General features: G+C 28.2%; 3 protein-coding genes across 14 annotated transcripts; 2 read left to right on the forward strand and 1 right to left on the reverse strand.

Moving 5' to 3' along the window:
• Positions 1-22,589: 22,589 nt before the first annotated feature.
• On the forward strand, positions 22,590-33,887 carry LOC107440696 (ubiquinone biosynthesis protein COQ2, mitochondrial). 3 transcript variants are annotated; one of them, XM_043051955.2, is made up of 9 exons: positions 22,590-22,888; positions 23,000-23,045; positions 25,103-25,493; positions 26,535-26,701; positions 27,237-27,358; positions 27,880-27,965; positions 28,943-29,076; positions 30,778-30,966; positions 32,844-33,887. In XM_043051955.2, exons 3-9 carry the CDS (start codon positions 25,196-25,198, stop codon positions 33,048-33,050), a joined length of 1,203 nt encoding a protein of 400 aa, XP_042907889.1. In that variant the 5' UTR covers positions 22,590-22,888; positions 23,000-23,045; positions 25,103-25,195; the 3' UTR covers positions 33,051-33,887. The 3 variants fall into 3 exon arrangements, with proteins under 3 accessions (XP_042907889.1, XP_042907888.1, XP_042907890.1); XM_043051954.2 differs by lacking the exon at positions 23,000-23,045 and having other exon boundaries at positions 22,590-22,941; XM_043051956.2 differs by lacking the exon at positions 23,000-23,045.
• A 1,765-nt stretch (positions 33,888-35,652) lies between these two features.
• Positions 35,653-66,860, reverse strand: LOC107440695 (FHF complex subunit HOOK-interacting protein 1B). 5 transcript variants are annotated; one of them, XM_071185960.1, is made up of 14 exons: positions 66,721-66,860; positions 62,711-62,927; positions 60,272-60,536; positions 58,692-58,903; positions 56,083-56,233; positions 55,839-55,997; positions 54,438-54,524; positions 52,784-52,834; positions 49,675-49,842; positions 49,514-49,593; positions 46,676-48,047; positions 43,084-43,267; positions 41,608-41,734; positions 35,653-38,816 (listed from the first exon to the last, which is right to left on the reverse strand). In XM_071185960.1, the coding sequence occupies exons 2-14, from the start codon at positions 62,857-62,859 to the stop codon at positions 38,630-38,632; spliced, it is 3,192 nt and encodes a 1,063-aa protein (XP_071042061.1). In that variant the 5' UTR covers positions 62,860-62,927; positions 66,721-66,860; the 3' UTR covers positions 35,653-38,629. The 5 variants fall into 5 exon arrangements, with proteins under 5 accessions (XP_071042061.1, XP_042907881.1, XP_042907882.1 ...); XM_043051947.2 differs by having other exon boundaries at positions 58,674-58,903; XM_043051948.1 differs by lacking the exon at positions 66,721-66,860 and adding an exon at positions 64,920-65,046 and having other exon boundaries at positions 58,674-58,903.
• Positions 66,861-67,133: 273 nt separating this feature from the next.
• Positions 67,134-98,292, forward strand: LOC107440697 (Plenty of SH3s). 6 transcript variants are annotated; one of them, XM_043051950.2, is made up of 15 exons: positions 67,134-67,271; positions 71,222-71,696; positions 72,315-72,373; positions 74,060-74,273; positions 75,382-75,477; positions 76,980-77,020; positions 78,277-78,347; positions 78,557-78,930; positions 80,167-80,336; positions 81,134-81,301; positions 84,378-84,732; positions 86,069-86,485; positions 88,544-88,701; positions 88,788-88,943; positions 92,909-98,292. In XM_043051950.2, the coding sequence occupies exons 2-15, from the start codon at positions 71,223-71,225 to the stop codon at positions 93,075-93,077; spliced, it is 2,922 nt and encodes a 973-aa protein (XP_042907884.1). In that variant the 5' UTR covers positions 67,134-67,271; position 71,222; the 3' UTR covers positions 93,078-98,292. The 6 variants fall into 6 exon arrangements, with proteins under 6 accessions (XP_042907884.1, XP_042907886.1, XP_042907887.1 ...); XM_043051952.2 differs by having other exon boundaries at positions 88,806-88,943; XM_043051953.2 differs by having other exon boundaries at positions 86,180-86,485.
• Positions 98,293-101,139: the final 2,847 nt, after the last annotated feature.

A 101,139-nucleotide genomic window follows, 5' to 3' on the forward strand; every position in this document is an offset into this window, starting at 1 on the left:
TGCACTAATTTAATTATTAAAAAAGTATTCGCCTTAAATAAGTTTTCTTACACAGTCTATATTGCCAAGAAATAATATTAAAAGACATTTTTATATACAGTCTAATGTAAAGGTGCCAAACCTTTACATTAGACTGTACTTTCACCTAATGTACTAGATACTTTCACCTAAAGGCACTTGGAACGTGTGCCTTTAGGTGGAATACAACAGGTCTGTCGGTGGCACGCAACAAGAATAAGCTAAATTACTTTTATTCTCTTACCTTTAATAATAACGACAATTTAAAACAAAATAAAAAATTCCGAGATTGGCAGATATCAACTGCTGATTCAAAAATGAGTACGAGCATGTAATACGTTAGGGTTCCATTATGGGAAAAGGAGCCATTTATGAATGAATAACAGACGGAATCCGTGTGTTATTATAACTAAAATTGCGAACTTTATATCTTCCTAAATCGCCGGTTGCCAAATTTTTCTGATTACGGAACCCTAAACAATCGACATTCTTTTTGCGGAACATTGATTTAATGAAATTAGTCGTAAACAAATGTAAACATATTAACGAAAAAAACACTACTAATCAAATTTTTTCATCGCTTTCTCAGTAGTAGTCTTAATATTAGGTTTTAAGTCAGACAATAGAATTCACAAGTCCAGTTCTGAATTTGTTTTTGTGCAGGCATAAGCGAAAAATTAATTAAATAAGCTGAATAATGATTTTCGTTGAAATGAAAACGAAAAAGAATTGCTATGAACATTAAAAATTATTATCAGAGAAAATCAGTCCTTAATCATTGAGTTCGGTTATTTTCTTTGAATTGGAAAGATTGATGGTAGATCTTAATGCAGTTATAATATATTTAAAATATTACTACATTTTTCACTGACATTTTGCTTGAATAATTTAATGAAATAACCGAAATTTTCTGTAATGATTGGTTATAAATATGATTACAGGTTTTAAAATCATTAAACAGTTTCAAGGGTCCTAACTCTCGAAACACCTACGAGCTTTAGGTACTAGGGTTCCACGGAACACTTTTCGGGAACAGCTGCTTTAAATAACAGCCAGTTCTTCAAGTTTTCACTGGAAATAGAACCTCAATGGTATAAACTTCATTTGTACGTACAATAACGTAGTGAATAATCTCTTAACAGATTTCTCGAATTCTTAGATAAATTCAAAATTTCAAAACAGAAAAATTACAAGAATTTCCTGAGCATATGGGTTCAATGTTAAATGGTGTAACTGAGGAATTACAGAGAAAGAGACAAATTGAAAAAAAAAAAAATAGCCCGGACAAAAAGCAACTGAAAAAAAAAAAAACATCCGGAAACAAAGCACCAAAATAGAATCCATGTAAATACCACAAAGAAAAGAAGAAGAAAAAACGAATTATTAAGTTTTAATGTTAAAATTAAAAAAAAAAAAACGTACTGTTAATGACTGTTTAATGACATACCTGTATTGTTGTTGACGAGTGCCTGTTTAGGCAGAGGGGGTGCGATCTATGGCCAAGAATTCGACTTCTGCCACACCATACCTCATATCTGTTTATAGGACGGACCCATTCATTCATCCACAGATCGTAATTTTGACCTGAATTAGAGAACGATCGATCTCCAATCCAGTACCCCCAGAGGTATTAATTTGTTATGGGGACATGGAGGACTTTTACGGCTCGACAGATTTAACGTGCATCAGTCACTTTACTACACGGGGAGTCTTCGGCCGGCGTGGTTCGAGCCCACGAACTCTCGGACATGGGCCCAACACCCTATCGACCAGGCTATCCCGGCCTTTAATGACATATATGAATTTAATGACTGTAACGATCGGTATATGTGTATTTTGAGATTTCTGATCTTAAGTTAGTAAAACGGTAAATGTGATTAAGTAATAACAACAAAATAGGTTTAAATAATTCTTGCTTTTAAAAAAAGCCAGTTATAATCAAAATGGAACTGATTTTTATGTAGATATACTGCCTCAATTAATTAATCTTGACATTTTTTATTTTAATTAATGTTAAAGTTGTGAAAGGTTTTTGGCGGTTCGTTTTGTTAGACTTAATGATTGACTTGAATCATATATTGAATAGGACTTGAATCATATATTTTTATTGCGTGCTCTTGGTTATCATATTAAGTAGTATATACATTTACATTATTGAAAAATAAGAAACAAAATTGAGATTTTGGCCCAATTGTTCCGGTTTCTGGAGAGTGTTCTTCTCTTTTTAAAATCTTTTCCTCCCCTACTTCAGGGGACATTTCAGGTCTTCCTCACTCATCTGATCCTCAGGCCAGGGGCCATCCTCTTGCGTAGGAGTCAGAGCTTTGACAAAGCTCTAATAAGTATTAATTTATAATTAGTGTAAAATAAGACTTAATTTCAAAAATTAAGTATTAATTTTTTTACTTACTTAGTAAAAAATTAATGAACTTAATTTATACTTAGTAAAAAAAAAAAAAAAAAACTCTTTTCTATAACAAGTGTGTTTTGAACATTTTTTAGAATTTGTATTTATTATTATTTAAGGGGAATTCGATTTTTATTTTATAGATTATACTTTGCAAATTAATAATAAATGTTAGCTGAAAAGCAAATATAGCTTTTCAGTAATACATTTGATGGCACGTCTATGACCTCATTAAACAATTTTTTTTGAAAAAATGGCACGTTGGTGAATAAAGGTTCGCCACCCCTGCTCTAACATAAAAAATACTTTTTTCTTTTGTTGACAACTCACCTCCACAAACTTTCCATTACATAGAGTTCCATTTCGTGTCCATTTACGCCTATTCAATAGCGAAGTAGTACCTCTTTTTGCTGAAAAAACGAAACGGCATCTTGATCACTGCTCGGTAAATTAAAAATCACCACAATTTTTTTTACGATGTCTTAAATGTAAAAAAATAAAATACTTTATCACGCGATTTCAGTGGCGTAGATTTAATGTATGCGGTAATTTTTATTTATATATATATATATATATATATGTTCGAATAATTAATAAATACGTTATGTTCGGGATCAAAGACCAGAATGGTATCGTACATTAAATTTAAAAAATAGTTATTAAAGGTGCTTTTTTATGTGCTTTTTTTCCTATGCTTTTATTGCAATCCTTTTTTTTTTTTTTTTTTTTTTTTAAACTTTTTCCACTTACNCAAATAATACTATAAGTATTAGAATTTAGATTTTTACTGAGCTAAGACGAAATTCGAGTACAAAAAATTTAAAGACTTTGAATGCAATTCTAGGTATTTGAAAAAGCCGAGACCCTATTATGGACTTCTGAGTCGTTTAAATATCATAATTTTGTAACTTTTTTTTTTAAATTATGCTCTGCAGTTTGGCTTTTGAAAAATAAATATGTAATTAGAGGTCATCGACTGGAGCACCCCAAATTATAAATTGATTCACTGATTGCTTGATTCGCTGATTCTACTCTGAAACATTGATTCACTAATTTTCCTTCTTAATATTAACTACAAAGGGTGAATATTAGAGGGGCATTTTTAAAATATTTAACTAATAAGCAAAATTTAATTTCTTAAAAAATGTTTAAAAAAAGGCTTGCAATCTAGTGAAAATGCTTGCAAACTGGTTACAGTTTTAATTACTTAGTTGTTGTTTGAATGACCCTTCCCCCTCCCTATGACTGAATGCCTGAGACCATTACTCCTCCTCCCCTCTCTCTACACGTTACTGTATTATATTAATTATCAGAATTTGAATTGAATGAATATTCTTGTTATAGTCACTAATGGGCGGGGGAAGAATGATGTTTATATCCCCCCTCCCTTTGTTATTTGGTAATCTCTTAAAGTACCCCTCAATATTTCAGACAAATAGAGAAAATTTTTATGAATTATTACAGATATAAAATCATAAAAGGTAAAATCTAGGAAGAGATTAATCTTTTTTCAGATGTTTGGTCAATTTAAAAATTATTTTTTGTTATGTGTGACATTTAGAGAACTAGTATGATTATGCTTTTTAACTCCGCCCTAATTAAAAATTAGACGCCTGCGACGAAAATGGCGCAGCACATAAACAATTCTCAAAACAAAAATAAAACTAAAAAAAAAANTAAAAAAAAAAAAAAAAAAAGTTCTTATTTTTATTGTAATTATAATTATTATTTTATTTATTTTTTGAATAAGAATAATAGTTGTATGAAGATTTTAGCGCTTTGATGTATTTCTGTTCTAAAGTGCAAGATTTATTTTTCACAATCTAATAATTCAAACATTTTGTATTTTTTAAACTACCACTATTTACTAAAAATTTTTTTGCAAAGTATATATATTTAATACAATGCATAATGAAATAACTATTTATTAAATAGTCTTGGTGGGAGGACGTTTGGAGAGATCCACGATCACTACAATCGTGGATCTCTCCAAATCAACCCCTAAATTGGACAAATGTCCAACCAAACACTGACACGTCTTAACAAAACTAATGACCTCTCAAGAGAGCATTTAATGAATTGTTTTGCCTTAGAACAAATTATTTTATCATCAAAATTTTCAACTTCTGTTTATTTTCCCCCCCCCCCCCTGGTAAGGAGCACCGCGAAATCAACACTTCGCGGTTTCCCCGCAGCAGGATCCAGCTCTAATTTCCAGTTCTAAACTCTAATTTCCAGGAATAAATATTTTAAGTTGAAACCGATGGGTTAGAAATAGTAATGTGACTCGCTGTTGGACCGGTGGAGAGGAAAAAGATTTAAATAAAAGAAAAAGAGCACCGAAACAAAAAGCCTGGGGAAAAAAGGCACTTAGATAGTAATTCTTTTTAAATTTAACAACCGATTCAGTTCGGCCCGTTCAGGCAGAATTTAATGTGATATTTAAATATTTATTCGAATGAAATTGGATATTTTAAAAAATTAATAAATATATAAGAGTTAATTTAAAGTTTATGGAATGGAACTTTCCTCACTTCATACTATTTTAGCAAACCGATAATTAGCAAATGATTACACTTATTGTTTGTGTTACACTAATATACAAATAATACTTTTTCAACTAATTTTTTTATAAAGTTGTATTAAGCTGTATATAATTATATACAAATAATACCTTTTTCTCTTAGTTATATTTTTAAATGTAGTATAAAATAGAAATACTAAACCATTTTCTTTAATATTTTTTATTTATCAAAAGATAAAACCCGGAGATACAACAAATTGATTAATTGTTTATAGCAATATAATTACATAATACAATATAATTTATATAATTATATTTGCAATAAAAAATATGTAAAGTTTTAAAAATCTCTTTCATTCGACTTCAAATTAAAGTATGTTTCTTAATTTTAAAAAAAAATCTAATTGCATTCGAATAATTCTTTCAATGCTTCTTTTCCGCGATACATCGGGCCGCTTATTATGGAGTCTAATTTTCTTATTAAAATTTCCCTTATTCAAAGTAGTGAGTGAATAAAATTTCAAACGTACCTCTTTAAATGATTTCAAAACCTGCAAGCAATTTTTCTTTAAGCCTGTTTAATATACATTTTAATTTCATAGCGCTCACTTAAATCAAGTCACCAGAAGAAAAAAAAAATAAATAAATAAAAATGGATTCCGGAAAAAAAGAGCACAGAAAAAAGTACTACCTACAAAAGCACAATTTAAGATTACTGTGTAAAACCGGCTGATAAAGTAGTGTTGTGATGTTCTCTCTAAAAATCATATGAAATTAACGATCAATTCGATTCTGCCCAACGAGCCTGAATTAAAAATAAAATATATTTATTCGAATTCGGTTAGATATTTTAAAGGAATTTATAAATATGGGAGGAATAATTTGAAGTTTATGGTAAAGAACTTTTAACGCCTCCTTATAACTGAAAGCCTCCACTCGGTTTTTTATAGGTAGTACGATCAGACCACTGTGAAGGATATCCACTTAGCGAACGAGTGATTTAATACAGAATATAATGAAAATAAGAAAGTGGTAGCAAATATATATATGACTAAAAATTTATTTTATTTATGAATATTATTGGTTTGCCTTATTCACTTGTCAACCACTACAGATTCAATTCTCAAATATATAAGATAAATTTCTCTCAATTACTTTCATAAAAGGTTTTGTGTTCATGCGCACAACTGGTTCACTTCTTAAACAGTGTGCGCGGACTACTTATAAAAGACCGTGTGGAGGCTGACCGCCAAATAAAAAAACTTTTGATCTAGTAAAATGATCAGGTTTTCACACACAAAAAGTCTATCTTAATGGCTCGAGGGCATAACTTCATATAAGCTAATAAATTAGTGCAAATTGTAATTTCGATATTATAAGTTACGAAATCAGACACAAAAACGTACTTTCTCTTTTCTCTGAATAAGCATACCTTTAATCCAACAGATATGGATTCTGTTAAAACATGCCCCAAACAAGGAAATATGGTCTCAATAGAAAGGTTGATAATTTGGACCTCTTAATTATGTTAATTCTTCCTTTTGCGTATTTCGTCATACCTCAAGAATTTTTTAAACGGTTCCAAAAATCTTTGCACATAAATTTAAAATCCGCTAAACTAAAGATAATTTCATACAAAAAATTATTTTTACTGATTTTTTTTCATTATTTTATTTATTTATGATAAAAATTTTGATTTGTAATCTCTACAACCATTTAAATCCTTTAAAAGAACCTAACTTGGCAAAATCTAACTTAAATGGCAAAATACAAAATTTGTGCGAAATCAGTTGAATAGTTTCTGAGTGATCAAACTTTAAAAAATTTGTATACTTCAAATTTAATTTTTCAATATCTATTCCACTGTCTTAGTTTCGTGATCATTAGGTCAAAAGTTATTTAAGATATTTAATTATTTGTTTATTTTTCTTTATTTGCTTATTTATTTATTTTATACTGCACATTTTTCAATATATATCTCCTATAATTGAGTATAATAATTTAACTCTGATCTGCCTGGGGGTAAATTTTAAAAATATGTACAGAAATGATGAAATGTTTCATTTATATACATGTTTTAAAATTACTCGTCACTAGTTTTAAGTTTCTTTCTTTCTATACGAGTTTTATTTTGTGGCATTAATTAATTAATAATTACTTACAGTCGAATTACATTAAATGCAAGCATTACAATTACATTAAATTAAAGCACTCAGTTTTGCATTGCCGTCTTAACCCTTTCGAAGGCTGTAGGAAGTATACTTGCCACCACTTTTTTATCACTTTTAATTTAGCAATTCAATTTAGCTTAATTATTTATTAATTACTTATTTTAATTTAGCTTAAAGCAATTGCAATTCCAAAAATACTCCAATTTACTTTTATTAGAAACAAATGGCCCACTAAAGGGACTCCTTTTTTGTGTGTCTTTTTCTCAGTTTAAAACAGAAAAATGACAAGAATTTCCTGAACGTATGGGTTCACTGTAAAATAATGTAGCTAAAAGAAATTGCAAAAAAAAGGACAAATTGAAAAAAAAATAAATATCGCGGACAAAAAACAACTGGAAAAAAAAAAAACTTCCGGAAGCGAAGCACCAAAATAGAATCCATGTAAATACAACAAAGAAAAGAAGAAAGAAAAAAAGAATTATTAAGTTTCAATGTGAAAATTTAAAAAAAAAAAAAAGTATTGTTAATGACTGTTTAATGCCATATGAATTTAATGACCGTTGCGATCGGTATAGGTGTATTTTAAGATTTCTGATCTTAAGTTCGTTAAACGGTAAGTGTGATTAAGTGATAACAACAAAACAAAATCGGTTTAAATAATTCTTGTTTTTAAAATGAGCAAGTATAATCAAAATGGAACTGATTTTTATGTAGATATACTGCCTCAATTAATTAATCTTGACATTTTTTATTTTAATTAATGTTAAGGTCGTGAAAGGTTTTTGACGGTTCGTTTTACTAGACTTAATGATTGACTTGAATCATAATTCGATTAGGACTTGAATCATATATTGAGTAGGACTTGAATCATATATTTTTATTGTGTTCTCTTCTTGGTTATCATATTAAGTAGTATATACTTATAGATTATTGAAAAATAAGAAACTTAAAGTTGAGATGTTGGTGCTCAATTGCTCCGGTTTCTGGAGAGAGGGTCCTTCCCTTTTTAAAATCTTTTCCTCTCCTACTTCGGAGGACATTTCCTGTCTTCCTCACCCACGTGACCCTCATGCCAGGGCTCATCCTCTTGCGTGGGAGTCAGAGTGTCAACAAAGGTCTAATAAGTATTAATTTATAATTAGCAAATAATCTTAATTCCTACTTAGTAAAAAAAGAACTCTTTACTATAACAAGTGTGTTTTGAATATTTTTTAGATTTTGTTTTTATTATTATTTAAGTCAAATTCAATTATAGATTATACTTTGCAAATTAATAATAAATGTCAGCTGAGAAGTAAATATAGCATTTCGGTAATATCCATTTAATAAATACAATAAACGGGTAATTATTTTATATTATTTTTATTAAAATGTGTTGAAACATTAGTTTCTTATAAATTTTTCATTGTTCAAGCATTTATTGAAATTATTTAAGAAAGTGCGGAAAAGGATTATAAGGAAATTCTAAGCTTAAACAAAATTATCTAATTAATCTAAATTAGCAATTATATATTTTAGGAAGTGATTTTATAATTGCCCTTTTTTCCGGGTGCTTTTTTTCCGGACTTTTATCCAGAGTTTTTTTCCGGGGCTCTTCCTTTCGCCTACCTTTGAGATCATATGACTAAAACTTGACATACTTTGAAAGATATTGAAAATGCTGCTATTATTAGGAATTATAAATATTTATTTCTTCTTAAAAGACATTTTGAACTGTCATCGATAAAATATTTTTCAAAGACAGACGAAATCAGCAGATTTTCTAAATTTCCGAACTTTGATTGAAAAAAATTGCATTTATTTTCTTCAATACCTCACATTGCTTAAATGGATGACCTTGAAGAGACATCTATTTTGAGAGGTTGGATATTGACATTTTGGAAATGGAATTCATAGAATTTCTGGAAATTCCAAAAAATTAATAATGAAAACTTGCACAGCCTAAATAGAACCAAAAGTGTGTATGGTTACTCTTAGCTTGGCTACTCCTGATTGTTTATTTTACATGATTTAGCGACGTAACGCAGTGGACGTAAAAATCTAGTAGTACCAACGAGTTGCTCTTTGAAGTGCTTTTTTTTTCAGGCATATTCTTCCGATGCTTTTTTCCAGGTGCTCTTCTTGTCCGCCTCTCTGTATTTAGATGCATAAAAGTGAATGAGAAGTGCTTTGAAATCAATATTATCTGAGAACAGTGATTTATTACTCTATTGGCCGAAGGTTAACAAAGAAGCTATTATTTTACGCTTTGTAAATGAATGACGAAAAGCCTGAATTGAAATAATGAACGAATTCTTAATTGTTATTTTACTCAGCAGAAAGTATAAATTAAAATGATATTAGTAGGTAATCGAACTAAAATTAAAAAGAAAAAGGCCAACAATGAACAAAAACTCTGAAGATTTATATTAGCATAACATATTTTTGCAATCTATCGTCATTAGATTTGAGAGAATATCACAACCTCTTCCACCTCTTGATCCGCCGTTGTGTAGCATATGAAAAAAAATTTAAATGATTTTTAATAGCTATCACTTTTATTTAAAAAAGTTATTTGTAAGTATTTTTAAATGTTAATTATCAGAGGGAGGAGCGAAACTTCAACGTAGTCAATGCGCTTCAAATCTCTGATATCTATACATTGTAGGTAGGCGGGGAAAGAAGTGAAACTCGTTCATCTTGTTAGTAATTAGAATATGAAGTTGTCGACTATTTTAATGCGGGTTGTTAAGCCAATTTTTATTGTAAGTAATTATTCGAAAGAAATTAGACTTTTTTTAAAAATTAATAATAATTTTGACGCAGATGAGACAAGGGTGTCCCTTTCATATTGTTTTTTTTTCTGACTCTCCAATTACAAGTAAAAATATATTTCGGTATTTTTTAATTATCTAAATCTGTTTGATTATCGAAATTATATTTGTACTAAAATATAAAATCCAAAAAAGTAGTTTGTGAAACCTTTTTTTCCTTCATATTAAAAAATTTATCTATAATTGATTTTGTAAATTAAAGAAATTTCAAGGATGAATAACTGTTTTTTTAGATCTAAATAAATGCTAATTTTAAAAATTATTGTTAGGAGTTGAGCCTGGCTGGAAAATTTTACCTTTGACGTAAAACAGGACGCTGGTATCGGACGCTGTAATCATGAATTATTAAAATGCTAAAGATTAGGCCAAAATAAATATTATCGAATAGATCAGGCCAAAATAAATATATCTATTTATTTTGGCCTGAATTAATATAAAATAACGAGAGAGAAAAAAAGAAAAATAGTAGTAAAAATTTTGTGTCAAAGGTCTTAAGCAGCTCTAAAATTGTTCCAAATTTCAATAAATAACACAATAATATTGTATTGTTTGTCATATTATAATAATACACTAGAATTAATACTTTTTCATCTCATTATTTTTTTTTTTAAATTTTCTATTAAAATGAAATGTGTTATCTTTTTTTTAATATCCTTAATTTATTTAAATAAATTAAGTCCCTGAGAGATTATTGTTAATTTGTTTAATAGATGCGTTATTTATATTTATAATATTATAGATTATATAAAAGCATTACATTAACAGTTCCTCTCATTCAACTTCAAATGAAACCTTGCATATTAATTATTTTTTAAAAATATCTAATTATGCTCGAATAATTAATAAATACGTTACATTCGGAATCAACGACCCGAATGGAATCGAACATTAAATTTAAACAATAGTTATTAAGGGTGATTTTTTTTCTGAACTTTTTCCCGTTCTCTTTTAATGCTTGTTTTGTCATTATAAATTGATTCGCTGATACTACTCTGATTCATTGATTCGCTTCCTTTCTCCTCTAACTCATTGATTTACTTTCTTTATCCTCTCGTTTACTCACTCCATAGGGTGGAGTCTACCCCTATAGGATGAAGTCCATAGGGTGGTCTATACCATAGAGTTGATATACTGGGTTGATATTTCAACTCTATGGTCTATACCCCTTTTCGTCAGATTGACAAGGCTTTATTAACATACGTAATAAAAGCATTATGCTTGTTAATTTCTCCAGAAAAGTAAAAATCTTCATAAAAATATGTGTTCTCAACTTTTTATTAAACAAACTTTAAAAAGTTTAGATTAGGGACGTGCTGAGGTATGTAGTTGCCTCTTAGGAGTGTAAATACAGTAATTCCTAAAAGACTTAAAAGAAATCTACTAAAACAAAAAAAATTGACGAACGATGTATGTTCATAACAATTTAAATGTATATTTTAAATATTTTTTATACAAGTGTACCGAACTTATTATTTTTTTAAACTTATTATTTCCTTAAAAATAAGTTAAATTTTTTTTAATGTAAAAATATTTAAATTTCAATCACTTGAATCATTTTTAAATTTGTTTGAAAATTGTATTTTCTTTTTCGTAAAAGATATTGCGTATGCCTAATATTTACGTAATAAACAAAATTTAATTACTTAAAAAATGTTTGCATCTAGTATCAAAATTAAAGTTTTAATTTACTTAGTTGTTGTTTGGATGCCCCCCCCCCTCCCTTTGACTGAATGCCTGAGGCCATTGCCCCTTCGCCCCTCTTTCTACATGTCATTGTATTATATTAGTTATCAGAATTTAAATGAATATTCTTGTCATAGTGACCAATGGGTGGGGGATGAATGATGTTTATATCCCCCCTAACTGCGTTATTTTGAAATCTCTTAAAGTACCCCTCAATATTTCAGACAAATAGAGAAAATTTTTATGAATTATAACCGATTTAAAATCATAAAAAGTAAAATCTAGAATTTAAAAATTATTTTTTGTTATGTGTGACAGTTAGAAAACTAGTATGATTATGCATTTTGATTCCGCCCTACTCAAAAATTAGACATCTGCGACGAAAATGGCGCAGCACATAAACATTTGTTAAAACAAAAATGAAACTTAAAAAAAAGTATCTATTTTTATAATTTTGTTAATAAGAATAATAGTTGTATTGAGTTTTTGAGTGTTTTTAGATGTATTTCTGTTCTTAAGGGCACGATATATTTTTCAAGATATCATAATTCAAACATTTTGTATTTTTTAAACTACCACTATTCAATAAAAATATTTTTGCAAAGTATATATATATAACTTGTTGCCTAAAGGAAATAACTATTTATTAAATGATCTACCTGAAGTGATTATTAATAGATCCTTAAAATGGACTACTGTCCACCAAACACTGACAAGTCTTAACATAATTAATAATTTATTTCAGAGATCATTTAACAAATAGTTTTGCCTTTGAACAAAAATATTTTTTCAACTTCTTTTTTTCCTTACAACTTTTACAATTATCAATTTTTTCAACTCTTGTTTATTTTACTAGCTCCCCTCCCAGTAAGGAACTGCTAGTTGGTCTACGTGAATTCAATGCTTTGCGGTTTCTCGCAGGCTCCTGCTGCCTTCGGCAGCTTTACTCTAATTTCCAGGAATAAATATTTTAATTGGAAATCGGTGGGTTATAATAAGAAATAATAATTTGATTCGCTGTTGGACCGGTGGATGGAAAAAAGTGTAAAAGAAAGGAAAGAAAAAAAAGCACTGAAACAAAAAGTCTGGGAGAAAATGCACTTTTCAGTAATTATATCAATTTAACAACTGATTCAGTTCTTGCAGCTCAGGCAGAATTTAGTGTAATATTTAAATATTTATTCGAATGAAATTGGATATTTATAAAAAATTAATGAATATATAACAGTTGATTTAAAGTTTAAGGAATGAACTTTCTCCACTTCATGCTATTTAGCAAACTGATAAGGATATATAATAGTTCAAAATTTAAATTATTACACTTATTGTATTGTGTTTTACACTGATATACAAATAATACCCATGAAACTAATTTTTTTTAATAAAGTTGTATTAAACTGTATACAATGATACGCAAATAATACCTTTTTCTCTTAATTATATTTTTAAATGTAGTATGAAACAGAAATACTAAACCATTTTCTTTAATATTTTTAATTTATCGAAAGATTAACCCCGAAAAGGCAACTAATTGATTAATTATTTATGACACTGTTATACATTATATAATTATATTTACAATTAAAAATATGCAAAGTTTTAAAAGTCTCTTTCATTCGACTTCAAATTAAAGTATGTTTTTTAATTTTAAAAAAAAAATCTATAATTACATTCGAATAATTATTTAAAAACAATAAATTACTGTTCAATGGCCTGAATAGCAAGCTAAATTTTCATATCACTAAATGAGGTGATTTTTTTAAAGCTTTTTTCCCAGTGCTTTTTTTTATTTTGCGTTTTTTTACACGCTGTTCTTTCAATGCTTCTTTTCCGAGATTCTTATTATGGAGACAAATTTTCTTATTAAAATTTCCCTTATTCAAAGTTGTGAATGAATAAAATTTCAAACGCAAACGATTTCAAAAGCTGCAAACAATTTTTCCTAAAGCCTGCTTAATGTACCTTTTAATTTCAAACGTTCACTCAATCGAATCACCGAAAGAGGAAAAAAATTATGGATAACAGAAAAAAGAGCACCGAAAAAAGTGCTAGAAAAGCACCCTTTCAGATTACTATGCAAAACTGTCTAATAAAGTGGTGCTGTGATGTTCGCTCTAAAATTCATATGAAATTAACGATCAATTCAATTCTGTCCAACGAGCCCGAATTAAAAAAAATTTTTTATTCGAATTCGGTTAAATTTTTCGAAGGAATTTATAAATATGCGAGGAAAAATTTGAAGTTTATGGTAAAGAACTTTTAATGTTTTATCTCTATGCAGTGCACCAAGAAAATAAAGAAAACTTTTGATCTAGTATAATGATCAGACTTTCACATACAAAGAGTCAATCTTAAAGGCTCGAGGGCCTAACTTCATATAAATTAATAAATTAGTGCAAACGATATTTTAAGTAGCGAAATTAGACACAAAAACGTACTTTCTCTGTATAAACATTCCTTTATTCCAACAATCTGTACCGTTAAAACATGCCCCAAGCAAGGAAATGTGGTCTCAACAGAAAAGTCGATAGTTTGGACCTCTTATTTATGTAAATTTTTCTTTTGCGTATTTCGTCATACCTCAAGAACTTCTTAAACGAATCCAAAAATCCTTCCACACAAATTTAAAATTCGTTTAAGCAAAGATAATTTCATACAAAAAATAATTTTTACTGATTTTTTTCATTATATTATTTATCTGTAATAAAAATTTTGATTTGTAATGTATACACAACCATTTAAATCCTTTTAAAGAATCTAACTTTAAATAGCAAAATATAAAATTTGTGCGAAATCAGTCGAATAGTTTCTGAGTGATCAAACTCTAAAAAAGTTGTTTTCTTAAAATTTAATTTTTCAATATCTATTCCACCGTCTTAATACGTGATAATACGATCATCAGGTCAAAATTTATTTAAGATGTTTTATTATTTGTTTATTTATTTTTAATTTGTTTATTTATTATTTAATACTGTACATTTTTTTCGGTATATGTCTCCTATAATAGTGTATTATAATTTAACTTTTATCTGCCTGGGGGTAAATTTTAAAAATATGTACAAAAATGATGAAATGTTTTATTTAGATACATGTTTTTAAATGAATCACTCGTTAAAATTTCTTTTTTTCTGTACGGGTTTTATTTTGCTACATTAATTAATTAATAAATTAATAATTAATTGCATTCGAATTACAATTACATTAAATTCAAGCATTATAATTACATTAAATTAAAGCACTCAGTTTTGCATTGCCTTCTTAACCCTTTCGAAGGCCGTGGGAAGTATACTTACCACCACTTTTTTACCACTTTTAATTTAGGTTTCCATTTGTTAATAATTTCAGCTTTCTTGAAGTGCGTTTGAATAAAATTGGTAACCATTTGTTAGTTTTAAAAAATCGTATAAAAGTTATAAAATACATAATTATCCTTTTGAAGATTGTAGCATTTATAAAATTTATTTTATAAATGAAGAAAAATCAAAGTCAATAAGTTCCTAATAGGTCGTGTTAAATATATTTGCCACCAAAAAAATGGCATTTCAATAAACTAAAAGAGTTTTTTTTTCTTATATCAATTACTATACTTAAAACATTTTCAATTCCAAAAATACTTTAATTTACCTTTACTAGAAATAAATGGCCCATTAAAGGGACTCCTTTTTTCTGTATGTCTTTTTCTCATTTGTGCTTATTCTTTTCTGTGCTTTTAACCAAAGCTATTTTCCCTATACTTTTCTTCGTTTATTAAATTATTACTCCTAAAACTTCATTTAGGCATAGCATGGCTCTTAAAAATTATAAAAGTAGATAGGATTCCCTAAATTCATCACTCGGGTACATATAAGGGAAAGAGAAGAATCAGTTATAAATTTAGTAGAGCAGAATGTGAGTAAACAAATGAATAAGAAGCTGTAAATCAATGTGAGTGTGAAATAAGAATACCAGAGTGGGACAAACGCACACCGCATGCAACTATCTTCAAAACAAGCCTATAAATAAGAATAACCACAGCTCTCTTCTTCCAAGAAACAGGCAAGGTCTAACTAAACAGAGGATGCACCATATATGAAATGGAGGAATGACTTGAAGTGAAATATTTAAAGAAAAATACCGACTGTAACTTAAAACTGAGCAGGAAATTCCAAGTATTTGGACAAGAAAATAAGCTATACAGTTCATTGCCCTTCATAGAAATTAATCTCGAAAATTATAGCATTTGGTGTCACTTAACAAACNAAAAAAAAAAAAAAAAAAAAAAAAAAAAAAAAAAAAAAAAAAAAAAAAAAAAAAAAAAAAAAAATAGTATTATGTAGTAGCGTGTAAAAAAAAGGGGGGAAGGGGTGAAGGTGAGCATCTAATCAACGACAAAGAACACAAACATTTTTAGTTTTAAAATTAAGATCTTTACTTTGAAATTAAATTTTTATTTGGCTCAAGGAAAATATTTTATGAAGAATATAATATGATTTTAAAAGAAATTTAACTATGAAATTATTGGATGGTTAAATAAAGAGAAATATCACCCATAAAAACTAAATATTCTTTTTGTTTAAGGAAGAAGAAGGGGGGGGGGGGAAAGGAATAAGGAGGGAAATAATTATTTTTTTCTCCATTTATTAATTTGTTTTTACGAGAAATATGGGTTTAGATTTTTATAAATTCCATTTTTACTTATTTTTATTTTCAATGAAATCGAATATTTTAGTTAATCTATTCCTCACTTCAAGAGCATTTAATCGAGGAGTTTATCCCGGGTGCAATATTCCAATCCAGCTGCGTTTACCGACCCGCTCAATTGTTTAACATTTTTTTTTTTAAATTAAGAAAAATGATTCTTGACATTGCGTCAATTCAGTAACAAATTTTAAAATAATTATTATTATTATTTTTTTTTGGTTAATGGCGGACACTTGGATCTATATCCCATTGACCTCAGAAATGCCAGAATTGCTACTCTCTTATCATTACCCAGTGAGCACCTATGGCTAAGCCACGGCGGTTGGAGTAGCGTCGCCCACGTCATACAACCACAAACCCGTTTATAGGGCTGGTTACATTCACACAGAAGAAAGGACATAGAACACAAGGAGAGAAAGAAACATCTATGCCCCGAGCGGGATTCGAACCCGCAACCATCGGCTCCGCAGTCAGGCGCGCTAACCGCTCGGCCACCTAGTCGGCATTTCGAAAGAAATGAAAGCTGGTATAAAAATTGGGCTAACTACAGCCAAGATCTCCAAAAAAGAGAGAGAGAGGTAAATTTGAACATCGACACACATCTGCACACCTCTGTTGATCTTGATCTGCTGTTACCTTAGCACCTTGTTACCTTGGCTACCTATATTTCCAGCATGCAATGTCTCTTTCTACATAATGATCTAGAATCTGAAAATTTCTGAATTGCAGTGCAAATCATCTCTTGTAGTATTTTCGTATTTCAGTATGGATTGCTTAAATCTTACTACCACAAATTGATTTTGTCTCGAGGCCTTTATCTAATAAGAGAAATAATTTTCAACATCAGCTTACACCATTCTCTCCACTGCATTCAATATAATACATTCATACTTTCCATTCCATACAATAATCAATTCAATAATAATTCATTTTTTATGTTTCAAATTATTCTGAATTTTGAAAAATTTTACAGAGATAGTTCAAAATGGTTAACGGAAAAAAAATGCATGGAAAAAAAGTTCTTAAACAGCAAGGAAAAAAAAACATAAAAAGAATGCTAAAAAAAGCATACAAAAAAGCACTTTTTTAGCAATTATATGAATAAGGCCGAGTTGATTCGAGGGGTTGTTAAGCCTGAATTTAATGTACTTAAATATTGGCTGAAGGTAATTAGAATTTTTTTAAATGCTAATTAATTTAATGTTAATCGAATGCTAATTAATTTAAAGTTTACGGAAGAAATTCTTTACTCTTCTAATTTATTAACTAAATGATTAGGACTCTAAACCAGCTCTAAAAATTATTTTAATTCCAATAATTCCACTTTTTGCATTATGATATAATATTTGTCGAGTTGATTCTAGGGGCTGTTAAGCATGAATTTAATGTACATAAATATTGGCTGAGGGTATTTAGAAATTTTTTTAATTGCTCATTAATTTAATGTTAATTAAATGCTAATTAATTTAAAGTTTACGGAAGAAACACTTTACGTTTCTAATTCATTAACTAAATGATTAGGACTCTAAACCAGCTCTAAAAACTATTTTAATTCCAATAATTCCACTTTTTGCATTATGATATACTAATAATTGAATACAAATAATAATACTAATAATTTTGTTTAAAAATTGTAATAAAAATACATACATTATCATTTTTGTTAATATTTTTAATTTATCGCAAGTTAATTTATACATATATGAAGTGATGTTATAATATTAGGTTAACAATTAAAAAGTATGCTTGTTTTTAATTCATAAGTATGCATGTTTTTGAGTGCGTGTAATTTAAGATTGTTGAAAAAACCCATTATCACGACTTTTGACGCAGAATAAGCTATAATGTGAATATCACTGCATAACATGAATCCACGCTTGCTTACGTTTGTGCAGCATTACTATTTTGTATTGAAAAAATTTTTCGTGTGCTTCGTTTTAACCGACGTTGTTCTTATCTTCATCTGATATTTCCTTTACTGAGTATGATTACTCATAAAATAATCGGGAAAAGTGAATTTTTTTATTTGAGTCTTAGAAGCAACTGTGTACTTTGTAAAATTCATAACCAAAAATCGATAACAAATGATGGCGTTATCCGTGTTTATAAGAAAGGTGAATTATGCGATTACATTATGCTCAAAAGTTTATGTCAGAAAAATATGTAATGTGTGTTATGTTTATAATGTGTTAAATTACGTTATGTCTTAATTCCCTTAAATCACATAAAAGAAAATACAAATTTTTGGGGTTTAAAAAAAAGTAAAAGGGTTAAAATATAGGGCATAATCTACAATTGCTTTGGCTTTTTGGAGGCTTTTGGAGGACAGAAAAAAAAAAGAACCGGGAAGAAAAGCACCGAATAAAAGAAAAGAAAAAAAAAAAAACCCAGAAAAAAGCACTTCATTAGTAATTAAATACCAGTCAATTTGTTTCGACTCATCAGAATATTTTTATTTGAATATTTTGAATGGTAATAATTTTTATGATTTAAAATTTTATTATTAATTCAATAAAGTTAAATCTGAATGATTTTGTCCACCACTGATAGAAACAACTTAAGTATATCTATAAAACCTATTAATTTTATTTTATTTTATAACCGTCGCTGATCCAGACGACCTAGTTTTGAGTTTACGGCTAAAAATGTCCAACGCCGTAGCCTTGTAATTTTGAACACTATCCAGAAGACAAAGGAACTCCAGGATCAAGTATTCGGCGACATTTTGCTTTCGCGGAGGACTTTTCGATTGAACTAACCCGCATTTTAGTTTAAAGGAGAAGAAAACTACGAAAATCGCTTATGGTTAGTCTGACGGGAAAGGGACTCCAACCCATGATCCGTCTACCACAGAGGATATTTTACGTCAACATTGTGGTTGGTGAGAGCCTTGTACGGAATTCGTATCAGCCAGCCATCGCTGGGATTTGATCCTGTTCACCTCATTGGGAGGCAAACGCTCTATCCCCTGAGCCACCACGGGAATTGAGAAGAGGGGGGGGGATTTTTTAAATGCGGCAAAGAGTAAGCAAAAATAAGTTTATCTTAAATTGTTATTTGACTATGTTGGCAGCTATAAATTTATATGTATATGAATTTGACAACTGATTCAGTTGGGCAGTTGAGTCAGACTTTAATATAATTAAATATTTACTGCAATTAGACATTTTTTATGCAATCAATTAAAATATAAATATTATTATAAAGTTTACGGAAATTAACTTTTCATATTTAATGCCATTTAACCAATTGATAAACCACTTCCGACTTAATATATATTTATTAAGCTCGGCCTAGAAACTGTTTTAATGTGGTAGCTAAATGTTGAAAATTATGCAAACTTTGAAGTATTCTATTTGCTAAAATTATTTTCACTTCACTTATCACGGTATCGAAACTTCAAAGCTGATTTTAAAAAACTAAATTGGAAGCTAACTTTTTATGAAATTTTTCTAACAGTCTCGAGAAAAGTTCGTCACCACTCTTTAATATTTTTAAGTTGTGGATAATCTGTATTTGATGAAGTGCATTAATGTGTACCTTGGGTTAACTCACTCTTTGATTGGGGTGTACACCATTTTCTACGGTGGTTAGAGCATCCGACTACCCCAAGATGTCCTTGGTTCGAATCCTGATGGTAGCTAACAAACACTGACTTTCCTCCACATCCATCATGATCACTTGCAAATGTTAAACTATGAATTGGTGATCGAAATGGGCTACAGGTGGCGTAGAGCATAGAGCTCTTTTCCTATGGCAACACTTCACATGCTCTCACCATTAGCGTGTGGAGAGTCATAGGAGAAGAAAGTACGTTAGTTTCTGTCTTGATTTTCAAATAGATTAAAATCTTTTAAGTTAGGAACCTATATCGAACAGAAAACTACACTAAAAATAGATCTAAAAGAAAGCATCATGTAAATTTAACAAATATTTTTAACAATTAAATACGAAAAATATTAAGAAAATGAAAAATATCGTAGTACATTCCTTAACAACTGAAAGGAGGAGGAGAGGGAAGGGTCAAAGGCATGGAATTGGTCTTTTCCCCAGATGGCGAATTCGAGCACTGCAATCGTGAATTTTAGTTTGCATCAGTTTTAATTTTGAAACAGATTTGTTACCTCTCTGCAACTGCTCTTTAGCACATTTTTCATCGTCTAACTAGGTTGTTGTAGTTTCAATTTATTTACGTTGCTGCACAATGGGCTATTGGTTTGGGAAACATCCTTGAGGATGATCCGAATACCTGCCATCACAATTTTGATCCTCTGCAGAGGGGATAGCACCCTCGCTTCGAAAGCCTGACAACCAGACTTGAACTTGAGCCCTTTACGATTGAACAATTTAACCAGGAAAGATACCACCCACCCACTATCCCATTGTAGGCTGATCAAAGTGGTTACCCAACAGCACACTGACCGCAGCCAGTAATCCTNATATCTATAAAACCTATTAATTGTAGTTTATTTTATAACCGTCGCTGAACCAACCGACCCAGTTTTGAGTTTACCGCTAAAAATGTTCAACGGCGAAGCCTTGTAATTTTGAACACAATCCAGAAGACAAAGGAATACCAGGATCAAGTATTGGGAGACATTTTGCCTTCGTGAAGGACTTTTTGATAAAACTAATCCTCATTTGCGTTTAAAGGGGAAGAAAACCACGAAAATCTCCCATGGTTAGTCTGGTGGCAAAGGGAATCTAACCCATGATCCGTCCACCACAGAGTATATTTTACGTCAACATTGTGGTCGGTGAAAGCCAGGTGCGGAATTCGTATCCACCAGCCATCGCTGGGATTTGAACCAGATCTACCTCATTGGGAGGCAAACGCTCTATCCCCTGAGCCACCACGAAAATTGAGAAGGGGGAATTTTTAAATGCGGGAAAAACTAAACAAAAATAAGTTTATCTTTAATTGTTATTTGACTATGTTGGCAACTATGTATTTATATGTATATGAATTTGACAACTGATTCAGTTGGGCCGTTGAGTCAGACTTTAATATAATTAAATATTTACTCTAATTAGATATTTTTTAAGAAATCAATTAAGATATAAATATTAATATAAAGTTTACGGAAATTAACTTTTCATATTTCCTGCCATTTAACCAATTGATAAACCACTTCCGACCTAATATATTTTTATTAAGCTCGGCCTAGAAACTGTTTTAATGTGGTAGCTAAATCTTGAAAAATATACAAATTGTGAAGTTATTTATTTGCTAAAATTATTTTCACTTCGTTTATCATGGTGTCGAAACTTCAAAACTGGTTTTAAAAAACTAAATTGGAAGTTAACTTTTTGTGAAATTTTTCTAACAGTCTTGAGAAAAGTTCGTCACTAATCTTTAGTTCTTCCAAGTTGTGGATAATCTGTATTTGATGAAGTGCATTAATGTGTACCTTGGGTTAACTCACTCTTTGATTGGAGTGAACACCATTTTCTACGGTGGTTAGAGCATCCGACTATCCTAAGAGATCCTTGGTTCGAATCCTGATGGTTACAGGTGGCGTAGAGCAGAGAATTCTCTACCTATGGCAACACTTCACATGCTTTCACCATTAGCGTGTGGAGGGTCATAGGAGAAGAAAGTACGTTAGTTTCTGTCTTGATTTTCAAATAGATTAAAATCATTTAAGTTAGGAAACTATATGGAACAGATAACTACATTAAAAATAGTTCTAAAAGTTCATCATGTAAATTTAAAAAAATATTTTTAACAATTAAATACGAAAAATATTAAGAAAAGGAAAAACATCGTAGTACATTCCTAAACAACTGAAAAGAGGAGGAGAGAGAAAAGTCAAAGGCATGGAACCGGTCTTTTCCCCAGATGGCGAATTCGAGTACTGCAATCGTGAATTTCAGTTTGTATCAATTTTGGAACAGATTTGTTACCTCTCTGCAACTGTTCTTTGACCCATTTTTCATTGTCAAACTAGGTTGCTGTAGTTTTAATTTATTTACGTTGCTGCCCAATGGGCTATTGGTTTGGGAAACATCCCTGAGGATGATCCGAAGACATGCCATCACAATTTTGATCCTCTGCATAGGGGATAGAGCACCCCCGCTTCGAGAAACCTACTACCAGCGCTTGAACTTGAGCCCTTTACGACAGAACAGTTTAACCAGGAAAGATACCGCTCACCCACGATGCCATTGTAGACTGATCAAAGTGGTCACCCAACCGCACACTGACCACACCTAGTGATGCTTGACGTCGGTGGGAACCATGTCTTAACGATCAGTCCACTGCGAGATCATCTAACTAGATGATAATAGCTGTTAATGCGAATCAACAAGTAAGGAAAGCAGTAATAAATGAGTGAAATCGATGAAAATACTATTCGATATCAAATCAAGAAACATCTTTGTTGTCTGCAAATGAGATATATTTGATTTTCTTGTACTTGTCGTGTTAGCAAGAATGTCTCATCGAAGGTTTTGTAAATTTGCAAACACTAGTGACTAAAGCAAGCTAAATAATTTTCGGTGGCTTAATTACGTAATGTTTGGATTCAATCCGTGTGGTGTGAAATTTCAAAATATCCTTGAACTTTTCCTAACATACAATGATGAAATTGTACTTATATTTTAATTTCTCTTGATATCTTGATGAATAACATAATTTTATTTGTAAGCTTTTTTAGAAAATATTATATGTTCATTTTTTCCTTTTTTTCCCTAATATTAGACATGAAAAATAACAATTTGTTTCCAATACCTTGATATAATCTGAGGTAATTCTTAAATTTCTTTGTAATAAAACAGTTATACTTTTTTATATATATTTTTTGATTTTGAAGCGTTTTTAATATTTTTTTTCTGTTATTTTTGTATTTCTACGATCCAGTTAAATTTTAATGGTTATATAATTCAACTAGTGCTTGATGTAAAATAGTAGGTATTATCCTACTACAATTTTTTTTTATGGTTTGTATCTTTTCTTCCATTTTTAATCATAACAAGTTCAAATGTTTAGTTTTTGTTTCCGTATTTGATGTCGTAGTCAAGGACAGATGGACTTTGAAAGTTTTCAAAATTGAATTTTTTGAATTGATATAGTTTATGATGGTGGTGTTTCACAAAACTTAAAATGTTCTCTGGTGTTAAAATATTTTGTAAAATAAGTAAACTAAATTATTTTTAATACGTATCTAGTGTATGTTTTGTAAAAAGTGTATTTTTCTGGTTGTTAACAAGACATATGTATTAGCAATGAACGTAAAAAATATTATTATTACATACCAGTTATGATTTTTTTTTGATTAGGTACTTATTCCATTGAATACTTAAATTTCTTTATAACTAAGGAATTATTTTGATTGATAGTAGTAATAGAAAATGTAACTTATGGTATACAAGGGTCTGTCTAGGTTTTTCTAGGTACTATTTTGTGAAAATTTTGACATCATTTGTGAAAAATTAAATATTATATTAAAAAATCAACACAAAAACATTGTAAAAATATAGATTTAGCGTTTCTTAAAGGAATACAAAAATAAAATTTTAAGAAAAAGTATTTTGTGTTCCTAAAGTTGAATTTGTTAAACTACCGTTTTACCTAAAATTGAATTTGTGAAATTACCGCTAAACGGTAGTAAATACGGCCTGGACAGACCCCTGACTGTGCTTATTTTTTGAGTAAATATTTTTCTATTTTTAACGTATATGTTCTTCACATTTTCATACTTTTTATTATTTAAGATATGCTAAAATTTGTCGCTATGTTAAATTTTTCTAACACTTGATTGATTTTTTGGTTGTGCATCTATGCTCTATCTTTGTTTAGGGGAAAAAATAGCAAATATAAAAGAAAAATATTTATTTGAATTGCTACATATTGAATAAAAATAATTAAAAAAAAAAAGATTTATTTGTTAACAGAGATCTCACAAGAAATAGGGAAAAAAAACATGGTTTTTGACTCCTGTAAAATTATTAAAATATGTTAGTATTGCTACTTATTATAATGAAAAAAATAATATAAATGCAACAGAAGTGAATAATTTTATGCAAATATCTTCTTAGGATTAAAAGGGCTTGCATTTAAATTATAGTAACATCAATTTTAAAGGGCACTTGCTCAGCTATAGAAATAATAAATCTTTAATAAAATTGGAAATTATTGTTATATTGTATTTAAGCAAAACGCAGATTTTGTTTTGTTAACAAATTTTTTTTTTTTTTTAATCGTGCGAAAATCATTTAAATAAATTAAAATTTATTTAATGATAACTTTTCATAAAATAAATATATTTAAAAATACATAATTATAAACCAATAAAAAGGTATTTTTATTGATCATTATGTGGCTATTACATAATGAAAAATGTTAAAAAGGAAGGCTTTGCCACTTTTACTTTAAATCATACGTGAAGATCAATTCTCAAACCACTTTTCTTTTATGAGGCCAATTCTGAAACCACTTTTTTTAATAGTTTCTTTTGTGATTTTAATTTATTTCTCTTCCTAAAGAATTATCAACTGTTTGATAGAGAATCTTTAATTATCTAAGTTAAATGAAAATAATATTTATGAAGAAACTATGTTTTTTCTTGAAATAAACAAGGAGTAGAAAGCCCCTACAGTATGTTGACAAAAGCGAACATTGTTTTTAATTTTTTAGAATTTTAATAATTATTTAGTTTAAATGAATTAATAATTTAGTTTAAGCGAATAGTGACATGATAAGGAACATTAATCAATTTTTAGAAAATGAAATTAGAGTGATCTGTTTATTACATTATTTTTTAACTATCTATTATGTGATAATTTGTTTATTTTTGTTTTACAGCTTTTTTTTAAACTTTAAATACGAATGGATAAGAAAAGAAGTGATGTAAACATGGGCATTTATGTGATGTAATTAAACTCCTAAGCAAATATAATGTGGAAAAGAATTTTAAAATCTCAAATAACTTTAACTAAGCAGCCTTGTTTTAAAGGACTTCCTACAAGTTATAGATCAACATTTACTAAATCAAAGCTACAAAGCTTCAATATGATGGCTTACACTCATCTAAATCCAGCATGTTGCCAATTATTTTTAAAATCAACAATCTCACAAGAAAAAAATCAATATTCACTGCATCATGATAAACCTACTATAATGGAAACCTTTGTTAATAAAACCCCAGCCGGCGTTCAACCTTATTTGAAATTGATGAGAATCGAAAAACCTACTGGTAACTATATTTTGTGTTTGTATTAAAAAAATATTTTTAAAATATTGTAAAATATATTTATGCTTTCTTTATTTCATTATTTTATCGCAAATAAATGCCAATATACATACTCATTGTTTTATTAGATATACTTTGTAAGCTTATGGCCAGCATCATTAATTTTAGCGTCATTAATTTTAGCATTATTAATTTTAGCATTATTAATTTAACATTAGCATCATTAATTTTAATTATTCTACTTTAAACACTTTTAAGGGTAATTTGATAATACAGAGTATTGAAAAAATTATATAATTAATACAGAGATATATGGTTAGTATTTAAGTAAGTGATTAACTGATTACTTAAATAAAAAAGTTCTGAATAATTATTGACATTTTACTTAATGCTTATAACTTTAGTTGGTACTTTGCATAAAATTATCATAAAAATATCATAGAATTATCAGCATTAAAATTATCATATTTTGTGAAAACTAAATAGAATTTTTTTTTTCATCATATGCAAGGAACTGAATTTACGAAAAATAAAATAAGTTTATAACTAGAGTTTAACAAAGCCTTGTATTTGTATAATTTAATTTATAAAATCGTATTGATTAATGCAACATATAAGTTGACGTAATACCTTAATTGATAAAAATTTAAAAAAAAGTGATCAACAATAAACACTGATAAAGACTAGAACTATGCAGGTTTATTTTGTTAATGTTGTTGGCCCTTTTACAAAAATCATTGTTTTAAAATCGGATATAAGTCAAAATTTGCACCTCTAAATTTCTATTTAATAATCACCTTCACATATGTTGCAATTTTCTAATTGTTTATTTTGCAAAACAGAGATTTGAAAACTAAGTAAAAACATGTGGTATAAAAATGCAATTGGCAAAATGATGATTATTTGCATTTGCACTGTAATAGATTCATTCGATATGAAACATTTAAATCTATAGTTACTTATATAGGTATCTTAAAAATTTATTTATTGGTGAAATGCTTTAATGTTTTCTATTCTCTTAAATAAAACAAATCTTGTTTATAGGCACATGGCTACTCTTATGGCCTTGTTATTGGAGTCTCTCTTTTGCAACTGCACCTGGTTGCTTACCTGATCCAACTTTATTAGCATTATTTGGTGCAGGTGCTGTTTTAATGAGGGGAGCTGGTTGCACCATAAATGATTTGTGGGATAAAGACATAGATTCAAAAGTTTGTATATGACACATTATTATGTAATACTAATTAATATCATTGACCACTTCTCCACTTTACAAATGTTTTATTTCACTACAACAGCGATTTGAGTGTTATTTAAATTTATGTCTTTTTACACTTAAAAATTTACTTAATGTCACTAGTCATTGTTTTAAATTGTTGCTTGTTTGAAATAAATTTTATTTTATAATTAAGCTTAAAAAAGATTAAGTAAAAGTTAATGTCACAAAATTTAAGGGGCAAGTAGAGGAAAAAGGTATAGTGCGATAAAAAAAAACTTTTAAGATTATAGATTTTCAAACACTGTTCATTAGACAAAAGAGATTTTTACATTTTAAGATATAGTACTTCCTATACATAACATTCTCTCTGCATGTTCAAAAAGATGTTATATTTCTCATAAATTAACAGATGTTACGCATCATCTACTTCAAATATTTTTTAAATTTAATGATTTCTTTGTGGATAAAAAAATTTCAATTTTATAATAGTTTTACAATTTATAAAAAAAAATTTAATTTTTCTCTAGGTGTCTCGAACAAAAGACAGACCCCTTGCTAGAGGTGATATAAGTACCTTAGATGCATGGATGTTTCTTGGTGGACAATTGTCTTTAGCCCTTTTAATTTTACTTCAGTTAAATTGGTACAGGTAAGAAATTTCCTTACTTTCCTGTATTTTTTTCTCTTTATTCTTGTTTGATAGAAGTGACAAAATTGTTGAACGTCTTCTTGTCTCTTTTAAATTATGTAATATTCTTGAACATATTCTGTAAATTTCATTATTTTTGTGAAAATGAAATATTTTTGAATTTAGGAAAATATTTAATCGAATATATTTTTTTGTATAAAATGTATATTAGGTTGTATTTATATTGATGTTTAGTTTAACTCATTTGTTATGTTTCAATTAGGATAATTAGAACTTTGCCTCAATATCATTGTGTGCATCCTTAAATTGACTTTTGTTAATTACATTTATTGAGTAAAGGGTTATAATTTTTTTTTCTCTTTGAATTTCATTAGCTGTTAAGTTAAATTATTGTTTCTGCAATCATTTATGATATAGTTTAACTTATGTTTAGAATTTCCTGAGAAATTTTACTTGCTATTGTATATAATGTTTACAATTTCTTTTAATTGAAATTTCTTTTTGTCTTGAATTTTTATTAGCATAGTTTTAGGAGCCAGTTCACTTCTACTAGTCAGTGTCTACCCTGTTGTTAAGAGATTTTCATATTTTCCACAGCTGATGCTTGGTAAGAATTTTTTAAAAAAATATTTTATGCATTATATAGATTAAACCTAATAATTTGATTTGAATTTATTAAGTGTCCTTTTTGTTGGTATGCTAAATTTATGCTCAACTTGTTTTCTCCATTCTTTTAGCTACTTGTGACATATGGCTCACAAGCAGCACAATGCCTACCTGCTTATGGTATATAGCCCTTTCTTATAAATGAAAGCATTTACAAGCACAAAAATAGAGATTTAAATAAAATATTTTTTTCATGATTAATGAAGCTTGTATAACTTAAATTTTAAAAGTTTTTTTTAAAGTTTTTATTTTTTTGTATTTTCTTTAAATATTGTCTGAGAAATTATTTTAAAGGCATGACTAAAGAACACATTTTTCTGGAATATATATATACAGTAAACTCACGATTATCTGCAGGTGGATCATCTGCACTTCATTCATTTATTTATTTATTTTTGCAATGATAAACAACATACCATCTAGAATTGAAAATAAATTTATAGAGATGGAACTATTTTAAGAGTTTTGAAAACAACATACTAGCAAATATTCATGCTCTTAGCTCAGATGTTCACAATTAATCAAATAATGGGCTAATATTTAAACATTGCAGCCTCAAGTGCAATACCTAAGTAAAAATGAGCATTGAAAGGGTTAAAATGGGGAAGCATTCATTTCAATAGGGAAGCTTTTTTTTCCGAAATGAGAAACTAAGTGGAGTCGTTCAAGCTGTAGAATATTTTAAAATGGAATTTGAACAGTTTCTGGCCTCAGAACTGTTCAGAACTCAAATTTATATAAATCAGAGGAAATTTGTGTATTATTTATTAAATAAAGACTGTATTAATCCTTAAATTTAAATTGTTTCATATCGGTAATTTAAAATGTAAAATAATTTAAATTGAAACAAATTGGTGTCTTACTCTAAGAAATATTAGTGTTCCCCCCCCCCAAATAATGCATATTATCTTGTTTTAGGACTTACTTTTAACTGGGGTGCCATGCTTGGTTGGTCAGCTTTACATGGTTCTTGCCAATGGTCATCAGTTCTTCCCTTGTATATGGCATGTGTTTCTTGGACAATGATTTATGACACAATCTATGCACATCAGGTTTGTGTATATGAATCAATTTCTTTTTAATATCTTAATTACATTAGATCCATGAAGTCTGTTTTTTATGTAGACATTGATAATTCTTTTTTAATCTAGTTCGTCCCGCAGTGGACTGATCGTTAAGACACAGTTCCCAGCAGATCACCGAAGTCAAGCATCACGTTAGTGTGCGGGTGGGTGACCACTTGGATCAGTCTGCATAGGGACCGAGAGTGTGCGGTATTGGCCCTTGTTAAACTGTGCTACCGTTAAGTGCTCAACTTCGCGAGCAGGTCGTCGGGCTACCGAAGCGGAGGTGCCATTCCCTCCGCAGAGGATCAAAATTGTGATGGCATGTCTTCAGATCATCATCTGGGATGTTTCCCAGACCGTCGCCAATAGCCCATTGTGCAGCTCTAGTGCGATGTAAATTAACAACAAGAATTGAATCTAGTTCAAATAATTACTATACAAGCCTCATAAACTATATATTTCTTGGAATTAAATAGAAAAACAATTTTATACTTTTCATAATATAAATTAGTTATGAAAATTAACTGTCTTAAGGCTAATTAGGCAGATGATTGAACCAGAAATCTTTGTTGACTTTGAAGTGTTAATTCTAGAATATTTGAAGTTTGAGTTAAATGTGAGTAAGGTTTGTGCTCGCACTATTAAAAATCTAGCAGTGTAAATATCATAAATTATTTTATAGTATTTCTCTTTTTTTTTCAAAGAGAACTTCAATTATTTGAAAGAAAAGATTAATTGACCATATTTTTTAATTATTATATTAGGTAGAATTTCTTTTTTTGTAACACCATTTTGCAGGTCGTTCTTTTAATTTTTTTTATATATATATGATATGCTTCCACTTTAATAATCATTGCATAAAATCAGGGATTCCAGAAACAACGAAGAGCAAAAAACAATTTTAAAGGGGTGCATTTGTTTTAAAATTCAATTTTTAATGTTGTTGGTTTTTACTAAATTTTTAAACTGAAGGAGAAAATAAAAGACTAGTTTTATCTCTTTAGATATGCAATATAGAAAAAAAACTGCTCCAATAACTGTCCCCATTAAATATTAAGAAAAAAATTGTCATACATTTATGTTGTGTTGTTCGGTGATATCTTGATATAAATTTTTTGCACATAAATATTTTCAGTGTTTTTCACTTTGTGTCACAATAACCCGGTCATGGGTTCACGCTGCCCATTTTTTCAAAATCAAATGTGAGTATGCTCTCTCTAAGAGAAGAAAATTAGGTGATTTTCGATCTCAAATTGACCCTATAGCCCCTGACTGCTGAAAGTGGAAACTAGCCATACACTTATATTCTTTGTAAAACAATTAAACAAACAAACAAAAGGAATAAAGATAGAAAAAAATCAATACTTAATGCAGTCAATCTACTTTATTTTTGCTGTAATGACTGAATTCTTAATTTTCAATATCTGCCTACACACAGGTTTTTGGCTTGAAACTAAGGCTTTTGTGTGCTGTTCAAGACCGCATGATACCAAAGTATTTTTTCAGGCATTTCTCCTAAGTAAGTGTATGAATCAGCAGACCTATGCACACTTTACATACAGCCCCAATTCTCTTTCTCCCAAATTAGTAGTTTTTTTTTAGCTATAGGAGTGTATTTAGTTTATCATTAATTCCTTTTTAGAACAGAAAATACTTGATGTATGATATGTTTACTTTTATTTTCAGGATAAAGTTGATGATGTGTTAGTCAAAGTTAAGTCTACTGCTCTTAAGTTTAAAGAGAATACAAAGTATTACTTGACAGGATTTTCAGTATCAATGATATCCTTTCTAGCTTTATCTGGCTACACTTGTCACCTGTCATGGCCTTTTTATACTTCAGTGGGAATCACTGCTGCTATGCTTGCTTCTCAAGTAAGTTCTGATTTTATTAAACAAATTTTATTAGCAATGTTTCAAATTTAAAAGGAAGGCTATAGCAGAGTTATTTTATACATTAAATATTGATATTTGAAGTTTCAGACAATATTCTTAACTGCACGCATTAGGAATTAATTGTGGTGCACTTTTAAAGGAATCAGAAAAAGTTTTACTGGTTTTATTTTAAGTTCAAGTCTGATATGATTTAATCGAAGCCCATCAAGCCTGATGGGCTATTCTCTAGAAAGTGTGACTTTTGTGTCATTTGCTTTTATTTTTCTTCATGAAGATTTTTGTTTTTAAAGAAACTGTTAAAGCCTTCTAGTTGCATTTTATGTTCATAAGTATTTATCAAGTAATATTCGCCAAAATGAGGTGGCGACAAAAGGGTTGAAACAAGTTAGAAGAGTTAATACATGTAGAAAGTTTCAGTTATCTGAATCTGATGCTTATTACATCTATTTTTTAGAAATTTTAAAATTATGTTTGTATGTTTTTAGTAGCTTAAACCTCCAATATTAATGTTTTTAATTTTTCAAATGAAAATATGCATTAGGAAAATATTAAATTTTATCATTATTCAATCTAATAAATCACAGATACATCTCTTGTTTCCTGTCCGTCTCCCAATAACAGACAAAAGTTTCACTATTTTCTTTGCTAGACAGCTTTTTTTTTTTTTTAATTTGAGTTTTTTAGTGTGTAATTTTTTGATAGAAAGTTTATTATAATATTTCCAGCTGTTAGATTTGAAATCTATAAAAATTGGAGACATTACTGAGGTACCAAGATTTATTTGGCTGAGGTTAAGTTTATGTGAATTTTCTTAAGACAGTTGTATCTGAAAACGTTGTTCGGTAATCTCACTCCTCTCATTCTTTATGTAAACTAAACTAAACTCAGTAGCGTGACAGCCCATAGAGGGCCAAGACCTACTGTGCCCACCTCAGTTTTTTGCGCTCTGGGGTGCAGAGGCAGATGTTCCATTTAGGTGGTCAGCCGAATGTGGAACCTCCGGTGTTTAGTTCCCAAGCATACTTGGTACTCATTTATTGACCCACTGAAGGGATGAAAGGGTGAGACAATCTTGCCCGGCCATAGGATCGAACCCAGGACCTGTGGCACGGGAGAATGAAGCGCTACCACTTAGCCACCGGGCGTCTCTTTATGTAAAACTTATATAAAAATTCCATTGCAATTTAGTGCAAAGAATTAAAATTCATTACAGTTGCAGTAGAACAATGATAAGACTCCTAAAATTAATGCATATTGTAGAAATTGGTATTGAGCTTGGATATTTTCTAAACTAATTTTAAAATATTACTATACAATGCATTTTGTAAATTTCTTCTTTTTTAAAAAAAAAATTCTTTAGATTGTTTTTAGCTTTCTAATCAAAAAAGTACTGATTCTTTAGCTACAGTTTGATAATCATTTATAGCTCAACTTCTATCAATGATTATTATTAAACGGAATACTATTAATTTTCGTACAATGATGGAAAAGAAAACTTTAATCTTTTTTTAGATGTCTTGCAGTGATTTCATCGAATAATGTACTTTTTTAATAAATACTTCAGATTTTAACTTTAAAAATTAATGATCCTAAAAGCTTAATTGATGATCCTTAGCTTAAACTTGAAATTCTTTTGCTTGTTTTTAGTTTTATAATAAAAAAAGTACTGATTCTTTAGCTATAGTGTGATAATCATTTAGAGCTCAATAAGGTCAGTGTATTGACAACAATTACCATTTTTAAACTGAATATTAATTTTAGTATGATATTGTAAAAGTGAATTTTTATAAATATTTTTTTCTAGATATTTTGCAGTAATTTCTTCTAATGATGTACTTTTTTAATAAATATTTTAGATTTCAACTTTAAAAATTGATGATCCTGAAAGCTGTTGGAAAGCCTTTAAATCGAATAGAAAAATTGGACTAGTCATATTTTTAGGTTTAGTTTGTGGTAACTTATTTAAAGAAGAATCAGATTCCAAAAAGAAGACTAATATAATATCACAAGATTCATTTTTATCGGAAACACATCTTCCTATAGCAAAGGCATTTCAATCTTAGTGTTAATATGTGACATTAAAGTACTTTAACTGTTTAAAATTTATTTAAACATTTTCACCAATATTTTAAATTATTAATAATTACATTTGACATTAATTTTATCACTTATGAGTTACTGATTTTTATATTGATTTAATTCTTATTAAGGTAACTAGAATATTCATAAAGTAAGTAATAAAATTGCAAATTTGATGCGTATGAATAATTAATTCCCTTTAAAAAGGTTATTTTTTTCATTATACCTTGTCTCACGTGAGCAAGTTAGCTAAGGTGATAAATAATCAACTAATTTATAAGTGTATAAGATAACAAGTAACTTTTTAATTTTGATGCCTATCAACATCTGATATGTTAATAAGTTCTGTTACTTACATATGAGTAACTTGGATACAAAACTTGTTAACATTATTTTGATAAAAAAAAATTTGTTAAATATTGTGCTAGATTTTTACATAAGTATACATTTTCCCTTCAATATCCAATGATTTGTTATTTTAATGCTAAAAGCAGAAGTTAGTCATATGCATTATTTGCAAATTAATTAAAATTTTATGTAGAAATCATTTTGCATGTAAAATACAACTGGAATGCTGCTAAGCATTTAAAACAAGTATGTTTAATTCAAAACAATATTCAGTATTTTATACCTGTTATTTTCTAGAAAGCATTTAAATTTTAAAAAATTCTAATTTATGATTTTGATTCTAAGATATCAATTTACTGTTATCAGTTATAATAAGTAGTTTAATTTTTAGACATTTATACTTGTGATACTTGCATAGTCCATTATTGTTTGTAAATATGTATTTATTTTGCATTAAAGTTAAAAAACTTGTTTTCCTTCCTCCTTTCTTTGCCTGACATTCAATGCTTTTTGATATTTGCTATCATTATCAATTAAGGCTTTATGTTAACAATGTTCTTTTTTTATACTATAAATTTGAACCCATTTTTTTTAAATCAGGAACTTATTTTGTTCTCAACAAAAAGTGTGGCAACTGATTATTTCTGTATGTTCATGAGCTTAATTGCATAGGAAAGAAGCAATATACTAATCTACCCAAAATTGTTACTAATTTGAATGTAATATATTTCTTACGTTGTAATATGAGGGAAAACCTGGAAACATCATGGAATTTTATTTCAACTCTTGCAAACAAATTATTGCATGAATGTGGATAGGATTATTTCCCTACTGTGCAATCCTGCACTAATTTGTTTGCATTTTGAAAACTTTTAGCATTTAAAATTTCATGGTTAACTCTTTAAGTTTACCTGAACTCGTTTTTTTCTATACTTTAAATTTCTTATGTAGGTAATATTAAAATTAATTTTAAACAATCTAAAATATAAATAATCAATGTCTATCTCTCAATATTTCTCAGCGACTGTGGTAAAATGATCAAAGGTTGACCAGACTGCAGCGCACTATAAAAAGATTGGGGAGCACTGAATTATATCCTCCTCCTCTGTGGAGAATAGTTAATCAAAGTGATGGTATTTACTAGCCATAATCAAGATTTTTTTGTGTAGCTATCTTAATTCTAATAAATTAAAAGTGTCCTTTCTAGACAGAAAAAGGATTTATATTCCTCTGTGTTAACTTATAACAACTGAGTCAACACAATTTACATTTTAGAATATCTTTGTTTTAGTTTATTCATTCAACATGGTAATTAAATTTACAAGGCTAGACTTTTAAAATACCTATTACCTTCAAATTTTGGTACATAAGTTCTACAAAACAAAAAATATTAATTACACAGGGGATTAATTAAAGGGGAAGCAAATTTTTTATTGCAATTATATTAGTACTTAATTCTGCCTAATTAGAGTGTAATTTCAAACCTCAAATTATTTTTGTTCCGAATACAACAGCCTTTTTTAGAAATGGCATTTTTACTCTATTTTTTGTCTGAATGTGCAAGTTTATAAAGAATGCATACATATACACTTGTACGTTCATCCGAAAATTACACTTTAGACAACAAAAAAAACGCGAGTCTTTAACATATCACAACATAAACTAATAGGTATTATCGTCTTTCTACCACTCCCTACATAGTAGAGAAGTTCGGATTCATTCGAGTGAATTTAAAAAAAATTCTGGTTAGAAATGTAATAGGCAACTGCGTAAAAACTAACTGAGAGAGAGAAACCGATTGCGTAATTGAAATCAGCGAGACGAAAATATCTAGGATTCGTTAAAAAATTTCATGCAACTGAAACAAAAAAATTGCTCCTCAGTATTGTAACTCTAGTGAATTTAAAAAAAAGTTATCACTGGTTTTGACAATGTTGTCAAACATTATAAAAACTAGTTTATAGAGTCCAGTTTCCCCAGTCTTATTATTTAATGAATAAAGGAAATATAGCAATACACTTAATTTAAACTGCTTTTTATGTTACTCCTAAAATTAAACCACTGAATTCATGGTACTGGAAGCGTTTTCATGAATAGAAGTTCAAGGGAAAACAAACTTAATTTTAAGAACAATTTAAAAAATAAAGCCCAAAAATCAATTTTTTTATAAGTTTGATAAATTTTATTTGGTGAGTTTGTTTGTATATTTTGAAACCATAAAAAGGATTACACAACCAATTAAGAATCACAATTTATTTTTCTCAAACAATATGGAGATCAGCTGCCTCTAATATTTACACATCTGCAAGGTGGGATGAAATGCATCCCAGTTGTATATATATATTTATTCAATGTACAATTAAATACAATTTACATTAAAAAAAAAGTAAAACTAGAATCACAGATGACTTGCATTTGAGCAGAGTCAATTAGAAAAAATCAAACAAACAAGAAAAATTAAACCTGAAAACTTGCAGCAACATAGCTGTCATAATTTATCACAATTAGAAAAAAAAGTAATAAAAATAAAAATTTAAAGTCACAACCAGAAATATAGCAACTTTGTGTTCAAGTGGATAAAATATTTTTTTAAAATTAAATATAATGAATTTTAACCCTTAAATCAAATTAATTTTAACTTTTTCAATTCATGAATAAAATTTATTTTTCAAGCATTTTCTTTTCAATCCAAAAACGAAAAAAAGAATGATATGGAAAACTTCATTAGCTCCACGAATACAATATTTAACAGTTATGAGATCCTATGAAGATCAGAATGAATTACCACTTTTCAAATTGTGTTTTCATACAATAAAGTCGATCATGGAGCAATGTACAATATTTTAATTATTCAATTTCTATAAATATTTTGCACAAAAACAAGTTTTCATGCAAGTTGAAAAAGGAAATTATGTAATTGTTTTATTAATTTGCAGATTTTAAAAAGTGTAATTTTTTTTATTAAATTATAATTGGGATATTCTTTGTGGTTTCAGATTAAAATTTTTTTTAGAACAGAACGTAAATGTTTTAATTTCTTTTTTTAAAAAAAATTATACCTAAATATTCTTTACATAAAAGGAACTTATATTATTTATCGGTGCAAGAGAAATGTTTGGAACACTACAATAATGAATATCTGCTGTTTTTTCTTTCCACAGCAAAGTTAAACATGAAGTTGAGTTTTGACAGTTGATAAAAATATTAACTAACCCAGGTCTAAATTAAAAATAAATACATGTTTGAAAAAAAGTACTAATACAACATTAAAAATAAAAACTTATTTCTAAATAATTCTCTAATTCATCTAATTTTCTAAAAAAAATAAGAACTTATTTCTAAAAATTATATTAAAATAAAAACTTATTTCTAGAACTGCATTAATTTCATTGGTTATAGGACATTTTATATAAGAAAACATAATCTGTGTCAAAAGTGAGAGACTTTCTTTAATATTTCAATTGCAATTTTCAGTAGTATAACAATTTTACTGCTGGAAACCAGTTTTCTTCAATACATTAACGGGATGAATAGGAAAATTAAAATTATAGCAAGAAAGATTGCTGTAAAAATACAATAAATATGATCAACAAATAGCGCAAGAATAGTGAAAAAGTCAATGGTAGTTAACCATTGAACAGGCGCAACTGGACAGTTCACCTAATAAACTTTCCGATTTTTTTAATTTAAGTGTTAGATAAAAATATATTTGGTGGTTTTGCAAGCATTTTTGTTTTTTGCAAGCATTTTGTTGTAAAACTTTTAGCAATAAATTCAGTATGATAAATTTTAAAACAAACCAGACAAACTAAGTGTCACGTAAATATGGGTCTTGTATACACAGGGCATCGTCAGAATGCCGGCTAAATATGGTACTCGTAACAAAAGAGGTTTAAGATTTACTGCAAACTAAAAATTTTAAACACAATATTTAATAACTGCTTATTTCACATTTACACTTAAAAGCTTTTAATAGTACAAATAATAAAAACAATTGAAAAATGAAAATTTTAGTTGGCTTATATAGTACAGCATGTCATATAGTAATTTCAGTCCATTCTTTATTTATTAATTCTGAGATCAAATTATTTTGTTTGCAATGAGAAATAAATCTTGTGAAAAAAATGTTAATTGAAATATATATATATATGCTATTTTATAATAGAAGTAATTAAATCATTAGAAAGTAAAAATGAAATTTGTTTTCTTTTAATTAAATAATATATTAAATATATAATTGGTTTTTATTACATAACCAAGTTGATACTTAGTTACTAATGAATAGTTACATTATTTTCAATAAAATAAAAAAATATAATATATAAGATATTCATTAAGCATTTTTTTCTTTGTGCAAAATGCGTTGCCTTTTGGTTAACATAAATCACAGTTTCTTAATAACAGATAAAACATTTTCTAAAATCAACACTTATTAATAAAATTATACACTCACATTTAAATTAGTTACATAGTTCAGCAATCACCTAAAATGGTGAAGGCGTTAAATACAACAGAATTGTTATTTGTTTTTTTTACAACAAAATCTACCTTGAAAATGTGATAAAAATATGTAAAACTCTAAGTTTATAGTTGTGGTAATAAAAGCATTAAACCTAATGCAAAAAAGAGATTTGTTTAATTACAATATACAAAAATTTTCTTTTTTAAAGATTTAAATGATATAAAAAATAATTAGAATTAAGAATATTTTTTTTTGGTATTAAAGAGTGCATAAACAGTTAATAGGTTATAAAAACTATTATATACATTAGAAAAGTTGCAATCAAATATGTTTTGCATTTGATATACACTACAATATACATTTTCAGAACACACAACAAACATAAAAATTAAATGAAAAATTTAATTTGAATTTTTTTAAAAATTAAAAGTATAAAATGAAAGGATTTGAAGAATCTAAGCTGATCTTTGCAGAAATATTTCCTTAACCATTTCATTTTTTTACACAATTCATTGATAAAAATTTCTTTAGTAAAGCTTAAAATTTTGGTTTTTGACTAGAACTGTAACATTGAAACAGTCACACAATATAATTTAGCCCCATTAAATCTACTTCCTAGGAGAACTCACAGTTACAACTTAAATAATTCAGTTAAAAACATTGCAAAATCATCACATCAAAGGTGATTGCTGAAATATATACATATATTATATATTAACTATATCAATAGTAAAAAAAAACTTATTCAACAATTTAATCCCATGGAGCATCAATATCATCCCAAAATTCAGGATTCAACTGGACAATTGAATGCTCTTGAGCGATGGCAGCAAGTTCTTTTAGAAATTCCTCCAGAACTACAGCACAAAGAATTGCATTTTTAGCCTTAATTGATTCAATCTCGCCCTCCAGTGAGAAAGGAGCTGGTTTGCTGACGTACCTATAGAAAGAATTCCACATATCATAAAACAAATCTGAGTCACTGTTATGGCCAAGTGATAAATGTTTCAAACTTAAATTGTTTGGTTTTTATAACAGACTGAAAGAAAGTAGATCATTATTTTAATCTGGATTAAAGTTTTTATAAATACAGTTGAACTTGTTTGTTGCTAGTCTTGATTTCGTGATTGAGATAAGGATTTTTTTTAATGGTTAATTTAATGTTAAAATCATACTTAAACCTGCGTTATACTCTTTGTAAATAGAATAGGCATCTTAAACTTATAAAATTTCTCCACTCTCTACACTTTTCCCCTCTCCATTCCCATGATTTTGACAAATCTTGCTTTTTTTTCACCCTACAGCAGTATGTTTTAATAAGAAGTTGAAACATACTGCCATGGGGGAAAATGCAAGATTAGCTGAAATCACAGTAACAGAGATGGGAAAAGTATGAAGAGTATAGTGCGACTCAGATTTAAAGGAATTTTTCCTAGAGTTAAACTGCGTAATTGAAGCTTTCTGGAAAAATAGGATCCAAATAGTCATAAGTATTTTAACTTCAGTAGTTTAAAACATTATTTTTAGCTAAAATTGCTCAAATTTTTTTTAAAAATCTAGATAAGCAGTAAAAATATAAAGTCCCTCATATCTGTTTTACCATGAAACACATACCCATTTCAGACACAAGCCTATAGCTAAGCAGTGGATAAACAGGAAATTCTATTCATAGTAACAAATATTACCATGAAAAACAGCAAATAGATTTTCCTGCTGTTAATGTGCCTGCTTTTATGCACTAATTGCTTGTGAATAATGCTCCGTGGTTAAGGTATTGAACTATCACGGTGAAGAACTGAGGTTCAATCCCCAGTGGCGGCATAAACCACTCTAGCCTCTGATTAATGAGTACCAGCTTGTGGGTGAAATAAAAGCAGCATGTGTACATTGCCACAATCACACTGTTGATTTCAAAATTGTGGAATCTTAATTTTCCATGATCCTTTGGCCCACAAAGGGCTGTTGCAGGAATGCTATGCTTTATAACTGGCGTTGAACAGCCAACCTAATTCAGAGTTTACGACTATCAATGTTCAACTCCATAGCCTAGAAATTTTTAACCCAATCCAGAATCAAAAGGGTCAGTAAATGGATGTGTTAACACGAAATTTGCACGCTTTAATAAAATAGTATTTAAAAAATTGGAATTGCAATCGCCACAAATCGAACGCGTCAGAAAGTAACTAAAAATCGAGCGTCGTAACTAACTTCGTATTAAAACACCAGATGTTGAAAAATGAAATGAAAATCAATCTACCGAAAAACGATTGGAAATCTATAGAAATTTACGATGGAATCATAACGAATCAAGCCTGCCAAAAAAAGTATCACTCTAATTTGCTTATTGTCAAAACATAATATTAGAATAATTACAAAATTAGTATTAAAAAAAAAAAGAAACAACAAAGGCTAAAAAAAAGACATCAGGAAATAACATGGATTTGAAAAATCATGTGAAAAGTGCTAAAAAAATAATAAATGACTGCTGAAAAAACTGTCATCAATTGTGATGGAATCATCATGAATCGAACGCGTCAAAAGTATTCAAATTCAAAAGTATAGTGTCCAATTTTGAATGTCATAATGGCATCGTATTAAAAATATCAGAATCAGATAAACCATGTTAAAGGAATCCAAAAAATAATTATTAATTGGGGATAAATTGTTATCAAATTATGACGGAATCGTCAAGAATCGAACGTTTTAAAGAATTGCACATTGTAACACATTCTAAATATATATGAATTAATTTGAAAAACAATAGGGAAGCAGNAAAAAAAAAAAAAAAAAAAAAAAAAAAAAAAAAAAAAAAAACTGAATTAACTAAACTACAGTAAAAATTATATAGCTTTATAATTTTTATGTAGAACAGTAATTTTAATGATTCCCACGAATTCTTAACAAGTAACAAGTTTAATTAAAACAGGCATGCTTTGAGCTTGCCAAGTCAAACTCCAGATTTCGACTCAACGATGTTAAATTCCCCAATTTTTTGGACAATTTCTAACTTCCCTGCTTTTTCAGGTAGCATAGCAACCTTGTTACAAGTATAAGTCAGTGCTTATTATTATTTTTTTACCTTAAGAATAAATTAAATAAAACCTGAACAATTTTTATTTTGATATCTTTTAGTTCAATTTCGTGAATAATAGCTTTTAATTTGCATAACTTTGACCAACCCAAGTTTAAAAAGCAAATTGCTGCAAGCCCTTAATTTTTATCATAAATAAGTACCACCGTTTATGGTTTTTAATGAGATACACAACTATCATGGAATAAAAGGTTTTTTAGTTTGTTTTAGAAAATGACCCAATAACATCATAAAATTTTAACAAAAAAATTCGCTAGTGAAATACTGTTACTAAAAAAATGATTTAAAATGTTTAATAACTACATAATTAGCTAAATATAAAATACTTTTTAACTAAATGATAACTTAACACTCCTAAACACTTTAGAAGAAGGGATGATAATGAACAAAAACGATTTTTTTTCTTTCAAAACCTAAGCTTTATCTTTTTGCAATACATAATAATTACATAAAAATTATTTCCAAACTTATTTACTGTATGAATTTTCATGGGAAATCACAAGTATAAGGCATTTTTAGCATTAGAAATTATACTAGAGTGATATTTTGCTATACTGCACATTTCAGTATATATATCAGACATATTCATGATAACTAAATACATCATGAAGAGCAAATATGAATTTATAGTTCTACATACCTGTATCCATGTCCATCAGAAATAGATTCTAACACTGGCTCTTTACTAAGGGCATTTTCTCTTTGTCTTAAGAAACTGCTACTTTTACGAAACAAGTAACTAGTAAGACTTCTACGTCGAGGTTCTCCTGTTAAGAATTAAAAGAATTATTTAGCTTTATTTTAATGAAAAACAAAAGAGAAGAATTTAAATAATAATTAACATATCTGAGTCAAAGCCTATATTTTTACAGTTTTGCAAAATTAATTTCATGTTTGAATCTTTTTTAAAAATAAAGTCCTTCAAATTGCGAGATTAAAAGCCCAATATGATAAAGGATTGAACTAAAAACAATGTAAAATCAACAAACTAAAATTTTATTTAAAATTTTGTTAATAATTTTTATTATTGATTGCAGAAAATGTGCAATTAAATTATGTTAGCACAAAACAGTAACAACAATTAGCTTAAAATATCTTTCACTTACGTTTGGAATCCACTTTATAGTTTGTTGCTTTGGGTTTTGATTATTTTAGCACTTGATTAATGGAACGAAAGTCATAAATGAGCAATTTTGGAAAGTCTTAAAAAAGATTTGTATTCTGAGTTTTTTTTGTTTTGTTGAAATGATCATTTTCTAATTGACATTTTTTAAGACTAAATACTTTGATACTTAAGCCAAATTGGACCAAGTTTGGTATTGGACCAAGTTTGGTATTGGACCAATAACTTTCTGCAATACAGTGTAATATCAACGATGAACAAAATGATAGTTATGTAGCTCAAAGACACTATTTATTATATTAACATGGAAACACTGTTTCAAAAACAAAATAAAGAAGTGAAAGGAAAAAGCTACAAATTTCCAAAAGGAGAAGCTTATTTTTAATGAATCTATGGGGAAACAGATCTATGGGGGAACAGAAAAATAATTGCTTCATAAAGAACAGAATCTGTCTGAAGAATCCCCATGCGTTAAAAGGTTACGGGTGCATATTAAATTTGTCAGGGTCACAAAGTCCTCCAAGTTCCCATAACAAATCAGTACCTCAGGGGTAATGAATTGGAGATAGATCGTTCTCTGGTTTGAGTTAATATTAAGTTTTGTGGATAAATGAATGTAGTATCAATGGGTCCTCGTCTAAAACAGACTGTGACACGCATGCGTGTGGCTGAAAGCATTTTTTTGGCCATAGATGGCACCACTGAAAAACAAGAAATGCATTCCTCTGCCTTAAACTCGATTGGTTTCCCATAGTAGGCTTGCTGGTATTAGCAAGTGAGATGAGAAACAACAACAGAATCACATTGTGAGGTAAGTAGTCAATTCACCGACTGGCCATCTAATTGTGATATCTGTCTTAATTAAGAACAGGAATTGTTTTTCTTTTTTTGAAAAATAGAATACTTTTTTAAGCCTTCAAAAATTTTCTGCAAAGCATTTAAATAATATCAATTTTAAAAATAAGAAGATTTTAAATGGAACATGGTTCATACCTCTTTGAATTTCTACAATGGGAGGACATTGATTTAGAGATCGAGAATAACTTCGAACAGTATTTGATTCTTGCATATGTTGAATCCTTGTGAAAAGAAACCGCTTACTCTGCTCAACTAAGTCTTCATAATTATCAACAGAATAGGAATAGCTGTCTACTTTTTGCTTCAAAGAACCTAAAACCTGACACAAAAAATCATTATCTATTTATTTGTATATTATTGTAAATTCTTATCATGTATTAATGTATACAATACAAATTACACTCAAATTATCAAAGAATCAGTTATAAATCATTAATAATTTTTTAAAGAAAATTATTAAATATTTTTTCACATGTTCATGGAAATTTTTTCTCAATGTAAATTATTTTATTCATTAAAAAGAAAACGAATTAAATTAATACAAAAAAGAGGTATTGCAAGTAAAATACTTTTCATTCTATAGAGCAAGATATGTTGTATTTTTAGAGCTTAGCAAAAATGCTCCAGCCCAGTATCGGGCACTGTACATTATTACAGCATCTGTAGATTTTCTTTTTAGTTTATTTATTTATTTTTAAAAGCAAACAAACTATTTGGGGAAAATGTTTCCTTTTAAAAACATCTCTAAACTTGTGTTTCAAATAAAAATTGAGAGAAGACCTTTAAAGATTTTTTTTTCTTTCTGTTATGTATTTACAAGCTTATCTATATAGAGATTTATCAATCTTTTTTAGTATCGTTGTATAAAATTCAACTTATATTCAAACATAAAGTGTTTTATATATATGAACCTTACGTGAGTAAATTTTGCTACATGTATCTTAGATTAAGCTGAATATTTAGAATGATAATCTTCGTCCGATTGTGTTGAGGTGGCAGACAAATTTGGATTTATAAAAATAGTGTTGCAGATTCATTGCGTAAATTCTCCTACCAGGCTTGGAACTATAAATTTTAATTATATTTCATTTAATACTTGGGAAGTTGATCTTTAAAGGCTACTGTTTAAGTCAAGTTTTGCTACATGCATCTTTGAAGAAGCTGAATTTTTACAATGATAATCTCTGTCTGAATGTATTGAGGTCGCAGACAAATTTGGATTTAAAAAAATAGTGTTGCAGATTCATTCCGTAAATTCTCCTACCAGGCGTGGAACTATAAATCTTAATTATATTTCATTTAATAGTTTGGAAGTCAATCTTTAAGAGCTATTGGTTAAACCAACTTTCTTAGCCAATACAGTGGGTCCTTCAAACAAATTTAGACATTAAAATAAAAAATCCAACATTTGATTTTGTTCTGCATGTTTACATATGAGACATATTTATATAAACATGACACATATTTATATAAACAGCCCTTTTCAGTACTGTAATGCATTTAATGTAGAACCATCCACAGAATAAAACCCCAACAGGATGGTTCTGGCTTTAAAACAATTGCATCCATTTCACTATGCTAAAATCATTTATAGGAAATATTATTTAAAAATCTATGGAGAAACATTTTAAATTCTTTTTTCTGCTATTTTAATTTACTTTTGTACAATTTTCCTCTCTATTGATGCATTAATAAAAGTCAGTGATATATTTTTTCCAATATCTAGTAGAACACAGTAACTTTGGGATTATTGAAAAAAAAAATTAAGTTTTAAGAACAACATAAAATGATGAGGTCTGCAAACAAAATGTTTTCCATGTGAGGGTTTACCAGCAACATAAAGATATTAAACAAGTACTGTAAATCCCAGTGTTTAAGTAAACTTTTTAAATCTCCAAATTTTACGAAAATCAGAGAGTCAACATAGTGAGACCGTTATGAACAACTGTATCAATTTACTCTTTGTAACTCTCTACTATGTACATATATCGTGTAATAAAAAAAGTGAAGAACGTTAAGAAATACAAGATTCTTATTAATATTTAACGACAGGGGCATTCTCATTCCGTTCATTGGCAGACTTGAAAAGATCTGTACGAATCAGACTCGAGAAATTAGTAATGTTTGAAACTTGTTTCTTTACTAAACTTACATTAAAAGTGGTTGCCAGGATCTGTTAGTCGCGAGAAGAAAAAAACTTTTACAAAAAGCAGGAAATTTCTGTGGTGCTTCTATAGATGTCATGTGTCAAATGATACCAGACATGTGGCAAAATGTTGACTCAAATGTAATCGTAAAATCTTTTAAAATGTGTGGAATTTCAAATTCTTTGGATGGGGTTGAAGGCAATTTTTATATGCGACTCAACAGATGAGAATGAAGAAGAATCCTTTGCAGAGTGGGGTTCTTATGATGATATTGCTAACGTAATTGAATCCAATACAGACGATACTCTGGAGTCATTAAATTTGTAGTTTTATAGAACATTTAAAAAGTTTTCATTATGTTATCTTTACTTATTCTCCCCGTGGCAGAATCGCAGTGACATGGCGACATTGTCGCAGAATGTTACAAAGTTCTTGCAGAAAGATTTTTCTTTTGAAAAGTAAAAAATTTTGACTCGCTCAATTTACGCCGATAGTATCGTAAATCACAGTAATGTTTCGATTGAATTTTCGGCAGTTATTGCTATTGATATTAATTTTTGCATGTTTTTAAAATATCCCGTTATATTTCAAACAATATGGAAAATTCGAATAGTGCATTTGAGTATTTACTTTCTAAAGCATAATTCTATCGAATATTTAGCAGTTATTGCTATTAATTTCTTCATAGATTTTAAATCCGATATCCTTTATAGAGTCCGATTCGAGTGATTTCGTCGTCGATCTTTTTTCCAGCAACGCATTGCAGGATTTTAAATTACTTTTTCATTGTGATGATTAATTACAAAATGCGAAGAGGGAAATAAATAGTGTGCCCCCCCCAAAAAAAAACGCAAGGATATCACCCCTAATATTAGAATAAAAATTATTATGTGTTCAATTTAAAAAAAATTATAATAGTTTTTGTTATTTTAAATTAGTAACAGATATGTTTGTTATGATTAAAAGTAGCTTGAAGAAAGATATTAGTGCTAGAGTTTTGTTGCAGATAGCTTGAAAATATTCTGCCATAGGGCTTATTCTTATTATTTTATCTAAATGTAATTTAAAGTATTGTTTGCGTGGCTGGGTGGCGCAGTTGGTTTGTCGTCAGCCTTCTGAGCCCAAGTCTGCGGGTTCGATCCCCGGCCCAGACACCGGATTTTCGGGATGCAGAAAATCCTCAGCGGCCATGTCGTATGATTATGCGGCATGTAAAAGATCCCTGGAGTGCCTTATTGGCTCTTGGCATTTCCGGCAAAATTAAATTCCTAGTGCACTTTAGCATCCAAATAGAGTCTCGGTGCCACCATCTAGTGTGGCAGAAACTAGACGTCCAAATTAACATGACCAACGGTATCTCACCCATTGTGGTGGTACTGAAAGAGTGGATACCACCTCTGGAGAAGGCACTAGGTCTGTTCATCGACAAGACCGATTGTGCAGCTCGTTGGAAATAAAAAAAAATTATTTTTGTTATTGTGTAATTTAAAGTATTGTAAAAAAAAAAAATTATTCATCTGCAAAGAAAATGTGATGATAGAAAAATGAAATTTTAAAGGTAAAACTATTATAAATCTTACCTGAAACAAGGATCGGACGGTTGGCTGGAAAACTAAGGAGGGATTTAGAAGAAATGACCGCAGCAGAGGCTGTGGGTAGCAGGCTAAACGAGAAATGAGACCAGTCAAGTGTAAATTAGTATATACATCATTCTGCATCATCATTTCTAGCCTTGCAAGTATAATGCTTAAAAATGGACCAATATTTGGAGTCCCAAATGACTCCCAACTTCCAGGAGAAGCTGGACTGTTACTTTTTGTACTTGTTTCAGATACTGATGTGGAACTTCTTTTTAAATCAGTTTTTGTAGAAGGAGGTATACTTATAAATAAAGAGGAGTTATTATCATTAGATTTGGCACTGATAATTGTCAGAGATGCATTGTCTGAGTCCTTTTCAGATATGCAACTGTCCCTACACTCAAAAACTCCAGAGTCTGCATTTGAGCATTCGTCTTTCAAATCGGCCGGTTCGGTAAAGCAGACGTGAATTCTACCTTCCAAGCCTACACCTGCGTCTAACTCATTGAAATAACTATCAATCGTTTGCAAACTGTCTTCGACGCTATCCTTGGAAGAAAGTGATTCTGTAGAACACACTAAGTTCCAAAACGTTGTTTCATCTTCTGCTTTGACTATTTGATCGAGTATGTCAGAAGGTATCGATCCTTTGTGATTGTCTTTCAAATTAGTTACTTTTTCTGTTCTTTCAATGGCAATAGATCTGTCCCTTTGTATTTGGTTAAATGTGTCCTGTAGAACTGCTAAATTTCTAGAGGACAGCTCCAAAACTTGGCGATCGGAGTTAATGTTGGCTTTTTGAAGTAGATGCTGATTTTTCTCATCTTTATTTACAGAAACTTTCGCACTACAATTTGTTTCACAACTATTAGGCTGTATTTCTTTAACTTGAGAGTCCGTAACAGAATTTGGAGGTGGATCGAGGCCATCGTAGGTAAACGACCAGCACCTACATGCGAGAGTACAAGTTTTCACTTTTTTATGAGCATCTCTCAAATAGTCCATGTAACTAGATAGTTGTGTTTCAGGTATGTTCACATACCATTGAGTCTTAGGAATAGCAGACTGAAGTCTTTCGAGTTCCCCAAAAGCAAAGCTATTAGTGGACGGTGATCTATGATGGCGCTTTATACGAAGACTTCCACCCCGGCTGACTGGTGGCAAGTTTTCCATGTGGTTGATTCCGGAGAATGGCAGCGATGACAGAGGCGTACTTTGGCTAGTTGTGAGCATAGAGTTTAGACCAGTATTATGAAGCACCGACGATGCTGGAATGAGAGATAAGAATTTGTCCGCAGCTTGATTGTACAAGTCCGCATCTCTCACTCTACTTCGCTGGCTCACCATAACATGAGAGCAAGGAATCAAATACCTGTAAGAGGAAAGGTTTTAACTTTTTTCATATTTACCAGAAGTTATTTTTTTAAATGCATTATTTAAAAAATTTACATTAATTTTAAGAACTAAGTATAGAAAATCCTAATTTTTTACTTTATTCACACAGTCTTGCTCTTAATATATATATTTTTTTTAAAAAAAACAGATAATTAATTTGTTTTAAAAAACACAATTAGTGAACATGCCTTAAATATAATTTGATTACTTTTTATATATTTTTGAATAGCTTCTGGTAATCAAAAAATGTTATTCAATTCATATACAGTCGAATCTCGCTAACTCGAACCTCGATTTTTTCGATATCTGGAAGAAAAGTAAATTCCCTTCAAATTTCCTATACACTCAATGTTAAAAAAAACTTGATTTCACGAATTTTTTTTTCTAATCCCTCGATAACTTGAATTTTTTTCTCTCCATGAATAGTGTAGATTTTTCTTCTGAAAATACAAAACTATTCCAAAAAAAAAAATTCAACAAATTAAGAATAGAAAATCAATTCTCATAATGATAAACTTTTTTTTAAAAATGGACATAAAGACTTCAGTGGCATGGAATGATGCGTCTTTCTCTATGATAATGAATGGGTTCAAGAAGGCTGGATTCATTAAAGATCACGTAAGTAGTCAAACAATCAATATCGTTAATCCTGCTGAAAACTACACTGAAAAAGATTGGTACAGATTGACCGGACTCATTAAACTTGATGACATGAAATTTCATGATTTTGTAAACGTAGATGATGCAGTAACAGTGCGTGGTCAAAGGGATGATAGCATCGCTCAAACGAACGCTTCTTGTGAACTATCAGAAGAAGAGGATGAGGAAATCGAAGATTTACCACCCAATGTTACTAACAAACAAGCACTTTCTGCAGTGGACACTGCAAGGAGATTTATTGAGAGGCAGCCAAATATGTCACAGGAGACATTTAAAGCTATAGTCCACTTAGAAAGTGTTACAAACTTCCTTACGCATCTCTAAAGCAAACAACAATTAAATCTTTTTCAAATGAAAGTATAAAAACTGTTTTTACAATAAATATGGAATAGTAAGTAAGGTATGTAAAGAGCATTTTTCTTCATTCTACCATCGATAACATTCGATTTTCGGTATCTCGAATTTTTTCTCCTCTCCCTTCAAGTTCGAGATATCGAGGTTTGACTGTATAAATTGTTGGTAGCATATGTATAGCATCAAATTGTGCAAGCTGAAAAAAGAAACTTTTTTAATTCTAGAAAATCACTTGATTAAATTAATGATTGATCTATTTTGCTAAACTTGCACCTAAAAACTCTTTTAATTATGTGGAAACGATAATGTAGAAGCGTGCATAACAAAAGCAAAATGTAGAAATCGAATGCATATATAGTAACATAAAAATAAAATAGCAATTATATTAGGTATAAGTATGATTCATGAAAAAAACCAATATTGACGTACCTAAAAACTAATTCAAACAAAACATCTTCGCAATTTAGTTCCAGCAAACTTTGAAACAATGACATCGTAACAAGACAGAGCTGTAAAGAAATAATAATACATTTTACACTACTTATTTCAGGAACTAAAAAGTACTACTAATAAAATAATGATATACTAACCCTTGTTTGTGCCCCTAATCGATCAACTAAAGAATTTAAAATTCGATGACCATCATAACAGGAACTGAGAATGAATTTCAAGAACATTTGTATTAAAATTGGTTCAGTAATTGTACGTATGAAAAGTTCCAAATATGCAGTAGTAGCAACAATTTCCTCTACTGTGTTCTAAAATATAAAATACATTGATTTCTAACTTTAATGCAATGTTGAACTTGGTGAATTTTTATACACAATAAATAATTAAAAACCGAACATCAAGACATCAATAATTGAAAAATTTGGAATTTTTTTTTCTTCTAGACAACTAAAGTAATAAACTTAATATTTGTTTTGAAAATAAAATGTTTCTATAAAAATTAATTATTTTACTTGTGCTCATTATCTAACTTAAAACTATCAAACATATCTTCAAACAATGCAGTCAAACTTAGCTCATAACAAGTCTTGATTTAACGAGAGCCTAGATCTGATGAAGAACTCAATACTTGGATGTTACAAAGTTAACTGCTTCCATGATTATCCCGAGAAAACTCTGGTGCAGCAGAATTTGTCAGTACGTTTTGTTTCCTCACATTTTTACTGGGCCAGAAGCCAGAAAAAATAATCTGCTGTGATTGGAAGTTTGCAGTTGGATTGTGGGACTGCACACGTGTTTTGAGTGATTACATATACAATGGTCGCTAAATTTACATAGAAAAAAAAAAGATGTATCACTTCACTGGCATTTGGAAAGTATCACCTTGCGTTGTTCCTTGATTGAAAACTATCATACAAAGACAAATATTTAAATTTTTTTCATTTGCCTGAGAAACTCAGATTAGTAATCTAATGGTAAATTAAATATTTTTTAGACAAAAAAAATTATAAATTTTGACTTTTTCAAACTTCATCAAGAAAAATAAATAAAGTTATCACTTTTACACATAAATAAATTTTCCAGTTTCAAATATTTTAATAAATTTTGTTAAAGTACAGATGTTAAAAATTAACATAAAAACCTACCAATCTTATATTTTTAAATTTGAATACGTAAAAAAATCTAAGGCATTTTATACAAAAAAAAAAACAAAAAACACAATAAATTATTAATTAAGTTTGCTAGCAACATGAAAAATTAAAATTATTTGCTGTCATTTTTTTTCCCTTCTAAGTCGTGCAATTCAATTTTTTCTTTCTTTTAAAGTTGTTCTTAAACTATTAGATTTCGACAGCTAAGTCATATAATTTAGTTTCCGTGCTTCGACAGCAAATTCATTAGCGGACTTAGTAAGTTCATCTATGCAACGCAATAATCTAAGGAGTTTTGAAGGAGTCTGCAGGCACCCTGAAAATGGTAAGGAATGCAGTTAAGTCTATTGGGGCACAGCTTGTTTTAAACAAACAAAACCTGGTTTTAGTGAGCAATATTTTTGTGATTCAGTCTACCTTTCCAGCTTAGCTAATACTTTTTCTAAAAATTTGTATAACATTTAATACATAACTGGAAGTTAGTAATGAGTTATAAAACCAGCCAACACATGAACCTTTTTACAAGTGCAAAATATGATATTTTTCAGGTCATGAGTTCTATCAAAAGAACAATAACATAACAGAGACTGTTCATAGCAAATTAACTAACAAAGAGGCAGCAATACTGCTCAAAGCAAATTAACTAACAAGGAGACAATATGACTGTTCAAAGCAAATTAACTAACAATGAGACAATAAGAATGCTCAAAGCAAATTAACCAACTTATTTTGTACAATATACAAATAAAAAAATAAAGTACTACATTTATAATTTAGTAAGTATGTTGGAACTTTTATAATTTTTCACAAATACATTTTTAACCTGTACTCCGTAATTTCAAATAAATATTGCAGTCCCTTCGCACTCGTTATAAGCGAGTTTGAATGTAAATTTTTCTTAAACAAATTTTACAAATCAATTTTAAGCAAGTATGGTATAGTGCAGATTATCCGCACAGGCCAGGATTAACGCCAATATGGTTAACAAAAAATCTGAATAACTGTATAACTTTAAAAAACTTTGATATCAATACATATTAGCGATGGATCACTCTAGAACAATTGCAAGTTCTATCGGTTTGGTTTCGATTGGCAGGTTTTTACTGAACATAAGACAAAACAGAAATTACAAAAGATAATAAAATAATCAATACTAAATAACACACAAATTTAGATATAAATAAAGGTACTTTTAAATGGAAGTAAATTTCATGCCTTAGAGCTATTTTTTGTTATTGCTGGTGAACTGAAGAGTTAAGTGGTTTTACAAGCATCAGCCAAAGCAGATATATGTTTTTCTTTCATATAAAAGTTTTAAAAGAACAGCAGACTACTAGAAACACAGTTGTTTTGCTCATTGTGGCAGCTTTCAGATGAAAATAAAGCTAATATTAAAAATTTAAGCACACTTATATGAAAGTTGAGTTAAATATAAAAAATTTAATAATTGGTATACTTGTTATGTTAGTATTGGTACCTTATGAGCCTTAACCAAAAACGATTATACGTAGGTGATAAAATATTAAAATACATATACTTCACTAATAATATTAGACAATATCCATTTAAATAAAAGAAAAACTAAAATTATAGTAACAAAAACAAATCCTTAAAATTGTAAAAAATTAAAGACTTATAATTTTTATAATCATAATGAATTAAAACCAGCATGGTTATTAAAACTAAAAATACAAATAAGTTATTAAAATAGCAAATTATCCACTCTAACATAAATGTAATACAGTAAAATAAAAAGTATATTTAAGCTTGAACAAAAAAGTAGTGAAAAGAAAAACTAAAGGATATAAAGAAAAAAAAAACTAAAAATTGAATAAATTATAGTACAAAGGTAAGGTTTCTTTTTTAAAATTATAAATTAAATAATTTAGGAAATAAATAAAAGAAACTATTGCATTTTGAGTCAGAAGAATATTGCTCAGAAAATTAGTCTTACATGCAATACGTCAATGCGTGCATTATAGCATGCACAGTTTTGAAGGGGGGTGCTAAGAAGGCTTGTTAGTCAATAGAAGGATTGTCAAGTAAATTAACACCATTAGTCCAAAGCCACAATGAGGAAAAGCAACTGCGTACTGACCAAATACTTTGAAGTGTTTTCAAGCCTTTCAAGAGGCACTGCAACAGCATCCTGGTTCCCAGATAATGTGACACAAACAACGCAGCAACGAGTGGAAAATAGAGAGAAATAGGGTGTAATTACTTTAGAATTGTGCATTATGTTATTGTACAGAAATGTTATTACATATGAGACAAAAAAATGGAAAATTTATAAGAAGGAACCGTATGCAGTCTAAGAAATAAAAATTGCAAATACAAAAATTTTTTAATTTATAGATTAAATAATATGCAAAAATTTTTGAAGAAAGACTAATTTTTAAAATATAATGGTTTAAATTCAACATTACAACTCACAATTACACAAAATTAAAAAAAACTAAGAGGACGTGAATTAATAGAGAAATATTTAAAGTTAAAATCATTATTCTGGTTTGTTGCTAAAATAGGTCACAAATAATACCTGCTTTTAATATCAAGAAAAATAAAACAATGATGTAATTGAAAAGGCAACTCAAAACTATCTTTTAAATTAATATATGCATCAAATTAATTTAAACTAATGACAAATTTTGTTATCACCCAATGACAAAACTTAAAAGAGATTGAACTTTTCAGTATAATTAGTGAAACTAGAATCAGAAATTAAATTAAATGCCTGCGGAAAAAACTGTTCTACTCTTATAGAGCTTATATAACATACTATCTTTTAAATTAATATGTGTATAAAATTAATTTAAACTAATGCAAATTTTGCTATCATCCATTGAGAAAACTTAAAAGCGATTGAACTTTTCAGTATTAATTGTAGAACTAGAATCAGAAATTCGCCCGGTGACTGAGTGATAGTGCTTCACGCTCCCATGCCACAGGTCCTGGGTTCGATCCTCGGGCCGGGCAAGGTTGACTTAGCCTTTCATCCCTTCAGTGGGTTGATAAATGAGTACCAAGCATGCTTGGGACTAAACACTGAGGGTTCTGACTCGGCTGTCCGGAACGTCTGCACCCCAGAGCCCAAAGTCAAGAAAACTGAGATGGGCCTTAGCCCTCAATGGGCCGTCGCGGCACTGAGAATAGTTTTTTTATTTTATTTTTAGAATCAGAAATTAGATTTTTAGAAAAAAAACTGTTCTACGTCCATAGACCTTACATAACATGATACTAGTTTTTTACAACTTTTTATTTTAAGCAACATGCAAGTAAAATATTTATAGAAAAATTCTAAAATTTTCACACAAACTTGATGTTTGTACAAAGTATCCTACACTAAATTAATAACTTCTTGAAGTAATATTCAAATTTTTAAAAGTTAAATATAGAAACTTATCTTTAATCTAAAAAATTAGTTTTTTAAAGCCTAAGTTGAATAAAAATAAATTTCATTCTTCATCAGAAAATACATCAGTATCATTGAAATTCATGAATTTCAACGAAGAAGATTTTCCAGAATTCTTGAGGTAGTTAACCCGCAATAAAGACTTATTGTAGCAAATTTTAAATTGTGTATTCATATTTTCTTTAAAGAAGGAGAACAATGTTTGTAAAATTGTGGGTAAAATTTCTTTTTATTCATAAATTAGAAATGTTTCTTATAAGGACAGACCAAGATGCTTAAATGGGATTAGAACCATTGGACTCAGTATGTTAAAAAAAAAAATATAATCATTCCATAATACCTGATGAAGAGCAGGTCCCAAAACTGGAACTAAAAATCCTTGATATAAATATTCCATCAATTGTTCTTGAACCATTGGATGTGCGACCTTGAAAAATATTGGGAATGAAATTTTATACAATTAAATATAATACTTCTGTAAAATAGCAGAATGAGTTAAATTAAACAATGCAATACATTTATGCATATTAAGAAATGTTTTTACTCAAAAATCAATAAAATAATTTGGCTATTAACCCTTGCACAATGAAGTTTTTCCATTTGCACTAAACTATGATAAAAATGTTGTAACAAAACAACATTTGACCCAAAACAATTCCATTGAGTTTCAACATTTTACTAAAATAAAATAATTTTACAATACTGATATAGCGTAAACTGATGCTACAATAATTTTCACACAGAAGAGTGGGGTCTATTGTGAATCCCACTATGATTTATCTATTAATCCCCTATAATGTATCAATTCCTCAATTTTTTTTAAATAGTTGACCTTCCCAATATGTATTACTAATCATATTTTTAATTATTTCACAAAATATCATTAACCATAAAAGAAAATAATGATACAGAATAGACAGATAACAAAATAATTTCTTCCAAAATGAGTTGGGAAGAAGGGTTCATAATAGACAACGCTCAGCAATAAAACAAAGCTCTAAATTTTGAAATTTTATTTAGGTTGTAAAGACATTTCTCAGTATAATAAAAAATATGGTTAATAATACATATTAGACAAGCAAACTACTAAAATTTTATCTTTAGGAAATGTGAACAGAAAATAGTATTAAAATGTCAGGGTGCAGAAAAATCTCAAGAGCTTAAATATTTCCCCAGCACACAGGTTTTTTGATTTGAAATTTTCCCTAAAATTATAATGCTTTTTTTTTTTAGCTACGTTAAGAGTAAAATCTGTTTATTGTTAGAATTTTATGATAGCAATTTTTTCTTTATCAAAGAAAATTTTTTTTTTTTACACGATTCTTGAATAAACTAACATATGCGTTAAAAAGTAACAGAAATCAAAACTCACATCTATTTTTGAAATAGCAATAATTTATAAAATTAAATTTAAGGTCTCACTCATAAATTTAAGACTTCAAACTGGCAAATAAAGTTATTTGTGATATATTTAACGTAACACAAAATATTCTTTTTATTTTTAGACAGTAAGTTGGCATGGTATGTAAGAGTAACCAAAAAAATCTTCCCAGGACTCCCTGAATCTTGCCCCAACTTTGTTTGCACGATCGGACATATTCTGCACCCCTGCTATAGCAGTAGTGACACAACGAATTGGAATCCATACTGGATTACACTTCATTATGCGAAGGTTGATGCACTTTTCGTGAAATCCTTAATGCATTTCAAAATCCACTTAGTAATTTAAAATTATGCTAACCTGTATCACAGCATTACAGAATTCCAAAGAATTCAGAAACATGGCTAATTCAGGCATTTCTGAGATGTCTTCTGCTGTAAACTGATGCCAATCTTCAGGAACGTGAGGCAGCTTTCGCGGTAGAACAGAATAGAGTCCGCTCAAACCAGTAGCTAAAACCTACAAATTTATTTAATGAAAGATTTTTAATGCACAAGTTACTGAGAATGAGAATATAAAAATATGGAAACAAAACTGAACTCACTGGACAGAAATTAGAATGTTCAGCAATATAAATTCCTATACTTTCATTCCTTCTAGATAAGGCCATGCAAAGTAATAATGCATCTCTTGCTTGTTGTCCAATAGAGCCTTCACGATGAACAAAAGGTATGAGAAGAGAAAAAATCAAGAACCTACAAAAAGAAAAATAAATTATGACAAAAGGATGCTTAAATGATATTTGAACTTATTACAAAGCATAGCAGTAAGGTCCAAACAAATGAAAAACCTTCAAATCTAAAAGCCCCCCCCCCCCAAAAAAAACGAGGGCAAAACTATCATGATTTTATTTTTACATATTAATTTTTTTAACAGTTAAACATAGAGGGCTTATCCCAAAAAAATTTATAATTGCCTAACAACAATTAACTCTGATATAAAAATAATGTAAAGATATTAAAATCTACTGTGAAAAAATGAAAAAATTAAATAAATGTAATTTTTTTTAAAATCAAAACATCTTGAATAANTTTTCAACAGTTAAACATAGTTAAACAACTAAACAGTTAAACATTATTCCAAAAAAATTTATAATTGCCTAACAACAATTAACTCTGATATAAAAATAATGTAAAGATATTAAAATCTACTGTGAAAAAATTAAATAAATGTAATTTTTTTTTAAATCAAAACATTTTGAATAAAAATTTTAAAAAATTGTTTAGAGAATATATTTTAAAAGTATGATTTAGTTCTTGTAAAGTAATACAATATATATATATATATACAAAACAGACAATTTGAAACTTAAAATTTAGTACCAAAAAATAGGGAATTCTTTGAAATTGGGTAATTTTTTTCTTAATCTGTCTGATTATGTTTTTTTAGTCAATTTCAATGGTTAAATAGGTGGATTAGTAAGCAAACAATTGCAGAAAAAAACTAATAGTTGGTTAAATAAACACAGGGTTACTATAAAAACAAATTGCTAAAAATCTATGCCAGTTAACTATTATATTAGAGAAACAATCTAAATATAAACAACTATGCCAAACTTAATAAATATATATTTTCAAGATATAGAATGTAAAATAATATTTTCTTTTCAGAGGAAATGTTGAGAGTCCTTATTATTTGAAAAATAGAGTTGAAACATATCAGACACAATTAAAAATGATTTTCTTAAAGGCTTGAAAATGTTTTTAATTCATCAGGTACAAGTTTAAAAAAAAAAAGAAGAAAAAAAAGCATAGCTTTAGAAAATTATTTCTAATTGGATTATCTAGTACAGGTTTCAAACTATTAGGCACATAAAACTTATACAGAGTAAAACAAAAATAAGTTATTTTTGAAATAGTAAAAGAGGCACAATTTTATAATGGTAATTAATCCATGGTATGTATGGTATTTAAAAACATACAACAAAATACTAAATTCATATGTGTCAAAATATTAACAGGTGAACTATGAAGTTAATGTTGAGCAAGAAAAATTCATGAATACATAAATTTCAAATCTGAAAAATACTTTACTAAAATTCAGACAGAAATCAACAATTATTCAAAAATAAAAACAGAAATTACAAGATAGATAAGAAATTATAAAAGCCAAATAGAATAATGAAATAATTAATGAACAAATATATTTCTGCATCCATCAAATGCAAGGGAAGGTTTCAGAAATACATACATTTACTAATTACAGAAATAGTTAATACAATGATGGGAAATAAAAAGTTAAATTAAGATAAGATAAAAACTTAAGGTATAAAGTGAAAATATATCTTAAATTAAAAAATAAGAATAGGAATAGAAAATAAAGGTAATTACACTGAAAAAACATCTCCATGCCACCTCTTTAAAACAAATATGTAAATATATATATAGAGATAGCGAGATAAATAAATACACATACACTTTTTTCCATGCACATCCAATACTGATTCAGCAATAATCCATTTTTCACTTTTTGAATAAAAATATTAAGACATTGATAAGTCTAGTTCTTTTTTTAGTTAAAGAAATTTTAAAAAATTCAAAGGATTCTTTTAAAGCTATGTATTTGTTGAAATGGTATGTTCTGAACAAAACAAGAAAAGAAAAAAAAAGAAAAAAAAAACAGAAATATCAGGACAAAACATTAAAAACAGGACAGACAAGGGCAGAATGTTTTGTATCAGGAAAATCAGGATAACTATGAACTCTGCAAATTAATAACTAAAAATAAAGTTTTTTTTCCTATTACAAAATTAATAAATTAAAACTAAGCTATTTTATTTATAGTTTATAACATTAGAATAAACTCTAGAAAGCTCAATCTGAGATTAATATTTCCTTAACAACTAACATAAATTTGTATGGAGAAAAAATGCAGCAAATGATGTCTCGAAAAAAAAATTAAGAAATTTCTTATTCCACTTATTTATTTTTCATAAAAAAAATAACTTCATTATTGTCTAAAAATGTTTCTAAGATCATTCTCAATTTAAACAAGGTAAAAAAGGAAAGTCATTCCAACAATAAAAACATACATGAACACTATCACAATAATACCCAAAACTAACACAAACTGCATATCAAAATGAAAAAAAAAAAAAGTAACTAATAAAGCAAACCCATGCAGCATTCAACATACATGTCTCGTTTTTCAGACCTTGTTGAGCCATGGTCAGAGCTTGCACCAAAGAATACTTGAAGTAAATCAGGAAACTGAGTTAAGCAGACACACAATGTATTTAATAAAATAATTAGCCTTTTTTCAACTTCAACAGGAATACCCTCTCCACAAGAGGCCAGTAGACGTAAGAGTGGTCGAACAATAGGCTTATGGAAAAGTAAATCTTGATGACAATTTGTTACTAAAACCTATAATACAAAAAATATCATTAATATTTACATAATAATAAAAAACTATAAGTTTTTAAACAAATATGTTTGTGTAACTGGAAGAACTCAGCAATGTTAGTTCTTCAGTGAGAGAGTATAAAATATTCAGAGGTGAAACCTGCGTAGGTTGACCATGCGTTGCTTTAGTGGCTAATTTATAGGGCGTGAGTCATTGTTTTTTTTAATATCATGTTATTCTTACACATATAAGAAAAATGGATTTAATATAGGTTATTATGTAAGATAATAGTTTTTCCATATAGTCAATCCATTAAGGGGTTTAAATAAGTACTTCAAACTATTTTGCATCTTCAGTGAAATTCTAATGCATAATAGTTTTGTTTTTTTTGTCAGTCAACTTTTGAAGGGTTAGGAACATCATTAAATAACATTCCTAGACAAATTTGACTTATTTCAGCAGTCAACATACAAGATAGACATATGGTCAAGTTACAGAAGTTTTGCTCTCTTATTACATAAAATAAATTCAGTTCTTGGTAAGAAGGTCAACTTTGTTGCTGTTGTTTCTAATGTCACTTGCCACACCTGCTTGGTGAAACCGAGCAAATTTAAGGCACAGTGTGAGTTTCTTGTTTTTCAGTGGCGCCATCTATGGCCAAGGATTCGACTTCTGCCACACCATATGTCGCACTCGTTTATAGGGTGGACCCATTCATACATCCATTCATTCATCCACAGATTGTAATTTTGACCTAAATCAGAGAATGGTCGATCTTCAATCCAGTATCCCCAGAGGTACTGATTTGTTACGGGAACATGGAGGACTTTTGCGACTCGACAGATTTAGCATGCATCAGTCACTTTACTAAACGGGGAGTCTTTGGTCAGAGGGGTATGAACCCACGAACTCTCAGACATGGGTCCAGCGCCCTACCGACCAGGCTATCCCGGCTCGGAAGGTCAACTTAAGACAGATGATCAAATTTAACAAGTTTCACTATACTACAAATAATGTAACAATAAATTATTTGTAATGATTCCAAACCTTTCACAAGGCTAAAGTTCATTTACTAAAGTTCTGTTTTCATGCTTTAAAACTAGTAAAGCAATTGTAAGTAAGAGCTTAAATACTCTACTGCCATTTTGAGAATATCATAGAGTAGTTTTCACTTGTGAGTAAAAGAAACTATAAACTAATTCATATTGATTCAAAGCTCTATTAAACATATGGTTTATAGATAAATTGACGTTAAGTTTGGAGTTCTCGTTATAGCATGACAGTAGTTTCATTTATCAAAAAATTAACTGAAAAAAATATTTTTTTAATTATTAAAGTTTTTCTTCAGTTAATCATAAATTTCAAACTTAGATTAAAATAAAACTTACTTCGTAAAATTTTAGCTGCTCTAATTTTAAGGCATTTACGAATTCTCCAGCTCTTAAAGACCAGGTAAAAAGTTTATCTAAACAGCCTTCCATTAACAGATAGCTTAAAAGTGGACCAGTTGGCTCTGGTTCACTCCCTGGAGTTCCATTCGTCAGGCAAGCTGGCGATTGTTGTGCTTCTTGCAAAAGGAGTGTAATCATCTGATCCAAATTATTAATAACACCAGTGACATCATCAGATGTCGGCAATGTTTGTTGCCATGGCCTGAAATAAATTTTAGAAAATTGCTGAGCGAATAGAAAATAATATATATAGAGTAACAGAAGTTGTTGATATTTGGTAAGAAAAGAATAATGAAATTAAAACTTCACAATAGATCTATATTTAAGTGCAGATTTTAACCAGATAATATAGTGACTTCATTTCCAATAAGGGTTTTAAAAATGTATATTGAGGAGAAAACATATATCAGTCAGGGGTCTGTCCAGACATTTTGTAAAAGGTCCGTTTTTGTAAAATTGTGAAGAAAATTACTCGTAATTTGTGAATATAAAATAAACGTCAAGTCACATTCTTTCAACCAGGTTCCGCTTTTGAGAATTTGTGCAAATAGGGTCCGTTATTGCATAAAAACTTTTTCAAGGAGTTTTTAAATTGTAAAGAGATACCAAGATTATGCTCAACACTGCAAAATTATAATTAAAAAAATTAAATATTAAAAAATAAAGAGCAATTGCAGCTACTAAATTAGCGATGCAACATACAAATATTTGGTATTTAGCCTTAACTGCTGAACGCAGAATATTCATTTTGGACGAATATAGGAAGAAGCGTCTGCTGAGGACAAAATTTAGTTCGTTTACACCTGTCTTTCTCCCCCCCCTTCCTAGGAAGGGTTTATTTGATTAACAAAACAATAATAAAGATAAACAAATTTGTGAAGGGTCCGATTAAAGGATAAGTATTTTGTGAAGGGTCCGATTTTAAGTTAAAATATTTTGTGAAGGGTCCTTTTTTAAGTATAAATATTTTGTGAAGGGTCCGTTTTTATGAAAAGATATTTTGTGAAGGGTCCGTTAACGGACCCAAATTTCTTCTAAACAGACCCCTGTCAGTGATAAGATAATACTCCAAAATTACTGTACAAATAAATCGGCAATTGACCCTCTAGTTATTTAAACTTAAGATTTCATAGTTTTCTTTTTAACTGTAATCAACAATTTTCAAAAGGTAAAATAATCGAAAGCCCTCTAACAGATCCTCTTAAAAATCATGTGCATATTTTTTCCATTGGTGGCTTTCCCTTACTTTTTTTATCCTAGTGATAATTTTTTTAGTGGTAAGTACCATCAATATTATTCTACTTCCAAAGAAAATGTTAATGATTTACAAGAATGATGCAATGATACTTTAGAAGCTCCAGAGTTGCTTACTTACAGAGTTGCTATTTTCTTTGAACAGTAAATTTTTTTTTTACAACCACAATTTCTGGTGACCTCTTTGATTTGATTACACATTGTGTTAAATTATTTCATAAATAAAATTTTTCTGAAAAATATAGTGAAAAGTTTTTTTTTTAAAATTAAACATGTAAAAATGGAAATAAAATACTGCTATCTAAATCTCTAAAGAGTACATAAAAAAGTTTTTGAATTGTATAAAAAATTGAATACAAGAAAACTTAGCTTTAGGATCTAGGCAATTCTCACAGAATAATAAACCACTTTAATGCAAAAATAGTTTTAAGTTTTCCAGATTTAAGTTATGTAAGTTTAACTATGAATCAAGATGAAAAGTATTTGCCTAAACAGGAATAAACATTATTATAATTTAATGCTTACTCAGTTTAAATTGTACACATAGAAAAAAAATAATAACTTGCACAAAGTTCAAAACCATTTATTTTTATCACAACACATCGCAAAGTCATTTTGGAAAATGCTATGATTCTGCAGTCGAAATAATTCTTTAGAAATCAAAAATGGATCTTCTAGCAAGATTCTACACCAGCACACTACGTAAAAGGTACTAAAAATGGTGCAACATTTTCCCAACTTTCTTAGAACACAAGGATTACGACTTTATACACCACATTTGTATAGTATGGAATTTTTTGTTCATTCCATCTTGCCAAAAAGGGTTTGTGTCCTATCTGTACCTCATAAGATTTTGAAACTCTTTCCTCCATTACCCCCAAAAAAACCTTATACTAGGTATGGGACAAAATATCATTGGTGAGTCGCTAATCATAACATAAAACTTTGCAAGACGTTTAAAGCTTCGTATTAAGCCCGAAGGTGATCACCTATCAAAATTAATGGGTAAGTTATGATTCTTTTCATGTTTACTAGAAAGATTGACTTTGATATTTTAAAATGCTAAAATATATAAGCATCAAAGTTATTACTTGTCACCATGTATGAGCTAAGTTTATTTACCCATTTTTGTCAATGATACTATATGCTTGATGCCAATGTGTTTGAAAGACCTCTAGGCATGCACCTTCTGGCAATTTAGGTGACAGAGAGAATGAATATTTGCGAAGGCTAGATCGCAATGGACTATCACGTTTGAACATCCAACTCATTATGTATGCAAAGTTTAGAAATTCATAACTGAGGATTTCTTCTCTTTCGAGCCATCATTCCAATTGATCTAAAAATAAAAGAAATATATTCAGTAAAATCTTTTGATACTGAAACTGTTATGCTCTTTTTTTCCAGTAGACAATTCTAATGAAATTTAAACCTTGTAGGGTACAACGTGATAAAGATAATTGAATTACTAATTAAAAATATTTCAGAGAAATAGATTAAATTTAGCAAATTGAATAATTGGATTCTAAGGAATTACAACATATGGCTAAATGTGCCCCATTAATGGTCAATTTCCCACTCAGTATGTTCTAACAAAATTTTAAAACTGTCCATTAAATTAATTTCAATAAATTTTTAAATTTTGAAGAAAACATCAAAATTATAACACTAAATTTCCAAAATGTGAAAGTAGTACTACTTATTTTAAATGTCAAAATAAATAAATAACTATTACTCAAGACACTTTTTTCTGAACCAAAAAACGTTTAACACAAATATAATTTAGGGGTTAATTTGAAAATTGAAGATGCAAGAATTAGTTATAAAATTCAAATTGTGCTGAAATTATGATTTTTTAAACACAATAATTTTTATTTGCTCTTAATTATAAAACAAAATTTAATAAAATTAGAAATTCTAAATGTTCTTTAATTTAAAAATATAATACATACTTTGATTTTTAAGACAAATTGATATTGCTCTTATTACATTAAAGAATAATTAAGTTAATATCAAATAATAAAAAACTAAATTTCAAATTGTCCCTGAAATAAATATATATTTTTTTTAATTTTAAATGAAGCCTTAAATTAAATAAAGTGTAATAACTAAAAAAAAAAAATTAAGATTCACTAGAATTGTATTTTTTTAAAGACAATTTCAACTATATAATGTAACTACACGATTACCGTATCCTAGCAAAGTTTACAAATACAATAGAGTCTCACCAAATATCCCCATGGTAATGCTTAAGTTTATATTCACCCATAACTTCCATTAACAAAATTAATAAACAGCACTGAGGCAATGTTTATCATTACTTGTGTGTGTTTTATAACTTGAATGTCTCAAAAAGCTTTATCTCAAAATTTACTAGTATGACTTCTTATCTCTACATTTTATTACCATGAATTTTTTTTAAAATCTAATAAAATGCACCACTTTGTTTACCAAATGAGAATTATTACAATAATCATTTATGTTAGATAAACAGTGTAAAGATTAGTAAGGAAACTGCAATTTTACGTCAAATAAAGCATTGTTTATGGTGCTGCAATTGAAATTGAATAATTAATTATGAAAACAAATTGTATTGAATTATGAACTTTCAAAGTATCTATAAAAAGTTAATTCAGGTGAATCAATAAAATTCTTTCTTATTAATTTATAATAAATGTATATTTATTTTTTAAAGTTTAATTTCTTGTAGAGCATTTTTCAATACATTTTGGATTTTTCAATACAAGGATTGGTTTAGAAGAAAAAAATTCCAATTTATGAATTCAAAACTATGAGTTGCACTGTGCAATTAAGCACAATTTTAAATTATATACCCTAACTACATACATTAATTTCTGATAAAATTAAATTTTTTTATTTAAGTAAAAAATTTTAAATGGTTATTTAACTTGATTTTAATGTTTATTGTGGTTAACATTAAAAAACCATAATGAATATTCAGAGAGATACATAGCATTATATAAGAAAAACCAATGTAAACAACATTTTTAAATTAAATCATATTTATTTTTTTGTTAATTAGAACTTTTCNATTTTTAATATCCTTTTCTATAAGGATGACAACATAATGAATTTTCTATGCTTTTATTGAAGAAAGAATAAGGAAATCTATTTACAATTTATATACAAACGGAGCAATGTAAACAACATTTTTAAATTAAATCATATTTATTTTTTTGTTAATTAGAACTTTTCTATAATAGTTATTTTTTTGCATATTTTCATATCCAAAGAAATTCCATGGATTTCCAAAATTGCCAGGTCTGTTTTGAAAGCAGAGTTGAAATGAGAAAAAAGATGGATTGTTTACTTTGCAATATGCAGCAGAAAGTACACATTTTAACGTATCACTGGCAAGATTTCCGTATTGTGACCTACAGCAGAATAATCAGCAAGCAGGAGTGATTGTGAGCCCAAGTCAAAATTCCGGAAAATTTCTTGAGTAAAAAAAAAAAAAAAAAAAAAGTTTAAATCGAAAAATTAGAAAAAAATTTAAACGAGGTTTTTTCTTTTTTCTCAATATTTCTCAGTTTAATTAAAATATATTTAAAATTTTACACATACCTATACCATTTACTCATGCCTATGATGACCTGGAGAAGTAATTGAAATTTACAAATATGTCTTTCTTTCTTGAGTTTATGATTATAATAACTATTTACTGATAAAAAATGAATATTAATCTTGAGTATAAGCTTAAAAAGTATCTGGCTCTCTCTTACAAACAAATAAAATTAACTGTGTTTTTAAGTTCCACCTTTGAAAATTTGAGAAACTTTTGTGATCAATGATTTTTTTAAATGCCTGAACCTTCCATCTCCAGAAACTTCCAGAGCACAATCAACCCTGATAGCAATTTCCAGGCAATGGCCCATAAGATGCTAAAAAGAACATTACAGAAAGAGACCAACTCAAAGATTATAACTCGTAGCCAACCCCGGGCAAACCTCTACATGTTTTTCTAACAAAAATTTGCAAATTTTAGATCACAATACAGAAACACCTCCGTATCACCCCTTCCCTTTTCTAAAGCAGAATCATTTTGCTTTTGAAAACAATCACTGATTTGAATTTAGTGTGATTGTAACGTAAGTAGACGTAAATATAAAGCAAAATATAGATTTACAGTATAAAATAAAGAAAAAGCAATGCAGAATGTCCTTTAAGGAGAAAAGATCATACTTACAAATACAGATCATAAGTGAGGCTTACAAATACAGATCATAAATGAGGCTTACAAATACAGTTATAAATAAGACTTACATATACAGTTATAAATAAAGAAAAGCAACATCTTCAAAATACAAATAACTAGAATCTTTAACCTCCTATGTCAATAAGATAAAATTCATCTCCACTTGTTACAAAACTGATATTTTGAATAATTTCTCTCATTAATAACCGATTTTATTTTAAATTGCACTTCCACTTGATGAGGTAAAGAATTCTGGTTGATTGTATACAGTTTTAAAAAAGAACTAATATCATAATAAAAAGCAAAGATATTATCTAAATTAAAAAAAAAAATGAAATAGGAACATAAAAATCTATTCACTTGTTTAATATATATACTAATAAATATCATAAACAGTTCAGTTGCGTAGATCTAATTATAACAACTAACAAATAAGACTAATAGCTTTTGTAGCAACATAAATATGAATGTAAACTGTAATGAAATGAAAATATTTTTCAACTTGATGCTCTTTATAAAATGATTCTAATTCAGTCAAATTGTAAACACACCTAGTGAAATTGTACAATACAGATAAAATGAACTTAATAATAAGCATAACAATAAAGTTTATTTAAAATGATATGAGTATATACAAGACAAAAAACAACGATTTATTTTCTTTCAAATCCGGTGTAAATGGGCTAAATTCGGCATAACAATTATAACATAAACATAGCCGTATAAACAAATAAACACGGTGTCTGCAATTAACCATAAATTTTATGGCTTAACTTTAAAAAGCTTACACAGTACATTGTAAAAACGAATCTTTTCGTTTTTAAAATCAAGCTATAATGTAAACATTTATAATATATTTAAATTGTAAAGGGAATGACTCATTTCTAATTAAAATTATTGTTAAACAAAATCTCACCTTGATTTCTTCATTTACCTGCTGATACTCTGGTTTGCTGGCCTCCATGTGTAAATATACTCTCGTCAAACAATAAAAATCAAATTGATTTTTTGGAAAGAATGATGTTACAGCTTCTTCATAAGTTAAAAAATGTTGTTGAAAAGATTATTTGAATATTTTCAAATGCAAATATAATTGCATCATGCGTTAATTTGGATATAATACAATTCTTGATATAATTCAAAAATCACTGGAAACGAGATTACAAGATGGTGTCGATTTGTGGTGGTTTCCACTCTAAAGTTGGTGTAAATGAAATCTTAGAAAATACAGCCGACACCTTGTTTATTTAAAATAAAATTTTCAAATATTGATAATTCACAAATTCTGCTGTATGCGATAAAAAGTCTAATCAGATATCGTTTGTTTTCATTTACTAACTACATTTTATAGCAATCGAACATTTTGCACTTTTCATTAATCGATTTTTATTTATAATGTTTTATTTACATTTAGCAAATATGCAATCTATAGAACAAGTAACTGTTTTAAAGATCTTATTCATAAAAGTAAGGATTTTCTTATATTTATTTATTATTATGTAACGTACATTGTATTATATATTCATTATTTGACTAAATGTAATCAATTTCATTTGTTGTCATGCACACATTAAATTGCACGAAGAGTTACTTAAGAATAAAGTGTGAATTGAGAGCAAATATTGAAGTTGTTATTTATAAAATGTTCAGTACGTTATATATTTTTAAAAAAAATATTTGTTTATACGGCAGGTTTGTCGATAAAATTTTATGTGTAGTAGATACCGGAACTATTCGTCGTACCTATGATTCATCGGTTGTTTACCCTCAACGTTTTTTTAAATATAACATAATATTTAATCAATCTCAGTTTATTACTTTTTTTTAAATCTATTTACCCTGCCATTTATTAAGCATTGCATTTTCTATTCAATTTTTAAAGCAGTGCAATCGTTAAGTTTACATATAATGCCATTTACAACACAGTTTTCTAGTTTTTTGTTGTTGTTTTGTTTAACAGGTAATAAATTACATTAATTCTATTTTTATCGTTACATTAAATAGCAAAGATTTTCTGATAAAATGTTAATCTAATATTTTGTCATGAAAACAATAAAATGAGTTCAAGTTTGTTTACACTTACAGATGTTATTGTGATCACCTTTATTTTTCTTGTAAGATTACTTTATTAAAAGGAAATTGAACTTTTAGTTAATCTAGAATGTTTTAAAACTCAATAATAATACTTAAAACACATTAAAAGTGATATTTATATTAATAGTTGCCTCTAATGTAAGTTACCTCTTCTATATATCATTTATAATCTTCATTTTTTATTCAGTAATTTGTATTTATACTTGAAAAAAATAAATCTCTTGATTTGTTTTTATTGAAATACAGTTATTTCATTCAAATTCATTATGCTCATAAAATGTTAATTGTAAGTTTATGGAATATTAAAATAAGAAAAGAAATCCTCAAGCTTGTTTGTAATTTCTCTCTCATTTTTGAAATTATAATTTTGCTTTGTTTTTATGCAAATAATATTTTGCTTTTCTTTTAAGCAAACCATTTAGTTTTTAATGTATAAAAAGTAATAATTCCTGGGAATTTATACAAGTTGTTATTTGAAAAGAAGTTATAACTGTTTTTAATATAAAACAGATGAAGTGCTTAAAAAGATGAGCAATTTATTTTTTTGCTGAAACTATTAATTATACTGTTTTAATTACATTACAGTTCTTTTATTTCAGTTTATGTAATTTCAGAAATTGCAAAAGCTTATTTTCTTTTGTGCATTTGTTGCTAGTAAATATGGGGCATTATAAATAAAATAACAATAATTACAGGAAAGCATAACCATTTTTGGGTATTAGAAGTTGGTTACAAAAACTACAAAATACAGAATCTGGAAGACAACATTAACATTATCTTTTAATTATGAATATACAAGGAATATTTAGATTCTTTTTTAAAGTAATGTGATTAAGTTTCAAGTCTATAATTAATCTTTTTGCTCCTGTGCAGATAATAAAAGTATTTAATCTGAATAAATTTGGACAATTGTACTTATTAGATTGCAAAAGCAAATTATGATACATTTATGTAGACATTGGCATACAACAAATTTACATTCATCCTATAAGTTAACTTTGGCTATTATTAAGAAAATAAAATTTGTTACTAATACTGTATGGGATTAATCTGATGACTATTGCTAGAATTTTTAAAATTATTTTTTTTATTCATCTTATCTACTTGCATACATTTTCTTTTCATATAGTTTACAAATTTATAAGTAATTATTTTTCACTGTAAACTTAGAATAATCGATTACATAAATAAGAATTTTCATGATGAAACTGAAAGTATCACATTCTTTGAGAAAGGCTGTAAATTAGATCAGTAACTTTCTGTTACTATTTTTCTTTCATATTTTAGACAATTGGGTATAATATGAAAAAAGCACAACTACTTCCACTTACTAGGAATAACATTTACCTTTTAGTTTAATTAATAAACTGAGTTTTAAATATGCTTACTAAATTCATAAACTTCGGTAAAACAACAATATAAATTATTTCCAAAGGAACTAGACTAATACAATTCCAACCTGGCGAGTAGCGACTTATAACAAGACACTTCGTTTGATGCTTTTACTTGTTGCTAGAAATCAGGTTCGCAGAAAATGCTGTTTACTAGTTAAATTTAGTAGGAATAACACGATCTGTGACGTAGGCTATAGTATACCCAATTCTGGGGTCCAGTTAAAGTGCTTTAGGGGCCACTTTTGACTTGTTTGCCATAGGTTGTGCATCCAATATTTCATTAGTTGTTGGATATCTGCATAATCTTGTATCATTATCATTGCACACTATTCTGTAAAAGTAGGCAAATTACAAGTTTCTATACTTATTTATTTAATAATAAATAAAGACATGGAATGAGATGGGAAAATAATGTGTAGCTGGAAAATTTCTGTATAATTTTCCCCAGAAGCTCAATGCTTGAAAGAATAAAACTGCATTTGTTGCTGAATATGAAGGGAAAAAAAATATTTGTAATCAGTATATGTTTCTTTTTCTTATTTATTTATATATACTTTTTTACTATTTTCTTTTATGGAGTTATTTCTTGAAATAATTTTACTATCACTCAACAGTATAATATTCATAACAATTATTCTGTGCAGCAAAATTGCAGCTATTAGTTCATGCTTAAGTTGTAAAGTAGTAAAAAATTTACTATTGTTAAATTTCTTCTAAATGAAATTAATTTTTAGAAAGTATTCTTAGAAATTTTTGAAAGGCAATGCATGGCAGGTCTATTCTATTTATCTATATTACAGAAAATAATAAATTGTGTTTCTTTAGTTGCTACAAGGTTTGCTAAAGGCTATAATAACACTTTTTCAGATTCAGATTTTTTTTCCTAGTTAGTTCTTGTTATTGCTCTGGTTTGTTATTGTCTTGTTATTCAGGTTTGTTATTGCTATTAATAGACCTGCACATAATATGCAATAATAATTTTTAAAAGATTTTATTGCTATAAAGCAGAAATATCTAAAACCTTTTGGCTAATTTTTTCCCTTAAAGTGGACTTGGCCTATTATTATTTTGAATCCTTCATAAGTAATTACTTGTCCTGAAGTGCTTTTTTTTTAATTCTAGAGAGTTTTACATTTACCTTATAAATCAGTGTTCCCCAACCTTTTTATCACCGCGGACCTGTCAAGGTTTGATAATTTTACAGTGACCCACTGGGGGGTGGGATGTTGATTGTTTATATTTTAGATTATTTCCATTTATTAACGATAGAGAAAAGACGAAGTTCTTCATTAGTTCCAATGTCAATTTCGTGCCGCGCTTTCATGTTTTATTTATGATATTTACAGTTATGATAATTGATTTTTTTTTATTTCAACTAATTGAAAGAGAAAATAGTTGCAGTGGTTTTCCTTTTTTTTTAAACTTTTTAAAACATTAAAGAAATTCATGTCACTACCTTCAGGGGCCCTTTTTTTTAAATAAATAAAATTTTAACAGAACGCAGATATTTTTAATTTGGGGTATAAACCTAGGAATTTAAATTCAGTTTCAATGAGATGGGCAACCCGGTACCATTTGATCCATGGACATAACACTGGAATACTGTTCTAAATAACCTAATCACGCTTTAGAAACAAAACAGAAGAAATTGAAAAGAAGAAAAAAATAGTAGACATGCTATAAATACAAAATATATTGACTAATTTTTTATTTAAATATGAAAAAAAATAACGAAAACCTAAATAAAGGCTGTTAAAACATTTCCCCCCCCTTCAAATTAAACAGCTAACAGGATTTTTGCTCTTGGACAACTCATTTAGTATTTACTTATACATTCCAAGTTGAATGTTATAATTTAGAGCTCTATGCACGTCTTATTGATAGTTATTTATTACGAGTTATTAATTAAGATACAATTTTCCATTTCAGAATGAGTAATTTCACTACTATGGTAGAGTTGGGAAAAGATACAGAGAAGTGTGACAAATCTGTAAAATGTTTCACTATGGATGAAGCATTTCTCAATGACTTATTAGAATGCTCAGTATGCTTAGAACAGTTAGATAGTAGCAGTAAAGTCCTTCCATGTCAGCACACTTTTTGTAAGAGATGTTTGCATGAAATTTTAAACTCTCACAAAGAACTGAGATGTCCTGAGTGCAGGATATTAGTGGATGTCAAGATTGAAGAATTGCCGTGCAATATACTATTAGTGCGTCTTTTAGAAGGTCTAAAAAATAATGTTCGGCCTAAGAGAGTGGGTAGCAGCACTGATGTTGCTTTACGGAGTGCTGAATCGAGTTCGGGACAGCAAACTACTCCACCTCATCCTCAGCTACCTCAACCTCTTGGTAGCTTACAGCGGTCCCCGAGTGTTACAGATTTACGGATGGTGCCAAAACAGGTAAGCTGATTATTTTCAGAGCCATTTTACTGTATTTGATTTTAGATGTTCTGTACAAAGCAAAACTTGATCTTATTTGCAAAATATACTGGTTCAATTAAATTATTTTTTATTAACTGTTATAGTATTGTATAAAAATTCTATAATGTGTTTTTTAATGTATTTTTATCACTGTATTTTTTATAATGACTGTAATGTATTGAAAATAATTGAAATTTTTTTAATTTGTATTTTTCTAGTGTTTTAAGATAACTTTTCTGATTTATTACAGCTAAACAAGACAAATGGAATAAATAATTATAGCATTTCATGTTTATATAACTTCTAATACATACAAAAGATCTTTCATAAATGCCTGTTAATTTGAGCTTTCATTTTAGTCTTTGAGAATTTACAATTTTAGTCGTGACAAAAACTGAATATGATCAAGTATTTTTTTAAATGGATCTAAAATATCATTTATTCAGATTTTGTCATTACATTGAGTTGGGAGAATTTAAAAGTTTCATCATTGAAGCTATATTTATAATAACATTTTTTCTATTAACTTTCTAATTTAAATTCTGCTTTTATGTATTGTTTAGTGTATTTAATATTCAATTATTTATGTTTAAATAGGTTTTACAAGCCTGTCCTTGTGCTAAAGCTCTTTATCCATATGAAGCCAAAGTACCAGGGTAAGATTTTTTCTTCTTCTTTGAATTGTTTGTATGTTTATATGAGATCAATGCTAAATATTGAAATGTAATTGTGTTTCATTTCATAGCTAAATTACAAAATTTTGCATCCATCGAAGAAAAAAAAATTTGTAATTACTGGTACTATTTTATAGAAAATTTAATTGCTCAATTAAACATTGAAATTTAAACTTTGCCTTTCAATAATAGTGAGAATGGAGATTCTGTAAGATTATCTGGAGTTATATTTAAAAAAAAAAAAAAATTATTGATATTTTAATGAATTTTCTACATTTTAAATATGATATTTAACATTGTATAAAAAAAAATTGAGATTGTGAAACTTGTTACTAACTGTAAAAAAATGTAGTTCTAAACCACACACATATAATTAAAGTAATTTATATTTATCCTATTAATGCCGAAATGTTTTAATTAATAAAAAGAAGTAATATTTAGTAGACCAAATGCTTTAGATCACTTAAACTTCTTAATTAGATCTCTTTAAATTTTTAATTATTAAAATTTGATTTTCTTAGGTATATAAAGTTTTATCAGCATTAAAATGTGACAAAATTATACCAAAGCCTATAATTCTTACTAGCATTTCCATAAATTAAATGTTTTTAACTTTTGATTAAATTCGATGCACTTTTATTTTTATTTGAAAAAAAAATTTCAATGAATTTTAATAATGTTACATCTTTCAATCTTTTTTATTTATAAAAATTTATTTTATTTCAAGTCATCTCTACTCACTGATAAAAAAATTTTTTAATAAATTCATCTCACTGCTATTTAAAACTAGTATTTATTTAAAAAGAATTTTTACATTATTAAATTTTCCTGCTAAAGACGCAATAAATCTTTTAAAATTTTTTTGTTGTTTTAAAACAAGTGTTTATAGAACAACAAGCTTTAACATTAGTTTCTTTAAATGTATATATGTTCTTTTCTGCTCATTTATGTAATACAGTTTATTTCGCAAGTTTTTGTAAAAAGGAGGTACAGAAAAATGAATCATTTTTAAGGAGTATGAATTGGATTAATTATCTACTCTTTCCAGTAAATCCTTCAATCATTGTTTGATATTCCTGACTTAAAAACACTTTCTTTTTTATTTATAACAGTCATAATTTTAATGTGAATTTTTAAATTAAGATGGCACGTTGACATTGAGTTAGATCTCCATCACTGCCTCCTCAAAAAATTTTAACGCATATACAAAAGTACTCTATATACGTATATAGACTTTTACTTTACGCATTACGTACTACATACACATATACAAAACTGGTTTTATTGTTCACTTCTACATCGTTCAACAGAGAACGATCCGAATTTTTATTTCTCACATTGTACTCAGATCTCGCATACGGGTATGGACTTGGTCATTTGACAATAGATATGACTAACTTTCTTAACTGTGACATATTTTAGGGCTGTGCCTTACATTGCATCCATCCCAGAAACCAAGGTATAACTTTTATTTTTAATTATGTGAGAAACACACATTACATCTCTTAAGTTGTTACCTGTTAAGAAATGACTTAAATATTTTATGTATTAAAATATGATAAGATATACGATAAAATATTATTCAATTGTCTTCATATAAATTCTTTATTTGTTCATAACTTTTTTTATTTCTCTTTTATTTTACTAATTGTGATAATTATTTTATAGTGATCTCACCTTCAAAAAAGGAGATGTCATTATTTTGAGAAAAAGAGTTGACCAAAACTGGTTTTATGGTGAACTTGGTGGAAAATCTGGCTTTGTGCCAGCTAGTTTTGTGCAAGTTGTTGTACCTATACCTTCTCATGTGCCACAGTGCAAAGCTTTGTATGACTTCCAAATAAGTAGCAGTGAAGAAAAGGATTGTTTAACTTTTGTAAAGGTATAATTTTTTTTATTGTAATCCCTTATAATCATAAAAATTTCACTTTAAGGCATGAAAAACAATGTTCGTGGAATAAACATTTTTCAAAAAAATTGTGCTGCCTACTTTAGGTGGACATAACCTGCAGTCTAAAATCTAAGTGCTGCCCGTAGTTTGCCTTCTTACCAAAAATGCATTAGAGAAAATTGCATAACTAGCATAAGGAATTTTATAACTGTTTTCAAACTAATTTTTGTGAACTTTAGTAAAACTCTAAAAGTATAATATCAACTGATTCACTGTTGCACTTTCTTTTAGAAAATGAACATAAAGTGTTTTTTCTTCCGAAGAAGGTGTCTTTTATCTAATAAACGGGAATCTCTGGTCGCTGGACTTTTGCTGTTATTGGTCGCCAACCATCGGGGACTATATTTTATGAATCCTGATCACAGATATAAAAAGGAGAACTTCTTAGTCATGTTTAATTGTCTTAATCAATTTTTCATTTCAGTTTTTCTGTTTGTTATTTAGTCCGAATTAATTTATGTAAAAACTGAATTCATTGCAGCCTCTTTAAGGTAGAATATTTTTGCTGGCGCCCTCTCAAAAAAGGTTGTGCATTTTTAACTATTAAAAGTTATAACGTGAGTAAACTTTTGATTTTTAACAGAAAAGCAATGGTGCAGTATAGTAAGCAGAGGAAGTAGGGGTAGTCTCTTTTAGTTATATGTAATAATTATAATTTAATTTTTTTATGTTCTAAACCTCCATTTTTTATTGTTTCTTTTACTTTGCTTGTATTATTTTTAGCAAATATGAAAAAACGAAACTTAAATAATTTCTACGTACACAAATCATTCAGTACATGAATTTGTTTTCCAACTTGTAAATAAAGTGTCATAAATAATATTTAGAGGAAATGTTAAATAAATTATTAATTTAGATATGATTTAAGTTAAAGATATTATTTTGCAAAGAAAAATAATTATTAAAAAAAAAATGTGTGCAAAATTTTTTTTCTTCTGAAATTTCACTCTACGTTCTAACATTTATGTTAAAAACTAAATTCTATTATTCAATATAATCTGTTAAATGTTGAAAATTTTTAAATTCCTTTAATTTTTAGGGTGATATATTGAATGTTATTAGACGAATAGATGATCACTGGGCTGAAGGAAAATTGCGTGATAGAATTGGAATTTTCCCCATATCTTTCGTTGAGGTAAGAGATATACTCCAAAAATAATAATTCCAATTGTATTTGAGAATTTTTAAGTAGATGAAATATTTGTTTTTTACTGATTGTCTTAAAAATGTTTCTGTGCTTATATTTTATTTTTAAATTTTGTTGCTGGTGATCATTATTATGAAGAAACATTCCTTTTGTACTGGTATTTGAGAAAAAATTGATTATCAGTTATCAATAACCAGTTATAAATCGTTGTTTAGGAAAAATAATTTGAAGTTTTATTTATTTTTTTTATAATAATTGCCCTTTTTTATTGTGGACACAGAGAACATTAATTGACAAGATTAGGAAATTTATCTGGTGGCCACTAGAGGTAAATTAATTTAAGGCAGTTTTTTTCGTTCCACTGGGCAATTTTTGCATTAAAAGTACTTTAATAATGACTTAGCTTCTTAATTGTTATTAAAAATATTTGTTTATCTTAGTTTTAAAAAAATGTAATTATATAATGAGAAATTATTATAAAAAATCTAGGCATTATACCATATCATGTTTTAAGGAAAAATAACAACTTAAAAAATGGGGGGAATGTATAATAGGTTTGATTTTAGACTTTTTTTTCTGTATCGGAATGAAATGTAATTACCTTATCTGGAAAATTAAACCTCTTAATGAACTTAAAATAGTAATATTAGAAATTTTAAAGCACGTCCGAAAGTGATAATTAAAATGTGTGATTTGAAACTCTTGTATTGTAATAATCCTTGTAAAGATACAGGATTTTCAAAAATGCTTGGAGAAGCGTAGCAATAACTGCCTTTAAAAAAAAGGAAAAAATCATTTAGATTTATGATGAAATCTATGCAAATAAAGCAGGTCAAAAAGTGATCTATTATATGCGTGATTTATAACTCATGAGTTGTAATGCCGCATTAAATGTATAGGGGTTTCAAATACCCCATGGAAATTAGTATTTGTAACTGCAAAAAAAAAAAAAAAAAAATNTAACTGCAAAAAAAAAATTATTGAAGATGATTGGAATTAGAATGAAATCAGCAAAATAATTGAGTTAAAAAGTGCTTACTCAAACTCGAAATTTGCGTATCGTAATATCATATTAAAAATATTGTTTCTTTTTTTTTTTTAAATCATGTGGAATTTCAAAGCAATTATCACAGAAAAAAGTCAAAAGTTATCGAGAAACATAGATTTATATTAGAATCTGTGCAAATTGAGTGTGTTAATAAGTGAGGACTTAAATGTGCTATTCTAAATTTTCGAAATTTTTTAATTTTGTTTTGTTTGGAAGCGCCTTGAAACCATGCATCAACATTCGGTAGGCCGCATGTGGGTGGCAGGTTGTGCACCCTTAACCTAGATATACGTTAATCATCAAATTTTTACCCTTCATTTATTATAATCGTAAAGTAATTATGTGATGTTTTTTTTTTTCTTTTCTGTCATGTTGAAAAATTCTTAGTTATTTTTACTATCATAGTTTATCAATTTTATTGAAAGCATTTTATATTTTCTAGATGAATGCTGCTGCTAGAGCTGTGATGAAATTATCTGCAAAGTAAGATTGCAATTTTCGATATTTTTATTGAAAATGTTTTAGTGTTAAATGACCTAGCAAAAATTGATTCTTGGTTTCTTAAACTGGTTTCAGTTAAATTTTATGTAATAGTTTAAGAATGTTTTCCAATATTTTTTGTCAGGCAAAATAAAAAGCCAAATTTTGAGCACTTTTAGCTCAATGCAGGGAACGAGTGAAGGGTCTGTAATTTAAATATTTTTAAAGAAAACTTTAATACACTTTTTTATAATTTTGGTTTGGCTCAATTTAAAATCATAACTGCTGGTCAATTTTTGCATAATATTAAGAGCCAAATAATGCCGCGGTGACGCAACATTTCAAATATTAATTTAGATTTCAAGTGCTTTTCTTTTTTTTATAATCTTATGTTTTTTTTCTTTTTAATAACATTTTGCATTATTTCCATAATTGACATAGAGGGCGAGAGAGGAACAAAACTTAGCTTAGTTATCAATAACTGTTAGGAACTCTTAATTGCTCTAAAAGCAGCATATTATTTATTTAAACGTGTTAATTCATTTAATGAAATTGCGCTCATAAATCATTAAGTATATTTCTTATTTTTATTCGAACATTGAAACCCATGTAAGTTGGTCACTTTCATTGAAGGTCACTTAGATAGGTAGTCAACTTATAAAGTAGCATTTCAGTTATTTTTTTTCTAATTTGATGCTTGAATATGGAGACTAACTTGTTAAAGTAGTCAGTGTAATAGAATTCATTGTATGTAATGTTATAGCTAAAGTATAGTAAAGAGAAAGAAAAAAATTTCATACAAAAATATAAAACTCTTCTATTTTGTTAAACTGCAACTTAAGCATTTTTGTTTAATTATCTCAGCATTACAACTGGAAAGAAAGTTAATTTTAAATATTATAGAAAATTAAACCTAGCTTTTGTGTTTAATGATGTTTAACTTCATATAACACAAATAGTGAATTAGACTTATCTTTTTGTGTTGAGATATTTCCAAAATCTATTCTTAAATTTAAGTCTTAATTGAGCTTCACAACCATTAACATATTGATAGAAATGTTATTAAAACTTTGCAACTCGATTTAACTCCTATTTTTATTTATTTGAACTTTTTCTACCATAAATAATTTAATTTTATTGTTTATATGAAGTTAAATAAAAATCAAATAGAAAAATATTTTTGCGTTAGTATATTCAACTTGTTTAATTTTGTTTTTACAATTTTTATTTTGGTTACTAAATAATATTTTTCACTCTAGTGCTCAGTCTTCAAGAATTCTTCCTCCAGTGGCTCCATCTACTGATTCTCATTTTGTCACTGCCACAACAAGTAATTTGAATATTTAAATAGACTTTTTTGTTGGTGTCTCACTAATGCAATGAAAAGAAAATGTATTTAAAATAAAATAGATAACTGATATTTTTGTTATTGTTTGGTTGAAATAGCTTGTTAATTTCAAATAAAATAGCGGGACATAATGTAGTCATTCTTATTATTTGACCTTAATTATCAAAAGTAAAATATTTAAATTATTTCAGGTGTTGAAAATGCTGCTCAAAGTCCTCAGTATCAAGATTCAAGCAGTACTGGAAACATGTCTCAGCCTGTTTCATCTGGAATCAGTCCTCCATTTTCATCTACTGCCTTTACATCTCCCATTCATAGTTCTTCTCATACAATTCATCAAAATGTAAGCATGGCTGGCTATCCTGGATCTTCATATGATGGCCAACACCATGCAAGTACATCATCACATCATCGTCAACCACAATCATCATCAGTTAAAGCCTCTTCAGATGAACATCATGTATCAAATGATGGCTCTCATGAAAATTCTGCTGTTTCTAAATCTAGGTCAACACCTAGTCCCAGTACGGCTTTCTCATCTGTCGCATCAGTGACACCTCCTTTGGTAAGTTGTTAATTAATGTATTTAAATTTTTGTTTAGCTAACAATTTTTATTCAATATGCGTAAAGGGAACTCTGAAAGAATGAGATAGTAAAGCTATGAGGGAAAATTTAAAAGTTTCCAAATAAATAAATAAAAAAAATATGTAATGGTTATGATTCTGCTTGTTATTTTATGCTTTTTTCCCCCTTCATTTTTTGAAACTAAATGCATCTAATAGTTTGTTTCATATGAGACTATGTTTGTCTTTTTAAATTTGGAAAAGGTGAGGTTTAACATTTGACTTTTGAAAAAAGAGAATAGTTCAGGTACTGATATCAATATAAAACTTTGTAATTAATTTGATAGCAAGCGGCTGATTTTATTTTAATTGTCTACAATAGTGAAGACTTTTTCTGTTTTAACTGTATTAAGTGATATTATTATGCAACCAAAAGAAGAAAAAAAACTAAATTTTAGGGTTTAGGAACATGAAAAAAATACCTAAATTTCAAAATGATTAAATCACACATAACAAGTTACTTGATTAAAATCTTCAAAGGTTTCAAAAATATACAAATTTGGAAAAAAAGAGTTAACATGTTTCAAGTGCTCAAAAACAGACACCCATTTTCAAGACTTGTCAGACGCAAATGTGAAGAAAGAAAAGTGATTTGAAATATAAAGCGTAAAGTTGTCAAGAAAAAATGGAAAATAATGGTGCGAAACAAAGCTATTAAAACCACAGTAACTGAGAGAGAAAAAAGATGAAAAACAGAACAAGAAAAACCATTTTGGCCGAGAAGGGCAAATCAGGGTGAAAGTCATTTTCACGTGTTATGAAAAGGTGGTCAGGAACTAATGTTTAATGATTATTCTTATTCTTTATAACGGGCTTATCTATCACGTTCCTTAAGTCCCTAATTTGTCAGATTCTGATAGTATTTTGTTTTTCCTTAGTTAAATATTAATTTGAATTGCGTGTTTTATATTTTTCTGTTTTCTTTTTTGATTAGGATTCCAAAACTACATATTAAGATATTTTTTTTGCAGGACAGCCTATATATTTAAATGAAAACAGGCTTAAAACTGTCAGAGATATTTGCATCAGTAATTTGAATTTTCCTTTAAAGCTAAGCATTATTGTAGAAAAATGAATCACAAAACTTAAATTACTTTTAGAGACTTTATTTATATTATAATATTTTTATTTAATTTGATATGTATATTAGTTGATGTGCTGTGTTTAAATTTCATAGCGAGCTGAATCAATAGCTGGTGCTCAGACACCGACTCAAGGAAATACAGATGAAGCTCAGGGAGTTTCCACTTCTCTTTCTTGTTCGTCTGAATCTTCTAAAAATAGTCATACACCTGCACGATCCACAGGTGCTTCTCAGCCACCTACGCATGTTCCTGTTCCAACTTTGTATGTTTCATTCATTACAATTCATTTTATTATTTACATTCTAATTTAACAAGGTCTTTTAAGGAAAATAGAAAAGCCACAGTTTAAGTGCCTTACGCTTGAAGCAAAAATAACTGAAATATTTTAAAATGTATAAATTTTTTTTTTAAATTGCTACTTTGTTGGCATTTTTTCACCTAGATGAAAATTATAAAATCAATTTCTTATTCCCATATTTTGGATTCTTTTACGAACCGGATAATCGGCCAGCATTGGAATAAGTTTTTAAATATTAAAATATCAGACCACAAATGCTTTTTTTTAGTCAAAACTGTGGCTATTGACATTTAGCGCTATTTTCTGAATAAATATAGATGGCGCTGGCTAAATGTAGGTTTAACTTGACCCAACAGTTATAAGTAACTGTTGCTAACTCACATCAGTTATGAAAATAGCATATTATTTGCAAAAAACATCATTTCCTGCGACTACAGTGCCCTCGAGAAACAACCCTAAATGTTAATATAGTGTGAGAAATACCAATTATTGCTCAATATTTTGTAATGTATTTTTTACTGAATAATTTTTTTTGGAACATTTATTTTTAATTAAAAAATTTTCTGTATCTATGTCTTTGTCTAAGGTATCGGTTAAATATTTTTCTTATTCATTTGAGTGCCTGTAGTGAGTTTTTTCATGGCAAGCATTTTTTAAAATGTAAATTGAAAAAGTAGACAAATTTTTTTTGTTTTTTTACTGCCAAAATTTTGATTTATCAAGTATTTTTTTTAAAAATATTTATTTTGTATTATTTTTAGCTATTTGGCTCTTTACACGTACAGACCTTTGAAGGAGGATGAGTTGGAATTGAGAAAAGGTGAATTATATACTGTAAGTGAAAAGTGCCAAGACGGTTGGTTTAAAGGAACATCACTAAGAACAGGTCTAAGTGGAGTATTTCCCGGAAATTATGTTCAAATTGCAAAGTAATTTTTTGATTTTGTCATTTCAAACTCATATCTTTCAATCTTTTCACAAAACTATCTTTTTTAGTAAAATATTTTTTACAGTCAAAATTTAAGGAACATAAATAATAAATTAAGCTTCTGTAGAAGATTATATTAATTGTACTCTGAAATATTTGCTATTCCTACCATCTAATTTAAAATTAGTTATACATGTCCATCTTTATTTTAATTAGTTGGTGTCCATTTGAATAAGCTTTACTTGTATTCATTGATAAATTGGAAATTCATCAGAACTTTGTTGATGTTAAAAAATTGATTTCATTCAGAATATTAACATTCTTTTTATTATATCTTTATTTACATTAAAATATATTAAATGAATCATTATTTCTATTTTTAAATGTTGTTCAAAGTGTATAGCATTTTTTAAAATAGGTTATTTTTGATCTTCAGTTTTTATAAGCCCTTAAAGATGTTTTTTAATTGAATATTTGTGAAAAGTGCTGAATTTATCTTTTCCAAAGAAATTTTGTCGTTGCCCTATCAATTGTTGGCATAAATTACTCATAAAGCGGGGTTTTTCACTATGTTCCATTCAACGTTTAACATTTCATACAACCACAATCTGTTTGGTGGTTTATTGTCTATACTGTAGGAATACACCATCATTTTACACATTGGATGGGTTATGCTTGTGCTCTGCATGCTTGTGCACTGAGCTAAATTGGGTTGGAAGGATTCTTGCACTTACACATCCATCATTTCAGCATTTTGCTAAAAATTTTCGATTTCAGGTTTCATCTCCCGTTCTTTGAAATTGAACTGAAAATCTTTCCAATTTTTGCTCATCGTGGGGACAAACTAAGCATCTTTTCCCCAATAGCAAGAAATGTTTTGTTTGTTTCATTGATGATGAAGTGCTATTGTCTTCATTACAAGCAAGTTAATGTTCTTGCATTGTATCATTACCAGAACATGACTTGGGGATCATAAACTAATTAAGTATTTTCATGTGGGTCAAGGGCAGTCAACTATGCTTCATCAATTCAAATTTTCATCTCCCTTTAGTTCAATTTTAAGGATAAGAATTAATTGAAATTATTGATCGTCAGATTTTGTTCCCGGGGTACCATTCTCCAATTGTATAAAATATTTTGGACTTTATATTGTAGACCTACTTTAATTTTGCTGGATTTGTTATTAAAATTTTCAATAACTACTTTTGAGTTACTAAATAGAAAAAAAAATTTAGAGAAAAGATTTTAAATTGTATGAATAAAAAGGCATTTTAACATTTAGCAAATGCAATAAAAAATATGCGATTCAGATTTTTTATTTCAAAATATAATTTATATCTTTATCATTTGATTTAAAACTAATTGAAATTAAAAGATCAATAATCTCATCTTTGTTAAATGTAAGCAATATAGCATGTAATATAATTTACTTCTGACAAAAATGTTTAGTTTCAATACTCATTGTGTTCTAATTTCAAAATTATTAAAATATTTTAATAATTTTATTAAAGAAATACTGAACAAAATTACAAATTTTATTAAAAACTAAATTTGGGGCCGTTAATTTATTTACATTTGTATTTTCAGTTTATTAAGACTTGCTAATTTCTCTAAACATGTTTATCATTTCAGTATGATATATATTATTAATCATGTAAATGGTTGTAATCGTTGGGTATACATTAAATAATTTTTATTTAAATTTTAACAATATGCCTGGTAACTTTTTCAAGTTGGAAGTTAATCTAACTGTAGCTTCAAATTAAAATTATTATTTTGTTACATAATTGAATAAGTAATTATTAATTTAAAAAATAGAATAAGCAAACCTATATTGAGTATATTTAAAATAGTCTAAAATTTTTTTTTAAGGTAGCAAATAAAATCAAAAATGGAGTTCTTTACCCAAAACTATTGATTTTGTCTTAATTTTTTTTAAGGGCTTAAAAATATTTCTGAATGCTTTTAAGAAGTACTTATTTTTTGTTGAAAAATTTGGTTACGTATCCTTTTGTTAAAAGATAGTTATCCTACTTTGTGATTAAAGTTTCATGAAATATTTCCATCCAGAAAATAAGCATGAAAATAAGTCCCATAACACTGTGCAGTAGTTGTTATTGGGGTTGCTTTTAAGAAAGCAACTTCAAAATTATATTTAAATATTAAGGACTGAAAAATGTGATTAATAATTGTAGCCATTGCTGATGAGTTTACTATTTATTTAATTTAAATTAATAGTTTTAAACCTAATAACATAATAGTGATCTTTAACAAGTGACAACATTTTCATCCAGAATGATTAAAAAATAAATAATATAAAAAGAAATACTTATAATAAGTTAGTCATATCAGTTTTTTTGCATTTTTTTAAAAATAAAAAACATTTTAAATAAAAATGAGGAATAAATGTTTGATAGGAAGTTATGAGGTATTTGGCAGATTTTTTTAAAAAAAAAAATGTAATCTTTCTTTGTAGATCTAAGCCAGTTTGAAAAGTTTCAGTGCTGATATTCTATTAATAGTCAATCTAATTTTTGCAGAAATCACTTTTTGATTTTTCTGTGCTTTGCTTGCCTTCTTTTCTCAATGTATAGTACTATAAATGGAAAAAAAAACATTGTGGTTGAATTCTTTATGCATATTTTTACAGTAAAATATGTTCTAAATCTACACATAATTGTTGTATAATCATTTTACATGTTAGATGTAAAAATTACATGCTTGTTGCAATGAGAAAAATGTGATTTTGGCGTTATAACTTACATCTGTTCACAAAATACTGCAGTTCATTTAAGATTAAAAAAATCAGATAAATCGTAAAATAGCAAATATATTGTAATTTACAACTACAAATTGCTTTTTACTTACTTGAATAATGTGTAAAAAAACGTTGTAAATAGAAATATGTTATAAAAGAGGATTTTTTTTTAAAATGAGTAATATTAAAAAATTGCCCATAAACAGCTCTTGCTTGTTTTATGCATATCTGGTATTTGATTCAAAATTGAGAACATTATTTCATTATGAACATTATTTTATTATGATGGACATACAAATGATGCATAATTTCTTTACAGGTCTGCTGTGCTACAGCCACACATTGGCGTATCAATAGCTGGGCGTACATCTCCGGCATCATCTACTTCTCCTCCGCCAGCTGGAACGACGCCTTTGCAAAGAACAACTTTTTCAGGATTGACCACTGAAAATCCTCACCTGTTTCATCCAATTTCCACTCAAGGCGTCATTTACACCAACAGTCCCATAACACTGTGCAGTAGAGTGCCTGCTACATCTACTTCTCCTGTTTCACCTGCTCATCCTGCTGTGTTAGAGTGGGCTCATAGTATAGCTGTAGCAGCTCCACTTCAGAGGTTGTCACGACCTGTCAGCTCTGTTGCATCATTTTCCCCTGCTTTGTATAAATCAGAGGTAAAGGAAATTTACTTGTTCTTTTTAAATCTCAATGTTTATTTTTATTACTAATAATTATTTAAAAAAAAAAATTAAGGAATTATTGGAATTTTTTTTATATTGTAAATTAAAATTTTAAGGGTCCTCTTCAAGCAAAAAAAAAAAAAAGATTTTGCTTTCTCGGTGTTAACTAACAAGGAATTATATGCCCAGAATCTTATTTATTCAGTTACTAAAAAATTTTTGTTGCATTTTATTCATTGAAATTTGTTCTTTTGAATTTAGTTACCAAATTTTAAAGCTTAAGATTGTAAGTATTTTTAAAACTTTTTGAAAGTTTAAAGTTTTTCAAAATTCCAACTTTAAAAATACTTTTACCTTAAAATTTAAAATTATTCAACCCACAATCCTTAAAATTTAATTTTCTTTAAAATGCTTCGAATTAAGTTCAATGGAATACATTTCAATGAATAAAATGAAGCAAGAATTTTTAAAAAATATTAATTAGTCACTGATTAAATAAGGAAATTTTGAACATTGTTATCTTTAGGTTAGCAGGAAGGATGTGAAATTCTTAAACTCTCTTAAGAATACTCTGAAGGGAACCCTTAGGGGACTTATTTTAATAAAGTCATTTAGTGTTTATTTTTTAATTTCTGTAAATATTTAAAATTTATTGAATATTCAAAATATTAGCAAAAAGACTTCAGCTTAAAAATTTATTTACAAATTATATTCTCTGTCTTTTTAGCTAAATATTTATTTTTAAAATATTTTTTTTCCAGCTTAAAAATAGTTCGTATTGTGTAGTTCGTGTGGCACTTTTGTGGTGTTTTTACCTTATCAGAGTAAGCTCTTCTGTATTGCTATGTTGCAACTTAAACTGAATAATTCACTCCAACAATAATCAAATTTGTATGTCTCTAAAATAAAATTTAACATTTATTATATATTAGATAGTGGCACTTGTGTTTTAGATGTTAGTGATCATCAAAAATAATGTTAACAATAAATTTAGTGCGGATTCAGAATTTTGAATGAATGTTTAAGTGTACAAAGTAATCAACTGGAATTAAAAAAAAATACAAGATTCTTTTTAAAATATCTAATTAAGCAGTCTCTCACTTTGAAATAAAATATTTAATTCACATTAATCTAAAAATTTAACTATAATGCAGAAGCTATGCGTTGCATACTTCAATTTGTTGAAAATCTGGAGTAACTAAACCTGTTTATCTTAGTAAAAGAAGTGATCTCAAAAAATTAAATTACAGAAATTTATTTTTTAAACATTACATGTTGAATTTCTTACAGTAAAATTATTTTTCCTCTACATTAATTTTAATCCCAATAGATTGGACCAAAACAAAACGGATTTCCATGTGGCCAGCCTCGTTCATTGGCCATGGCTCCGTGGACTTCTCTATGTGCAATAGATATTAATTCATCGCCATCATCTTCACAGATAGTCACTGATTTCCCAGTGAGAACAACCAGTGCTTCTCCAACAAGAATGCTGTCTTACCAAGCATCACCCAATACTTCTCTCAACCAGAATATGGTATCAAGCAATACAACATCAGAGGGCTTGTCACAGGCAAGGTACAGCACTTCACAGCCCTCTACTCCTCTTATGATGCCCCACTCAGCTCCACCTAATACCAATCCTTTCGTAACTCCTGATCGAGTTAGTTGTTCCACGCCTGTGACAGCTGGAGCAGCATGCCCACAAGCTTCTCAAGCAACGGCCTCACAAAACAGAGTTGAGAAGGTATATTATTTCGTTTGATAATATAAAAACTTTATGCTCTTACAAATTTATTTTCCTGTATTTCATAGAAAACTTTATGCATTTTGATTTAAATATCTTGAAAACAATGTTTTTTCAATCAGTTCTAGTGAATCTGGAGAATAGGAGCCTATTTTTGAGTGCTTGAAATATCTAGACTTTTACCACCCTTATAAGTTTTTAAAGCAAATGAAGTTTCATGTAATTAAGGCATATTTATCTTTCTTAATTTAATCCACTGACGATTTTTTCTGGTATCAGACTATTCATTCGTACGCGATCTTATAAGTTTAAGGTTTGTAATTGCTATCGTTAAACAATAATGGCAAAAGTTATTTCTGAATATCTTAAATGTAAAGTGATTTAAATTGAATCTATCTACGTGGACTTGCCGTTTACCATGGTGCGTAGTGTTTTTAAAAAGTGCTTTAAGGTGTTTATTTTTTATTTTCGTTTTTTAAAAGCCCTTCGAGGTGCTTTTTTTATTGGGTGTTTTTAAAAAATGATTAATTTTCCCTTTTTGGAAATTAGGTTTTTTTTCTTTACAATGTCAATTTTCGCTATGCATTATGCAAAAGTGTGGTTTTCACATTGTTCTATTCAACATTTTCACAATTCATTCAAATACAATGTATTTAGGCGTACCGTCGGTCTGTAGCATATGAAAGCGCCAATCATTGTACTTGTTTGATGAAATACTCGCGGGTCCGCATGTGCGTTTACTGAGCTGGGTTTGGTGAAATTCTTGCACTCTCATGTGCAACTCTGCTGCATTTTGCAAGATATTCTCAATTTCAGGCTTAATTTTCCACCCTCTGAAATTGAACTGAAAAATCTTTTGATCTTTTTATGGTGGCTAACATAATCAAGAAAAAGAGTTCTTTGTCAAAAACTAGTAATTTTTTCATGATAATGTAAAAGTCTTTGAAAATTATTTTGCATTTTGTTAATGTATTTAGTGCTTAAAAATATTTTTTGAGTACTTAAAAAATACTTAAAAGGTGCTTATTTTTTGTTGAAAGATTTGGCTATTCACCCTGGTTTACGCATTGCATCTTAAAACATATAATTAATTATGCAAGAAATGAAAATTCCTTTTTATGTCAGAGCTAAGTTATTTTTACAATGAAGGATGTTCTATTTTGTGAAAAAGAAAACTACAATTTTTTATAACCAATTATAACCATTTTTCATGAAAGGTCATTTTTTTAAAATTATTTTCCTACAGTCTCCATTAATGTAAAACATTTGCTGCAGTGAATGATTATGAATATGTTGGCTGTGTTAATAATAACCTTAATTATAATAACTAAAATAATTATGTTCTAAACTCTTATTAATATCTTTTAGCTACTTTTTAATTAATAATTTAGTTTTATTTTCCTGAAATAATAAAAATATTTTTTCGCAAACATGTCCACAAACATATTACAGGTCCATCTAGAACATTACAGTAAACAAAGTGCCAATTGGTGCACTCATTTTTAAGCTATAAGCTAATTACACAGACAGACATACATTTTTAGATATCAGTAGGGATGAAAAGAATCAGGTACTGATCTAAAAATAGTACAGTACAGAACACGTTATCCGGAAATCAGAAAACCGGAACAAAATTCGATAAATTTTCCCGTCATTTTTAAAAAACTTTTTTCTCCCCTCATAAGATTTTAGGATTTTTCTTTCTTTTTTGAACGATGTTAACCTTACCATCATTTTGGAAATAATCGTTAGTGTATTACTTCATCGTTTTTTCTTCTTTTTAAGATTATTTCCAAACATTTTTTTTTAGTTGGGTTTAACAATAAAGAAAAGCCCTTTTTGTAGCGATTCAGAATACCGGAAAAATCAGTTATCCGGAATAGCGATGGTTCCGATCGTTCCGGATAATCGGTTCCCTACTGTATAACATATTCTATATTTGTAATATTAACCTTCAACTTTTTACTTTGAGTTTTGATGATTAAAATTTAATTTGCATTTGCTACATTTTATTTTTATTGAAAAATATGAAGTGTTATTTATGTTTAATTTGTGTAGCACAAGGAGAAGAAAGAAAAGGAAATTGTTAGTTTAATGAAACGATTAACTAAACGAAAATCTAAATCACCACCTCCATCTGATTATTCTTGTGATAATCCCTCATTTGTGGATGGAACATCATCATCACAGCAATCATTATCTGCTGTGCATGTCAGGTAAGCTAATAAAGTTATAAATCTGTGTGTCATTTAACATATATGAATTATAAAATATATATACTTAGTCATTGCTTGTTTAACAGTGAGTTATTTGAATGTAGATCAACATCTTGTCCCAGTGAAGCTTTGGGTAGTCAAAATGCGAACCATAAAAAAACTGGATCTCTTGATGGTTCCAATGGTGAAGTTCCAAAATCATCATCACGACCTAAGCAGCCGGCGCCGTTGGTGCGGGAAAGGTTGTTCATTGTTTTTTATTTTTTATTGGTACACTTTAAGAAATGAAAAAATATTGTAAAGAAGCGTAAGAAAACTCAGATATTACAAATGCATGGGTACAATTTTTAATTTCTAGTTACGATTCTTTGTAGTAATGATATAGCGATTTATTTTGCAATTGTAAGCAGGAATTATTTTCAATATGCAAACATTTAATACTTTGAATGAATATTGTTAAGTCTCATATATATTTATTTTAACTATCCGTGTCAAAATCTTTTTAAACAAAGATAATAATATTCACATGTATATTTTGTTACCACTTAAAAAATAAAAATAAATTCTTCCACAGAAATCGGTATACTCCGCCTATGCAAATGTGGAAAAGATTTTTGTATGAGTTTATAAAAGATTTAGTTTCATGTTGTTCCTAAAACTAAACTCAGTGGCGGGACAGCCCATTGAGGGCCAAGGGCTACTGTGCCCATCTCAGTTTTCTTGACCTGGGTGGTCATCGGAACACCAAACCCGTAGTGTTTACTCCCCAAGCATTCTTGGTACTCATTTTATCGACCCACTGAAGTGACAAAAGTGGTTGAGTTGACCTTGCCTGGCCCGAGGGTCGAACCCAGGACTTGTGGCATAAGAGCGTGACACACTACCACTCAGCCACCAGGTATCTTATGTTGTTTCTAAACAACTTAATAAATTTTAGGCAAACACCCATGAAATTTCTTGTACTGTGTCGATAGTAAAATCAGGGAGAGGAAAATAAAAGACCCTGTTTTTTTTTTCTTTCTTTCTCTGACCCTGTCTTTTATTTTTCCTGTTTATGAAGAGATTTAGTTTGTTGTTGTTTTTAATTAAGTTGAATTTTGGGCACACATCCATGAAATTTCCAATGATATTAAATGCTTACAAGAAAGCAAATAAGCAAATTACCACTCTTAATTATAAAATTCTCATTATATATAATTACATTAGGCTATTTATGTATATCTTATCAATATTAGAATCAATACCATTGTGATGAAAAAGTTTGTTGATGTTGGAATTACTATTCTTTAAAGAGGTTCGATGATTTATCGTTAGTAGTAAATCTTTCCAATTATTCTTTTACTCCAGAGTGATACAGGACAGCAATTACATCATAAACTACTTCATGAAGAATCAAAGTATGATAAATTATAAAGGAAAAAGGTTTATTTATGAAATATATTGAGATCTGAAGTAAATAGAAATGTTCCTTTTTTTATGTTTGTATGAATTATTAAATATAAATTTATTGCCAAGGCTCTTTTTTCTTGGCCTTGCGCATTCAATTGTGTTGGCGGAAGATAAAGTGTGAGAAATAATAATAAATTTTATGGAATTCAAAAGATTAGCAACCATATAACGGTTTTTGATTTCTATGCTAATGTGTTAAAATAGATGTAGAAAAAATAGATTTTATTCTGCTCTCAATTCTAGGTTGTGTTAAAAGGATTCCTTATTATATTAATTTTTATTTACTGAGAAAAGGATTAAATGAGATAGTTCAGGATGACAACTATATATCACTGTTATAATTACTCTTATATTTAAATAATTTTCATCCAACAGTTTTAAATCTTTTATTTCTCTTTTTATGTCATGATAGTTTTAATTTATTTTGTGCATTATTTTCTCCATTATGTTCATATTTATTATAGATTTTTTTTAATTTAAAACATCAGTTTAGGGAATGTTTATTTCTTGTCTTGCAAAATTTCAAGATTCTTTTCAAATAGAAAAGGAAAATTTTGCATAATGAAAAATATATATTCATGAAACTCATGTTTAAATTAAGAAAAATCCATTGTAAATATGAACATAATAGAGAAAAGAATGCATAAAAGATTTAAACAATCTTTTCTTCCAACTATTTTTAGGGAGTAATTGTAACATTACACCAAAAACGTAACTGTGACACCATAATTATCATATAAGTAACTTTTGATCTAATGATCAGAATTTTACGTACCAGAACTTATTCTATATAGTTTGAGGGCTGACCTCATTATATGCTAATTATTTATTGCACTCAATATTTTAGGTGGCAAAATCAGACACAAAAACATAATTTGTCAGAATAAATGTATCTTTTTTTCAGCAGATTCAAATTCTTGACCCTCAAAATATGGTCTCAATACTTGTTATGAGAGAGCGGTCTATAATTTTAATTCCTTTATGTAAATTTGACTTTCTGCAAATATCTCAAGAACTTTTTTAAGCTAAATCGATTGTTAAGTTTCTGAGTTATCAAATTTTTAAAAAATTGTATAATTAAAATTTGAATTCTTGAGAACTATTTGATCAATTTTGTCGTATAAAATTACATTCTTGAAAATGATTTTACAAATTGCATATCTTACCATTCAAAATTTGTTCACATCATTATTAATTAAAATATTAAAAAATAAATATTTAAAATTATCTTTTGCATGGAATTATCTTCAGAAATTTTTTTTTATTCATCTTAAAAGTTCTTGAGACATTGCGAGGTACACAAAATGTAGAATTAAGGGTTCCAAGCTTTTGACCATTCTTATTGGGACCATATTTTCTAGATTGCAATGATCCTTATATTTCAAAAGTCTGGAATCTGAATCCGCCAGAGAGACTAAGTTTTTGTGTCTGATTTTGCAACATTAAATTTTGTATTCTACATTAATTAGCCTATTTAAGGCGATGGATTTTGAATCATTTAAGTCTTAGTATGTGAAAATTCTATCATTAGATTAAAAATTATTCAGGGTGTTTCATCTTACACACTGTTCAATTTTTGCATAGATTTTTATTGTGACAGTGTGAATCCTGATTATGATACTTCATAATTTTTAATATAATCACATCATTATATTTAAGTCAATGACTTTGAAGGATATAGAAATATCTAAAGTTAAGGTAAAACTATTTCCTGTTTTGTTTTTTTAAAAATAGTTTTATTTTCTGATATCAAATAGACAATATAGAGAGGGGCAAAATCTTCTGTAAAAAGGCAAAGTACTTTGTTTTACTGTTTTGATGAAATTTGAACTTTCTAATTCTAATTATAGAAATTTTGAATAATCTGTTACATTTAAAATGGAATTTCAATGCTGTATTGTGGTTATCCGTCACTAAAAATATTATTACATAGTTGGGTGAAAATATAAATTTTTTATCTATACAATTTATATACAGTTTATCTCGAATCTCACGGGAAAGGCGAAAAATTCGAGATAGAGAGGTTTAAAGTTATACAGGTACTATAGAGAGGTTTAAAGTTATACAGGTACTATAAAGAAATTAAATTTGATTAAAAGTGCTTTGTTTTTAGTAGAAAAATGTAGACATTTCTTTAAATTAATTATACCACATACATCTATATACATAAGTTTTTTAACATACATTTAACACTGAAAATAATAAATAAGATTTTTGACTGATAACCTTATTTGTTTCAATTATTCTTTTGAGGTTAGAAAGATCGCGAATTCCTCATAGATTGTTTCCTAGTTCACTTTAAAACTCTTAATTATCCTTTGATCCATTGGTTGCAATTTTGAGGTGAAAATGAATTTTTATTCTTAGCTTTCGTATCTATGTTGAAAAGCTAACCCCTGATGGTCACTACTCATTAACCCCTCTCTTACTGCCAGAATCATTGTATTCCTTTCTAGTTAAGGAAGTGCAGGGATAGTGATTGAAATTCCAAAAAACACCCCCAACCTGTTCTTCCTGTGGATTCACGAAATTCATCTCTGTCTACAAGTTCTGCTGATAAGGAAAGTTTTGACATAAACATGGAAAATACATTTATTTTAGACAGTAAATGTAGGGAATTGTAAAAATTTCGAGATATAGAGGTTTTCGAGATAAAGAGGTTCGAGATAAACAAGTTCAACTGTATTTTTCATGCCTTATTGGTAATTAATATATGCTTTATTTATATTTGTTTCTAATTAACTTGCATTAATTTCAGATTTCGCTGTATTGTGCCTTATCCTCCGAACAGTGACTATGAACTAGAATTGAAGGTCGGTGATATAGTTTATGTTCATAAAAAACGTGAAGATGGTTGGTACAAGGGAACATTGCAAAGAACTGGAAAAACTGGACTTTTCCCCTCTAGTTTTGTAGAAGGATTTTGAAGAAAGTCAGGCATAGGCATAACATTTGAAGTCTCAAGAACATGCACATTTCTGCCGAAAGGTGACCGTTGCCTTATTACGTTTGGGTTTTAGAAAACAGTCTGAATCTCAAGTGATATTGGTGTTAAACAAGTCTTATTTAGCTGCTTATTATACTGCCTTTTGTTTTGCAATAACAAAATAACAGTGGAACTTGTGATTAACAATCCCATTTTATGCAAAGTATAAAGTGTGATGCCAAATATTAATCTATTCTTTCATTTTTATTTTCTTTTGTTTTGATACTGTTTATATGTACAATTTGACCAAATTTTGTTAGTATTATAGTAACTATTTTTTTAATTTAGGTATGCTATTTATAATTTAATTGTTTGTTGGTTTATTTATTAGTGGTATGAATAACAATAGAACTCTTCATTTCTTAGTTTGCCATAAATTAACCAGTACCATCAATACAAAAAGTGCAACTTTAACCTTTTTTAAAAAATGTGTAGGGGTGCCAATTTATACTCGTTTAAATTTATCAAGAACTAATAGTCTTTAATAAATATATATATATTATTTAAAAAACACACAATAACGTAATATTTTATAACTAAACAAAATCATATGCAGCTACTTAAATGAATAAATTTACATCTGTTTCATGTTGTTGGTGTTTTAATGTATCAGCATGCACTCATATTTTAAAATACACCTAAAATAACTTATTATTTGCTATTTTACACCCACACTATTTAAACTTTATATTTAATTTGAAAGGCTTATATACTACTGCCTTATTACTATTTTCTATAATTTTTGTTTTATGCTAACTGTACAATAATGTGTATTTAATTTTTCACAAACTTAATCACATCTTTTATTGTATTTGTATAAATAATCCTGTTATTAGATTGCTTAAGGTCTGTATTGATACAAATGTTTCAAAAGGAAAAAATCCAGTTATGGATGATATAAAAAATTATTGTATTTCAAGGAAATAATGGAAAATTAGTTAAGTTCACAATGCATAAGTACATATAATATTTAATCCAAACAGTCTCATACTTATTAAACTTAAGTAATATCTTTAAGTACAAAAATTGTATTTACTTCAGGGCATGCATTTTAGACTGGCACCCCTATTTCCATAAAAGATTTTCTTGCATTTAATTTTTTACTGGAAACCTACTGTTATTCCCATTTTTTTTTTTTTTTTTTTAAAGGAGGCTGTATTGATAAGAAATGTTATTTTCTGTTTATTTATAGAAATGTTTGCATCTGTTATCTTAATTTTTTATTTCATTTTGTACATTTGTGAAGAATTATTATTATATACTTCAAAGTTAATGCTAATGTGTATAAAAATTGTATCATAATTATTTGTTGCTTGTTTAAATTATTTATTAGTGTAGTTTAACAAACATACAAACTTAGTTATTTCTTTTCCTTGTTAAAAACTTCTTTGAAAAATTTAAATTGTGTTTTCAAGCACAATTAAAAATAATAAAATTTTTATATATATANTATATATATATAATGAGCTTAAGTGTAAACTCAAAGACTTAAATTTGACTGTCTTTTTAAGAAGTGGTAAATGATATTGGAACATTAAAGGAAAAAAAAATTTTTTTTTTGATGCAGTAATATTCACCAGAGAAAATGTGTAGATCTATACATTATTTTTATTTTATTTTTTTAACCATGGGATCAACATTTAAAAAGTCTAAACTCAACATTGCATTTAAAACCTTGTATCCTAAATAAAAACGGGTTAGGTTTTATTTAATAATTTTAAAAATAAATTCAACATTAATTTTGTTTATTTCTTAACACAAAACAATAGAACTCTTTGTTTCTCTGTTTGCTTTAAATTAATGAATACCTTTTACCAGTACCATCAATATAAAAATTGTAACAAGTAAATTGCAACACACTATCTGAACTCACTTAATGCTTGAAAATTATTCAATGTCAGTTACATATTTTTTTGAAAATATTGCATTTGCCTATGTATGTGCTACTTTCATTTTCATTTATTTTTAAACTATAAAATGTTTAATTTCTTTTGTTAAATTTTTGTAGGCATATTATTTTTGATGAAAAGTCTTAAAATACTATTAAGGGACAGCTGGATGATGTTTTAAGATAAAACATTAAACACAACTTTAGAATAAGTTCTCTATTTTTAAAGATGTGATTTGCATAGTTGGAGTGTTATTGAAATTGTGTAGTAAATATCAGTGAGGGTCAAAAGTCAGCATGATAAGATGAATGTTTAGTTTTTCTAGATTTATATTGCTACTATGCATTATTTTCTACATCTTGTGCACGTAGCCTAATTCATTATCATTTTAAAGATTACATTTCATTGGTAAATTTTAAATTTATGCATTGATAAAAAAAAAATGTTTGCTCACAGCAGAATTAGTTTATGTAATTAGAAAAGTGAAATTATTAAATTTTTGCATTCTGTGGTATTCTTTTTGTTACTATAGTTATATTTGTGGTTGTATTATTTGTACAAATCCTATTCCTACAATGAATATAGATTTAGTTATGTTTGGTGCTTTATTAAGATAAGTCTGTTATTAATAACGCCTTTTTTTTAGAAATGTACTTAATCTAAAAGTTATCAGTTTCTTTCTTTTCTTTTTTTTTTAAATTTAGAACTACATTTATTGAAAGTCATAATTAGTTTTTTCAGTGATAGCTGTACATATATTAACACACATTTTATCTTGAGAGTATTTTTAAACCTTTAATTTTTATTGTTTTTAAAATCAGCACGTATATTATTTATTTTAATAATAAACTTAAGTTATGCCTCAGTGTTTGTTTGTTTGCATTAATGTAACAATGATTTTTTTAAAAATGTTTACTTCCCCCACTATTGTCTAAAAAAAGATCGCTCAACAGTTTGTAAAGTGTTTATTGAAAGGCTCTGTGAAAGAGCAAAGCTGTATCAGGCGTATATTTACTTTATAAACCAAATTATTAGTTGATAATTTTTTTATGTTACTTCTTTTAAAGCAACAGTTTCTCACTGAATTTTTAATTTGCAATATTGTCTTCTCTTAAGTATAAATCTTTTACTGATTTCTTTCTCATTTTAGTGTGCCATTGAAAAACTTTTTTCACGAATCATATAAAATGTATTCAACTTGTATGATTTGTTTTAGCTATCCTCAAAAAATAATTAAATAAAAAATAAGAAAAGTGAATTAAAATTCACAGTAAGCAAATTTAGACAGTTGTTTTCTTCCATCCCGTTAAATGGAAGTCTGTCAACTAGGAATAAAAGTTTTATTGCTTCTTGAATAGACTGAAATAATTTTAGAAATGTTTAAGTTGTTGAAATCCATGGGGGTCACCGGTGACTGGCGAAGCCAAGATTATTAGAAACACATAATTCAAGTAAATTTTAAATTTTTTTATATTATTATCGTTACTAAAATGATTTGAAGAAATTAATGCAATATAGAAAACACAAAAATCATTTTGGCCTGGCGGGCAAGCCATGTAAAATTAGCGTGGCATTCAACATGTTAATTTTAAAAAAAAGTACAAAATTTTCAACTTTATTGAATTAAGTTCATACAAACTACATGCACTAAACGTGAATTATTAAAGGCAAAATCTTTTACTGCAGCAAAAGGTAATGTTTCAATAGAGTTAACTCAGTGAAAATACTTCAACTTGCCCAAAATTCAGTAATGCATTTTTTTTTCAATTAAGTTTATTTCTTAGTGAAATTTTAAAAGTATCAAATTAGTAGAGAAATATAGTTAAAATTTTGTGGACCAGCCATTTAACAAAGAAACTAAGTCATGTCACCGTCTATTATTTTGTAATTGAATAGGGAAGTAAAGAATGGAACATTCTGAACATTGATTTCATGCACAGACGTTGTTAACTAATGACAAAAATATATTAACTAAGTTTAAGGAATTTTACTTTTGATAGTGATGACAAAAAATATACGAGACATCTACATAAAAAGTAACTTCTTACGCAGTTTTTTAAATGAAATTTAAATATTCCTTTTTGATCAAGATTATCTTAATGTTTTATAAACTGTTGAGTTGATTGTTTCCTAGCTTTTCGACATTTTGAATTAGATTGAAGTTTGAAAAAAAAATTTCTTGGTGCTCATATGCTGTTTTACATTCCAATTGTCACAGGAGAGAATTATTGAGGCATGGCTTGAAACCAACTTTTTTCATATATAACCCCTGTGGGGTAGTATACTGTACATAGATCAAGTTTATTTATATTTAAAGACATTTCTGGTAGTATAGTCACTGACTGTTTTTTACTGTCTGTTTATATTTAATTGTTGTTAACCCCTGAGATGGTAAATTTTGAGTCCCCCTCCCCCCACACAAATGTGCTTTTAATTGTATGTAGCTTTTAAAAGAGTACTTTAGCTAGCAATGCACTGATTATGAAGTTTTTAAACACTGTATTTTGCATACTTAAACTATGTTTTTCTATGCATGTACTTATTTTTTGTTTATGAAATTATATTAGCATACCTGCCAACATTCACTCTTTTCTAGAATGGATTTTCCAAGTGGTAGTAAAACAATTACCGAAAAACTATCTTCCTCAAAAATAGATTTATATTTTAATCAGGCTGAAATTCGCTATCGTAAGGAATAATATGCTTTTATATATTTGTTGTAATTATTTATATGTAGTGGTGGTCACCTGATTTAAAATAATTATTATAATTCAAAAAGTTTAGAGAAGTAACATGAATTTCGCTAGCACTTTAAATATGAAAATAAAATCTTCCGGGAAAACCGGAAGAGTTGGCAGTTGTGCATTAGTATCACTTTTTATATTAGTATTAATTATAAATTTGTAGTAATTTTTTTTAAAAATAACATACCAGATAAGTAACAAAGTCTAAATAATACTTTTCACGTATTGTATATCCAATAGAATTGTATTCAATAGAATTGTATTCAATAGTTATCTTTTGCCAATTACATTTGGATAGTTTTATATGCAGTCGCCAAAATTTTGTATTAGGTAGTTACAATAGATATTAAAACCTATAAATTATTTTTAAAACACTTTCTTTTTAATAAAAAAAAAAAGGATTTTTCAATAGGTAATGCTACATTGCAGTATTAAAAAATTTATGTACCTCGGTTATGCTTATCAAATGCAGTAACTGTTCTTGATAAATCTTCTACCATTAAAGTCTTAATAGGTTATATCTGAGTCATTAATGGGTTATACTAAAAATTTTTACAACATGAAGCAAGATAAATAGTAATGTATTATTTATAAANACTAAAAATTTTTACAACATGAAACAAGATAAATAGTAATGTATTATTTATAAAAAAAAGTTTTTTTATGTTACTTATTTAATAAATCTTCATTAAATTATGTCCTGATTGATTTTCTTACTACTCTCCCTTATTTGTTTTTAAAATCATTTAATATTTCATTTCTTAAAAGCTTCAAGCAATTTCTTGTTATTTGATTAAAATTTTTGTAATAATCTTTAAGTTAACCTAAATACTTGATGGTCAATATGTAAATTACATTATAAATTGATAACTTTTTAATTCCCTTTCAATTTTCTCTTGGTGGGACCATTAAATTATTTATTTCAAAAACATTACATATCATAAAATAATCTGTATTTTTTTTACTCTAAATGTATTGTTACTGTAAAAGAGGAAAAAAAATATTAACGTAAGATCTTGGGAAAATAAAGTTAATTGATACAAAAATATTTTACCAAAGGAAAATGTAATATATATTTATTTTTATGCATTAAAATATTATTGACAGCTATTAGGTTATTATAAATTTAATTAGCATGGACATTTTTATATTATAAAAATGTATGTTCAAAATTTTATACATTATGAATACATAAATAATTTATTAAAAATAAATTACCTAATAATTCAATTAAAGGAAAAATATAATTTAAATACTAACATTCTACACATTTTTTCGTTATAAACGTACACATTCCTATAATTACGAAATAATTAATAATTGAACTTATTGCTTACATTATTATTATGTGCGTGTACTAAAGAAATAGAAATCATATCTTCATTATTAAAATTTCTTTGTAATGCAAGAATTTACTCCATATTTTTTAAAACACACACATATATAGATGTCATTTAGAGAAATATTTTTATAGCATGAAAATTCATTAAAAATTTTGTTCTGTTTATAATTAAAATTATTTTCTTTTCCAAAATTTTTAATAAATTTTTTTTTTAAATCAAAGTTGGGGGAAAATGTAGACATGTAATTTCAATTTATGTTTAAATTAAACTTCCAAGATTTTTACCCAAAATAGCCTCAAATTTCTCCAGTATATCATTGCAGAATTCAGCCTTTAGTGCAATTGGGAAAGAGTTATAAAAGTATTAATTCCATTCTATCGCATATTGTGATAGATTAATTTACAGTAGCGTACTGTACTCTTAAAGGAAATTTTTTTTTTTTCTCAGGGAAATTATTTTTATTCATTGTAGAGATATCTGGCAGCTATAGCAGTGCAACTGTTTTAACTTCTCTTACTACTTTATTTATAAATAGTGCAATTACATATTGTGCAAATTTTAAACTTCATATATCAGTGCGTGGCTTGCAACTGAACAACAATTTTTTCAGTCTTCTCTGTGAATGTATTCTGTAACCTCATGGCAGAAAACTTAAAGATGTGTTGTTATAGATTGTTATTTTAGTGTATTATTACTGTAAAATAAATTGCTTCTAAACTGATGTCTTTTTTTTTAAAAAATTTTAAGAAACTAAAAATCACTCAATTTTTAAAATTAATTTTATAATTAAACATTGTTTTGTTATTTTCAATAGTTATTACATTAAAGTTAATCAAAATATTAGCTCTGAATAGTTTGTAAAACTGATAATGGGATTCAGATCTTTTAAAAACTGATACCAGTTCTTTCTTTTTTTTCTTTCCTAAACGTTCCGGTATGCTTAAAAAATTTATCAAATAATAAGGTTAATGTCAAAAAGCCAAGCTTTAATCTATTTAGTGTGAAAACAGAAATTTTATAATCCCCAAAGAATGGTAAAAATTTTATTTTATAACCGGCATTGAATTGCCGACCCAATTTTGGGTTTAAGACTACTAATGTTCAACTCCGTAGCCTTGTAATTTTGTACCCAATCCAGAAGACTAGGGAACTCCTGGATCATGTATTAGAAGAAATTTCCCTTTGAGGAGGACTTTTTGATGGAACTAACCTGCATTTGCGTTACATGGAGAGGGAAACCTCCCATGGGTAGCCTGGCGGCAAGTGGACTCTAACCCATGATCTGTCTACCACTGACTATGTTTTACGTCATTACCACGTGTGATGGGTGAACATCGTGATTCTCGGGGATTGTCCTTAGTTTGTGTAGAGTAGAAACGCTTTGCGGCTATCCCGTATTTCTATATTCTTTAAATGTTATAATTACTTTATCTATCTTCAAGAGAAAGAAAATAAAAAAAGCAATTTTATTTTGTATATGCTTATAGATTAAGAACTTTATTTTAATATTCAAAAATTTAAAAAAAAAATTCTGTATTCTTTTTTCTTTCGAATCACTTATATGCTTGAATTTGTTCCATCAAAAATTGATCAGTATCTATATTATATAAAACGCTAATACGTACGTATGTATCAATAAAACCGATGATATTTCTTTTCTCGATCTGGCAACAGTTTTCATTTTTAATTGATTGGATTCGGCGCGCAAGAGCACGTAGTGAGCATCATATGGCTAATCCATGCTATATAAAACGTTAATACGTTTTAATTGATAGGCTTCGGCACGCAAGAGCACGTAGTGAGCATCATATGTCTAATCGGGGGAATTCTCACCGAATTATCAAAAAAATTCTAACAAAATTATCTTCATCGAAGCCGATGCTTTACATCCGGCTTTCAGTACTATTTCATACTGTTTTACAACACATGGTTTTAGCCCTCTGTTGGGAAAGACTTTAAAACAAAACTTACAACAGTTACTTTTCTCAACAACTGAAATTTAGAATAGTGTGATTAAGAAAAATATG

The sequence above is a fragment of the Parasteatoda tepidariorum genome, chromosome 9 (assembly GCF_043381705.1).
Source record: "Parasteatoda tepidariorum isolate YZ-2023 chromosome 9, CAS_Ptep_4.0, whole genome shotgun sequence".
Taxonomy (NCBI): Eukaryota; Metazoa; Arthropoda; class Arachnida; order Araneae; family Theridiidae; genus Parasteatoda; species Parasteatoda tepidariorum.

Excerpts from the sequence above, each read along its gene's own strand:
- LOC107440696 (XM_043051954.2), top strand. The coding sequence starts at position 25,196 with ATGTGGAAAAGAATTTTAAAATCTCAAATAACTTTAACTAAGCAGCCT. Across the intron at positions 25,494-26,534 it reads GAGAATCGAAAAACCTACTG|GCACATGGCTACTCTTATGG; the intron begins GTAACTATATTT and ends TCTTGTTTATAG. Across the intron at positions 26,702-27,236 it reads ATAAAGACATAGATTCAAAA|GTGTCTCGAACAAAAGACAG; the intron begins GTTTGTATATGA and ends ATTTTTCTCTAG.
- LOC107440695 (XM_043051947.2), bottom strand. The coding sequence starts at position 62,859 with ATGAGTTGGATGTTCAAACGTGATAGTCCATTGCGATCTAGCCTTCGC. Across the intron at positions 54,525-55,838 it reads TCTGTAATGCTGTGATACAG|GTCGCACATCCAATGGTTCA; the intron begins GTTAGCATAATT and ends ATATTTTTCAAG. Across the intron at positions 43,268-46,675 it reads CCGTCCGATCCTTGTTTCAG|GTTTTAGGTTCTTTGAAGCA; the intron begins GTAAGATTTATA and ends TTTTTGTGTCAG.
- LOC107440697 (XM_043051950.2), top strand. The coding sequence starts at position 71,223 with ATGAGTAATTTCACTACTATGGTAGAGTTGGGAAAAGATACAGAGAAG. Across the intron at positions 88,702-88,787 it reads TTATCTGCTGTGCATGTCAG|TGAGTTATTTGAATGTAGAT; the intron begins GTAAGCTAATAA and ends CTTGTTTAACAG. Across the intron at positions 88,944-92,908 it reads GCGCCGTTGGTGCGGGAAAG|ATTTCGCTGTATTGTGCCTT; the intron begins GTTGTTCATTGT and ends CATTAATTTCAG.